At 46.9% G+C, this 121,896-nt stretch overlaps 34 protein-coding genes across 34 annotated transcripts; 16 read left to right on the top strand and 18 right to left on the bottom strand.

Annotated features, from left to right (window-relative positions):
• Positions 1-27,159: 27,159 nt before the first annotated feature.
• C8R40DRAFT_1070122 (uncharacterized protein) lies at positions 27,160-27,987 on the bottom strand (the record flags this gene model as incomplete). The annotated part of the gene is made up of 6 exons (XM_046226197.1): positions 27,160-27,225; positions 27,275-27,419; positions 27,479-27,636; positions 27,662-27,723; positions 27,802-27,851; positions 27,893-27,987. The coding sequence occupies 6 exons, from the start codon at positions 27,985-27,987 to the stop codon at positions 27,160-27,162; spliced, it is 576 nt and encodes a 191-aa protein (XP_046085405.1).
• Positions 27,988-29,152: 1,165 nt separating this feature from the next.
• Positions 29,153-30,918, top strand: C8R40DRAFT_1265678 (uncharacterized protein; the record flags this gene model as incomplete). The annotated part of the gene is made up of 8 exons (XM_046233918.1): positions 29,153-29,181; positions 29,240-29,536; positions 29,597-29,687; positions 29,750-29,854; positions 29,917-29,983; positions 30,035-30,140; positions 30,206-30,500; positions 30,797-30,918. The coding sequence occupies exons 2-8, from the start codon at positions 29,522-29,524 to the stop codon at positions 30,916-30,918; spliced, it is 801 nt and encodes a 266-aa protein (XP_046085406.1). The 5' UTR covers positions 29,153-29,181; positions 29,240-29,521.
• A 1,379-nt stretch (positions 30,919-32,297) lies between these two features.
• C8R40DRAFT_307689 (uncharacterized protein) lies at positions 32,298-32,997 on the top strand. The gene is made up of 2 exons (XM_046234656.1): positions 32,298-32,474; positions 32,540-32,997. The coding sequence occupies exons 1-2, from the start codon at positions 32,400-32,402 to the stop codon at positions 32,882-32,884; spliced, it is 420 nt and encodes a 139-aa protein (XP_046085407.1). The 5' UTR covers positions 32,298-32,399; the 3' UTR covers positions 32,885-32,997.
• Positions 32,998-34,158: 1,161 nt separating this feature from the next.
• C8R40DRAFT_1047371 (uncharacterized protein) lies at positions 34,159-34,600 on the top strand (the record flags this gene model as incomplete). The annotated part of the gene is made up of 3 exons (XM_046224438.1): positions 34,159-34,308; positions 34,374-34,482; positions 34,539-34,600. Coding segments are annotated over 3 exons (321 nt in total), but the record flags the coding sequence as incomplete, so codon positions are not given.
• Positions 34,601-34,893: 293 nt separating this feature from the next.
• On the bottom strand, positions 34,894-35,419 carry C8R40DRAFT_1047310 (uncharacterized protein; the record flags this gene model as incomplete). Its single annotated transcript, XM_046224434.1, has 4 exons — positions 34,894-34,959; positions 35,018-35,097; positions 35,180-35,283; positions 35,337-35,419. Coding segments are annotated over 4 exons (333 nt in total), but the record flags the coding sequence as incomplete, so codon positions are not given.
• A 457-nt stretch (positions 35,420-35,876) lies between these two features.
• C8R40DRAFT_1252416 (uncharacterized protein) lies at positions 35,877-37,156 on the bottom strand (the record flags this gene model as incomplete). The annotated part of the gene is made up of 4 exons (XM_046233717.1): positions 35,877-36,274; positions 36,327-36,703; positions 36,761-36,899; positions 36,948-37,156. The coding sequence occupies 4 exons, from the start codon at positions 37,154-37,156 to the stop codon at positions 36,127-36,129; spliced, it is 873 nt and encodes a 290-aa protein (XP_046085410.1). The 3' UTR covers positions 35,877-36,126.
• Positions 37,094-38,237, bottom strand: C8R40DRAFT_1108125 (uncharacterized protein). Its single transcript, XM_046228246.1, has 6 exons — positions 38,176-38,237; positions 37,875-38,120; positions 37,650-37,699; positions 37,532-37,588; positions 37,369-37,473; positions 37,094-37,314 (listed from the first exon to the last, which is right to left on the bottom strand). Exons 2-5 carry the CDS (start codon positions 38,089-38,091, stop codon positions 37,375-37,377), a joined length of 423 nt encoding a protein of 140 aa, XP_046085411.1. The 5' UTR covers positions 38,092-38,120; positions 38,176-38,237; the 3' UTR covers positions 37,094-37,314; positions 37,369-37,374.
• Positions 38,238-40,556: 2,319 nt separating this feature from the next.
• C8R40DRAFT_1252421 (uncharacterized protein) lies at positions 40,557-42,038 on the top strand (the record flags this gene model as incomplete). Its single annotated transcript, XM_046233718.1, has 4 exons — positions 40,557-40,644; positions 40,700-40,963; positions 41,017-41,627; positions 41,681-42,038. Exons 1-4 carry the CDS (start codon positions 40,582-40,584, stop codon positions 42,033-42,035), a joined length of 1,293 nt encoding a protein of 430 aa, XP_046085412.1. The 5' UTR covers positions 40,557-40,581.
• A 372-nt stretch (positions 42,039-42,410) lies between these two features.
• On the bottom strand, positions 42,411-42,852 carry C8R40DRAFT_1171429 (uncharacterized protein; the record flags this gene model as incomplete). Its single annotated transcript, XM_046231702.1, has 3 exons — positions 42,411-42,431; positions 42,485-42,501; positions 42,561-42,852. The coding sequence occupies 3 exons, from the start codon at positions 42,850-42,852 to the stop codon at positions 42,411-42,413; spliced, it is 330 nt and encodes a 109-aa protein (XP_046085413.1).
• A 986-nt stretch (positions 42,853-43,838) lies between these two features.
• On the bottom strand, positions 43,839-44,258 carry C8R40DRAFT_1024332 (uncharacterized protein; the record flags this gene model as incomplete). Its single annotated transcript, XM_046223055.1, has 1 exon — positions 43,839-44,258. A coding segment is annotated over one exon (420 nt), but the record flags the coding sequence as incomplete, so codon positions are not given.
• Positions 44,259-44,937: 679 nt separating this feature from the next.
• C8R40DRAFT_308251 (uncharacterized protein) lies at positions 44,938-46,538 on the bottom strand. Its single transcript, XM_046234658.1, has 2 exons — positions 46,448-46,538; positions 44,938-46,382 (listed from the first exon to the last, which is right to left on the bottom strand). The coding sequence occupies exon 2, from the start codon at positions 46,302-46,304 to the stop codon at positions 45,060-45,062; it is 1,245 nt and encodes a 414-aa protein (XP_046085415.1). The 5' UTR covers positions 46,305-46,382; positions 46,448-46,538; the 3' UTR covers positions 44,938-45,059.
• Positions 46,539-47,750: 1,212 nt separating this feature from the next.
• Positions 47,751-48,801, top strand: C8R40DRAFT_1108139 (uncharacterized protein). Its single transcript, XM_046228247.1, has 3 exons — positions 47,751-47,899; positions 47,973-48,100; positions 48,169-48,801. The coding sequence occupies exons 2-3, from the start codon at positions 48,023-48,025 to the stop codon at positions 48,568-48,570; spliced, it is 480 nt and encodes a 159-aa protein (XP_046085416.1). The 5' UTR covers positions 47,751-47,899; positions 47,973-48,022; the 3' UTR covers positions 48,571-48,801.
• On the top strand, positions 48,802-49,838 carry C8R40DRAFT_1108147 (uncharacterized protein). The gene is made up of 3 exons (XM_046228248.1): positions 48,802-48,890; positions 49,023-49,182; positions 49,236-49,838. The coding sequence occupies exons 2-3, from the start codon at positions 49,114-49,116 to the stop codon at positions 49,560-49,562; spliced, it is 396 nt and encodes a 131-aa protein (XP_046085417.1). The 5' UTR covers positions 48,802-48,890; positions 49,023-49,113; the 3' UTR covers positions 49,563-49,838.
• An 816-nt stretch (positions 49,839-50,654) lies between these two features.
• C8R40DRAFT_1028961 (ribonuclease H-like domain-containing protein) lies at positions 50,655-51,101 on the bottom strand (the record flags this gene model as incomplete). The annotated part of the gene is made up of 1 exon (XM_046223120.1): positions 50,655-51,101. A coding segment is annotated over one exon (447 nt), but the record flags the coding sequence as incomplete, so codon positions are not given.
• A 1,974-nt stretch (positions 51,102-53,075) lies between these two features.
• On the bottom strand, positions 53,076-53,546 carry C8R40DRAFT_1014358 (uncharacterized protein; the record flags this gene model as incomplete). The annotated part of the gene is made up of 1 exon (XM_046222910.1): positions 53,076-53,546. A coding segment is annotated over one exon (471 nt), but the record flags the coding sequence as incomplete, so codon positions are not given.
• Positions 53,547-53,768: 222 nt separating this feature from the next.
• On the bottom strand, positions 53,769-54,050 carry C8R40DRAFT_1047522 (uncharacterized protein; the record flags this gene model as incomplete). The annotated part of the gene is made up of 1 exon (XM_046224446.1): positions 53,769-54,050. A coding segment is annotated over one exon (282 nt), but the record flags the coding sequence as incomplete, so codon positions are not given.
• A 2,184-nt stretch (positions 54,051-56,234) lies between these two features.
• On the bottom strand, positions 56,235-57,382 carry C8R40DRAFT_308930 (uncharacterized protein). Its single transcript, XM_046234659.1, has 2 exons — positions 56,554-57,382; positions 56,235-56,388 (listed from the first exon to the last, which is right to left on the bottom strand). The coding sequence occupies exon 1, from the start codon at positions 57,159-57,161 to the stop codon at positions 56,583-56,585; it is 579 nt and encodes a 192-aa protein (XP_046085421.1). The 5' UTR covers positions 57,162-57,382; the 3' UTR covers positions 56,235-56,388; positions 56,554-56,582.
• A 769-nt stretch (positions 57,383-58,151) lies between these two features.
• C8R40DRAFT_1012416 (uncharacterized protein) lies at positions 58,152-58,772 on the bottom strand (the record flags this gene model as incomplete). The annotated part of the gene is made up of 1 exon (XM_046222875.1): positions 58,152-58,772. A coding segment is annotated over one exon (621 nt), but the record flags the coding sequence as incomplete, so codon positions are not given.
• Positions 58,773-63,860: 5,088 nt separating this feature from the next.
• Positions 63,861-65,800, top strand: C8R40DRAFT_1047490 (general substrate transporter; the record flags this gene model as incomplete). Its single annotated transcript, XM_046224444.1, has 9 exons — positions 63,861-64,000; positions 64,054-64,129; positions 64,185-64,327; positions 64,381-64,796; positions 64,860-64,928; positions 64,983-65,128; positions 65,195-65,428; positions 65,492-65,568; positions 65,626-65,800. 9 exons carry the CDS (start codon positions 63,861-63,863, stop codon positions 65,798-65,800), a joined length of 1,476 nt encoding a protein of 491 aa, XP_046085423.1.
• Positions 65,801-66,315: 515 nt separating this feature from the next.
• C8R40DRAFT_309058 (NADP-dependent alcohol dehydrogenase) lies at positions 66,316-67,760 on the top strand. Its single transcript, XM_046234661.1, has 4 exons — positions 66,316-66,699; positions 66,755-67,015; positions 67,070-67,496; positions 67,563-67,760. Exons 1-4 carry the CDS (start codon positions 66,528-66,530, stop codon positions 67,714-67,716), a joined length of 1,014 nt encoding a protein of 337 aa, XP_046085424.1. The 5' UTR covers positions 66,316-66,527; the 3' UTR covers positions 67,717-67,760.
• A 131-nt stretch (positions 67,761-67,891) lies between these two features.
• C8R40DRAFT_1265688 (uncharacterized protein) lies at positions 67,892-69,156 on the top strand. The gene is made up of 3 exons (XM_046233919.1): positions 67,892-68,732; positions 68,793-68,864; positions 68,922-69,156. Exons 1-3 carry the CDS (start codon positions 68,355-68,357, stop codon positions 69,006-69,008), a joined length of 537 nt encoding a protein of 178 aa, XP_046085425.1. The 5' UTR covers positions 67,892-68,354; the 3' UTR covers positions 69,009-69,156.
• An 820-nt stretch (positions 69,157-69,976) lies between these two features.
• C8R40DRAFT_1070136 (uncharacterized protein) lies at positions 69,977-70,638 on the top strand (the record flags this gene model as incomplete). Its single annotated transcript, XM_046226198.1, has 3 exons — positions 69,977-70,354; positions 70,416-70,487; positions 70,552-70,638. 3 exons carry the CDS (start codon positions 69,977-69,979, stop codon positions 70,636-70,638), a joined length of 537 nt encoding a protein of 178 aa, XP_046085426.1.
• A 720-nt stretch (positions 70,639-71,358) lies between these two features.
• On the top strand, positions 71,359-73,278 carry C8R40DRAFT_309360 (uncharacterized protein). Its single transcript, XM_046234663.1, has 4 exons — positions 71,359-71,603; positions 71,670-71,789; positions 71,841-71,933; positions 71,987-73,278. The coding sequence occupies exons 2-4, from the start codon at positions 71,737-71,739 to the stop codon at positions 73,194-73,196; spliced, it is 1,356 nt and encodes a 451-aa protein (XP_046085427.1). The 5' UTR covers positions 71,359-71,603; positions 71,670-71,736; the 3' UTR covers positions 73,197-73,278.
• A 232-nt stretch (positions 73,279-73,510) lies between these two features.
• On the bottom strand, positions 73,511-74,865 carry C8R40DRAFT_309134 (uncharacterized protein). Its single transcript, XM_046234662.1, has 7 exons — positions 74,477-74,865; positions 74,307-74,416; positions 74,235-74,244; positions 74,124-74,180; positions 73,917-74,070; positions 73,781-73,860; positions 73,511-73,719 (listed from the first exon to the last, which is right to left on the bottom strand). The coding sequence occupies exons 1-7, from the start codon at positions 74,753-74,755 to the stop codon at positions 73,708-73,710; spliced, it is 702 nt and encodes a 233-aa protein (XP_046085428.1). The 5' UTR covers positions 74,756-74,865; the 3' UTR covers positions 73,511-73,707.
• Positions 74,749-75,998, bottom strand: C8R40DRAFT_1108256 (uncharacterized protein). Its single transcript, XM_046228249.1, has 6 exons — positions 75,719-75,998; positions 75,572-75,660; positions 75,491-75,515; positions 75,372-75,428; positions 75,130-75,319; positions 74,749-75,074 (listed from the first exon to the last, which is right to left on the bottom strand). The coding sequence occupies exons 1-6, from the start codon at positions 75,869-75,871 to the stop codon at positions 74,977-74,979; spliced, it is 612 nt and encodes a 203-aa protein (XP_046085429.1). The 5' UTR covers positions 75,872-75,998; the 3' UTR covers positions 74,749-74,976.
• A 2,319-nt stretch (positions 75,999-78,317) lies between these two features.
• On the top strand, positions 78,318-79,727 carry C8R40DRAFT_1171443 (cytochrome P450; the record flags this gene model as incomplete). Its single annotated transcript, XM_046231703.1, has 6 exons — positions 78,318-78,464; positions 78,520-78,753; positions 78,815-79,158; positions 79,205-79,325; positions 79,381-79,488; positions 79,542-79,727. The coding sequence occupies 6 exons, from the start codon at positions 78,318-78,320 to the stop codon at positions 79,725-79,727; spliced, it is 1,140 nt and encodes a 379-aa protein (XP_046085430.1).
• Positions 79,728-84,860: 5,133 nt separating this feature from the next.
• Positions 84,861-85,291, top strand: C8R40DRAFT_1030848 (cytochrome P450; the record flags this gene model as incomplete). Its single annotated transcript, XM_046223143.1, has 2 exons — positions 84,861-85,081; positions 85,132-85,291. Coding segments are annotated over 2 exons (381 nt in total), but the record flags the coding sequence as incomplete, so codon positions are not given.
• Positions 85,292-98,007: 12,716 nt separating this feature from the next.
• Positions 98,008-100,974, top strand: C8R40DRAFT_1108278 (uncharacterized protein). Its single transcript, XM_046228250.1, has 2 exons — positions 98,008-98,372; positions 98,425-100,974. The coding sequence occupies exons 1-2, from the start codon at positions 98,247-98,249 to the stop codon at positions 100,684-100,686; spliced, it is 2,388 nt and encodes a 795-aa protein (XP_046085432.1). The 5' UTR covers positions 98,008-98,246; the 3' UTR covers positions 100,687-100,974.
• A 2,344-nt stretch (positions 100,975-103,318) lies between these two features.
• Positions 103,319-104,538, bottom strand: C8R40DRAFT_309824 (uncharacterized protein). The gene is made up of 2 exons (XM_046234664.1): positions 104,482-104,538; positions 103,319-104,427 (listed from the first exon to the last, which is right to left on the bottom strand). Exon 2 carries the CDS (start codon positions 104,363-104,365, stop codon positions 103,415-103,417), a length of 951 nt encoding a protein of 316 aa, XP_046085433.1. The 5' UTR covers positions 104,366-104,427; positions 104,482-104,538; the 3' UTR covers positions 103,319-103,414.
• Positions 104,539-104,691: 153 nt separating this feature from the next.
• Positions 104,692-105,334, top strand: C8R40DRAFT_1161172 (Ca2+-binding EF-hand superfamily protein; the record flags this gene model as incomplete). The annotated part of the gene is made up of 3 exons (XM_046230092.1): positions 104,692-104,953; positions 105,042-105,207; positions 105,247-105,334. 3 exons carry the CDS (start codon positions 104,692-104,694, stop codon positions 105,332-105,334), a joined length of 516 nt encoding a protein of 171 aa, XP_046085434.1.
• A 130-nt stretch (positions 105,335-105,464) lies between these two features.
• Positions 105,465-107,730, bottom strand: C8R40DRAFT_1194669 (uncharacterized protein; the record flags this gene model as incomplete). The annotated part of the gene is made up of 6 exons (XM_046233073.1): positions 105,465-106,087; positions 106,141-106,187; positions 106,218-106,271; positions 106,337-106,765; positions 106,800-106,819; positions 106,883-107,730. The coding sequence occupies 6 exons, from the start codon at positions 107,728-107,730 to the stop codon at positions 105,827-105,829; spliced, it is 1,659 nt and encodes a 552-aa protein (XP_046085435.1). The 3' UTR covers positions 105,465-105,826.
• A 442-nt stretch (positions 107,731-108,172) lies between these two features.
• C8R40DRAFT_1047548 (glycoside hydrolase family 35 protein) lies at positions 108,173-112,508 on the top strand (the record flags this gene model as incomplete). Its single annotated transcript, XM_046224448.1, has 21 exons — positions 108,173-108,414; positions 108,482-108,699; positions 108,752-108,756; positions 108,830-109,013; positions 109,071-109,201; positions 109,259-109,278; positions 109,363-109,481; positions 109,544-109,588; positions 109,659-109,794; positions 109,849-109,852; positions 109,908-109,937; positions 110,017-110,240; positions 110,295-111,200; positions 111,261-111,346; positions 111,405-111,459; positions 111,509-111,611; positions 111,667-111,697; positions 111,749-112,091; positions 112,148-112,210; positions 112,255-112,308; positions 112,364-112,508. 21 exons carry the CDS (start codon positions 108,173-108,175, stop codon positions 112,506-112,508), a joined length of 3,144 nt encoding a protein of 1,047 aa, XP_046085436.1.
• A 583-nt stretch (positions 112,509-113,091) lies between these two features.
• Positions 113,092-116,877, bottom strand: C8R40DRAFT_1108302 (uncharacterized protein). Its single transcript, XM_046228251.1, has 4 exons — positions 115,147-116,877; positions 114,986-115,089; positions 114,428-114,890; positions 113,092-114,366 (listed from the first exon to the last, which is right to left on the bottom strand). The coding sequence occupies exons 1-4, from the start codon at positions 116,780-116,782 to the stop codon at positions 113,231-113,233; spliced, it is 3,339 nt and encodes a 1,112-aa protein (XP_046085437.1). The 5' UTR covers positions 116,783-116,877; the 3' UTR covers positions 113,092-113,230.
• Positions 116,878-119,094: 2,217 nt separating this feature from the next.
• Positions 119,095-119,652, bottom strand: C8R40DRAFT_1108305 (uncharacterized protein). The gene is made up of 2 exons (XM_046228252.1): positions 119,189-119,652; positions 119,095-119,126 (listed from the first exon to the last, which is right to left on the bottom strand). The coding sequence occupies exon 1, from the start codon at positions 119,587-119,589 to the stop codon at positions 119,248-119,250; it is 342 nt and encodes a 113-aa protein (XP_046085438.1). The 5' UTR covers positions 119,590-119,652; the 3' UTR covers positions 119,095-119,126; positions 119,189-119,247.
• Positions 119,653-121,896: the final 2,244 nt, after the last annotated feature.

A 121,896-nucleotide genomic window follows, 5' to 3' on the forward strand; every position in this document is an offset into this window, starting at 1 on the left:
TGCCATTCTCAACATCATCCACAGGAGACATTGCATGAGTGCACTTTGTCGGAGGATCAAGTTCATCATCACTGTCCAACTCCGAAATATGCCCAGTTGGCTCAAGGGTGCGAATGACTTCGGCAGTCATGCGGACACCAATGTTACGAGCACAATTGATGGCCATCCTTGTCTTTTTATGAAGACAAAGGGATGTAGCATTAGGAGGAGGATTGTAAGGAGGGTGGATGGAGTGCTTGTACACATCCGGAACACAAGGAGTAAGATCAGTACGTACCGGACCAAATTTTGCTTTCAAGTTTGTATAGACCATTTGATCCTCTCCCAGTCAGGAAATGTGTTCCTCCCAGTGAATAGAACTTAACACAACCATTTCCAAAGAGAACCTGGTAACCCAGTTTATCGAGGCAAGCTATGGAGATGAGGTCGGATGAGATGTTCAGGCAATGGAGTGCACTGTCAAAGATGAGTATTATGACCTTCCCATTTTCCACCACCATTTTCTTTGCCCTCCAGACTCCCTTAATAACCAAACCCGTGGACATCTCTGATGACTGACCCATCCTATCACACTCTGTGTAAGTCACGAAGTCATCTCAATTTCAGAAGAAGTGGTCTGTGGCCCTGTGTCTGCATACAACTCTCCAGTGGGGTGAGGCATATCAGATGCTGCTATAGCATAGTGCAATGTAGGTTCACCGATGGTCATGGATGACATGGGATTTGGATTAACAATTTCATCTTCCTTTCCTCTCCACCACAATGGGTATTGTCCTTCTTTCCCCCCTCCTTTCCTGAAGCATTTGTCCTTCAGATGGCCAACACGTCCACAGTTATAACACCACTTATCTCTGTTTCCAGATCTCGCCATTTTCCCTGCAATCATTGATTCCAGCTGTTTGATTCTTGACAACAACACAGCATGTGGGAGAATAGGGGAAGTAACCATGTGCACCTGGGAGATATGATCACCAGATACGACGGCATCAGGGCGGTTCTCTATATGGAATATTGGAAGGAGATCTGTTGGATTGCTGATGCTGCAGTAGGGTAGAGGGATGTGTTTGCTGTTATATTTTGGATTATGTTGTCAAACGCATTCATAGGAAATGCAGCTATGGCTATTTCCCGGAACTGGGAATCGGAGATAGCATTCCCAGCCTCGACTGCATCCTTTCGAAGTGCACGAAGTTGATTAAAGAACTTGTCAATCGGAATAGTCTTGCAAAATGTTAGGGATCGTAGGTTTCACTCTGTAAGTACCTTGCGCATTCCATCTTTCCTACTAAACTCTTTTTCCAATGTATCTAGGGCTTCTTTCGCTGTGTTCTCATCTACGTCAGGCATCAGAGATGGTAAAACATCAATGTGAGACTCTATGATCCCTCTGGTGCAGTCATTGCGGAATATCCATTCCTCTAGGGAAGGATTGAGGGAGAAGATGGCTGTTGCTCTTGTTGGTTCTGGAGATGGAAGGGGGACTGTCCCAGCACCTGCGTCAAGGGATGAAGAGCAAGTGGGAGGGGAAATGGTGATGATAATTGGAGGAGGTTTGGTGATTGTACCATCGGTGTCACCAAGAAGACCTCGAGTTTTTAGTGAATTCACAATCCTTCGTTTTATGGGGGTCCAGCTGACTTTGACCCCTCCGTCAAACTTTAGATCTGCGGAAACCTCTGGAATAGGAGGCGGAACAGTGCCATTACTAGCCATGATTTGTTTGGTTTCAAGATGTACAGATGCAGTGAATGTTGTGAGCTTTTAGTAGCGCAGCGAGGAGGTATTAGATTAGTCAATTTAGATCAACAGCAGTGGGGCATATAACTCATAAAACAATATAACCTCAGTGTCTCGTAGAAAGCTCTTTGTATGATATTTATATACCTATAAAACAATATAACTAATGAAGAATAAATAAAGTTAGAAGATAGATAAATGAAATGTTTAATGGACTCACCCTCAGCATCTCGTAGAAAGCTGAGGGCGGGGTTACTATATATAAATAAAATTGTTTGCCATATGCAGACCGACAGTGGAACACAGACAAAACATAAGATAAGAAAATGACACAAGATGAAATATATATTTACAAAGTGTACCTGACCGGACTCATATCACCTGCTTTGGCCTAATGTCCATTTCCATTCAACAAATGGTTATCACACAACATTGCTTCAGACTCCTCACTCCTCACCAGCAGTTGATGCATATGCCTCATGGGCGTGTACGTGTACACCGTCTGTCCGCTACGGACTCGAACGGGACTATCCTGATCGGGCATTGATTCCACTGGAGCAAGGAGGTGAGCCATCGTGTATCTCCTGCATCTATGATTTTTTGCAGCGATTGCGTCGACATCCTCGTTGCTTTCTTCATTGATTTTAGCTGCTGCCGCCGCTAGGTTTGCGTTCCAAAGTATTTGGATTGCCTGGTAGTTCGGGATATTAACCCTCAAAGGGGGAGGTTCGAATCATACGGCTCCTGATCTGTAATTAGATGCTCGGTACAATATACACAGCCCCGCTTCGCCACAGAAATCCTTTTCTTTTCCATGGGTATGAAGGAGGAGGGGAAGTATTCCCCTCGAGTTTCGTAACGATCGCCCATAACGTGCCTCCGCCTCTAACAATTCCAACATCCTTTCTGGGTCCAGTAGGACGTTGTACAGCCAGAGAAAATCAGATTGGTTTGCCGGGGTCATCAACCACTGTTGAGCCTTCTCTGGGAGGTCTATTCCCAGTTGAGTTCCCACTGCTAGGAATTGTACTCGTAGGTCTGAAAATTCGAGACCGTCCCCCAATATTTCGATCCCCATCGACTCCAATACCTCCCATAAGACCATAGCTACATCCTCCGGAGTACACTCCTGGATTCTAATGATGTCTTCCAGTCGCAACGTCATTTCTGACAATGGTTGCACGGGGAAGTGGATCCTGCTATGATGTATCGCATGTGTATGCTCCCAGTTGGGCATATTCATAGCTGGACTCTTTAGGAGACTGGAGAGCGAACTTCCTTGTCCCAGGGGAGGAAGGTTAAGGGACTGTACTGGAGGAGTTGGTAACCTCCGGGATGACGTCCGAGACTGTTCGGATACGGCAGGAGATACCCTCATCTCCGGAAGTTTCTCCTGTTGTCGTACTGTAAGAGGATCCATATTCTCCCCTTGTATCCTTTCGATAATGGCTACTTGACCGAGGACTCTTCCACCCACGTTTGAAGCTGACTCCATGTCTAGCTGTGGGATCGGTCCAGGGGGAGGACCTCTCGTTCCCCAGGTAGGGGAGTAGGCAAAACCTCCCATGGGACTACTGGCAGGTTGGGCGTAACCCATGGAGGTATACCTCCGTTGTGGTGGTCTGTCAAGTCCATGCCGCGGGCCTCCATTCCGCCGCTCGGTATTCCGAAGATCTGTTCTTATTGTAGTCTGACTCTTATTGTTCTTTCTCACTACACATACCCTTTTGTTCTAGTCTCTCACTATTGTCTTTTACTCTTTCGTTCTAGTCTCTCCTTATTGTCTTTTACTCTACCCTGCAGGTACTACTCGTATAGCTCCTAGTAGTTAGTCTGGCGCTCCGCACCGACGCGCCGTTCCGTAGATATAAATACTGCCTGTACGCTACCGTAGTTCCTCAGTTTAATTATCAACTTAGATCTCCCTTCTCAACTTAACTCTTCTCTAAGTCTTCAGGCTCAACGCCTTGAAGTACGTTCTCCTCGACCTTAAGACTTTAACGTTCTCTGGTCCGCTCCTTGTCATCGGCGTTACCGCCGCTCCGACCTGGCTGCTACTTAGCTCCTCACCCTCTACTCTCGCTCTCCGGGGACTAACGGCGTAACGGCGGTGTTGTTAATAACTTCACTACTGTCCCACTTGCGCACTTAGACACCCTGTAGCCTTGGCACGGTTACGCGGTGTACATGATCTTAACAGTATAATTAAACTGAATCCATTAACGTCATACTGACATATCATTTTTTATGCCTCCGAAAACTCGAGCTCAATCTAGAGCTAACTCCGAAGAAAATACTTTCTTCACTACAGCTCAATCATTTGCCCCATTCTCCGACTCTATCTCTGCCATCGGTCAACCACGTCGCCGTAATCGCGGTTTCGGTCCAGCCACAGTTCCTACTACGTCGACTCTTCCTGAAGCCATGGAAGAGGAACAACAATTTGAGTACAGCACCTTGTACACTGGTGACGGACAACCTGTTCAAGTCCTGACCCCTCGCCGTGGACAACCCCCCGTGGTCGCTCCGGCTCGGGGCCGGTCTACTACTCGAATTGATTCTCCAATCCTCCAAGCCATAGCCCGCCGTACGGGGAAACAACCCCAACGTCGCGCTGCTTCTGAATCTCCTCGTGACCCACCTCCTCACTTCGATTTGGACACTGGTGATCACGATGATCAAGACCCTCCTGTCGACCCCGACGATCCGGGCGCCAACAACAATCATGACGATCTGGATGACGACTCCGGCGGTTTACCGCGTGGTGAACCTGGTGACCCCAGTGGACCTGGTGGTCCCGGCGGTCCCGGCGGTCCTGGTGGACCTAGTGGACCCCGTTCCCCAATCTCTCCTGACATCCCCAACGAGCAACGTGCTATGTTGGAACTCCTCTCGGGGTTCAAGGGCTCCATTGAGACCCTTGGTACCGTCCTCGCCGCTCTCGGCCGCCCTTCTGACAGCTCTGAATCCAAGAGCAAGGTCAAGGAGCCAGAGGTATTCGACGGTTCGGATCCCCGAAAACTCAAGACGTTCTTCGTCAATCTCGCCCTGGTCTTTAATGACCGTCCCAAGTCCTTCACCGACCAACGGAAGGTGAATTATACTCTTTCTTATCTCAGTGGGTCAGCCAAAGAATGGTTTGTCCCTGATATCCTCGACCCGGACCTCGACTCGCTGCCGGCCTGGACATCCTCCTTCACGGCCCTTGTAAAGGAGCTGCAGGACAACTTCGGCGTTTACGATGCCCAAGGCGAGGCCGAGGACGCCCTTGGTAACCTTAAGATGAAGGAAACCGAGAATATCCGGAAGTACAACATCCGGTTCAACACCCTGGCTGCTAGCACCAACTGGGATTCTGCCGCCCTGAAATGGGCTTATGGACGAGGCCTGGCTGAACGCATCAAGGACGAAATGGCGCGGTTGCCCGAACCGGCGACGCTCGCCGCTTATCGTCTGGAAGTTCTTCGCATTGACAACCGTTATTGGAAGCGCGAAGAAACCAAGAAGCGTGAGGCTGGCAAGCCTTTTATTGCTCGGAACCCGAAGAAGGGTTCCTCGGACTTCAAGACTGGTTCTACTAACCAGCACAACAATTCTCAGCCTTCGGGCTCTTCGGCGCCGTTCACGCCGAAACCTAAACCCTTCTCTGGTGGTAAGCCTAACAACAATGGTAAGCCCCAGAACTCTTCGAATTCCGGCCAATCCGGCGGTCAGCGCCCCGCATTCAACCATCTAGGAGCAGATGGTAAGGTACTTCCCTCCGAACGGGAAAGAAGGATGAAGAACAATCTTTGTCTCTTCTGCGGTGGTAAGCATCAGATTGCTGACTGCAACAAGCGAAAGGCCCGAGAATCGAAGGGCCGCGCTGCCGAGGTTGAAGAAACCCCCGAAGCAACCATTGAGGTTGTTGAAGAGGAATCGGAAAACTAGTCCGCAGCTCTTGTTCCCCGGTACGAAACGGGAGCTGCGTTGATCAGGTTCGTACCTCACCTGGGGAGTTATATCTCAATGCGTCCGCTCTTTCTTCCATTGAACGATCTCTTGTAATATCATTGACTACTGAATTTCCTTTAGCCGATTCGGCCGCGCCGGCCAAACCCATCTCTGCTCTTCTCAAATTTCCTACTCTTGTTGATTCTGGTTCTACTGACTCTTTCATCGATACTCGTTATGTTTCACAAAATTCCATTCCTACGACCAAAATCTCTCCTGTTAATCTTCGTCTCTTTGATGGTTCATTATCTTCTAAACCCATTACCGATATGGCGAATATCGCCGTTCGGTTCCCTTCCGGCGAGCTGCTTCTATTACCCTTTTATGTTACTCATTTAGATTCATCTTGTAAAGCAGTACTAGGTTACAGTTTCTTATCCCGCTACAATCCGTTGATTGACTGGGCATCTCGAAACATTACGTTCCGTAACACTTCACATCCTGATTCTCCACAGACGTCTGTACCTTCTGCCATCAACCCCGTTGTTGCAAAGGTCGCTGTTCCGCTACCGGAACTTTCGCCGTCGGTTTCACCGACAATTCTGGAGACCCCTCCTGGGGACTCACTTCGCTCTCGCTCCCGCTCTTGGACTTTACGGGCCAAGCCCCTTTCGTCCAAATTTCCCTTTGAACCCATCTATTCTTATCCTACGGTCTCTCAATTCGCTGCTCAACTGGAAACTCCCGAGGTCGACATTGCACTCGTCAGTGCTGCAGTCTTTAACAGGGCTTGCAAGGACGCTGGTATGGAACCGATTCTACTTCGTGCTATCCACTCAGAGGTCGTGGCCCGCGCCGCCGACCGCTCCTCCACCACTCCTACTGTCCCTCCACTCCATCCTTCTATCCCAGAAGAGTACGCAGAGTTTGCAGACGTCTTCGACGAGATTGCTGCAGATTCACTTCCTGAACATAGACCTTACGACCTGAAGATTGACTTGGAAGAAGGCGCTTCGCCGCCTCTCGGCCGTATTTATCCTTTGTCTGAAAAGGAGCTAGTCGCCCTTAAAGACTTTATTGACAAACAACTGGCTACTGGTGCCATCACCCCATCATCCTCTCCTCACGGCGCTCCGGTCCTTTTTGTCCCGAAGAAAGACGGCAAACTTCGCCTTTGCGTCGATTTCCGTGGACTCAATCGTATTACCAAAAAGGATCGCTACCCACTCCCACTCATTTCAGATCTTCTCGACGCTCCGAAAAGAGCTAAAATATACACCAAACTGGATCTCGCTCACGCTTATCATCTAGTCAGAATTGCTGAAGGTGATGAATGGAAGACCACCTTTCGGACCCGTTACGGCTCTTACGAATGGAAGGTCATGCCGTTCGGCCTTACAAACGCCCCTGCGGCTTTCCAGCGGTTTGTTAATGACATCTTCTCTGACATGCTCGATGTCTGTGTCATCGTCTATCTTGACGATATTCTGATCTACTCTGATACGCCAGAAGAACACCGAGAACACGTCAAGGAAGTTCTTCGGCGGTTACGGAAACATCGGCTTTACGCCAACCCCGACAAGTGCGAATTCAATATGGATACTGTTGAGTATTTGGGTTATATTCTTTCTCCCGACGGATTGACTATGTCCAAGGAGAAAGTTCAAACAGTTCTAGAGTGGCCGGTCCCGAGGAAGGTTAAGGACATTCAGTCCTTCTTGGGTTTCGCAAATTTCTATCGTCATTTTATTTATAATTATAGTGATATCGTTGTGCCGATGACTCGACTTACCCGAAAAGGCGCGTCCTGGATCTGGGACAGCAGCTGTCAAGAGGCCTTCGAAAATCTCAAAACTGCTTTCACTTCTGCGCCAATACTGGCCCATTGGGAGCCGAATCGCCCACTTATCGTGGAGACCGACGCTTCCGACTACGCCATTGCGGCTATTCTCTCCATCCAATATGCTGACGGTGAAATTCATCCTCTAGCCTTCCTTTCCAGAACGCTTCATGTGGCGGAACTCAACTACGATACCCACGACAAGGAGCTACTGGCCATCTTCGAGGCCTTTAAAGCTTGGCGTCATTATCTGGAAGGTTCGGGTGATCCGGTGGATGTTGTCACCGATCACAAGAATCTTGAGTATTTCTCTACTACCAAGGTTCTCACACGCCGACAGGTCCGATGGTCTGAATTTTTACATCAATTTAATATGGTCATTCGCTTCCGGCCGGGGAAACTCGGCGAGAAACCCGACTCGATAACTAGACGCTGGGACGTCTACCCTAAAGAGGGGGATATCGGCTACGCCCAAGTGAACCCTCATAACTTCCGTCCTATATTTACTAACGAACAACTCACTGCGTCTCTTCGAGCTACCTTCTTGGAAGGCCTGGTTTTACGAGCCTCGATTATCATGGATATCGAAGCCCTACACCAAGCCATCATCCTCGCCCTTCCCGCCGACCCGAGCTCCGTTGTTGGTTTGGAACTTGCAAAAGATCCTTCCAATGAACGTTGGAGCTTAGGTAGTGACAAGCTACTATGCCTTGACGACCGTATTTATGTCCCTAATCACGGCGACCTTCGCCTTCAAGTCCTCCGTTACTTCCATGATCATCCACTTTTCGGCCATTTCGGCCAGAACCACACTCTAGAAGCTGTACGTCGTCAATACACTTGGCCCAAGGTCAGAGACTTTGTACGTGACTACGTTACATCTTGCACTATCTGTGGTCGCAACAAACCTCGCCGTCACCGGCCTTACGGGTTGTTGAAGCCTCTGCCGGTTCCGGTCCGACCATGGGATTCCATCTCCATGGACTTCATTGAGCAATTGCCAATGTCGAATGGTTACACCGCTATCCTCGTCGTTGTGGATCGATCTTCCAAGCAAGCTATATTTATTCCAACTCACGACACCATTACTTCCGAACAACTAGCTGAGCTTTTTGTTATTCACGTCTTCTCTAAACATGGTGTCCCTAATCATGTCACTTCTGATCGTGGTTCCGAATTTGTTTCGGTGTTTTTCCGGGCTCTCGGTAAAGCGCTCTCCATGGAACTTCACTATACCTCTGGATGTCATCCGGAAGCCAATGGGCAGACCGAGCGTGTCAATCAGACTCTCGAACAGTACATCAGGATCTACTGCTCCTACCAACAAGATGACTGGTCGCCTTTACTCCCGATCGCCGAGTTCGCTTATAACAACGCTCCCAATGCTTCCACAGGTATTACTCCATTCTTCGCTAACAAAGGATACCATCCCAACATCACCGTTCGGCCCGAGGTCGACATGAAGTCTGATCTAGCTAGAGACTTCGTCATCAACCTTGATGAACTCCATGCTTTCCTTCGAGAGGAAATTCTTTTAGCTCAGTCTCGTTACAAGGAACAAGCTGACAGGAAAAGAATCTCGCACCCGGAGTTCCCGATCGGCTCCGAAGTATTTGTCCTTGCTAAGCACATTCACTCTACCCGTCCTACTGAAAAATTCTCTGAAAAATATCTTGGTCCTTTCAAGGTCATAAGTCGACCTGGTACTTTGTCTTACGAGCTCAAGCTCCCGGATTATCTTCGCCGAATTCACCCGGTTTTCCACGTCTCACAGCTGGAGCCGGTTACGCCGAATCCTTTCCCGAATCGTACTCAATCTCCTCCACCTCCAATCGAAGTTGATGGTGAAGAGGAGTACAACGTTGCCGAAATTCTGGACTCCAAGCTGGACAGAAGGTATAAACGTTGTCCTCTACGTTACTATATTCGGTGGGCCGGTTATGAAGGTACCGACGATGAATTCTCCTGGGTTGCTGCTGATGAATTACATGCTGATGAACTGGTACCCGCATTCCATGCTCGATACCCTTTGAAACCTGGACCTTGATCACACAAAATCATTTTATTCCTTTCCCCGTTTTCCGCCGCGCTCCGCCGAAGTTTACTTTGTGCGTTTAGAGGGTAAACATGATGATAGTAAATTGAGTGTTTATCCCTCTCTCTTAATTGTTAATCTCATCCTTCTATCTACTATTTCACTTATATTTCTTTCACACTTAAACTACTTATACTTCAAAAACTAATTATTTCTTACGCCGCCTTTCGGCCCATTCGCTTTCCGATTTCAAAATCGAGTTAACATCTTTTTTTATATATACAAAGTCCAAAAAACAAGATTGTACAACGAAGGTAGGGCGACAAGAAGTTTACAAGAAAATGGCCGAAGGCCGATGTCCGATGTCCGATGCTACACTACTCCGCCCTCTCCTTTCCTTTCTCCGACCGGGCCTTCGTCGGCGCCGGTTCTCCCCCTTCCTCTTCCTCTACCTCCTCGTCTCCTTCTCCATCCTCCTCAACCCTTCCCTGTTCCTCTTCCTCGTCGCTATCCGCTAGTCTTCTTCGTTTTCTTGGTAAAACCGACGGCCCGGCCTCCGGCAATTCTGGTGGTGTCCTCCTTCTTCTTGAAGCCTCCGTGACCAGCCAGTCCAACTTCCGGTTCATGTGGCGATGGTAGGTGTTCGCCTTCACCTGGCCATCTCGAAGTTGTCGGTTATCGGCGAGCAATTGAGCCACCTGGCTCTCCAGAACTGCCAGGCGCTCGTTGGACGGATTCCCTCCTCCCTCTCACTTCACCGTCGAGGGCCGCCCGGAATACGAGCACCGCACCTTTGCGTCGTGGCAGGGTTTGCAGATGACAGAACTCCTCTTGCCAGCCTGCATCTGACAAGAGATCTTTTTGCTCCTGCATCGTTCGCAGGGAGCCCTGTCATCTTCATCGTCGTCATCGTCATCCCCGTCGCCGCCGTCATCGGGGTCCTCACCGACAGGCTATAAACGGAAAGGTTAGCAGATAAGCGGTAACCAGAGTTTTTTCAGTACTCACCTGGGCCTTGGTCTTGGCCTTCGCCTTGTCCTTCCTCTGCCTAATCTCCACCACGGGACGCTGATTGGAGGCCGAAGTCTCACCTGGGGAGGAACCCCGCTGACTTCGAGCAGTGGCCGCCGCCGCCATTACCCTCCGACGCTCCTCTAACTCCCGCGCTGCCGCCTCCTCAGCAGCTTTCCTAGCTGCCTCTTCCTCAGCCTTCTTTTTCGCCGCCGCTGCCGCTTTTCTCGCCTTCATCCTGTGGACCTTCTCCTCCGCCCGCCGGATGGCCTCATCATCGTCTTCTTCCAACTCCTCCTCGTCGTTGTCTACAGTGTCGGCGGGTGGCGGATTGGTCGTTCGGGACCTCGAAGGCCCAGCGGTAGTAGCAGAGATGGTGGTTGTGGTAGTGCGACTAGCGGACATTTTGGACTTAGGAGTTTTGGAAAACTTGGGCCTTAGCGGCAAAACCCTGGGCCTTTTATACGGCAAAAACTGCGCACAGACCAGCGAAAATTTTCCTTCGAATTGTGTTTGGTGTACGGTGAACCGAAAATTTTTGCTGATGACTAACGCCAATTCCCGGTACCAACGGCTTTTGAAAATTTTCCTGCTGACTGATAGGCCAAATTCCCGATGCTGACGGCCTTCGAAAATTTTTCTTTGGTGACTAACCAACTCCCGGTATTAATGGCTTTCGAGGGCTCAAGCCTAAGAGGGGGATACTGTCAAGTCCATGCCGCGGGCCTCCATTCCGCCGCTCGGTATTCCGAAGATCTGTTCTTATTGTAGTCTGACTCTTATTGTTCTTTCTCGCTACACATACCCTTTTGTTCTAGTCTCTCACTATTGTCTTTTACTCTTTCGTTCTAGTCTCTCCTTATTGTCTTTTACTCTACCCTGCAGGTACTACTCGTATAGCTCCTAGTAGTTAGTCTGGCGCTCCGCACCGACGCGCCGTTCCGTAGATATAAATACTGCCTGTACGCTACCGTAGTTCCTCAGTTTAATTATCAACTTAGATCTCCCTTCTCAACTTAACTCTTCTCTAAGTCTTCAGGCTCAACGCCTTGAAGTACGTTCTCCTCGACCTTAAGACTTTAACGTTCTCTGGTCCGCTCCTCGTCATCAGTGTTACCGCCGCTCCGACCTGGCTGCTACTTAGCTCCTCACCCTCTACTCTCGCTCTCCGGGGACTAATGGCGTAACGGCGGTGTTGTTAATAACTTCACTACTGTCCCATTCGTCTTCCGCACTTAGACACCCTGTAGCCTTGGCACGGTTACGCGGTGTACATGATCTTAACATGGTCCCATCCCAGGTTCCACTGGAGGGGGCTCCTGAACCGCAGGTTGACGTCCCTCAGGGGTCCTTACGTTGCTAGCGGTTTCATCCCCAAACGACTGTTCTGGGATGGACATCAGGCGTTGGCCAGCTGCCACAGTGATGATAGTGGAACTGTCATAAAGTACGCAGCCCCTATCATTTTCCTTTTCTCACCGTCTCGACGCCTTTACTTGTACGATACATCATCCCATCACTGTCAAACCCCCATCGATTACTGATCCACCTGACCCATCTTCTCTTTCTACTGGCTTCCACCACCTTCCTTGTTCCTAAACTGTACAGTATTACATCGTTGCTTCTCGCAGACCGGATTATGTATATATAGCCAACCCTCCACAGCCTGGTCCCTTATCTTGACCTCTCTGTCATTATCTGGGACCAGGTATGTGCTTACTTACTACTACCTATGACTACGATACTCAATATATCTCTGTCATTATCTGGGACCAGGTATGTGCTTACTTACTACTACCTATGACTACGATACTCAATATATCTCTGTCATTATCTGGAACCAGTTCGCCTCTGCTCCGCTTAGTCACTCCGCCTCACTGACCAGCTTAGTCACCCCGTTTCCTGCTCCGTTAGTCACTCCGCCTCTGCCGCTTCGTGACATTAGGTCAAGATCCATTACTGCACTGACAGCCTACCAATAAGGTTGTCCTTGCAGGATCTATAGACACCACGTCTTCCCCAGTCCCGCCCGATTCTGAAACACCTGCTGCCAGTATAGACTGCTCCGCACTCCCACACGCACTTGACCCCAGAGACCAAGCTCACGCCCATAACAACAACGATACTTGGCGCGATTGCCAGTCTCAACCTTGCCCCAACGCCCTTCCCAACTCAATCCGAGAGCCACTCACTGTGAGCAATATAACCTTCCTGCCAATTCCCCAACCCCGATTGCCTACTCCCATCATGTCGACTCCCGTCCCGCCTGCCCCAAATACCTCTGCTGAGGATCTCATGACTCAACTCATCAGACAAGTAGCTAACCTTGCTACAGCAATGGAGGAACGCTCATCCTCCAAGTCAAGTATGAACAAACCCGAGGTTTTCAAGGGTAAAGATGGCGCTGAAGCTCGTTGCTTCATGGCTCAATTCCAAAATTGGGCGTCAGAACAATCTGATCTCGCCAAAAGCAGTGCAGAAAATCCCCCTTTTGGCGGAAATTGGGATACGTTCTTGAAGGAATTTAGCCAGCGGTTTGAACCAATGGACCCAGGTATGGAAGCCCGTAGCGAGATCAAGAATCTCAGGCAAAGTAAAGGACAGACAGTTGCGGAATTCGCTCAGAAGTTCAAGGATATCGGAGATCGGACTGAAATGTCTGATATTGACTTGCGGGAATGTTTCTTCACAGCATTACTCCCAGAGATCCGACAACATCTCATCACCGTAAACATTGCCCAAGGAATTGCTCCGACTCTGAAGGAGGCAATCAAACGGGCCATATCGGTGGATGTCTACCTGCACGATCCCACCATGACTGGCCGGAACTCTGGATACCCTCCCACACATACCGCTCACACTACCCCTGCTGACCCCCACGCTATGGACATTGATGCAACCCACACTAGTAATGGGAATACTAGGGAGGCATTCCTAGCTCGCATGCGAGGACGATGCTTCGGCTGCGGTGCCCAAGGTCATGTCAAGCAAAACTGCCCACACCGAGAAACCACCTGCCGTTACTGTGGACGCCGAGGACATCTGGAAGCAGTCTGCCAAGACAAGTTCATGGGACTCGGACGAGACCGAGGCCGACACCAGCAACCTCGACGCCAACAGATATCCGCTATGGGACCCGCACCATTCTCCTTGTTCCCAAATGAATCCGTCCAGATCACTTCCTCGATCCCAACATCTGCTCCTGCACCCACAGCTGCTACTCCGAGCCCCCCTAACCAGGACTTTTCCAACCAGATTGGTCAAATAAGGGAATTACTTGATCGTGCTAACGCTATGTCCTCCTCGTCCTCTGGCTTTCAACAGGGTTTTTAAAGAGGGTACCCGCTTCGGCTGCACCGAGAGTACCCCGTAATCAGTTTGTTATGTTCGCTACTTCTTCGTATGACTCGCACCCATCATGTACAATATCGTCGATCCGGGAATTGAACTCCACTTCCCCACATTTCCGAATTCATGCGACACTAAGAGGAAGGAATCACAGTATAACAACTGCAGCCATGGTAGACTGTGGAGCTACCGCCCTGTTTTTAAACCAAGACTTTGCCACCCGGAACCATGTAAGATGTGCACCCCTTCATAAACCAATCGACATTTTCAATATCAATGGAACACCTAACCGAGCTGGACGGATAACCCATTTTGCATGCCTAGCACTTACAGTGGATAATCAAGAACGATGGATGGACTTTCTGATCACCAACCTAGGAGGTGAAGATGTCATCCTTGGACTCCCCTGGCTACGGAAGGTAAATCCGGAGATTGATTGGGAGAAAGGACGACTTTCAGTAAAGCCTCCCCAAGTAACGATAGAGGAAGTCCCAGACGAGGAGATCTTGTACTCTCATCTAGCCGCCACTCACACAGAAAGCCCGATCCTTGAACTCCCGAACCTGGAAACTCCCGCAGAACTCCCCCACATTGAGGTGCCACTAGAAGCGACCCTTGAAGAGAGCGAATCAGCAGCGGTGGAAGAACCACCAATACACCGAATTCGAGCCAATCATAAAACTCGCTGGGCATGGGTAAAAGCAGGAATTCTAGAGGAACAGACGGAGGAAGTCTGGTGCGCCGCAGGATTCACTTACTCCCAGCAGCTAGCAGAGGAAGCCAACCGAGACAAACCCGTTAAAACCTTCGAAGAAATGGTCCCTGAGCAGTATCGTGATTTCAAGAAGGTTTTCTCAGAATCTGCCTCCGAACGATTACCTGCCCACCAACCTTGGAACCATGCAATTGATCTCATACCTGGAGCACCGGCAACCATGCGTACCAAGATTTACCCCATGTCCCTAAACGAGCAGGAGGAGTTGGATCGTTTCCTAGAAGAAAACCTACGGAAAGGCTATATCGTCCCCTCAAAATCACCAATCTCATCACCGGTCTTCTTCGTAAAGAAGAAGGATGGGAAACTCCGTTTTGTACAAGACTACCGGAAACTGAATGAGTACACTGTGAAGAACCGATACCCTCTCCCATTAGTCGCTGACATCATTAGCCGACTTCAGGGAGCAAGATACTTCACAAAGTTTGACGTCCGCTGGGGTTACAATAACATACAGATTAAGAAGGGGCATGAATGGAAAGGCGCGTTCGCAACCACCCGAGGCTTGTTTGAGCCTAAGGTCATGTTCTTTGGTCTCACAAATTCCCCTGCCACGTTCCAAGCACTTATGAATGCTATATTTGCTGATCTCATTGCAGCCGGCAAGGTGGCAGTCTACCTAGATGACATCCTTATCTTCAGTAACGATCTCGAGGAACACCGACGAATGGTACGGGAAGTATTAACTCGGTTAGAAAAGCACGACCTCTATCTACGACCCGAAAAATGCGAATTCGAACAACAACAGATTGAATACCTCGGACTCATCATCTCAGAAGGGGAGGTGAGAATGGATCCAGTAAAAGTAGCGGCTGTTCGTGACTGGCCAGTCCCTACTAATCTTCGGGAACTACGAGGGTTCTTGGGATTTGCAAACTTCTACCGACGCTTTATCCAGAACTTTGCCAAAATAGCATGGCCTCTGAATGACCTGACAAAGAAAGACACCAGCTTTACCTGGACCGACATTCGACAGAAAGCATTTGACACCCTTCAAGAAGCCTTCATCTCCGCACCAATCCTTGCTCTATGGACACCAGACAGGCCTACTCGAATTGAGGTAGATGCATCAGGCTCTGCCACAGGAGGCGCCCTTATGCAGAAGCAAGACGATGGCCAATGGCATCCAGTAGCCTTCAGATCGGCATCCATGCAGCCAGCGGAACGAAACTACGAAATCTATGATCGAGAGATGCTTGCTATAATTGAAGCACTGAAGGATTGGAGGAACTTTCTAGAAGGACTCCCTCAACCGTTCGACATCATTATATTTACTATCGAGAGATCTTCCGTCTCCATGGACTTCCTCTTCACTTTAAATCCGACCACGGACCCCAGTTTGCAGCTAAACTCATGCGATCCCTTCTCGCTAGGCTAGGAATTAAATCAGATCTAACCTCCGGATACCGTCCTCAGTCCAATGGCCAAACCGAACAAGCAAATCAGGAAGTAGAGAAATACATCCGCCTCTATGTGGGACGACGACAAGATGACTGGGCAGAGCACCTTCCCATGGCGGAGTTTGTGATTAACTCACGGACCCATTCTGCTCTAGGCACGTCCCCGTTCGAGCTAACCTACGGCTATCTTCCCCTGTTCAATATCCCAGTTGGCCAACGCAGCGGTATTCCAGCTGTGGATGACTGTATACGGATTCTCCGAGAAGCGCGACAAGATGCCGGGGCTGCCTTACACCTAGGAAAGAAACAACAGAAGGAGGGATACAAACGCGGGAAGCGGAAAGCTCATCAATTTAAAGTTGGAGACCTAGTCTGGCTCAGTGCAGAGGACATTAACCTTCAGCTTTCCAGTGAAAAGTTAGGAGATCGACAGCTTGGCCCTTATCGCATTCTGGAGAAAATTGGCCCTTTAGACTACCGCCTTGACCTCCCCCTATCCCTAGATCGCCTTCATCCCGTCTTCCATGTGGATAAACTATACCCCTGGAAGGGTAACTCCATTAATGGCGAAATACCAACACCACCAGAGCCGGTATACTTAGAGGATGAAGATGAACTGGAATACGAAGTAGAGGAGATCTTAGACAGTCGGGTTTGATGGAAGAAGTTGGAATATTTGGTTAAGTGGAAAGGTTACGATGCAGGGCACAACTCTTGGGAACCCGCAGCCAACCTCAGTCGAGCACCAAAAATTGTTCGGGCCTTTCATAAAAAACACCCAACAGCGGCAAAACCTTGACCATCGAGGGCAATGGTCATAAGGAGGGGGGTAATGTCATAAAGTACGCAGCCCCTATCATTTTCCTTTTCTCACCGTCTCGACGCCTTTACTTGTACGATACATCATCCCATCACTGTCAAACCCCCATCGATTACTGATCCACCTGACCCATCTTCTCTTTCTACTGGCTTCCACCACCTTCCTTGTTCCTAAACTGTACAGTATTACATCGTTGCTTCTCGCAGACCGGATTATGTATATATAGCCAACCCTCCACAGCCTGGTCCCTTATCTTGACCTCTCTGTCATTATCTGGGACCAGGTATGTGCTTACTTACTACTACCTATGACTACGATACTCAATATATCTCTGTCATTATCTGGGACCAGTTCGCCTCTGCTCCGCTTAGTCGCTCCGCCTCACTGACCAGCTTAGTCACCCCACTTCCTGCTCCATTAGTCACTCCGCCTCTGCCGCTTTGTGACAGGAACTAGCAGCCTGGTTCGACTTTCGAGCTTTTGTCGTGTTTCCACGAGATAAGGCGCTCTTTTGTTTCTTTGATTCGAGTTTGGAACTGGAAGGTCGTTCCGTTGACGTCACCGACATTTTGTCGCAACGAGTCCGTTCAGTGACGGGAGAGCTTGGTATAATGTAAGACCTGGGTCAGAATAGGTCTTAGGGTAGGTTTTGGTGTAAGGAGTTTATGTTGTAGCGTGCTAGGAGCAGGCTGGAGCTCGAAGGGAGCTACGGAAACCGCGACCAAGGACAGGAATGACCTAGTAGTGGCTGGGATAGAGAGATGTGACCCTTGAAGGGGTTCCTGTAAGGTCCAGGGAGGTCCCTAAGGCGTAGGTAGGAGAGGTAGAGGTACGGAACCTAGTAGCGTTGCGTAGAAGGAGTTGTACTCACTAGAACGTCAACGTAAGATCGAATAGGTTGTAGAGAGAATGGGTCTTGAGTGTATAAGCTCCTGAGAAGATATACGCCCGGGAGGGGAGGTCCCGGGAACTGGGGCTTAGAGGTGGACATCCTCGAATGTTGGAGGTGGTAACGGAGAAGCGGCACGTAGTTCGATGTAGGGGGTAGCTTCGACGTTACCTAGATCGAGGTCCCAGAGCTTGTAGAGCAATTGGGGAGCTCGAGGAGGTTTTGGGGAGGTTGGCTCACCAAGGCATTAGGTGTTGGGGAGCTTTAGTATTGTTCGAGGGAGCTCGGAGACTCACTCGGATTGCTTAGACGTGAAGTAAAAGCTTATATTGAACCGTATAGATGGTCGTTGAGACAGTAGACAAGAGTAGAGAGAAACAGAGAGTAAAGAGAAATCTGTATGGTTAGCAGGTACAAAGGGACAGGGACTGGACCTATGCAAAAGGGTGTGTGTTCAAAATATACCAAGCTAGGGCTTGGGGATGTTGCGGAGCTACTTAAATAGGTACGGGAAGTGAACAAGGGAACATCGGGGAATCTAGAGGGCATGAGGCATATAGTCGAGAGAGGCAGATGATTGAGATTAGTACTTGATGGGGTTAGTGGTAGGACGCATGTATGATTGTCAGGTTGTTTTGGTAGGTACCCCAGGGAGGTGCAGACTGTCCTGGGGAGGTCTTGGGGAGGTGCAACAATGGATAGGGAGTGTGTGAACGTGTGCCGGGTGTTGGGGCTGGTCTGGTTGCAGTCAGGGCATGACAAGGCCCGAGGCATGGACTTCACACTATCTCTTACTGCCATTGCTGCTGATTATAATGTGATTATATTCTAACAGGTTATGGGCCCCGCCCTAACCTAAATAAACAAGAAATATGGTGCATACATTGATTTATGTCATTAAGGACTAACCCTCCTCGCAAAGCCGATAACCATCCAACCAAGCCAACTGCAGCTTGTGCTCATAGGGAGCATATTTTCGACAAAGACAACGTCAAGGATTGGTACCACAATCCCGACAGCAGCAAATACAGAGTTTGCAAAGATCAACCTTGTCCAAACAGATATGACAAAATAACAACTGGTTATATCCCCAGCTTTGGTAGACTTATCGACAGAAAGCAAGAAGACCTTGTACTTGGACGAGGAGCACCCCCAGAGCCGATTGCATCATCATCATCATCCCAGAAACCACAGGGTACGCCAGAAGCAGCACCAGCTCCAGAACCAGAATATCCTGTATTCCCACCACCTAGCCCAGTACTAGACCGACCCTCATCACCAATATCTTCACTACCAAGATCTTCGCCACCTCCACCAGATCCGGAAGACCCAGATCCAGAAAGTGACAACGACAACAACAATATGTCTAAAGTATTCAAAGCCTTTGACAAGGTATCTACACTTAAAAGTGATGGATCTAACTGGGACACGTGGAAGAATTGAGTGGAGCTAGCCACCTGATCAATTGGATTCTCAGATCACCTCACATCTAATCCAAAAGATGACACTGAAGCATGGGAAGCCAAGAAAGACGACGATGGAAATTTATTAAATGCCATTGTGGGCCGCCTATCAGACCAGATCTATAGGCGATACAAGAATTACAAAAACGTGTTTGATGTATGGAAAAATCTGCTGAGTGATTTTGATTCAAAAAGTGCTCTCACTGAAGCGCACTTACAACAACAGCTCCATTCCATACACTGCCATGAACCATCAAAGGTTAATGAGCATTTGGATAAATTGTTGGAAATCAGGGACAGTTTGGAGGCGCAGAAAATCACCATTCCCGAGGAAATGTTCAATAACACAATTATTGCTTCCATCCCAAACATATTCAAACCAACAATCAATGCATTGGTAGTGGTTGCAGCAAGGATGTCAGTCCCGCTGACCACAAGGGAGCTAGTTTCGACGATACATGCAGAAGCATCAGGTCACACCCGAGGACAATCTGGAAAGAAAGAATCTGCAAACTATGCTGGCGGAAATTTCAACTGCAGCAGGGGTGGATTTAACTGAAATCGGGGAAACTCCAGAGGCCAGTCCAGGGGCAGAGGAAATGGTAATAGAGGAGGAGGTCAAAGTTGACCAAACTCTAACAATTGCGGTGGAAAAGGTCATTTCACTAATAAATGCAGCTCGCCGAAGCAACAACAGGCCAACGAGGCCCAAGAGAGTTCTCAGAAGAAGGAGAAAAACCAACCATCTGGGAGCGGCAGTAATAGTTGGAGATCAAAGAATTAAGAAGTGGGATCCTCAGCCACCATTGAGGAAGTACCTGAGTCATTGTGGGCAGCCGTGGAAGTTACCACAACTACGTCACAGGAAATATTTAATTTTTCCGAAATTGCTAATAATTATGAGACAGCAGTGGAGCAATTCTGTTCGACTCAGGATGCTCATCCCACATGACCCCACTTCAGGACACTTCGCATGTAATTATCCAGGCAGCTAACGCCGAGACTTTCACATCCAACACTGCCGGAAATCTCCAGATCGATCTTCCAATCAACTGTTAAGATCATGTACACCATGAAACCGTGCCAAAGCCACAAGGTGTCTAAGTGCGGAAGACGAATGGGACAGTAGTGAAGTTATTAACAACACCGCCGTTACGCCGTTAGTCCCCGGAGATCAAGAGTATAAGAGGGAGGAGCTAAGTAGCAGCCAAGTCGGAGCGGCGGTATTGCCAGTGACGAGGAGCGGGCCAAAGAACTTATAAGTCCAAAGGCTGTAGAGAGAGTACTTCAAGGCGTTGAGCCTGAAGACTTAGAGAGGATCTAAGTTGATAATTAAACTGAGGAACTACAGTAGCGTACAAGCAGTATTTATACCTACGGAGCGGCGCAACGGTGCGGAGCGCCAGACTAGCTGCTAGGAGTTATACGTGTAGTCCTGCAGGGTAAAGTAAAAGACAATAAGGAGGGACTAGAATGAAAGGGTATGTGTAGCGAGACAGAACAATAAGGAAAGATTACAATAAAGGTGGATCTTTGGAATACCGAGCGGCGGAATGGAGGCCCGAGGCATGGACTTGACAGGATGTATATAAGCTAGAATACTTTGTACGTTGTAGTCAAGCTTGAAATCAAGTGTACCACCTTATCCCACTCTTTAATATCTCTTTTACCTTTGCTTCCGAGCTGCTCCGGACTCCCGGATCACAGGAACACCATCTAGGCTACTCATCTTGACACTATATCCTTGCCATTATATTCCCGGGGACACAACAGTGTGTGAAGGGTGTTGCTAATAGCTTCACCGACGTCCCACTCCCAGTGTGTACTACAGGCCAGTACTCGGCTCCGGACCTCGGAGTTATCCTGGGCCATTTCCGGTCCATATCCGACCTCAGAACCTCTATAGTTATTGACCTGTAGGCACGGTCTTGTCAAGAAGCTGGTCTCCATACATCCATGTGAAATACATCACCAAATTTCTCCGCTTTCGGGGATGTTTGAATTTTGGAGATCGGAAATCTGGCAGCTTTAGCAAGCATGCAAGTTCGGCATTCGGGTTCTTCCATCTGCTTAGGATCTAACTTGATCCCGTGAACCTGGTTTGATTTGAACATATGTTTGACATAAGCATAGTTCTGGTGGCCAGCGATGCAGTGTGCTTCATAAAGTGAAACCATCCTGGTTGCCTTCCCGGCATAGGCATATTCTGCTCTTGGAATCTGGTAGAGACCATCTGTTTTGGGAACAATTCCAATCGTCTCCCCCTGTCTATTGATGATCTTAAGAGTTCCCTCTTTGATTACCATCACATATCCTGCATTGTCGAGTTTACCCAATGATACAAGTGTGTTAGGCGTGTTGGGGCATAGGAGAGTGTTTTGGAGTGTAAGTGATTTCGAAATTCCATCATCGTTGATGTCAAGTCCATGCCTCGGTCCTCCATTCCGCCGCTCGGTATACCAAAGATCCACTCTTATTGTAATCTTACTCTTATTGTTCTTTCTCGCTACACATACCCTTTCGTTCTAGTCTCTCCTTATTGTCTTTTACTATACCCTGCAGGTACTACTCGTATAACTCCTAGCAGCTAGTCTGGCGCTCCGCACCGTTGCGCCGCTCCGTAGGTATAAATACTGCTTGTACGCTACTGTAGTTCCTCAGTTTAATTATCAACTTAGCTCCTCTCTAAGTCTTCAGGCTCAACGCCTTGAAGTACTCTCTCTACAGCCTTTGGACTTATAAGTTCTTTGGCCCGCTCCTCGTCACTGGCAATACCGCCGCTCCGACTTGGCTGCTACTTAGCTCCTCCCTCTTATACTCTTGATCTCCGGGGACTAACGGCGTAACGGCGGTGTTGTTAATAACTTCACTACTGTCCCATTCGTCTTCCGCACTTAGACACCTTGTGGCTTTGGCACGGTTTCATGGTGTACATGATCTTAACACATCCCAAATACAGTAGTCATAAGACCTCAATGAAAGCTCGGAATAATAAATAAGTCACAAGGTAATTACTCCGAAGTCCGGCCGCTCCGGGCCGGGCCGGGAAGTGTATGGGTGAATTGCATGCATATGACACTTCTGTCCAGACGCTAAATCATTATGTTTATGCATTGACAGTCATCGATGAAGCAACCAGTTGGTTGGAGGAACCGTTAATGAAGGGCAAAGATGAGGCTTTCGCTCAATATGTAATACTCCAAACCGGTCTCCAAACTCAATATGGCGTAATGGTCAAGAAACTCCACTCTGATTGAGGGGGAGAATCTCTCAGTGGTGAATTCACAGCATACCTGGAACGATTAGGCACTAAACATAGCCTTACGGTACATGACACTCCGGAACACAATGGCATAGCGGAACGCAGTCACAGGACGCTACTCAATGGAGTACGCAGCCTCATGATATAATCCGGATTGCCCAAATGGCTTTGGGGATTTATGATGGGGTACACAGTGTATGTATGGAACAGGACACCAAAGAAGGCAAATGGTATGATTTCTCCATGGGAGAAACGATTTGGCACAATCCCCGACATCTCCAACTTCCACATCTTTGGAAGCACGGTCTATGTTAAACGTGAAAAGGAGCCTGGGAAGCTTGACCCTCAAGTGCAGGAAGGACGATGGGTAGGCATTGAGCCAGAGTCCAATGGTTACTTCATCTATTGGCCAGATTGCCGCACAGTCTCAACGTAATGTGCAATTCTCTGATAGGCAGATCCCACCCGTTGAGGGGGAGGATCAGGATTTGGGAAATCTGGAAACATTGGTCACTGAGTCGGACCAGCCTATCATACCAGTACCGGAGGAAATAGCTGAACCCATCAACCCAGATATAATCACAGGAAAACACGTCAGGAAGCTGACCAAGAAAATCCAGGACTTCATCAATGGACTTGGAGAGCCAAACCAAGAGCTCAGGCATCTTACAGCATCACTTGGTCAAGTAACAGGTGAAATCATTGCTGACCCCACATCAGTTGCAGAAGCAATGCGACGTCCCAATTGGTCTCAATGGCGGGAAGCCATAAATGAGGAAATCCAAAGATTACAACAGTGCGGGACATATGATATTGTCATTCCACCTGATGATGCCAACATCCTCACATTGAAATGGGTATTCAGGACCAAGCGCGATGAACAAGGAAAAGTCACAGGCCACAGAGCCAGACTAGTGGTACAAGGTTTTAACCAGATACCAGATGAAATGTTCGCATCAGTCACAAAGCTAGCAGCAGCTTGAGCCATTCTCAGCACAGGAGCCGAACAGAACATGTTCATCCACCAGATGGACGTCAAATCGGCATAATCTATATGGCAAACTGGACGACAATGAACAAATGTATAATACATGAAGGCACCACCAGGTGTCGACATTGAAGTTAAAGTAGGACAAGTGCTTAAACTCAAGCTCGCCCTCTATGGGCTTAAACAAGCTGGTCGCTGTTGGTACATGAGATTCAGGGAGATCATGACATCAGTCGGTCTCACCAGGTCAAATTTCAATCATGCTGTATTCTATTGAACTGACCCTTTTTGTATCATATTCATCCATGTCAATGATATGACTATGCTTACCAAGACTATGGCTGTAATGGACACTCTAAAGAAGAAGATCAGGGACCAGATCGAAGTCGTCGATTCTGGAGAGATCCACTGGTTACTAGGGATTGAGATCCGCTGATCTCTACATACACGGTCCATTCACTTATCCCAAAGGGCATATATTGACGCAATCCTATCTCAATATGGATTTGCAGATGTCAAACCCCTTTCCATCCCATTCGATCCACACATACATCTTACCAAGAACCAGATGCCAACTACCGCTGAGGATATCACATACATGTGCGACAAGCCCTACAGAGAAGCTGTTGGCGCCCTACAATACTTATCAGTAGCAACTCGACCCGACATTACTTATGCAGTCGGCATACTGGCAAAGTTTTTGCAAACCCCCGGAATTACTCACTGGAATGCTGTAAAGCGTGTTTATGCATGCATATCTCAAATACACCCGAGACCTATGGCTTACATTCGGAGGAACACAAGCAGAAATCAAAGGATACACGGACGCTGACGGAATGTCCCAGGAGGATAGACATGCTATCTCAGGATACGTTTTTATACTCAACGGAGGAGCAGTGTCATGGTCATCCAAGCGACAAGATACCATCTCATTATCAACCACGGAAGCTGAGTATATTGCTTTGACTCACGCTGCCAAGGAAGCAATTTGGTTTAGGAACCTCTTATCGGAATTCTTTGGCCCTATCACAAAACCAATCATTCTCAAAGCTGACAACCAATCTGCCATCACTCTTGCTAAAGATGATTGCTTCCATGCCCGAACCAAACACATTGACATTTGGTACCATTTCATCTGATATGTCATCGAAGAAGGAAAGATCTGCCTTGTTTACTGCCCTACAGAGGACATGACTGCAGACATCTTTACAAAGGCGCTTCCATCTCTTAAGGCCAAACACTCCGCTGCGTCCATGGGACTAATAAAGGTTTGAGGGGGAGTGTTAACATTTGATGACTCACATACCATCTATGGAACATTGTTCTCATATTACTAACTACTATCTCACTATCATGTTATCAATCTGACCACCGTGTACTATTACTCTAGGACTACCAGTAGGATACATCATATTGTACTTCCTTTCTCTCTCGCTATGTTTAGCTGTAACATGACATTGTCTACCTTGTACTTGTATATAAACTTGGAGTATTCACCTCATTGAACAAGCAGTCCTCTCTACTCCTTCATCGTCTGATCTGTGTGATCAACTACAGTGCTGTGTGCACTCTATCTCTTACTGCCATTGCTGCTGAATATAACGTGATTATATTCTAACAGCAGGCTCACACGCACATGATTTTTTGCATAGCCACAGTATTTTCAAAATTTTCGAGTTCCAGATGGATAATGAACTCAGCTGTAAGGTGAACGAGGTTCAGATGAAGGAGAGTCTGGTCTAGTCTGTTCAGGAAGAACAAGCAAAATAAGAGGTGAAGCCTAGGCTAACAGTCACCAAAAAAGAATCCGGAAAAAGCAACGCCAAGAATTCTGCCTTCATCTTGAAGGTCTTTCAGCATTTGAGTTGCAAGTCACAGTGAAGAAATGCAAGATATACAATATACACTATTGACAGAGATAACAGATCATCAGCATAAACTGGCTGGCAAAGTGCAAGTTGTCTTTGGGTACCGATATTCTTCCACTCACAAACACACATTGATGTTAATCATTGTCAGCACAGCTCATGGGTTACCAAGTTATCAATGTAACATTGATTCTCACTGGGTTCTCACATTTGCTCTTCCCAGTTCTCTCTAGTCCTCTCCTTCCCTACTATCATGCCAGTGGAATTTGAAAATGCCTTTACAATAGTTGTATTATTCTCGGCTTTGGTAGACTTATAGCATGACATATTAGTATGCATTACATCTACTTTTTACTACCAAAACTTGTTTTCATTGAGAGTAATAGAGATCCCATCTCGCGCCTGGGGTGTTTAAAAAAACCAGTCACATCAAATGTCACCAATTTGCCACTGAAATTGATGCAGGAGTTGCAGGAGAATGTCACAAAAAGTCACACATCTCCATCTTCAACCTCTTCAACCTTGAATATTGCCCCGGATAACTTCAGAAAATGTGTTCCACTGAACTATGGAAGGCATATTCATTCACACATGCATACACATTTCTAAGTACTTTAAGCTATTATGCTTATAAAATAAAGTGATTCTCAAGAATTTTGCAAACCTGACAGTCCAAAGGGTTTATGCAATGACATCTCAACTGTTTTTCTCACAGAAAAAGCACAAACTAGGTATTTTGGGTATTCATAATGCAATCCCAAAGCATAGATACAGTAATAAGAAAGGAGAAACATCTACAGGATATGTTTTCAAACTTCCCTGGCTTTTCAAAGCTGGCAGGCACAATAATAATATAATGCTATGATGATACAAATCCCGACCGGACACATTATAGTGCATTGCCAGTTGGGGACATTATAGGACATTATCCATTTCTGCTTTGAATGGTACATAGCCTATCAGCTGCTTATATTTTCTATATGTACTTTTTTGAAACTTGAGCATCATGTGGAGATAGGGAGAGGTCCATATCAATAGAGAAAAAAATCAACAAAAGGTCAAAATCCAGTAACGAGACTACTGACTATAAAAGCCTCCTGCAAATTTTACAATAAACAGGAAGCCTTTCTTCTTTCACCACTTTCTTCCCCCTTCTTTCTTTGCTGGTCAAAGAAAGTGACTTGTAAGCGCACATGCTGACAATTCATTGCAAACAGACCTATCTAATTTCTCCTGTAGTTCATCCAACGCCGGTTGTTTACCCACCCCCAATTTGTGTCTTCAATCGCTGAAACCCTTATTGTTCAACCCTCTAAGGACTCCAGCTATCTAGTATGCACAGTCTTCCTTTAAAGCTGGCTGTACCTCCCCGACCAACCCTTTTTTTGTAGTTGTTTGTTTAACCCTCATTCAGTATCCGCGGTGTACTTCCTCAAGACTACTTGGAAGTATTGTCCTTATGTACAGTACTCCATGCAAAAATAATTTCCTTTTATGGTTGTAGTTTTGCCTTATTTGGCCAAATGTAACAGTGAGTTGAACTGAATTGATTAAATGTGACTTGCATGAGACCTTAATAGACACCACCATGACTATGTGACTGTTCATCCTACGTGCCACTTAGCTTCTTTGCTTCAAATGTGATACCTTCTTTATGCCTTCCATATGACTGTCAACACACACTACTACTCACACGTTCCCTCCCTTTCATCATTGTTTTTGTCGTTTTCAATATTCATTCCCTTCATTCATTTCCTGGCATCTTCTTCATCATCTTCAAACTCGAGACGTCACTTGAGGGTTGGCTGCATTCTGATATTCAGGGACTGCGGTTTAACCTTTTCCTTGAGCCATTTCTGTGCAAAGTCAGTTGTTTTCTTCGATCAATCCTTTATGTTTACTCACTTTTGTGTGAGTTGCATCCAAAAGTGTAATATTGCCAAGTAATAATCTTGCCTTCAACTCACTTCCTCTTCCAAATGTGACCCTACTGAAGGCAACATATACTATATCACCCACGTGCAGTCTCTGAGGTGGTATGCGGACAGTTCTTCAAAATCAGTGAGTTTAGTCTTACAAGTCATTTTGTGTGATGCTAACCTTACTTACTTTTTGTGTCCAGTAGCATCTATCCACTCTTCTCCATAGAGTACTACATTCTCCTCTCCATATACAAACATTCCATTTGTTGCATTCATTCTCTTGATGAAGGCATTCTTGTCCATCTCCGGATTCACCGTGGTTGGATTCATATATGGGGCCTCTACCTTTGGAGTGAATATCCTGTTCAACATCTCGAGCATTGGTCATTCCGTTGTGCCCTTCATGGCCATTATCTTCAGGCCAGGTATGTGCTGCAAGAAGAGGGTGTGCATGTCATACGTGGAGTCTACTACATCCTTCGCGAAGTTTAGGATCCCCAATCCACTCACGGTGATGGATTGTCATAGGTGTTGCAGTCTTTTCTTCATGCTGGCCGACACTGGTAAGTAAATCACCTGTTACTTCAATTATACCACTCACAGTCCACTGCGAATAGGTGGAAGTTTCTTATCCTTGAGTACTCCTTGCATATGCAATATTACCTCAAAAATTCCATTCGCATCACTCTGGTTCATTTGCCAACAACTAGGTTCCTCAAACTTGTGTATCTCTATGCTGTCGTCCCATCCTTCTCTCTATCATCTTGAGTCAGTAACACATGCTCATCTCGGTAAGTATCATTCAAACTACCTCAAGGAAGCAACTAATATGGGGCCGGATCTCGTTTCCCAAACATATCGTTCTCATTTTATTCAACGCCTCTGCTGTGATTTATTCCAGATCTAACAATTAATTATGTTTATTATTATTATTTTTCATTCTATACAACCAAATTACAGCGTGTTCGGAAAATGATGACAATTGCGAAACTTTCATCAGCCCATAAAATAAAATAAAATAAAAAGGTACGCGTCGGCTACCGAAGAAAATTTGCCCAAACAAGAAAGCACTTAATGTTGTCCTGATTGCTATTGAAAACTATCCCATATCTAATGGCTATATACAAGTAGAGGTTGTTCCTAGAGCTCCAGAAATAATCACTAGGATGAGCTGAAGTAGTTCCAGACACCCCACACCCCTCCTGGACCTTTGTGCTATCATTGCAGATGCCCGGCCATCTGCAAAACCTGGATGTTCGCGAGAGCAAGGGTACTAACTGGAGAGCGCTATCCAGCGCTGAAAGCACTCCCAGCTGGACACTGCTGTCAGCTGCTTTCGAGCTCTTAGCCGAAAATACAGGTTTTACAGATGCCTGCTGCATCTTTCCCTGGCTGATCAGGTAAAAATCTCATACAAATGTGCAGTATCCGACGCATAAGCTCGAGTACCTTTTTTTTTTATTTTTTTTTTTGAGGAAAAAAAAAATCGCGTCTGTCATCATTTTCCGAACACGCTGTAAAACAACCAGCCGAGTTTTGCCATGCACAGATGTGCAGTGGCTTACAATCGCATGTACACTCTGCTGAAAGGTACTCCGCAATTCAAATATCTATCAGGTAACGGCGGTGTGGATTGACAAAAAAATACAGAAAAGCACAAAAAGCTAAATGTTTCAGTGTTCACGGCGCTCAAACTCATACTGTGGACTTGCGAATTCACTTCCTTGCCGAAGCAATAATGGAGATTTGTGCAGTTCTCCGAGAATTCTGCTAACCATTAATACTCAGAGGCAGTTGGCCTGAGCTGTGAGATTGAGCGTTGAAAGTTGAAACGTAGAACGGGTTTTTAGACGCCGGTCGTCTTTGGGCTTACCCATTCTTACAGCACTTGTAAGCACGAGCCATCGCTTGCCGTCGCAGGCCATCGCTCTTCACCTGCTCTCCACAGCTCTCCACTCTCCTGTGGAGATACAAATTCCAACGGAACGTCTGATCACAGGGATCCCAATTTTCTTCCAGGTACTACGCGGTACTTTCCTGTCTCGGTAATTTCCCTTAATTTCCTGTGCTCTATATATGAATCGGAATCAAGTGAATTGACTGTGAATGATAGGGATAAAGGGAGGCTTAGGAAGGCGCAGGGAGATGCAGGGAGATGCAGGGAAAGGTAGGACCTGAACTCGGAAGAATATCAAAATCCGTCGGTCGATAGTGGCTGACAGCGGACGCTATGTACCAGGCTGAGGTAAAGTACACTAACCTCCTTTGAATACGGCTAATACTGATCGCGACAATGACTAATAAGCCCATACAAAAGAAGGCCTTTCACCCGCCTCACCTTCCCCACCCCCTCCTTTTCTTTGCTGGTCAAAGAAAGAAATTTTCTAAGCCCTCTGGTGAGTACACATACCGTCTGACAATTTGCCACAGATGAGTCTGATTAAGCTACGACTCGCAGTTCTACATCCAACGCTGGTCGTTGACCGCTATCAATTCGTGTCTTTATTCACCGAATCTCTCGTCATTAAACCCTCCCACGACTCGAGTGATTCTCCCTTTCCTTGTATGTACAACTAAATTTTACTCGCATTAGAGCTCCTTTATGACCCGTCTTTCCTTTCATAGTTCCTCCAACCCTCATCGACAAGCCCAGTATCCGCGGTGTCCGAGTCCTTCCTTGTTACCTATCAAAGTAAATCATGTCAATTCCGTCCCTCCCGTACTGTCTAACGAATGCCCGTAGACGTTATTCGAGCCCTGCCCCTCTGCCCTTTATGCGTCTGAATCTTACCTTCCTCACCACCATCGCGCTGGTGTCCTTTGCATATGCGGTCCCTGTTCCTCGTGAGGTCGGTCACTAAATTCTCCTTCTGACAAACGGCTATAACCTGATTATACCTAACTTGTATTTCAGGCTACCAGCCTACAACTACGTTCCGATCCATTAAAGGTGATACGCGTAAGCGTCACCTACGACCCTGAGGGGCTCATGGTGGACCAAGGGGACAGTGGAGCGGCTCAACTCCTGATGAAAGTAGCTATCAATAATGCAATGGTTCCAAAGTTTACACGAGTCACCGATGAGGCTTTCCAATTTGAAACAACCGGCTTGAAGGACAAGGACAAGGCAAAGTTTACGCTTGAGGTAGAGGAGAAGAAAGGAAAGACGAAAACCTACAAAGGGGGGGAATTGAAGATTGATACGAACCGTATGTTTGTTAGCAAAGAGCCAAAGTAAACACGTGGATGGGTTTTTGTTTGTTGTCCGGCTTGTTGATACTATGTACTTGACTTGTCATGACTTCAATGCACTGGAATACCCACCCGCATATTCTTGAAGGTGTTGCAGTATTGGGAGGATGAATTCAAGAAAACATATTCAACCACGTACTTCTTTTGTGAACTATATATATGTACTCTTGGCGTAACCGATACATAACTAGATTTCGACTGCAGATATCCCTTGTGATGCTTCAATCATTCTTTCTGATTACTAATTTCTAAGCTCTGCTGACGGACCCGAGGTACACGCGCCCGGAGTGCATTCGGAATGGGAGAGAATGGGAGACCATTTTACACGTCCCCAACGTCCTCAACTTCAAAAATTACTGCACCGCACGCACCTAGGATAGAACAGAATACCCAGTAATGTGTAGGTAGTGTTCCCTTCGTGACTCACGCCCAAGCTCGCGAAGAGTGTTTTGACCCGATCAAGAAAGAGTCTGCAAGTATTGAGCCGCGGTAGTAGAAGGCAATATTCACAAGAATGCGCGGATACGTGGTTGTGTGTATAAATCGCCGAGGTCAACGGTATCGATACAAGAAGAATCCGGGATGGAGAATGTTAGAACGAGCATAAACGAGAAGCGCAAACTTGTGGACTTGCCGGGACTTCAGCTCATAAACCCAAGACGATTGACTCGTCACTGATTCATTCCTAGTTGCCCAAAAAGGCGAAACGAGAATCAAGTAGGATTTTTTCCGTCTATCCTAAACCCGAGCTTGTGGTGTCCAACTAGATGAATCGAACGAAACTCGTTGTGTATTCAAGCGTCGGTCTTCTTCCATCTTTCCACTTCAGATAGGAATCACGTCGGACAGCCGTTGCTGTTTGTTTTCGAGAATAGATTATATGCGTCCAACGGGTGCGTATTCTGGTAATTAAAATCGACTGATGACACCTAAATAAAGAATACAGTATCTCACTTACTGGCAGTGGTATGACAATTATTCAGCATTGATATTGAACCACTGCTGTCGCTGGGACGCGCTCTTGCTTGATACAGCTCAAACTCAAGCATTGGGGAGATCAAACCATTGAATGTTCATAATTTTTTATCCGCTTTTCCTGCGGGAGGACTCGCCGCTCAGCTCGCTCCTTCCCTGACATTGGTTGTCCTATGGAGGGATACAACAACCATACAAATTCCGACGGCGCATGCTTGTGTTTCCCTGTACTGTACCCTTCCTGTACCAGATATGAGTTCTGCATCAGGACCTATCAGGATCTGTCAGGGGTGTCAATTAGAATCAAAGGAAGGACGTTCCCTGACGTTCCCTCGACGTGCCAAACGAGAACTGAACAGGGAGGAACAGGGAGGAACGAATCTGAACATCAGAGTTCGGCCAGACTCGCTACACTAAAATGGCTTTATGACTACTATAAATGCTACCTGACAATTCCAAATACAAACTGGAAAGCCTTTCTCCTTCCACTTACTTTCCCTCCCTTTCTTTGCTGGTCGAAGAAAGTGATTTGTGAGTATACATACTAACCGACATTTGCTGCAGACGAACTCAGCTAACCTGATTCGTAGTTCATCCAACGCTAGTCGTTTAAACACCAACCCTCATCCTTTATCGCCCGAGAGTCTTGTTCTTCAACCTCCCGCAATTCAAGCTATCTAGTATTAGTATGTACAGTTTACCTTCATAGCTGGCTGCGCCTGAGCTCCCTGCCCAATTCAATTTCCATAGTTCCCTCCACTCTCGTCATCAAGCCGTCGTTCATTCTCAACTCATCGCCGTCTGAGTTCGTCACTTCCCTTCGTGTGACTTTTCGTGATTGTCCAAGGGATACCCGCAGATATTATTCGAGCTTGCCCCTCATGCGTCTAGATATTGCCTATCTCACCACCATTGCGCTAGTGTCCTTTGCATATGCGGCACCTGTTGTTCGCAGAGTCAGTTACCAAATCCTTTGAACGAATGACAATAATCTGACCTTCCTCAATCCCGCATTCTTCAGAAAGTTCACGGGCCATTCCCGGTGAACAACGTGACCGTTGTCTACGACCCCAGCGATGTGATGCCAATAATCGGCGAATCGGACCGAGAAGCTTGTATGAAAGAAGCCATCCAGAAGTACATGAAGGAGGTGATGGCCTCAACGTTTCAACAAGCCCCGGATGACTCCTTTCATTTTAAAGAAACGGCAAGTGAAGATAAGAAGATGAAGGGCACGGCAGTGTTTTCAGTTGAGGTGGTGGAGGAGGAGGGGAAGAATGGGAAGCCGCCGAAGAACAAGACATATGAAGGAGGTGAACTGGGTTATAATGCGTACCCTGTGATGGTTTTCAAACGCCCTCATTAATCGTTATGATGATATCAATTCATTCGGTTCAGCTCCTTATTACGGCTTGTCGTCATGGATGTATTACTATATTGAAAACCAAAGGAAAAAATCTACCAGAATCTACCTGTGTCGATGGACTACATATACTTACATATACTCTGAGGCTTAATGCCACGAACCCCTAGCACGATGCTTCTATCAGTCTTTTTGGTCTTCATTTCCAAGTTAATCTGCTGAGGATAGCTCAAGGGTATAGAGTCCCACACGAACTCGAAGTGCGACTAAACTCGACAAGATCCACAGCGGCATGGTTTTCCCTGTTCCTAAAGCTCTGGTTTGAACCACAAATTGCTACGGATATCAGCATGCATCATGTAGATTCAAAAAGGGAATCTCGTACAAAGGGAGAAACTGGGAGAAATTAAGTGGCGTACTAGCCGTAGAACCGTATCCCGTGGCAAGTGAATATTTGAGCCTCCATTGTGGACACTCAAGCATACCCCGCATTGAATTCTTCTTGTTTTCAAAATCCTTATGGCGCGAAGATACACCAAACGGCTGATCGGATTGACGAAAACGGAAGAGCATTGTGGCTGTGCTACAAAACGCTTCAAATCCCTGGGATTTATTTACGAACCAAGAAAATACATAAAACCGCAAGAAATTCATTTCCAGAGAGTAAATAGCATATTCTACCAGCAGAAGAAAGATAGGCGAAAAAAATGAAGCAGAAAAGGCTGCAGAAAATTAATACCAATCTTCCAACGAAAAAGAGGCTCCATTTCCATTTCCCGCGGTTCGAGATCTGTGCGTGAGTATTCTGAGACAATGGCACGTGCACATCTTCCGTCGAATTGACGGTCCAAAACGCTAGATTTTTACGCCCTTTGTTCCCCAACTCCCATCATCCGACCAGAAATTTTCCTCAAGCAACTCTTTTGAAATCTCTTTCCAGCACAAATGGCCCGTACCAAAGTTCGTCCACTCTTTGCTATATACCTCTCATTCTTATTCAAGTGTTCCTTCTAGCAAACTGCTCGTAAATCCACTGGAGGTTCGTCGTCGTTGGCGTTGCTGGCTTTTTTTTTGGGCTGGGCTTACTAACTTTTCACAGGAAAGGCTCCCAGAAAGCAACTAGGTCTGTATCCATGTCTCAATCTTCTACTCTGATGTTTATGTGCAATTCTCAGCTACCAAGGCTGCTCGCAAAACCGCCGCCGTACGTCGTCGTTGTTGCCACTGGCGCGCCCGCATTGCATAGCCACTCAATTGACTAATTCTCCCACGTTCAGACTGCCACTGGTGGTGTAAAGAAACCCCATCGTTTCAGGCCTGGAACCGTCGCTCTTCGTGAAATCAGACGTTACCAGAAGTCGACTGAGCTGCTCATCAGGAAGCTGCCTTTCCAACGTCTCGTCCGTGAAATCGCCCAGGACTTCAAGGTTTGTTGTTGTTGTTATTGCTCTCTGTTGTGCAGTGTACTCAAATGTATGTTCGATCTATGTAGACCGATCTTCGTTTCCAGTCGTCCGCCGTCATGGCCCTTCAGGAGGCAGCTGAGGCCTACCTGGTATCTCTGTTCGAAGACACCAATTTGGCTGCCATTCACGCTAAACGTTCGTATTGTTGTGTACCATCAGTTTCATTCGTACTAATTTTGCGGTCACTACAGGTGTCACCATCCAGCCCAAAGATCTTGCCCTTGCTAGGCGTCTTCGCGGAGAGCGCTCTTAATTGAACAACAATATATGTTCGCTGTTCAAAGGCTGGACTTACCTTATTACTTTCTTCCCATCTATTGTTTTGTATATTTGATTGACTCTTCCTGGTACGCCGGTAGATACATGCCTCCTCGTGTACGTTTACATGTTGTATGACTTTCTTAGTAAGATCCTCTTCTTCAGTCTATGAATACATTCGACCATCTGGTCCTTATATTTATTTACGCTGTGTGGTTGAGGAAGTACAGTAAGTAAAGGAGGATAAAGTATTTTACAGGAAGGGAACGTAATTTAACCTAGGGAATATCACAGACCCGCTTTCGTAGGAATGAAAGGACCGTCTTGACAGACAAATCCGACATCGTTGGATATCTAGAAGACGTACAAGAATTTCACATCATACCAACAATAAAGCAGCGAAAGAACGTACCGTTGTAGGATCACACATGGCAGCTACTCGTGCACCCGTCTCCGTTTTTGCGAAAATGTCTTTTGCCAGAATATTGGATGCTAATGACGTTACGGTGATAAGTGAGTAAAAATGCGTGGTTTGATATGGCCCGCTTCGCCAACGAAATTACCGATGACGCACTTGTATTGGGGTAAAGGTCCAAGATGATAACTTCCTTGCCGGTAGCATTGGTGACTGCATACCAACATGGGTCGGTGACGCAAGAACCTTCGACGTATGGGACACTGTATTGAAGAGGAGATAAGGGGATGTGTACATGCCACCGTGTACCACTCACTCCCTGACAGTTCCGACGAAATTCTCGAACAAGAAGTCCTCGATGTGAGTGTTGTTCAGTGTGGTTGAGTTTGGTTTGGCGCCATCCTACGCGCGGATATCACTTGGTATGCATAGCGAGTACAAAAGCCTTGATATATACCTCTTGATCCCAATAGCTGCATCAACATTGTCAGGCGAAATTTGCCGTCAAGAGAAGAGTAAATAATGCTCACTTCTGAGTAACATAGATCTTTTATGAAAATTCAAAGTTGATACGTCAACAGAGAAAGTCATAGTCAGGGAACAATAGCCATACGGGAAATGGGACGTTATAAAATGCGATGTTTTTCCAGGTGCCAAATAAACGGAAATATTATGGGCCGATGTAACGTATTGTAAGGGATAAGGTCGTTGTAATCTTAATATGAAATTGCAACTACCCCGCAGTAGTATATGGCGCATTACATCGCACCACCACTTTTCGCAACCCTCAGAATAATGATATAATATTATTGTGCTATCCCATATATCTTATATAGTATTATAGTATTTTCATATTCTTCCATTCTCAACATAGTGAACAGGCAATCCCATATTAACTCCATGCTTTGAGCATAATATCAACAACAGGTAATATACTCCTGCAATGATATACATAGAAGCAAACTGATATCGGGTCGGAAACCAGTAGATACTGAACGAATCTTGGATTGATTGATGTACGAAAATTCACGAAACATCTTCGAAGAGATAGATAATTCTAGTTCATTGTGATTTTACTAGGGCGTAAACATAGTTCGGATACATAATTATGCAGGTGATGACAGAGGAGCAAGTGGCGAGGAAGGCAAAGGAGATAAAGATTTAGCTGCTTGTTTTTTTACTACAACCTGCCGACGAGAGACCATTTTGGTGCCACGGCTGTTGGCAGCAGAACCAGTGCCTGTGAAAATCCGACTCCAGCAAACATAAGTAAGAGAATGACGAAGTGAAAAAATTGAATACACACTCAGTCCACCATTTGAGCAGCTCCTTTCCCTGCTTCTCTGCCTCTTCATCAACAGGGTCCTCAAAAAAGTCAACGACGAAATTCCACAGGTCTTGATAGTTGTAGCCATCATAAGAATGAGTCCAATGTGATGAATCTGTAAGAGCAATATGAAGCTGAAGGATTGCCGTCAGTAGAGATAGAAATTCGAAACAGCTGCTCACATGGACAGCCGCATAAGCAATAGACCGCGGTGTAACTTCGGTCATATGAATGATATTTGCAACATGCGCGCGATGGCTTTTCAAACTCTTCTTCTTCTTTGAAGGCGGGAGATTTTCGACGTCTTCAGATTGCCCTTTCGCTGATGAGGGTGAAGTAAAAATGGTCCGATACATCTTCATGACCAGTGTTTAGTCATAAACAGTGATAATGAGAATGAAACAGAAACGTACTTGAAGTAACCAATGACTTTGAAGAAAACCTTTGTCTGGATCATCGAGAGTGAATTTTTGGTCCTTATAGAAGCAGAGTGAATGGGCAGAGCTGGCGAAGTCATACTCGGGATCCATACGCTGTACAGCAGCGCGGACACTGTCATTTCTATGAGTGGTGTTCATTAAAAGATGGGAGACGACGTACATATCATCCTTCCAGTCAATTTCACCTGGACAGAGGAGGCCTCCAGTCATATCGTTCTCTAGACCGCGATTGTTGCGAGAACCTTCATCAAACTCTGGAAGGAGCACAAGGGGAGGAACCGACAGTGGAAGTAGTGGAAGAGAAACCGCGGTATCATGTGAGCTGTCGTCTGCATTGTTCTCACGTTGGGCTGCGTGTTCTTTCAACATAGCTTCAGTATCAGCTTGGACTCGGCGGATTTCCTCTTCATGTTCCTTTATTCTAGCCTCGTTGATTTTTCGCACTTGCCGATTCAGCTCTTGACCCACAATCCTGGTGGCAGCTTGGGTATCATGGGTCTTAGCACTGTCAGCACCGCGTTCAAGCTGGAACGAAAAATCCATCAGAACTCATAGCAAGCAGAATAATATGAATCATACCTCAATGATTAAAGCCTGGCCACCTTCCTCCCCCACTCGCTTGATGAAATTTGGCACAACGTGGTCCATCTCTTTGATGGCAGTATATCCGCGTTCCATACTACGATGTGAGTAAGAGATCATTTCTAAATAGTACATACAAATGGGCTTACTTTCGCTTCTCAGCTCTTTCTTCTTCTGAAAGTTCTTCCTCAAGCTCATCAACATCATCGTTATCATCAGGTGGAGGCTTGTGAAACCCATTTCGACGATAAGCATCATACTGACTCTGAATGGTATGAAGATCATCAAAAACAGTGACTCGTCGTGGTATAGCACGTCCGTGTTGTAGCGGTGTAGGTTCTGATCCTTTTGGACTAGGGATCTAAGCTCATCATGTTAAGGAGCAAAATAAGGTAGTCAACTTACAGCCGTTTTCGTTTTTTACCTTCATCTGAAGGTTTCTTAGCATTCGTTAAGGCTAGGACTTGACGACGAAGGTCATTTACTTCCGCTTCGTGATGGTCAGCTATTGCACTTGAATAACGTGCCGAGGATTGGAGATGTGATGGAGAATGAGAGCGTTCTCGCGGAGCGTTTGGTGAGCGTTCTCGCGGAGCGTTTTGTGTGCCACCCCGATCATGGCCATTACTACTATGTCGGCCATGACGGTTACGATAACTGGGATGATGGCCATTTGAACGGCTAGATGGAGGACTATAGTTGTGATTTTCGTCAGGCGGCATTGAGCAGTGAAAGGTAGGAAGAAAAAAGGGTACGTTTGAGGTTTGCCTTATATACCTGTTGCTCCACTAATTTCCAGTTGACAGGGTGCTTTGGTTACTAGTGATCGCATAGTACAAATTTCCAATTTCCACAATAAATCAATAAGTTAATCCTATCCTCGGCCCGCGATAGCTTGAACTCAAACTTACACTTGCCACAAACCTATCGGAATACTGCAAAGACCGTAACATTATGTCGTCTTGGCCCCAGTGGCTGAGTCAAATTTGCTCACTCATCTTTCTCTTCTTCTTATTTCCTGGAGTTCTCGTTGAAACGAACGAGATTACGGTTGCTCTGACTGACTCCGAAGTGACCAATTTCCGTGTACTGACTTGGACCCCGAGTCTATACACCCCCGGATCTGCTATGACTCCCTACTTATGCGCTCCTGCATGTGATTCCGGTCCCTGGCCAAGCAAGCGTTCAGCAACTTTGCATCGAAACTCCTGTATGCTTTGGCAAGGGCATATCGAGACTCAAGTAGCTAAGCGCCGTCACTCTCCTTCTAGCAATGGCTCAGCTAGTGGTAGCGATCACGATGTTGCTACTATCAGGGCTATCGCTAGAAGGAAGAAAAAAGCCCGCCTTGCAAAGAAACCTAATGCGACCTTCCATGTAAGTGGAATAATTTTCAATGATGATTAAAGCTCACCGTTTGAGATATATGTAGGCTTCAGAGGCCTCGATGTCTTCCATGGCAAGTTCTAGTCGGATTGACAGTATGAACACAAATTGTCAATCTGCTAGTGATGTAAGTTACTTTTGGTTTTCTATGAAAATACATATATCGATTGGACGTCTATGTATAGACTCTCGTAACTGGTGGTACAACCTCTCTGCTGTTGGGGCCGACCGGAAACGAAGTGGTACCTGCAGAACGGTTAGCTCCAGCAGCTAATACTGGATTGGAGCCGGTGCAAATAGAGATGGGTGAGCTAACCCAGACTCTGAGACCTCGACGGAATCGACGGCTCCCTGCTCGATATCAGGATGTTCTTCCCGAAGGAACTGCTGCCATCATTAATACAGAACCTCAAATAGAAGAGCGGGTGCCATTGAGACGACGAGTTATCCTTCGTGTGAGGGAACACCTGAAAACCAGACTGAACTCGTTCGGCTTGTGGCGCGAGTATCCTCATAAGCCTTCGCATGATCCTGATGGCGAAGTGAGTATTGAAGATATGTCAAACCTGCCATCCCAGCCAGATCGTGATGAGGATGGTGGCGCTTTAGATAACTCGGATAGTGATACCCCTCTCAACCCGACTCAAACTCTCCTAACTGGATGGCAGAATAATGGTAACTCGACAAAATCCAATGGCGAAATGGAGAAACTTGCTGACATCATCCAACACCCGGAATTTCGAGTCGCTGAATTGAAGGGATACACTGCACAAACAGCTAATGCGAAGATCACCAAGGCTGATGAAGACTGCAATCACAACAAGCTCAAAGATTCGTTCTTAGAAACTTCGGTAGATATCGAGGTTCCATCTGGTGACAAAAACATACCTTCGAAGAAGTTTTCCATTCCTGGTCTGCTATACCGAAAACCGCTCTCTGTCATACATGCCGCCTTCACTAGTCACCTCGCAAATCAATTCCATTACACCCCGTTTCGCCTCTTCCAAACCTCGAAAACCTCAGAAAGCTCGGATGATGAAGATATCCAACGTGTTCGTACCGATGTCTACAACTCGGATGCATTCATTCAGGAACATTATCGTGTCCTTCAAGCTCCCACCGATGACCCAAATTGCAAGCGCGAAAAAGTTATTGCTGCTCTGATGTGCTGGTCAGATGCGACGCAGCTTGCTAATTTCGGAACCGCCAAGTTATGGCCTATATATATGCTTTTTGGTAATCTTTCGAAGTATATCCGGGCTTCACCTAACTCTCGTATTGTCAAACTAAAATATGGTGCACATAAACCAGGTTCCGTCAAATCCCTACATTTGGATTTGATACTATACGGCTTTTTGCAAACAATGCCTCTGATATGAAACGATTGGCGGCACGAGACTTTGAGGACCTGATACAGGTAAGCACTAAATACTCCTGTATACACTCTATATAATATTGAGGTATGTATTTAGTGTGCAATTCCCGTGTTCGAGGGTCTGCTAGAGGAAGCTGATAATAGGGTTCTGATGAAGCTTCTTTATCGAACAGCAGAATGGCATGCGCTTGCAAAGCTAAGGTTGCATACTGATCATACCTTAGATTACATGGAAACGCGCACTCAAGACTGGGGAAAACTCATGCGTGAATTTCGTGACCTATCCGAGAAGTTTGATACACGGGAAACTGATCGGGAAGCAACTGCACGGTACAAGCGCAGTGTGGAAAAAGCCAAAAAGTCCTCTGGAACTCAGACATCTGCATCCTCGACTACCACAGGTACACGTCGCAAGAAGGGACTCAACTTATTTACATATAAATGGCATGCGATGATGGACTATGTTTGGTTCATCCGATGGTTTGGCCCAAGTGACATATATTCAACACAATTGGTATGTGGATTACATGAGTTGTTTCATGAATGAACTCATAATAGTTGCGCTGCAGGGAGAGTTAGCGCATCGAGTGGTCAAGAAATTGTATGGACTAGGTAATAAGAAACGTGATCCTAGACAAATTGGTCGCCGGCTCAGACGTGTTGAATGGGCAAAGCGCGCTTTTGACAGGCGAGGAATACACACAAAGCGGCGTCGTCAGCAGGCAGTAGCGAATAAGGACGACAGCATCACCACTCACTATCATATTGGGAAATCGAATAAGAAAAGATTGGATCTCAAGACTTACACCCATAGCCGAGATCCAGCAGCAAAGGTAACTCATTTCAGGAATATGGTCACTGCGTTGCTTTGATGACTGTTGACCAGGGTTTTTGGACAAAGCTCCAGGATCACATTTTGGGCCGTTTGATGCAGCATGAATTCGACGGCGACACACACGAAACTTTTACTGATGACGATCGCAAGCACATACGGATCAAGGACAGAAAATTAGTCGAGCTACAGACACTCCGTGTCAACTATACTACATATGACATCCGCAGGGATCAGGACACAATTAATCCTCGGAACCATGCGGATGTTATGATGCTTTCACCTGAAGATGAGCCAGGTGCACATCCATATTGGTATGCAAGGGTGCTGCGCATTTTCCGGGTACAGGTCATTTCAACACATCCGCTTGCGAGCACCGTTCTTTCAGGGCCACAAGAGATGGAAATCTTGTGGGTTCGATGGCTCGGCGTTGAACCTGGGTATCACTCTGGCTTTCAACGCGGCCGACTCCCAAAGGTCGGATTTGTTGATGAAGCAGATCCGTTTGCTTTTGGATTCCTTGCCCCAGCTCATATCATTCGAGGGTGTCATCTCATGCCCTCTTTCAGTGATGGACGTACGGCCGGTCTTCTACAGACATCGGAACCAACGGCTGCTCGAAAAACAGATGAGATTGATGACTGGCAGTTCTTCTATGTCGGAATGTGAGTGCTTGTCATTTCTTCCGGCTTCATGTATCACCAATGATCCCCATCAGTTTTGTGGATCGCGACATGTTCATGCGATATTTTCCTGGTGGTGGGGTGGGTCATACTGCGAATCAAGGATTCTTCCAGAGTACACCTGACAATGCAGAGAACGAACCACGAGGTGAAGAGTCGGGAGATGAAGAAGATGAGCTTGAGTCTGATTCTGAGATGCATCAGACCACCATGCCTCCGAGTCAAGCTCAAGCAGAACAGCCTTTTGCAATAGATTCTGATGAAAGTGTAGATGGAGAATCTTCCCATGATTCAGACGAGTCATTCGATAGTGACCCCGAAGGAGATGATGACTTAAATGAAACTGACGTAGATGACTGGCAGTGGGATGATGGATATGGGTCTGCTTAGCGTAGAATCTTTATAATTGCATTTGAACATGTAGATTGTATATCTCCTACTTCCTACTTAAGAGAGCGGATATCCTACATGATGCAAGGTAATATACGAACTTGTATTTCTTGCCATGTATATATATACTGATACAAAAAAGTGATAGTAATATCATGAGCATACGTATGATTATAAACCTTGGTGACCATTGCGATAATTCTATAGCATGTTACAGATCTTTCATGGTGATGTACCTACCCCACAATGGATTGTGAGGCATTGTGAGGACCGGTAATGCATGTATCAAAATCATACTTGATATGATGCTAGATAACATTTCCGCCAATTTAGTGATGTACTTAAGCAAAGTTTGATAAAGTGAGAAATCTTCACCTACCATGCTCCAGGATATTTCTGGTTCAGGAGGCATCAGCTACGTCAGCATGAAGCATGAATGTCATTCTCACAGAAGAGGCCACGATATCTACGAAACAAACAGCAGTTAACGCGTCAAGCCCAAGGAACAACAGGGGGGAAACGCACTCTGAATAGCTGTGATGTTCGTAGAATACGTCAGATTCCCTTCAATCAGTATCTCGACATTGGTCAGAATTGGGAACTTGATAGGCGTGAATATATTATACGTGATTCCCTTTTGAAACAAAATCGTGGAATTAGAGCTGTAATTGGCTATAGCAGCAGTCAGCGCAGGTGTATCATCTTGCCCCGCGGTGTGGGAGACAATGAATGTCGACCATGACACGACAGGGAGCGTGTTCTGAAGGAAGAGCAACACGTAGGATAAGAATAGGCTGGATAGAAAGGCACGGTGCATGGTGAACGCAGTGACGGTGGACCTGACAGCCTTTGCGGATACATGGGTTGGTTATATACGCTTGAGGACAAGCGGGGCGGTCGGGAATCACCTGGCCTCGTACAGGGGACCTCTGAGGTCGGCAAATTGGGTGACGATGCAGATGCTTTCACGTGGATGATCTTTGAGGAAAGTGCGGGGTATATACACGGTCCGGGAGAAAGAAGGGATAGATGATGAATATGCATCATGGGACTGATACCGTAGATGGTGAACGTTAGCTAGCGCTTTAGTGAAAAAAATCTTACCCAAGAGCACCGGAATATCTGCGGATCAGTGATGCGACCCGCTCATTTGCTCATTCGTCGTCGTCGCATAGTGTCCTTACATGTTGTTCCATGTAATGTAGTCTGGAAGAATCGACTGTGATCGTGGTTAAAAATTCCGGAACGGTCGAAGGGTTCCCGGGCCGGATAGTCATCGACCCCTATGCTTTAGGCTTTAGCTGATTTTTCCGTATTCCTTATTGGTTACAGTCAAGACTAACAACAGAATTACAGCGGTTCATCGGATATACTGCTACTCTGAGCCTATGTATTCCCAGCAACAAGTACGAGATGCATGAAATGTTCGTAACAGGGCCATGGTGCTAACTGAAAGACTAGCAGCTGCAAAGTAAAACACTGTTATTGAAATATTGAGTGCATTTAGAATCCACCCAAACACCCGTCCAAACTGCCCTCTTGGAATGCAGAATCGCCCCTCTCGTACCTACTACTACTAGTAGGTGGCTCGCAACTTTTTCTGCGTTTCCAGAACTGCTGCTTGTGCACTAACTTCGGCCTGCGGTGAACATTGTCCTTCACCTGTGAAGGAGGATGCGGAAGAAATGAAAACGCATGGACAAACTCTTCCTGAGAAAAGGTAGAGGGTATCGAACAGTTTGAGGTATGGGTACTATACGAAAAGGGTATATTGGGTGGGGAGAACAATGGAGAGCCATATGCGTCGGAGTCTTCAGATTCGGAAGACGATGACGAGGAAAGATCCGGTATTAACAGTGGGGGTGTACTGGTGTCATAGAAAGCAGTGTCACAAGCCTTCCCCGCCAAAGGATCGAAATAGCTGTTCACTGTCACTCGTGGAGCATGTGTTGCATAACTCGGTGAATAGCACCTCCCACCACGCTCAGGCAGCTCGCAAGAATTCGGAGACACAGTTATAGCTGTCCTATCATAGGTCGATGAGGAATGAGTTGGCTGTGTAGATGCGATGACCGGTGTCGGAGGGAAATGAACATGAGGCGTGTGCAAGCCGGAGTAAAAGGGAAGGGGGTTGTTAGATAACGACGACGACGGAGAGGCTGATACTGGGGAGCGCTGAGTGAAACTAGAAAACCTAGCTTTCAGAATAGGTCGAGGATGCATGACGACGAATGTGACTAGTACGAGCTCGATTTGCGTGTATTGAGCCAGGAGAATTAAGATGAGGGATACACGGACAGGAAGGTCGCAACAAAGTGATCGTCCCGCAAGCTATCTTTATTATGAAAATAGCTTTTATGAGCGTGTAACCGACATTCGAAGTTGATACCAAGAAATGAAGGGGCACTCACAAGCACTGACTCGGTGAGGAGAAGTACTAATTAATATAGTATCCAGGGCCCAGGCGCTACAGATAGCGAAACACCGGCATGGTGGTAAAGCGATGAAACAGGATTCCATCGATAAGCCAAAACATACAAAAACGGAATGCATTCTGGATACGCCCGAAAAACGGAGGAAAACGGAAACTCGGTCTCCACAAGTGTGGAGCTGATGGAGCGGTCCCACTCAATCAAAGTGAAGTTGAACAACGTGAGATATATCGACGTTTTTGGAAACCTCTGGCTATCCCGGCCCACAGAAATTGATAGCTTACAGTACATAGATGAGATGGCACTCTTGACGTCACTCGTATATCGGATTCGCTGTTCACTTACCATCGCTGAACGTACTTTAGCTATCTGTATCAGGAGCCAATAAGTAGTTTGTTTTGCGGAAATCAGATCCGTTGACTGAAAATAGCCGTAATTTCATATCTGCTTATTCAAATTTCAAACGTTGTGTTAAACCCCACAAATGAATGGAATTTGGTAGAAAACGCCAACAAGCTGGTAACAAACTACGGAAAGTCGACTAGTAGAAAGTCGAACGAGCACAGACTCTTTAGGCTACGCCATGAGAAACTTATCGTCTTTCAGAAGCGGACTCCACAGTTACAGCAGCAGGAGGATAAGCGATTATCGACTCCTGTTTCCCATGATCCATGGATAGGACAGCAGAGAAAGAAGGAAAGGCGGAGAACGGATCTTCAGGGGAGGGTGACATGACCATTGCGCGAGAGTCACTCGATTTTATTGGCATATCCATCAGATCCTTCTTGTGGAAGAGCGCATCTCTACGGGGTGGAGTCCACACCACACCTTCCTTTGTTGCGAAAATCATGGGAGAAATCATACTGCCGGGACTAAAGGTAACAAGATCCTCGTTAGTATTATAAGGAGAGGTCATATCTGCAGTCTCATCCAACGACATAGACTGCCAAAACGCCTGAGTGAGTTGAGCATGGTTTTTGCCGGCTGTATTGGCAGCAGTCGCAGTATGCTGAGGAGACTCCTCAACAGGAGCTAAAAAATCTTGCCTCAAAGGAGAGGAAACCATATCGACAGAGCGCCCGATGATAGTAATTGCGGGCGGTACCTTCTTGGCCTTAGGTTTCGCTCCAGCCTCGCGAGAGACGAGCGAGGGATTGCTTCCATACACAGTTTTGGTCCGCGACCAAACTCTACCAGTAAAGGCACCCTCAGTCCCAACAACATGATTCTTCTCCGTGTCCGCAAGGACGGCGGGAGCAGGGGAAGTTGGAGCCGAGGGATAAGGCGAGCGAGGATACGATTTGAGGGCTTCTCCGATGCCACTAATAGGTCGAATCGTAGGCTCAGCAGCAATAGCTTGGAAACGAGCGCTGGCGCGACTAGTGGGCTTGGTTTCTGAGATAGGGGACTTCGGGAAAACCTCGTCGAAGCTGGGAGAGGAGAGCGAGAGGATAGGCGGAGTGAACGATTTAAAAGTGGGAGTGAGTTCCTCCGCCGGACTCGACTCCGTGGACGCCGGCTTCCCAAAGGTTTCAGACCCAGGGGAGTAAATTCGGGAACCCCAAGAGGGTAACTCAAGCGGATTAGGAGAGACTATGATAGCGCCACGGTCGTACGAGTTCGGTGAATGAGTTGTAAAAGTAGCAGTCAAACCAGGAGAAGAAGGAAAATGCACATGAGGGCTTCCAGGGGAGACGACTATCGTGACGCTCGCTCTGAAAGGGCTCTGAGATAAAGCAAGAGGAGGTGGACGTTTGAGGATAGACTTTGGAGTCGAAGGAGACCTAAAACTACGAGGGGAGGAAATTCCTGCTCGCAACAATGATTTCGCTGACATGATGGTCGTAAAGATTCGTAAGTGGGTTTTTTCGTGGGTTGGAAAATTTTAGGGCTGAATGGCTTGACCAGCAAGTGACTGCGATAAACAAAAACGTCGAAACATTAGTTTTTGAGGTAGATATAACAGAAATAACGACTGACTTCTTCGCAGTGATTCGTGAGCAACGCTGAAGCTCGTAACGAGTGGGATCAATCAAAATTACCCCGTCCTGTTTTTATAGGTTTTCGGTTGCGACGGAAAGCCCACGCCACAAGTTACTTGGCGGGCGGTGCCGGTCCGCGCGAGAACGGCTGTGAGCTTCCTTCTACCTGTAACGACATCGTACTACGAGCCCCGAATGATTATTCGTCCAACCAATAGTTGTTACAACTAGCTCTTCGAACTTTTTGTTCAACTTTCCTTAGGCCTTACTACTTAGGTCCCAACACCATCACTTTGATTCATTAGATCCAATGAGTTCTTCATTGAGTTATGTAGCAACGATATTCGGGCCAGAGTTTGTATGGATTCATGCACCACGGGATGCTACGCTTCGCAGGACGAACTCCTATAAACCCTAGGCCTGTTATTGCCCTGTTACTTATTTGCAGCATGTCATGAGGCAGGTCACATATAGCAGGAAATAACAGGGCCAACAGACCATTGGCAGATACGAGCACAGTACTATCTAGTTACTAGTACTATACGAACAGAATGCGAAGATGGGTACCAGATTCCAGAAGGTACAGATGCTTTTCCCGCTGCGTTGTATGCATCAGGTATTTATTTATCTCTGATTGACCTTGATGCACTCACTTCACTGCCTCATGTGTAGATATCGGCTCTGCAGGGCTCTGCAACAGTCTGCAGCAGTCTTGTGCTTCCCCGGCCCTACCGACGGACAGAGAAGTAACTTGAATGACCACAGATATTTACAGTAGGTAGGACAACAAGCAAAAATTGCGTTCACAAAATATGGCTAATTAATCAAGTTTCTAGTTTGAAACGCCGGTGACTGTGATATCCGGACTCCTGAAGCCTGAGCCTGCTGGAGGTAATGCGAAGCGATGTCGAAGGACTTTAGGTACGTTTGGATCCGTTTCATCAGTGGCTCTAGAGTTTGGATCAAGTTAAGTTTCTTCTCGAACTCGAGCGGATGGAGATACGAAGAGAGATAGGACAGATAAATGCAAATACCAGGAGATTATCCGATTACACCATCGTAGCTCGATAGGACAGCTCGGGGATAGCTAGAACATTAGTTGGTCATGGCAGAATTTGTGCGCTTGTTCACTGCAGTATGTTACCTCCTCAGCCTGTTACCTGCTATATCCTGTCGGCAGTAACATATATCTATACAATATTATAGAGCTCTGCAAGAGACGAAGCGTTTGTTCATATCCTTGTGTGCGACGTCCGAAGGCAGTGCGGTAACAGGCGGTAATCAGCCTCAGGCAATATTCTCTCAAGTGAGTTAACTGCTCCTACCTACTGCTAATATTCTTCAACCCTCCTGAATACCTGCTGGCCAGGTCTTTCTCTCGATTTCTTTGCTGGTTGAAGAAACACTTCTTTCACGTTCTTTGCAATCCAAAAAAAAATATCTGTCTCTGGCACGTATACACTCTTCAATCGAACCGGCAGACCGTCCAATTGTCGTTCATCCCTGCCACTTCATTTTTCCAGTTATTCATCTCTTTTCTGCAGAATACTTGCCGCTCTCCAAATCGCTTTCCATGCGTCTGAATCTTGCACTTTTTGTCGTTGGACTAGTTTCCTTTGCGTTTGCTTTACCGCTGAATACTACTCAGCCGGTGAGTTTCTACGTTCTCTAAAAAGAATTTGCCTGTATCAAAATCTCATTTTTTCGCACAATCCGAAGGAGGCCCGGGTTCTGTTTAGCCCAAAACCTGACTTGACCTCTGATCATACGAAGACAAATGTCGCCACTCCGACTCCTTCCAATAGCATCGTGCCTAATAACCATGCCATCATGCTCCGGGTCACCGTCAATCTCAGAATCCCTATCAGTATCCATCCTCTTACCACAAAGATCATAGACGATTGTCTCCAAACCTTCCTTCAGGCTCAACGATTCAAAAATGTTCATTTCTCAATCATGCACGTCAGAAGTTCACCCACAAACGGGAAATCGTATCGTTTCGACTTTTCGTATGCGAACAAGATGTACGAGGGAACCATGACGGTCGTTCGGCAGACCACTAACTGGGTGGTTGATTCTATGCATAGCAATATCCATGAAGTGGATGGTCCTCACCTATAGAGTTTTTACTCTTTATTTATATAGTGCAAGATGCCAAATTCGCCATCCCTCCCTGCATAAAACCCAAAGTTTTAAGTTCTAACGACCAATTGTCCAATACAGTATCTTCCTAATACTCAGAATAGAGGTATAAGAAAGTCCATCGATCCGACGGCTGTTCGTAGTTGTGTACATACATAATGATTATACATATACGCGAGAGTTCTAACTCAATCAAAATTTCCAAGCTTTTCGTTTTTCTCTTCCCTTCTCCTTCAATTTGTTTGCTGGACTAAGAAATCCGCTGGACGGTTTCGATATTCTCAAATTCAGTTCATTCGGTAAGTCGTATGCTCGTCCTGCATTGGAGCCGTTGAGCACTAACCCGTATGATTGTACCTCCGTGTCATACCCACCCTGTACCAACCAACACCCGTCGTTCATCTGTACTCGAAAAACTGTCCGAAACTCAGATTCCACTCGAAGAACCCATCGCACTTCCACCTACCGCTCTTTTACACCCGACGTTACCCTTCCCACGAATATCATTCGCACCTACGTCTCATGCGCTGCCAGCTCGCGCTTTTCGTTGGGCTCCTGTCCCTTGCCTATGCGATTCCAGTGGAGATTCAGGTTGGTCCGCCAATTCCTCCCAAGAAAAGTAATATTGATGGCATTTCATGCAGGTCGGCTCCGACACAAAATCCGAGCTCTCTTCAGTGCTTGCACGTGGGGATTCAACGATACCACTAGCGCAACGAAAAGTGCTCGGCAGACACGATACACTTGATGCACGGGGTATTCTCAGCTCTATGCCTTTCACTGGGAAGACCAAACTCGCAGTGACAGTCACGATCCCTGTCCAAGTACCTGAAGCTGCGAAAAAAAGGATAAACAGCCTGATCAAAGCATTCCTCAAAGTTTACAGACCACTGTCAAACTTTGAGATTGAGCTGAAGGACGAAGCGGACAGTTCCCAGAGGTCAGGCTCCGCAAAGTTCAAGGTAAAATAGGCAGACAAAGTACAGGAGTGGGTTCTGGACTATGCTGATCCCAAAGGGCGCTTCACAAAAGTCCGAGGATGAGTGAAGGATACTTGGGGATATAATAACATTTCAATTTCGTTGCGGACGCGTATCTCGAATTATCTCGGGTTGGAATTGATTTCCACTGTTGAATTTGAGCCTCCTTAAGAATCAAAGCACTTCTTCGACAATGGAGGAGATACCCCCAAGACTAGTTCACAAATCTCGAAATCCACCTTGAGCGGTACGCCGAAAATATGACACAGTTTTTTTTTTTTTTTTTTTTTTTTGTATCTTGTTTATTCACCTGTGTGCCAGTGCATATGTAGTGAACATCGTACTGTAATAAATCTATCATACTGGAAAAATGGGAACTTTATCTTTGTTTGAAAACTGTCATCTACGTCAGGCTCCATAAGGAAGCCTCGACGGGGACCCGTCTAACCGCGAGGGTTTGATTAAGCATGGATATTGTCCATGTGGCTGATAGATATAGGTAGGAGGGAGTAATTTGTGAGTTAGTAAATGAAATGGAAATAGAGTATAAGGAGGCAGGGAGGGGGCGCTATCCTCTACACGTCTTCATTGGTCTTCTTCATCCTCATCCTTGAGCTTCGGGAGGTCACCTATGATGTGGTGGAAACGTTTCGTGTCATCGACGTATCGAAATAGCTGCGGTAGGGTGCTCCGGCCGGTGAGCAGGGAGCTCATGTTCCATTGGGTTCTCGGGATACGTGTGCGGAAACGGTCGCGGGCTCTGCGGTGCGCAGGACATTGGAAAAGGTAGTGGAAGACTGTCTCTGGTTGCTGTTTACAGCATGGGCATATGGGTGTGTCTGCTCGATGGATACGGTGCAGGTGTTTCTGCAGAGGGATGTGGCCAGTTCGTAGTTGGGTCAGGATACATGTGAGCTTCCTAGGCAAATCACGGGCCAGCTTCCAGAACCGGCGGCTTGCTATTGTGGCGCTCGATGGGTCGATCGCACTGAAACGTGCATAGCGGGGGGATTTCTTCCATGTTTTGTCATGGTGTTCCTCGAGTTTACTCCGAAAAGTCCTGATGGCTGCCGTTTGGCTTCGCGGGAGCTGTCTGTGTAGTTGCCGTGGTAGGCAGGAGCAAGGACTTGAGCGTCCCTGTGCTGCTCTCTTTGCTTCTTCGTCTGCTCGTTCGTTTCCTTCCACCCCAAGATGTCCCGGTATCCATGAGATGGTGACTCGTAGATCTGGCTGCGTTGTTTTGAGTTCCATTAGCAGCGAGTGAAAGATGTCTAGGATGTAGTGGGAAGGGCCACTTCGCGTGGAGTCAGATGCTGCAATAGCGGCAGTGCTGTCTGACCAGATAGACACTGCCACAGGGTTGGCTTCGTTTCGTAATAGGTGTAGTGCGAGTATCATGCCCACACATTCCCCTTCATACACTTCGTGATGCTCCTCAGGACCAAGCCGGTATCGGATAGTGCTTGCCTCCTCCCTACCTTTGTATAGTACTGCAGAAGCTCCTATGTATCCTTTGTAGCCAGAACCATCAGTAAATATCTTGTAATATGTAGAATCCTGCTCAAACGCTTTTAGTGCCTCGTTCTTGTCCTCCCAGATCTGTATCTTCAGTTTTGGATCCCATTGTGCTTCGTACCGTACTGGCGCCCGCTTTTCCATCCCCTGTGGTTTTAGTCCGTACCTTGCGATTAGGTCATGGAGTGGTGAAAAGTGTTTCGTGCGATGTCGATTCCGGGCAGCAGTCAGGGTGCGCTCAGCCAAAGGATGTGAATCCGGGAGTGTGAGGAGTCGTGTGGCCGCTCTATGTCTCTGTCGTTCAACCTCCAGGGGGGCTGGCAGTAGCGCTGCATGTATATCTAGAATGTCAGATGCCGTGGTCGACATTGCTCCTGTTACCATGATGGCAGCCTGGCGTTGAATAGATACTAGTTGTCGTAGGATAGCCTGTCCTTTCTCCTCCTTCCAGGTCTTCCCCCGTTTCTTGGTGTGCGGCACCAGGGTGATATCAGCTGCATAGAGCATCCTCGGGAGGGCCTTGGCCTTGTAGAGCTGTCGGATGTGTTGTGCTGCCATTCCGCTTTTGACTCGGGCTAATCGTCGGAATTGGGTGATCCAGTCCTGACCTCGCTTGACAGTTAGGGCCCGCTGCTCTTTCCACCGCAGTTGCTTGTCCATCAGGCTTCCTAGAAATCTCGCATATGCTTCGGATTTGATCGTAATGGTTCCGATTCGTGCACCTGGTCCAGACAACATCATAGTTTTTCCCCGTGCAAGTGGGTCTGGTATTCGACGTCGGTTGAAATCCACCAGCTTGAATTTGTCGACTCCGAATTCGCAGTTGTGTTCCTCCGCCCATTTGAGTATTCCGTCCTCTCTCGTCATCATCCCCCCGATTTCCTTGTGTAGCTCCTCAATATCGTGTCCCCATTTCATTGCTGCAACGTCATCCATAAAGCCAAAGCCCTCTTCTTGTTCCTCCTTCTTGAACAGCTGTAGTAGCCCTGCTGCGTAGAGGATGTAACCGATGGCCAAAAAGGGGTCCCCTTGGTCTTCTCCAGCTAGGACATTGAATGGCTGGGAGATATAGTCATCGAAAACCAAACACGTGGTTCGATCTTTATATCGGCGCTGCATCCACTGGGTTATCTCGGCTGGCACGCCTATGGCCCGTAGTTGGTGGTACAGCTTCTCCAGGTTTACGCTTGGAAAGGCCCCCTTTACATCCATATAGAGCACCGCCACTAGGTATCCCTCCCTCCATAGCTCCTTGATTCGGTCAACCATCAGGTGAATTGAGTCAGTCGTGTTGCGACCGGGACGGGCACCAAATTGCATTGCCGGCAACAGTCCCAACAATTCCGCTTGCTTCACAATTTCATCTGCCATGCAGCTGTTCAGTAGCCTCCCGTGGCCGTTCGACAACACAATAGGTCGCCAGGCCCCTGGTAGCCGGTAATCTGTACGGGCAGGTTTCTTCAGCACTATTGTTTCGGTGTTGGACCAGTCCGGGGGATAGATCTGCAGGGTGAAGGTTGCGCGGTATATCGGTCCGAGGTATGGGACGATAAGGTCAGCTGTTGCCTTGAAAAGGTCGTTCGGGATGGTACCAGGTCGGGTAGCTTTGCCATTTTTCATTCGCCGTATCGCACTGGTTATGAGTCGATTTGTTGGAGGTTCGAATTTCCAAGCTGGGGGTGGGTAAGGGGAGCTGGTCGGTGTATTAGCAGTTGTTGTCGGTGGGGGCGGAAAGAAGGCGTCTCGGAATATGTAGTCTTTCCCGACATTGTCGTTAATTGTCTGCCTCCCGACCGTCAAACCAGGGACTCTTGTTCTCCCACCATCCGTGTGACCTTTCTCAACTAGTTTCCCAACATCCCACATGGATCCTGAATCAGCATATTCAAGGTATTCCGCCCATTTCTCCAACTTTGCTTTCCTCATTTCCGCACTGAATGTTTGTCGGACCCTGCGATATTCTTCGTGTATCTCGTTCTCTGGCTCGAAGCGGTTCTTGTACGATTGGGCTGATAATGCGTTGCGATGGTGTCGGAGGGTATCCAGCTCCGAGTTCCACCATCTACGCTGGTGGGGGCTTGGCCGTGCTCGAGGCACTTTCTCCTTCACTACCTTTTCCACCACTCGATCGAAAGCTGTTAGTGCCTCCCAAAACTGCGCCTCTGTCTCCAGTTCCCTCGGGTCGCCCAATATCTGCACCTCTTCCTTCAACGTCTCCCGGAAATCTTCCCAGTCCACCTGCGCCCAGTTCCATCGCTCTCGCTTCTCCACCACACGGTTCTGTAAGTCAAGTACTGTGACAATTGGGAAATGGTCGGTTTTGATGGGTTGTCTCTCCGGAGTGGTTCTGCAGATAATGACACGATCAGTGAGCTCTTCGGAGCAGAAAACATTGTCCACTCGAGTGTAATTCCCTGTAGAGAAGGAGCGCAATGTAGGGAGGCCACTAGGAAGTGCCATATTGAGTCCGTGTTGTGCTAGTGTCGTTATGAGAGTTTCCGCTGCGGCGAGGTTCTGCGCTGTAAATAGGTGGTGGTTGCGAATCTCATCCCACATCGGGTGATGTCTGTTGAAATCCCCTACCCACGTTGTATGTAGAGGACGCTTGGGTACGATTCTCGCTGCCGGTGTGCGATACCACTGTTCTACTGCTCGGAGAGCTCTGTCGTGGTTGCAATCATTGTATATGTTGAAAATACGCAGCGTACCAAAAGAGCCAGTGATCTGTACTGCTGTTACGTCTCCACTTTCGATGTCCAGTCTTGCCCAGTCCTCTGTTGGGATACTAGAGTTGATGAAAATGAGAGACCGTGTCGGCGTTTCCGTGAAATTATCTAAGTGGCCTGTGGGGTAGATGGTGTGTAAGTGTGAAAGAGCTCTCGTTGCACCCTTCCAGTCAATGTAAGGCTCCTGTACTGCAATAATGTCTGCCTTCCCCTTGTCATTACGTAGGAAGTCATGCATGCAGTCGTCTGACTTGTTCGCATTTATCTGCCAGACTTCCAGCTGTCTCTTGGTTCGCATCGATGGGTGTGCACTCATTGGGATCCCGTTGGTGCACTGCCCTGACTCTGTGGGAGTGGTGGTTCTCCCCATCCTCTGTTTCCTTGGGTGCCTGTCTGACCCGATGTGAGGCCCCGGCACAGAAGGCCTGCTCTGGTCTTACCCAGACTGGGCCTAAGCGAACGCAGTAGCCGCCTAGGCCGTACGAGGAGGTATGGGATAGTGCCGATACTGGTGAGGGGAGCCTAACCAGGGGTAGTTGTGGAGCTTGGGTAGACCTAATAGAGGGTCCTGGAGGTGTAGAACGTAACGCGTAACCACCGCTCCGATGTGGAGGGGAGGTGTAGCCGATACGAGTGGGAAGCTGTGGGGAGCTTAGGGAGCAATGAAGCGGAATTGGGAACCTAATGGGAGGTTCCAAAGGATGAAGGACGAATTGTAGAGCCTCGACGTAGATGGTGAGTCGAAGTAGAGGCGTAGACAATACGAGGATTGACAGAAAGAGGCCAGAGATGGGGAACAGAGAGGAGAAACAGAGTTGAGGTGAGACAGAGATAAAGGAAACAGATAATGAGGAAATATATGACTGTTGAGACGTGTCAGGCCCTGTTAGCAAGTACTAGTAGACTGTACTAAAGGGACCAAGCCAGGTAGGAAGAGTTTCCAGGTAAGATTTGACAATAACACGCTGGGGAGCTCCGAGGGGAGTCCCCAGCCTATATACTGTACATGAGGCTGTCAGGTACATATGTCATGTGGCTACTGGAGTGACAGGTACTATGTACAGTAAAGATCGTAAGGATGGTGCATAGGATATCGGAAACATGTATAAGTGATGAACCGGAGCTCTGGAAAGGAAAGGGAAAGGTCCGGAGAAGCAAGGCATGACAGTACCCCCCCCTCTAAAACCTGAGCCCGCGAAGGTAGAAAATGGTCACAAAGTTTAAATAAATCATGGAGATAAAGTTGAAGGTACCATAGGAAAGGTTTTGGTGTAAGGGGGACAGTGACAGGAGGATAGCTCAGAATGCAGGCATTGACCTAAACACCAGATAGGGCATTGGAAAGAGGTTCAGAAGCACTTCCTGACGCCCCCAGAACATCCCAAATGCAAGCAAAAGTGAAGGAGTGGTGGTACCTGCCCTTCTCATAGTACTGGCTGACAATGAGGAGGACACCACTCCTGAACAAAGGAGCTCCATGGGGCGATCGAGGGGGCATTGAGAAGGTAGAGAGCAGAGCTTCCAGACAGTCCAAGAATATCCCCAATGCGAGCAGAGCTGAAGGAGTTATTATACCTCCTCTCCTCATGGTACTGACTGGCAGTGAGGGGGTGTCACTCTCGAACAAAAGAGTTCTATGGAGCAGCTAGGGAGGCATTAGAAAGCTGCGGAATAGGGCTTCCAAATGGTCCAAACACGTCCTGGACACGAGGAGAACTGAAGGAGTTATGGCACCTCCTACCCTTGTAGTACTGGCTGACAGTGAGGGGAGCATTCCTCTGGAACGGGGGATCTCCATAGAGCGATCAAGGGAGCATTGGGAAGCTAAGGATTAGAGCCTCCAAACGCCCTGAACACATCCCAAATGCGAGGAGAATCGAAGAAGTTATGGTACCTCCTCTCCTCGTAGTACTGGCTGACAGTGAGGGGATCATTCCTCTGGGACAGGGGATCTCCATAGAGCAATCAAGGCAGCGTTGGGAAGCTATGGAGTAGAGCTTCCTAACGCCCTGGGCACGTCCCAAATGTGAGGAGAATCGAAGAAGTTATGGTACCTCCTCTCCTCGTAGTACTGACTGACAGGGAGGAGAACATTCCTCTGGAACGCAGCAGCTCCATAGGGCGGTCAGGGGTGCGTTATGAAGCTATGGCTCAGGGCTCTCAAGCGCTTCAAACACGTCCAGAATGCGAGGAGAATGGAAGAAGTTATGGGACCCCCTCTCCTCGTAGTACTGGCTGACAGTGAGGGGAACATTCCTCTGGAACGGAGGAGCTCCATAAGGCGGTCATAGGGGCATTTGGAAGCTGTGGAATAGGGCTTCAAAATGGTCCAAACGCGTCCGAAATGCGAACAGAACTGAAGGAGTTATAGTACCTCCTCTCTTCAATGTACCTGCAATCACTGGATAGACTACATCTCCGGAACGAGACCACATGTTGGCACAGTTGCTGGGGCGTTTGGAAGGTATGACAAGGAGCTTTTCAGTGGTCCAAACACGTCCGAAAAGCGAATAGAAACGAAGGAGTTATAATACCTCCTCTCTTCGATGTACCTGCAATCACTGAATGGACTACATCTCCGGAACGAGGACACACATTGGCACAGGTGTTGGGGCGTTTGGAAGGTAAGATGGGAAGCTTTCCAGCAGTCCAAGCACGTCCCAAATGCAAACAGAAGCGAAAAAGTTATGATACATATAATGGGAAGAGGCAATCAAAATCATCATTAAGTTAAATCGTACCTTAGGGAAGAAAGGAGCTTCTTCTGCTCCTAATCCTCCAGCTCTGGGGCATCATCAAAGCTGCTCTGGTGAGAAGGTGTTATCCAGGGGGGTTTCTGACGAGGAGGAGGGTCCAAAAGTGCGATCCTGGACACCTGGGAATGTGCAAAGACATAGCCCTGATGGAAAGAAGCTATCCAGGGAGGTTTTCGACGAGGAGGAGGGTCTGAAAGCCTGATTCTGGACACCTGGAGACATATAGGGATGTTCTTATGAACTGTCTGCAGGGCAGGAATGCACCACTGTACAGTCCCAGGTTCCTGTGACGTTGTGGATAGATCCTGGGCCTGGGTGGGTCTTTTAGGCATAGCTCTTGGTCCAGCTGGACGCTTCAGAGGTGCTCCAGGGGATATCAAAACTGGTTGAAAGCTCCTCCCATGAAATGAGAGTCTAGCAAGCTGACCAGTATGCTCTGGGGACACTGAGGGAGGTGTTCCAGATGTCCATAGCAGTGGGCCAATACTTCGAGGCCCTTCCTGACGAATGGCAAATTGGTCCCAGTGAAGCTTCGTGAAGAATGGGGAGGTGGAAGGGATGAAATTGGGTTTGGGGAGGTATGTGGAAATCATGGAGGCGAGGCAAGTGGTGTACAAGGACCTACTCAACAACCGGACTGGAGAGAACTCCCTTTGAGCGTGTTATTATGTGAGGCCTGGCACAAAAGGCCTGCTCTCGTCCTATCTGGACTGGGCCTAAGCAAGCAGGACAGCTGCCTAGGCCGTACAAGGGGAGGTGGGATAAGTGCCGCTACTGGTGTAGGGAGCCTGACCAGTGGTGGTTGCGGAGCTTGGGTGGACCTAGCCAAAGGTCCTGGAGTGGGGGAAGGAGGTGTAGTTGGTGAGGATGGAGGTGGTTGGGGGTGTGGAGCCTCGACGTAGACTGTAAGTCGTAGGAGAGGCTCAGGAAGTTGAGAGAGGTGTTCAGAGAGGTGAGACAGAGAAGAGAAACAGAGTTGAGTGAAACAGAGGTGAAGGAAACAGAGTTGAGGGAAACAGATAAAGAGGAAATGTATGACAGGTGAGACGTGTCAGGCCCTGTTAGCAAGTACAAGTAGACTGTACTAACAGGGACCAAGCCAGGTTGGAAGAGTTTCCAGATAAGATTTGACAATAACACGCTGGGGAGCTCCGAGGGGAGTCCCCAGCCTAAATACTATACATGTGACAGCCATGTGGCATATTACATAATGGTAAAAGCGGACAAGGGGAGCTCTGGGTATACAGTGGGGAGATATAGGGAGGTAGTAAGGAGGAATATGATAGGTAAGGAAGCAAAATCAGGCAAGGCATGACACCCGATCGTTGCGATGTAGGTGGGGGGCGTGATCGGGACGAAGAGAAGTAACCATCTATGCTTCGCTGTCTGGTTTGTCTTACTCGTGGCACTGCGCTCCTCCCACGAGAGCTTTGGTAATTGCCTCCCTGGCCTGGTACGCCCCCTGCCAATCGGCCTTTCCCTCCTCCCCGTTGAACCAACCTCCATCCATCATCGCGTTGTTCCCGCAGCTCACGCCTCCATGTTTCGTCGAAATCCTCCTTGAGAGGTTTGTCAGTTCGAACCCACGTTTCAGGCTCCTCAGTGACAAAGAAACGATAGATTCGTTCTGAATCTCGTTCGCATCGCTCCCGCAGCTTCTTCTGTAGTACTGCGCAGCTGCGACTCGCAGCTCCATGGCCTGGCTCTCTACACAGAGCACAGAAAAATTTGTCCTTCGGAGCAATACAGTCTCGTGTGGGGTGGTGTCCTCCACAGCGCCCGCAGGTGTCTACTACTGCCTCGCATTCCTTTGCAATGTGCCCGTAGTGTTGACATTTCATACACCGAACTGGGTCGGAAAGATTTTTACGCACCTCCAGGTATTTACCGGCAATTAGAATACCTTCTCCAATGATTCTATTTGCTTCAGATCTTGACCGCATAGCGAAAATCGCGTGAGCCACTTGTTGTCCTGACCTGCGTAATTCCGGTTTCTTGATCCAGCGTGCCATAGCAATAGATCCCTGTTGGAGGTTGTTAGTGCTTTCGATCATTCTTCGCATCCATTCGTCCTCAAGATCTAGTGAGACCGGGATAAATTCTACTACCACCTCATGGTAGTTCGACCGTGCCGTTACTTCTGCTCCCCATGCCTTGCAGAAGCTCTCCAGCCTGGTTCTCTCCCCGAGCCACTGTGCTTCTTCCGCAGTTCGCAGGAGGCATACAATACCCTTTCCTTGGGTCTTCGATACTGCGATGACCTTCACCTTGTCTTCTCCCGCGCCCTCGACCTGCTCCACTGCTAGGTTTGCCTTGGCCACCAACTCGGCTTCACCGAGAGCTAGGTCCGAGGTCGACCCCGTTTTGACAACTATCCTACGGTCCATCCGTTTGCTGGCTTGGATAGCAGCGGCGTGTTTGGGCCGTTGAAGGTGGTTCGCTACATTCCGCGCCTGAAGAGCCTGTGCATATGAGAGGTTTACTGTACCAGTTGGAGAGCTTGTGATTTCTCCCTCTTCCCCTTCTCCAGCCGTCTCCCCATTGGACATGTTGAAGTCCAGCCTACCCACGACTTCCTTTATATATTCTGTCGCCTTTTCTACCATTCTCGCGGCTTCCGCAGTCTCGTTCTTCGCTGTGGTTACCCAGGTTTTGAATGTGAGCACCTCGTCGTCGATTTTTTGTGTGATGTGTTCCGCTATATCCTCCTTGAGCTCATTGGTTCGGTCCTTCCATGACATTTCCTGTAGCATCTTCCCCATTAATCCAACCTTCTCCCAAGCCTTCTTGCGTGACGCTGTAGTTCCAGACCCGTCAGTCATTTCAGCGGCTAGCTTGACTAGTTGTGTTGGGAAGGCTGTAAAGCAGTCATCTCCTTTCTTCATCAATCCTTCAGCAATGGCTTTGTTTCGAAGTTGGATCAGTGATTCGGTGTGCGCAATCAGGGTGGTCTGCTGTGTGTTCGAACTCGTGGACATGTTTAAGGTAGGTGCCATTTCGTCGTGAACACACTAAGTATTACAAGCAAGCCAGTAGTTACTCTTAATTCGAAAACTATGTCTTCCGAGGCTTCGAATCCAGCGGAAAAACCGTGGGAGAATTCGAAGGTGGTGACGGTAGTGAATTAAGAGCGGTCCATGACACAGTTTATAAGACAGCGTACGCACTTAATTTTGTACCGTTGGGCCGCTGAGTGACCCTGGTGGGCGATGAAGAACTTGGGGATCTCTGTGGAATATCCGACTTCAAATTGTTCTTGTGTGGAGATTTTCTCAATCTTTTATCGATACTTGATGTGATCCTCATGTGCTCTGGGTGAGCTGGTTGAGAGTGCAGTGTACACAGAATACGTACGTCTCGTCATTTACAAGCATACTTCTTGCTGCCTGTAAAAATGTTTGATGAAGCACTGCTACGATCTTTTTGGACCCTCTAGCATTTTCGGTCATCTCTCGACGCGTACATACAGTCTCTCGGGCTTTCCTTTTCACCTTCCATCCTTTTTCATGCTCCACAGTCATGATACCTGTCTTTCCGCTGTCTGCTCTTTTATGTGAGATCGTAAGTCTCATTCACTATAGAATCGCAAACTACCACCTGGAGTAACTCATCGGAGTACCTTGATCAACCTGAACTACTGAGTGAGTATCTTACCATGCTGTCGCCAGATCACCGTCGCCAGAAAGATCGTCTTCACCGAAGAGATCATCACCGACAAGATCATCCCAAGAAAAATCATTCGTGCTTGTAGTCTCTTCTGGTATAACTTCCAATGTAAAAGATGAATCAGCACCTCTACCTCTTCCTGCTCGTCCTTGATCCTTGGCCGTTTCGGTGCGAGTTCACCACATTCAAGTCCTTGCTTCTCCTCGGTCTTCATTCGCTGTTGTGGGGTGACCTGAATTTCCGATTCCAGGCTTTTCCAATTTCACTGACGTGTTGTGACTTCGCTTGATGCTCTTTGAAAGCGTGCACGATGAGATGATGAGGAAACCGAAACCTTGCTTGTTGTAGATGGAGACTCGAGGCGCGATGGAGGGTTCTTCCTTTTGCCGTTCCTACAGTTTGGACGATTTGGACGAGTTTCGTTCTGGATAATATGAGATTTAGTCTCTGTCGTAGGTTCGACAATTGCTTTTGGCGTTACGGACGGATAGCTGGGGTTATCGGACGTCGAACTAGACAATGTAGGAAACGGGAAGGTGCTGTGAAGATAGGATATTCTCACTGAACGTTGAAGGCATCACCCACAGCTTTCATCTTGCACTCCACCTCGCATAAACCGCTAATATCCTCGAGCAGTGGCTGAAGTAAAGCACCCAGCTGTTCGCGCCGCCTGACCGGCGTCAGAGAACCGGAGCTGAGAAAGACGAAGTCAGCTGAAAGAGTGGAATCATCGTCTTACTGGGCCACGGAAGGCAGAATCATCAGTCTCTGTAGGATAGAACTTGGTTGTTTGAGTGCATGATTGCCCGGAAAAACGCAATTCTACTCCGTGCAGCCAAAAATTCGTAGAAAAGTTGTTCCATAAACTGCAGTTGCTCTCCTACAAAGATTTCTAAACGTCCTCGCTTTCGATTTTCATTTGATAATTTTGATAATGATATGGAATGTGTAAGTCGATACGGGATTTGGGAGTCTGGCATTTTGTGCACAGTGCCACTATAAGCTTTGGATGTTGGGGTTTGTTTACCATACTAGGTTTGCTTTGATCTTCCATGGCTACTATCAACCGCGACACGATCTGCGAGCTTCTCTTGTTCTAACACTATCTTCGTCAGTTGAAAACCTATCTCCACCGCAACGAGAACCATTCCTCCAAGCGGCCTGCACGAAGAGTCGGGGTATTTCGCGCAACCGCACTTGCAGTGGACCCGCATGTTACCCATTTTCAGGATGCGCTCCCGAGCTCTTTTCCGCCTTCTTTCTCTGGTTTGTGTGTGTCCGTATTCGACGCGGATATATCTCATCAGCTGTTCTTGGTCCATGATCATGGTCTAACAACATGCCCAACAACCTTCGCCCCAAAGCACGATCATACCCTTGCAAAAACGCAGAAATGCCAAGGTTAGCTTAGTCGGGTCTCAAGATCTTTTGTGGGTAGAATATCCCAAAGATCCATTGCGTACACTCCTTCAATTTGCTGACATCCATTTACTGACTCTTGTCGAAGTGCTCAGTCAAGACGGAGGGTTCACTGAACTCCGGATTTCTAGCAAACGCTCGCAAGACTTACTCCTCAACAACGGAGAACGTTATACGAGATGGACGCCAAGGAATGCGCAGATTCCGAGTAACATCTTAGTGCTGTGACTTGATCGCTATGTTCTCTTTTTCTTCTGTGAATACATATATTCTGTCTTACCCATTCATGGTTGTGAGTAGACGTGATTCCATCTTCCTTGCTTCGTGTTGCAGTAGATTGCAATCCCACTGAAGGTTGTCAAAATCGGGAACCACTTATCTATCTTGAAGTATTTCAATCATCGATCAATTTGGGATGTCGAGTCTAGCATCAATGTAAGTAGTGATGCTATGATAATGCTGACGTCCTCTACCGTTTTTGTTTCTGAATTGAATCGTCAACAGCAAGTCGCGCTCGCCTCCGACGCGTCGTTCCATCCAAGTCTATCGTTGGTGCCATACTTGTAAAACCCGATATCTTACGATCAGCAGTGTATTTGCGTGGCGGACTGTTCTGATCTTTTTCACGACTCCTCACCTTAGCTATACAGTATGTCTTGCCGTATACCGACGTTGCACTCCTCGTTATCGGATAATATACGTGTTTTTTCTTTTCCCACTTGTATCATGCATAGTATTATCTCTGTATGTGTTACTGCAATGTAATTTGTTCTTCAATTGACATAGTTAATAAACGGACTTCGCAACGCAAGTGAGCAGGTGGGTTGCGCGAAACTGATTGAGTGCCGTCAACCTCCCCTTAACCTGGTCCGTGCACGATTTCAAAAATATAAAAACCTCTTTTGAATATTTGGATTCTTTACCACTCTGGCCTTTTGGCTTAGATCAAGTGTAGTATCTGTTCTTAATAGTTTAACCACTATTACGAGGGCACCGCCCTCCGTATTTGGTTATCTAATTTTTGCCGCCCCTGCTCCTTCGTGCTCTGCTTGCAACACGGGGACGCGATGACCTTGCTATTACAGTACCGGCTTGTGTCGTCGGGGGATTCACATTTATTGTGATTCTTTTCCTCTTCTTTTTCTTTGCTTTTGTCTTTGCGATGCTGTCAGTTGATGGCTAGTGGATAAAAGCAACGATGAGATGGGAAGAGATTCGACAATTAAATCTACAGTATGCACGTGGAACACATTTTCAGCTCGATGGTGTACTGTGCCAGTTTCAAACTCAAATGAAGTATGTAACAGCCAAGTTGCGCAGCGCTTTAAAGTTCTGAACTTAGTTTATTGCCATATAGATACATGGTGCTACCTGAAGGTGTGGTCCCAAGATAGAACATCTGGTCTTAAGGCTCCAGCAGCAGCGAGCTCAATCCACAAGGACAAGGTAGACTCCTGGAGACTAGGATTGATCGACTACGAGGAAGTCTTGGCCAAAGCTGTGGATATGAGCCGAAAATAGACTCGATGAGCACGTGCTAACAATCTACCTTCATCGAACATTCTCCATGATCATCCTGTTATTGTCAGCTTGACCAACCCCGCCGGTGATCAAGCCAGAAGTCTTCCCTCTATCTACTTTTGCTGTTCGCGGGATCATCTGGAGCGGAGATAGAAGTTGAAATCGATTCAAAGAAGCATTAGCAAAGCTCGAGTCTAGTTTGATCCTACTTTCGGTTGTAATTCAGGTTGTGTTGGCTAGTCTAAGATGAACGCACAAGTGTCAGTCTGGTACGTTATCACCTAGTTCCTTACTACTATCGTGCTCACTGTACAATAGGCTATGGGACTTACTTTCTATACCGTTCCTTCCACCCTTTCGCCCCAGTGTAATTGCATCTCTGCTACAACCTCGGTTCTACATAAAGCTAGCATGGCAGATCGGGACTACTCAGACACCACTTCTCAGTGATATGATTTACCGCATCAGAAGCAGAACAGCTACCTTAAGTACTCCAAGTCTACTTCCACAATCTCTGTCTACAACACTCACGATGGTCAATAGCGCACGGATTCCATGGCAAAATAACGTGCATCGTCAATGGTGGAGAGACCATGGTATGCGCAAGAACGTTCTATCAGTCGTGTTATTGTATAGCGCGAAGTAGTTGTTTTTGCATTCAAGACATAGCTTCCCTTCTAACGGAAATGCGAAGCTTCCAACTCGGTTATGATGAAACACTGTTCAATAGCCTCCTTGCTCTCCCAGTTTGGAATCGAACTTTCAATGATCCATCGGGATCCAGACTCGGGCTCATGGCAGCCTATGTGTCTTTCGGTCATATGCTGTAAGTTGTAAGCTTCCCAATTCAGCCCTCGATATTGACCCTTATTCTCTAAGTACTGTGCCAGTAATTCATATGCTGGTAGATAATCTCGGGCGAAAGAGAGCTATCTTTCTTGGATGCATTATTTCGGTGAGTAAACGAAAGATTACGTCCCTGGTGTTTGAATTCTAATCACCCGCTGAAGACTACGGGCGGCTTTGTCTGCACATTTTCAAGAACCGAATTCATGTTCAATTCTGGAAGATTTATCATAGGGATCGGGCAACCAATATCCCAATTCGGGACTATGTGCCTTATCAACGAGCTCGTACACCCTCGACTCCGTGGGTGAGGAGTTATATTCTTCTCTCTACACTTTTTCAAACCACTTTTTGGCGTAGAGCCTCCAGCGCATTGAACATGAGTTCGTTCTGCGTGGGGGGTATGGCAACTGTATGGATAGCATTCTTTTGTCTACGCTGGGGAAATTCGGATTGGCAGTGGCGCTTCGTTACACTCGCTCAAAACCTAGCACCCATAACCCTTCTCATGGGGCTTTTTGTTACTCCTGAATCTCCGAGGTGGCTCATAGGTCAAGGGAAACACGACGAAGCGCTCAGGATTCTCGCCAAGTATCATGCTAACGGTAATACGGAAGACGAACTGGTACAACAAGAATTTCACGAAATTGCTACGCACATCCAGCAGGATATAGATGCGGGGAATGTTCACTGGAGGAATTTACTCCAATCTGCCGGTAACCGTCGAAGGATGCTGGTATTGACCCTGGCGGTCTCTGGAACCCTTGTACTCGGGTGTAAGTTCTAACTCACTCTGAATGACATTCGTTACCCTTGAACCTGATATGACGGTGACTCAGCTGGTATAGCACGAAATTATTCTACAATCGTTCTCAAATCCATTGGTATCAAAGATCCGGCTCGTATCAGTAGGTTCACGCTCTTTGTTAATCGCTTCGAAATTCGACGAAATCTGCTTTTAGCTGCCATAAATGGCGGACTGGGATTTTGGTTCACGATATGGACCTCAGCCGGCGCTTTGTCAGCTGACAAAGTTGGGCGTCGTACTCTCTACCTCGGCTCAACGATTGGTATGCTATTATCGCTGTGTGTCATCACCGGGCTTTCGGTAAGTGTTTCATCTACAGTTCAAGTGCGGTTGCATGTAACCGTACGCCTATGACTTCGCATCTAGGCTTTATTCGAAACCCATACCAATAACACTCCGATTGCGATCGGTGTGCTTGTATCGTTTTTCGTTTTCACTGCCTTTCACCAGGCAGGATGGACAGCCCTCTACAGCTTGTACCTAATAGAGATTTTACCGTTCTCTATTAGAGGCAAGGCGTTGAATTGGACTAATTTTATTCAAGCTTCCTCTGTGCTATCGACGAATTTTCTTGACCCGATAGCACTGAATGCGATCCAGGTCGGTAGAGTCGTGCCAAGTCCCGTCGTCAATACTATCTGATATTCATTTCATGTTTTGCAGTGGAAATATTATCTGGTTTTCATTGGGTTGGAGGTAGTATATCTGGGCTTGGTGTGGTTGTTCTTTGTTGAGACAAAGTAAGCCCCCTTCCACGTTCTCCGCCTCAGAGCATTGCATTAAGAGGCATTGCATAGAGGCGGCACCATCGAACAGGCCAGCATAATCTTCGATCGCGGAAACTCAAAACCAGCTAGTCCAACGGTTTCAGAGGAACACAAGGATCTGGATATTCCAGCGATTCAGAGAAACTCTATAAATACGAGTATTTCAGCAGAAAAAGATTGCGTTGTCGGGAATGATTCAAACTAGATAGGCAGAAAATTGAAAGGTTAGCACAGATTCCCAAAATGCTTTTCCAACGAAGACTAAGCTATTCTCCAACTGCCGTTTAGGCTATACGGTCGCTATATGGTTTTTTTTTCGATATTCATTCCTCGAGGCCGGGCTTACGGTTTGTCGAATACCCGAATACATGTATATTGCCCACATTCCCTCGAGAAATATTCGTATTTTCGCAGGCTGTGCGGTTCTGGTTGACACCAAATTGGGATTTTTGTTGAATGGTGGATTGGCTTGGCGAGAACTTGAATTTGCAGCCTTGGGAGAAATCATCTCTTTAAAGAACGCGCGAGATCATGATGCGAATAAGTCCAAATCCGTGGGCAAGTTTACACCAATGTTTGCTCCTGCCTTTCAGACTAGACTTCGGGCTATGAATCTGGTTGTACCATAATTGACTCGTTCGCTGACTGCGACCTGTACAGTCCGTTAGTAGTGTTCGTGGATGCGTAAGGCCGAGGTGAGTTACACCACCTTTCATGATTCACTTCATACTACAATTCACGAAGTTGCGCATATGACTTGCCCAATACGACTCTTATTTGAAAGCAGCTCTTCCTGGGCGTGAGTCGTTTCTATTTATGTGCGTATTGTACGGCAATCATGCTGCGAAATTCTCGCTGCGTTGCAGTTGCATGTGCTACATAAACATGTAGTGTTCGCCCCGCCTTGCTTGCTGATCACCATTAGCACCACCATGGGATTGGAATCCATTCAATTCTGCGGGTCTCCTTGTGGTGAAATCGTCCAGAAAACGTTTGTGCACCCTGAACTTGCTGCTGATGAAGTCGCGGTGAAGGTCACCCATAGTGGTTTATGTGGCACCGATCTTCATTTTGTGACGACTGATATGGTGTTGGGACATGAAGGTGCTGTTCATCGTTGACACTCAATGCTCAACAACTGATATTTTGCGATTTGCAGCTATTGGTATTGTCCACAGCATTGGTTCCGACGTGTCTGCAGTGAAGGTTGGCGACCGAGTAGGTTGGGGATACCCGAATTGGACTTGTGGGAAATGCGAATGGTGTTTACGGGGAGAAGACAATTATTGTCCCAACTGGAAAATATACGGCTTAGCAGACCTCGAACAAGGGGGTCTCAGCAGCGTGTCTGTACGCAAAGAGCAGTGGCTTTTCAAAATTCCGGAATCTATGAGCTCTGAAGACGCTGCTCCCCTCATGTGTGAGTTTGTTTCTGTGCATTCATCTAAGTCCTAATTGACGAACACTATACCAGGTGGTGGTTCCACGGTGTGGACACCCCTTGTGAACCATGTAAAACCCTACCATCGTGTGGGGATAGTGGGAATCGGTGGTCTTGGACACCTTGCTATCCAGTTTGCAGCAAAAATGGGCGTCGAAGTCGTAGTCTTCTCAGCTACGGAATCCAAACGTGGCGAAGCTTTGCAACTCGGAGCCAAGGAATTCTATCTCACCCAGAATATCGACGATTATTCGGCGCTTGGGATCACTAAACAAATAGATCGCCTCATAATTTGTACATCAGCCAAGTTGAACCTGGGGTTGTTCTATCCAATTTTGAACGCGCAGGCAATGATCTTCCCTCTCACTGCATCAGACGGTGAACTCACGGTGCCATATTTTGCAACTGTTCGGAACGGATTGCATATTTCTGGAAGTGTGATTGCGACGAGATTTATGCAGTGAGTAGACCCTAGCCTGTATACGATTCAAAATCAGGTGTTTGGTTACTGAGATTGTTTGTACAGAAAAAAGGCCTTGGAGTTTGCTGCTCGAAATGGTGTTCACGTCATTGTAGAGAGATTCCCTATGACGCTAGACGGCGTCCAGGCTGCTATGGCGAGACTCAGAGATGGGAAGATGCGTTATCGGGCTGTTCTTTCTTGGAACAACAACGACTAGAAGGGAGGTCGAATGAGTTCTATAGTATTAAAAAAAAGTCACATCTCTCGTAATGCCCGGTGATTATTGTAGGGCGAGTGTCCGTCGTCAGTTGGAATCAATAGCACAATAGCGGTAGTCGTCAGATGGAAAAGTATATGTAAGCTCTAAGTAATATAATCGTATCAACCGAAATGACTCTGAAACTCTCTGAGGCTGCCCCTACCCGTATCCGTCTGTGATGGCGGGCTCCACTGTCAGTACTTCAGTCCTCATCAGGTCCTCATATTCACTCAACAATGCTTTTCGTTGGCCGGCAGGGTTCGATCGGGGCGGCAGGGCACTCTGAGTGCGGTCTTGTGTTCACTATATTCGCTTTCCAAATAGAGACAGGATATCGTCGGTGTGCTATTATCCTTTGTCGAGACGACCCAAGGGCTAATTGAGCCGTTTTCCCTTGCCACCCTTTTCACCACAAGTTCAAATCAGATTCAAATCTAACCGAGAAACCTGCGAGAAACCGAGGCGGCGAAAACAGCCCATGTCACTCTATTTCTTCCTTGAATATGAGGCTATGTGCATTGAAGGTTTAAAACACTCAGTTTTGACAGTGGCGACTTTATCCACTTCCCCCAACTCTTTTCACCAGGCTCGCGACCATGTTCAAACTCTCATCTGCCTTTGTCATCTCCGCACTTGCATTCTCTGCAGCGCGCGCGCAAGACATCATGGGACTATCGTGGAACTCGACTTCCCCATACGGACAATCCACTGGCGTATTCTCTCTCCTCGAGTCTACGTACGGATATTCGATGGTATTCGCTGACGGAACGAGCACTCTTAGTGCGACGTACGACTCTGCGTCGCAGACAGTTACACAGGTGTGCCCTCACGCAGGCCTCATAGCTGCTATGATTCCTGTGGAAGGAAGCAGTCCCTCAACTTTCACAATTGAGTGGGTTGATTCGACTGCGATCCTGCCAGAGGGATCATCTACAACAAGCCTCGTGCCTGGAAATGGGGCTTTCCTCACAACGGTGAATATTCCGTTCAATATTACATCCTGATGACCCGATTTCTTATTTCTTTGGTTACAGATGGGAAGTCCTAATGGGGCCTTCGCTCAAAATGGTATTTTCAAAGAGTTCTCGGTCGATGGGACTTACGTGGTGAGTTTCTTGGAGACATCTTTCAAAGTTTCGGATCAAATCTTATGGTATTCCTAGTTTGCGTGGGCCGACGAGACGTTCCAGGAGAACCAAGACGTTACTGCTTGGATTGACATTTCGGATGGCAGCGCGATTACCTGCTAATCTGTTTGCTTTGCTTGCTGGCATCGTTAAAACCTCGGAGTAAATCATCGTTTTTACTTACCTGGGACTACGTAATATTGAGCAATAGTGAATGTTTCTATCAATATGAACTAAGTCATTGCGTTCTGCAATGTTCGTGATATTATTTAGCTGTATCTGGTAGTGTCATGCTTCGTAAGGGACGCTTTGGCCTGTGTGAGAAACTGGCCCGTCTTGTTTTCGTACCACCACCTACATATTGCTCTTGAGCATATTTGAGGATGAAACTGGAAAAGTGAATCGCCTCCAAACTCTTATCTGGACGCGTCTTCTCAGCTTTCACCTAATTTTGAAGAATGGCCCCGCGTCTTCCTCCTGGCGATTTCTGACTTTAAAAACCCTGTAAAAAACTGGTGCAGATCAGTCCAAGTTCAAACATTCATTGTCTGTTGGTTACTTCCAGGTTACTTCCGGTCAACTTTCCGATAGTTCACCGGTATTCTCGGATTTGGAATCTTCACACTGTCAATAACCCCTGCATTGTTTCCCTGCAGTACCAGTGCACAGCTGCAGACTCGTCCGCTGCTCGAAATTTTGGCAGAAGCCTCGCTGGACCGGAGTACAAGGCTGTTAGGAATTTACATGATTACATGAGAATGAAGATGATAATGAAGGAATTCAGTGGTGACAGTACGACCTAGAAAGGAGCAGGAAAGGGAGAAACGAGGAATCTTTTGGGCGGTACTCCTTCGCTAATGATCCGACGGGTCCGACGCAGAAGTTCGGGAATTGTGAAGGCTTCCATTGGGTTTCCATAGGTTTCCATGAACTCGGAAACTCTCCGTGAAGGGAGCATGAAGGCAACGAAGTAGTCCAAGTCCACAATGGTATAAAACCTCAAACTCTCCCTCCATTCCAACACTATTCCCACCCTTTGGTTCTTTCTTCCTGTGCCTACACACTCTTTCTCCAGTGAATCTTCTCTAGCAATGATCAAGCTCACTCTCCTCGCTGGCCTCGCTGCGTCCTTGTCTGCCGTGCACGCTCAGGACATCCTCGGTCTTTCCTATAACTCGACCTCTCCCTACGGCCAATCCAAGGGTATTTTTACCCTCATCGCAGGCTCTTACGGTTATGCTATGTCTCAAGCCGGTGGTTCCACTCCCACTCTGAGCGCGACGTACGATTCCACGACGCAGACTCTTACTCAGGTTTGCCCCTACCCGGGACTTATCGCTGCTATGATTCCGGTCAGTGGAAGCAGCCCTGCGGCGTATGCGATCGAGTGGGTCAACAGCACAGTCACTCTTCCTGAGGGTTCCACAACGACTAGTTTGTACGCTGCCAACGAGGGATTGGATACCACTGTAAGTTCATCTTAGTCATCCCGTTGACTCTTTGTCGTTGTGACTGATCTCCTTCACGTAGCTGGGTACCAAAGAAACTGTCTGGTACATTAACGGCGTTTTCAAGGCCGTCACTTTGAACGGAATCTTCGAGGTATGTGCCCAGTCGACTTATACTTGGAATGTAGTGAAGTACTCATTACATCTCTCTTATTTAGTTCGGATGGGTCGACGAGGACTATTCACAGAACGGTGATGTTACTTCTTGGATCGACACTACTGATGGCAGCTCTATTACCTGCTAGACGGTCATTGTCTGTAGCGCGTGTGTTGATTCATCCCTTGGCTCAAATGTTCAGCGCTAGCGCTGATGCTTGAATTTTGCTTCAGATTCTGCGGAACACCAAGCTCGAGCGCACGCGCGATTTACAACGCATTTGCCTTGATATTTCTAGCTTTCGTTTGATACGAGATATTCTTTTCTATATCGCTACACCGTATCTAATTGGTTGATTTCTAATGAACCGTTTATTTGGAATTGATCTTGCATCATATGAGGACAGCTACTAAATCTTGCTTTGGTTTGTGAGACTATATTCGTAACGCGACTTTGACACGGACTACGATATCTCATGATCACTGAGCGCATACATCAGTTGGTTGCAACAGCTTGCACTTCAAAAATACAACGCCTTAGTTCGTCTGGAACGGTCTGGTCTGCTCGTCTATCATGCGGCCTCATGCAGTCTTAACAACGGAAACAATCTCGTGCCAAATGCGTTCTGACTGCTCACTACAATCATCCTCGGATTGTGTATAATGGTGTGTTGGCCATGTAGTCTTGTTATTGCTTTCTCTGAATATCTCGCATTAAAACTGAATTCAGATCTAAAATGGTCAGTCTTGTACTCCAAATACTCGAAGACAAAGGGCGGTAAAAAGCCCTTTACCTTTCAAATTTTCACTGCCTTTTCCCCCATTTTTGTCGCTTTCCCGACGCTACGGATACGCTCCTTTATGTCTTGCTCCAACTGGACCTACTTTTTTGGGGGAAATGAACAAAGGTCCTTTATGATATCACACTGAGTGAGCACGACTCTGAAGCACTGGTGGAATTATCAGTCAAGTCAAATTGGCCACGATGTTTCTGCTTTATTCGGTCCTTTGGCCGCCTAGCGATATGCTCTTGAGTGGCTAGGCTTGCGGGGAGGTGTATAAAGGACATGATAGATAGCTGAAGGGTAATTCACAATCTCCATTTTTTCCTTTGGTACGTCTTTGCACTCACTCTCCCGATCATGTATCAATGGGCTGATCGATTGTCTCTTCATTATAGCCAGGTGCAAACTATCTTCCATTATCTATCCTTAAATATTCAAATTCATCATCAACTTCGTACCAATATGTCCGAGAGAAACGCTTCATATCCTTCGATAAATGATATATTCACCGGGGGGTTAGTATTTCCTGACTGCTATTGTGGCCATGTCAATCATCCTTCCGATAGTTCTGTAAAGACTCCGCTTTTCCTTCCAGACATCGACGAGAACAATCTCACTGACTCTTTCCAAAATACTAACCCTGGTGGATCCCAGCCAAGGTGAATAAGGCCCTCTTGACACTTATTATATTGAATAATGCATGATTTCGTAGCGTCCTTCAAGCATCGCCGTCTCAGAACGTCGAGCGCCCCCAGATCAACCAAGACGGCGATAAAGGATCTTCTGATAGGAAAGGGAAGAAGAAAGCCAAGGACGTCAACGAGCCGCGCGCACTGGTTGATTGGGAACTGGATGACAAGGAAAACAAGAGTCAAGATGATGTCCTTCCTCGAGTCTCTTTGGCGCCAGCGCCAGCCTCTGCAAGATCCACTTCTCAAACAGTCTCTCGTCCTCGTGCTTCTGTACCTTCGCTGTACCACGCTGCACCATCTGACTATGTCCCATCCCACCCTGCCACATCGACTACCCCTATAACCCACTCTCTCTTACCCTTGCAATCCACTCTTTCGCTGTCCCATGATTCCATCTCCAAGGCTCGCGCAGCTGAAGGTAGCTCCAATCCACAATACGTGTCGGGTCGCGAACTCAGAACCGTTGGACAGCCGCAAAAGCCGTCAGCGTTGCCAAAGCTCGACTGTAGAAGCCGCCCTGATGGGGAATTCGCCGTGCAAGTCGATGGTAACCGTACGAAGCGCGCTATCGCAAAAGACGCGTATGAGCTGATACGTCCGAACGCCATTGCTGCCGAAAACGCAGAACGCGCGAATGCGTCCGCACGACGGAGTCAGGACGAGGACGATAAGCGGTCAAGGGAAATCAGGTACCCTCTTAGGAAACGCAAGCGTAGCTTGTTTCGACCGACATTCAACAGATTTCCCTCACTAGGCCGACAAGGGAATGGCACGACCACTGGCAGGGAAATACGTAGCAAACTCAATATCGGAAATGCGATTGCGACTTCGAACTTAGATTCTGATTCGGACGTCTCTCACCCAGGGTCAGACCCAGTGAGCGAAAAGGGGGAAAAGGAGGAGGGGAAGGAAGAAAAGAAGGAAACAGTAAGCAAACAGGATCAGGATGGTTTCCCATTGTCGGAATCAGAACTAGACGGAGAAGAATTAACCGACGACGAGTACTACGAATCGTGGTGTAGTCCTACCAGTTCCACTTTTGGTTTTATCAACACAGACAATCCGAGCTTCACTTCCGTCGCTGGTCCTTCCTCGCTACGTCCTCCCTCTTCAGACGCTTCGTATGTTCGTTTCCCGGACGATGCTTCTGATAGTCCAGGCACCCAAGCTAAAGACATGGGAGAGGGATTTTTTGAGGATGCGGTGCTGGGCACTGGTCCTAGCAGGTAGTTAGGAGTCGAGAAACCTAGTTTGGGAAAGAATCAAACAGATTCTTCTGGCGTCTAGTGTTGTGTCACTGAACTATCTCCCCCGAATAAGAAAGAAAAGGAGGAGTACGAACGAATAGAGAGAGAATCATGAATAGGAGGCCGTGCTAGTTGATTTTGCTCTGAATGGACATATTGTACTTTTTCTTGCCAGCAGTCTGCTCTCCTTTTGGATACACTCGTTTGCAAAATTTTGTTGATATACAGCTCACTTACACTCATTTGGACTTTCTATTGCTTTTTTACTCTTACTCCATACCGTCTTATGACCATAGAGAAAAGATTGTCCTTCATGGTAACCTGTCACTGCTGCTCCCAGTTGGTCCAGCTATTTCGTGGAGGATAATGAACTTCGAGAGGTTGAGTACTAGTAAGCAGATTGCCATTCATATAAGGTTCGATTTCGAGTACAAAGCAGTGGCGGTGGATATGTTTAGCTAAGACTGCGATTGAAATTCTTGGAGCAGTATGAATTACCCGTGCATCTGTTGAGCAAGTACAAGATTATAACTGGGCGTGCCGATATCGAAAGGATGGAAGGCTCACCTTAACCTCTTTTATGTATTGGTCCGGTAGATGGAGATTTAGATCAAGCCAGTTCGCAACCGGTCTGTCGCCATTGTCCGCTACGATATATACGTATGAGAGGTGGAGAGGACAAACTGTTACGAAGGCCACTTACAACAATCCACAGTGGGAGGACGGACTTTCAACATGGCCTTTGGAACATCCATTTGAAGTTCTTGTTTCAAGAGGGGATGAACTGGGGTGACCACAACACAATGCTGGTAGTCCTGGAACGTATTTGGCGCCCCCAGTGTGTTACTGGTATAGTGCTGGTTAAGAGGTCAGATGGCATGGAAATAAGCGTTTTCTGGGTAAGACTTGCGACAAGTGATTTCTCTTTGACGCCTTCGAGCAAGTGGTTTGTATCCAAAACTTTACACTGCCGGAGGAAAGCTAGTTCGTACATTTACATTGTAAAAAGAAGTGGACTGACCACATGGTATCTGTTTACCCGAGTAGGATGTCTGAGCAATCGTAAAAAGATTCAGAAACAATGTCCACCCACGTTTTCGAGGCGGGATGAGAATAGATCGGGCGTAGAAAGAAAGGGTTTTTTTGGTCTTCCAGGTACAGGTCGGGGATTTTCCCATCTTGTTTATAACGATCCATTTCATTCTAAGTCAAGTTTATTAATTAGAGAGAGTACACTGGCAAAGCAAGCACTGACAAACTCACTTCATGCAGAAAAAAAAGATATCCTATCAGTCGGCTTTCACCATTGTGGCCAGCGGTCAGATGAGTCGGTTTCAGGGTGGGGGAAGCATTGACCACGACCAAAATCGTAAGACTGATCACAGAAATCACGAGAAGTTTAAGAGATAAAGACAGCATCAAAAGCCCAGAAATGTGAGTGTTAGAGACCAGCTCTGTAGCGAACGAAAGCAAGAAATACTCGGAGGTACTGTCGTATAAATTGATATTTCGAAAGCAAAGGCTGTGATCAGGCTGTGACATCCATCCGAAATATCCTATCCTCAATGCAGTGAAGAATCGATCGCGTATCAGCGCATATCTCAAATTCAAACGAAGTTCCAGGCAAGTTACAATAACTTGAATAAGTACTATGTATACTGGCAGTGGAGCACCAGATTCCCTCAGATTCCTTCAGATTCTGCACTTCAGTACTTCCTAATGTAGTCAACCAATCTACAAGACGGCGTGGAAGATATAAACCTTTAAAAGTTGGAATGTTTCTTGAATTTCTCGGGCAAGCCCTCGATACCCCACTCGAAAAAATTGACTGTGGGTCTGCTCTCACTTGTCCTCGCATCCGCTATAATAGGAATTATTATAGGGCCCGAAAGCGCAGATTATCACGAACTACTCACTAAGTAGACCACATTTCAAAGTCGGAGGATAGCGCTGGATCCACTCGCTGGGTATATGCATTACGAGGTTTGCTTTCGGAGGATCCGTAATTCCAAGCTGAATGTCACGGAACAGTATCGGCGGTATCGGCCCAGCTCCAACAAGGACTTCCTGCTCCTCTTTGGTAATGATTCTGCTAGAATCGTAGTGCTGGCAACAGCATTAGATGGCACAGAAAAGGCTGGTGTAATACAACTCCTACTAGGGCACGTTGTTCTCGGGCAGCATTTATCAATCCATGCGTATCGTGAATTTTACACTGTTATTGATGTTTTCGAGATGTTTGTCAGCAACGAAACCTAACGAAACAAAACGACTGACCCCGCGGACACCGTCCGAGAGAGACCTAGAAAAAATTTCAGTAATCGATATCGGAACAAGAACATATTCAAGAACACTCACGGATTTGTAGGGCCGGGATAGATAGTCTTTGTATACTTTCCAAGACTTGGGGGAAATCCACCAAGTCGCTCGTAAGCTTGAGCATCCTTCTATGTTGTTGATATTAGATAGAAACGGAGTATTCACAGAACGTAGGGGTTCACCAACTTGATTCATGAAAAAAAGATATCCCATGACTGGTGCAGATTTAGGAGCAGGTGACTGCACGCGGGATTGCGGAAGAGCGACGGCTTTGACGAGCAGACTCGTGAAACTGAGTGCCATGGACAGGACGAGAAAGTTGAGAAAAGGAGACCGCATTTGGTTTAGGTAGAAAGCAAGTTTTGCTTGAAAAGAACTTGAGGCAAAGACTAGCAGAGACCAGCTCTGAGCGAAAAGCAGGGAAAAGTAGGAAGGGAAAGTAGGAAAGTGGCAGGGATGGACCAAGTCTGAAATTCTGAATCCACGTGCATCTTTACATCAGTCGCTGATGTGAGCTGATGTGCCGCACTCTGAATCCCAACGGTTCCAACCATCTCCGACGGAAGTGCTCAAACGATGTCATTGTCTCCGTTGTGCTTTTGAGTACAAAATTACGAGGCTGTAGTTTACGGAAGGATCGTCCTTATGTACGGTACTCCATACAAAAATTATTTCCCTTTATGGCAGTAGTTTCGCCTTATTTGGCCAAATGTAACACTGAGTTGAATTGTATTGAATTCTTGTGACCGGCACGGGATATCACGGGACTGTGACTCTGTCACAATTATTTTTTCTCGTCTCACAGCATCTCACTCAGTTACTCCCTGTTGCTCTATAGATACTGTAATTCATGTAAATTTGCTTTTATTTCATTCTTAAAAAAACATTCAATGTCGGCGCCTGTAAGGCGCCCCGTTTATTTGATTCCATAATATTCAATAACCCCCCAAAAAAGGAGCCGAGTTTTTGCCATGCACGGTGGTGCAGTGGCCTGCTATCGCATGTCCTTCTGGAGGACCGGATCCGCCGTGCTGAAATGGGAGGGAAAAGGAGGGAAACCTCTTTTGGACGGAAAATATCGAGGGGCAGTGGCGACGATGCTGGAGGCCTGAAGCCGTTGTTGGAATCATCGAAATAGACCTCAGGAGAAATAAAACAAAAGCGATCATTAGTCATCTGGGCGTCTAATGCTTTTTTTCCATGTCGCAAACCGAAAAGAACAACTTCAAGATGCTTCAAGCTCCAATACTACATCGGCGGTGAGGTGAGCTAAATTTCGACCGTCCGATTCATGCATAACTGATTTAATCAATGGCAAAAGACTTTCCCCAAGTTTCCCGAGAGATAGATCGATCCTGAAATGTGAAAGGCTGTGAAAGGACATATATATATCGGAACTGGGTATATGTATGGTGCACTTATGTTGCTCATAAAATCAGCAAGCATAAATCCTGTTGAACAGTGATGCAGACTCCATTTTGGCTCCATCGCGATCCTGGTCCCAGCTGACAACAAACTTGAAATTGGCAACTTGTTATGTCACCTCGCCTTTTTCTCTTAACATGAAGAGTTGTGCTAGAGATCCTCAGAGGCTCTGGAAAACTTTGATCAGTATTGGGCCATATTTCCGCTCTGGAGTGTTCATTTAATTGCTTTTTTTCGCTTTTTTTCATGACTACAGTCTCCCTAAGGGCATTTCTCGCCGTGCGACGATGCTTTACACCACCACTTCAGATGCATTCATCAACGTGGAACTAGAACTTCTGGTCCACATCTTTCCAGGAGAATATTTTCCACCAAGGGGTTCAGGATCCTACCATCCCCACCCTCAACTCTCCCGTGATCACAATCGTTAACCTACCGGTCTTCTCGAGTATTGATCTTCAACTAAATGCACAACTCAGGCTAGCAGATCCACGAACATTTAGTTACCTGACTCGGCTTAGCAGACCCACAAGTTTTAATTTTCCTCAGGAGTGCCTTTCATCCTTGCCTAGGAAGGCTATCAGCACTGCTATATTTGACTCTGGTTACTAGCTCTTGCATTTTGTGTTCTCCGAAAATTATCATGGGCCACCAATCCAAAGTCGTTCAGGTCTGTATTTGTGTTCGTGCTATTGTTACTTCCGTTCTACCTAATTCATCACTTTCCCGCTGTTCACGCCACCCGTGCTACTGAAATTGTCAGTATTTGAATATCATCTCCCTCTACTTATCAGCATCCATTCTTGTTTACCATTCCCACATCAGTACCGCGCACCACTATGTGCAAGTATGTATGATTTGGCCAGTGAAACGGTGAAACTTGAAGAAGGAGAACTTTCACAATTGAGGAAAGCTTCTCAGACAAGGTTTTTGTAACATCTCTGAGGCTGGAGGAACACTGTGTCCTGCTGCCAGTGTGTTGAGCCAAGGATTATCTACAAAGGCAGATTTCACCTGCCCAATTCCACTGTGGATTTTGAAGATAACTGCATTGGTTAGGAACGAGTTGGACAATAATGGCCATATTTGATGCTGCAGTTAGTGGAAGTACACAGGTAAGTAGGCGATTAGCCGAAATAATTGCACTGGAACTCAATGATCTCTCTAAATCATCTATTCAACAATTGCCTAGTAGTAGGGACTCATTGACACTCCAATTTCAATTTTCTGCCGAAGTTGTGCTCATGAAAAGCACTGATGTTTCCGATTAGCCTGAGTGCTGATTAACAGGGCCATATATGCTTCCCGATACCCTAATACTTATATATAGAGAGGACTGAACGGAAATTGCATTTCTAAAATGTCCTTCATCATGATGCATGGGGATTTACTTGTTCAGGATGTCTACCTCCAGGTCTCATCCATCGCGCGTATGGTAGGCATATTGTTCCTATTGATAGCCACCACAGCTGCTGTCAGAGCATGGCAAAATTACAGGCGCACTTGGGTGAGCTGAAACTGTATATCCCGTAGTTTGTCGTTGACTGAACTCGGTTCTTTAGGTTGATGCACCTACCATGGGCCCAGGGAACATCTTTGGATCCTACTTGTCTGCCCGACGCTATCTCACCAACAGTATGCGCATTGTCCAAGAGGGCTATCATCAACACAAAGGCCACATCTTCAAAGTTGCGGAATCGGACCGTTGGACAGTTTTTGCATCGGGGCCACGGCTTGTCGAAGAGGTTATGAAAGCTCCTGACAGCCTCATGAATGGAGAGGCTGCAGCTAAAGATGTAAGATTCTCTACCAATATGGGGATGTAACAATTTCTGACTTAAGAATATGAACGTCCAGTTGTTCCAGGCAGAGTGGACCTTTGGGGGTGATATTGTCGCAAATCCATACCATATCAACTACATCAGGACGCATCTCACACATAATTTGTCTGAACTTTTTCCAGATATGTTTGATGAAGTAAAGACAGTACTCGCCGAGAAGCTGCCTACTGATACCGATGAGTGGGTCCCTATCAGAGCCGCTGATGTCTTCACATACACAATCAATCGTATGCTCAACCGTGTCTTTGTTGGTCTACCTCTCTGTCACGACGAGGAATATCTAGCTCTTATGAGAGTATTTGCCACCAATGTCATCAAGGACGCTGCTGTTGTTCGAGTGTTTCTGAAGTTCCTGAAACCGTAAGCCTCTTCTCTTTAATGATTTCGCTGCTCATCAGAATTTCAGTTTAGCTTCTGTTTTCCTGACCAACATTCGTTCCACGTTGAGAACTGCCTTAAAATACTTGGGACCGATTATTGATGAACGCCGTCAAGTGGTCAAAGACATGGACAGTGATCCAAAACAGGTAAGTACTTTTGACTCCCATTCTCCTGTTTCATCAACAACATGGCCGTCATAAGATCACCCTCGTCGACTGGTTTTTATCCCAGGGAATAGAAACAGACACCGAGAAGCTGGCCATGCGAATTGCGTTTGTGAACTTTGTTTCGCTCGGGACTACATCGATGGTAGGTGCTCTGAATTAAGTCACTAGAATCAGTCAATAATTTGTCAATGGTAGAGCTTCATGAACGTCCTCTTTGACCTCTGTGCAGCTCCACAATTTTCCGAACCAATACGCCAGGAAGTCCAAACAGTGGTCCAACGAGAGGGCTGGTCAAAGACGGCGCTGCAAAAATGTCTTAAATTGGATAGTCTTTTGAAGGAGTCGGTCCGACTTAGTATCGGTGGAGGCAAGTCCGCATGATATTGTTAGATTCTACCTCCGCACAGCGTACGCACAGTCCCCAGCTTTGACCACGTATTTTGCTTCCGCCCGATTACATATGCACTGTACAGTTTATCAGCCACACCATCGGATGTCGAACGGGGCTCCCTCAGTTACTTTACATCTAACTGAGGTGAGCCCCATATTAGTTAGCCTTATATATCATGCTCACGACGTACGTAGTATTTATTACTTGACAGGTACCGAATATAGTTACTTTACATCTAACTGAGTATTTATTACTTGACAGATTATGAGACTGGTACTCTAAAAAGAGCAACTACATATACACACCAAGCCTCCGAACCACCCAGTTCCACGATGTCATCGTCATCAAACATGCCGAATGTCCAACGATTCCCCACAGGCATAGCCCTCGAAGGGGAGGATAACTGGTGGCCCTACAAAAGGGAAGTTAGTCTCGCAGTAGAATCGAAAGGACTACAAGGGTACCTACACGGAACGATTGCCAAACCCAGCGACGGGAAACCTGCGGTAACCGTCACTTCGCCAGAAGGAACCACAACTACTCCCACAGTAACAACACCACCATACAGCCAGACGCCCTCACCTGAGGAATGGTACGCCCGAGACCGATACGTAGCGAGCACGATAGTATCAAATATTATCGACCCCACAGGACTAGGGGTAGACTATACCGAAATGGCGTCCGCAATCTGGCAGGAACTCGTCAACCAATTCGAACAAAAATCGGAAGAGCTATTACTATTCCACGATAGTAACCTCCGAGCTCACCGATATGCTTACCCCGAAGAGACGATGGAAGAACACAAAAGGACTATGCGAAATCTACTCAGAAGGGCTACGAATGCCGGCGCAGTGATAACAGACGGCCAGTTCCGAGTGATTGTTCTTGCGTCACTCCCGAAAGACTGGGATGCTGACATCAGGCACCTCCCCGGAAAGACAAGCAGCGAAGCATTCATCTACCTCCAAGGTATCTGGTTACAAAAGGAAAAGAGACGAACGGAGGAAGAGCGAGAGGAGAAGAAAGTAAAGGCACTACTCGCGATGCACGTAGCAAGCGCCCAGGCTCCAGACAAAAACAGGCCGACGTGCGCGAACCCGAACTGTAAGAAAATCGGCCACACTATCCAAAAGTGCTGGGCGAAGGGAGGGGGAGCAGAGGGTAAAGGACCTAACGGCTGGAGGTTCAACAAGAACAACGAGCCGAATAGGAACCAGAACCCCGGAAACGCCGTAGCTGCTACAGCCAACACGACGACCTCGCCCGCAACACCACTGGATACATATGTCTTGTCAGCCAAGACAACCAGAGACGGCGCCAGTACGTTGTCTCCCAGTACACCCCACCAACGCACATCCCTAACTAACAGATCCCTCGTTAGCAATGATCATACCTTTCTGAGAGGGTGGGAGCATCAGGGGACTAGGGATGTGAATGGGAGTGAGGACGTACATACACACTACATAGCACCCAGCCCACTGGCATGTACAACACGCCGAAATAATACACTCCTCTATGCGCCTGCGAAAACACCGTCGACTCGAACGTTCATTGATTCCGGGGCAACTGAACATTGCTGGGTGAGCAAATCAGACTTTGTAGAATATAGCCAAGTACAAGGGCAGAGCGGGACCAGCGCACTAGCAGGCGAGGCAGGAAGGTTCCAGATACATGGAACAGGAACCGTTGAGTTCACGACGAGAGTAGGAGAGGTAATGCGACGAATCCGACTCACGAACGTGAAGCATACACCGGAATTCGGACACAACTTAATCTCCCTATCAACTCTTGACCAGCGAAACTTCAAAGGAGAGTGGGGCGACGGAGTATTGAGCGTTAAGACGCCGGAAGGACAGGTAGCGATGCTGGGGAGAGGCAAGACCAAGATGTACGAAGTGGAGACCCTGCACCAGACACAGGCCAACTCAGCAAGATCCCATGAGAAGGCCGTCGACATACACACCTGGCACCGGCGCCTGGCACACGTAGCCGTACCACGAATCCTGCGAATGGAGAGTCGGGGCCTCGTGGATGGGCTACAAATCAAGTCCAAAACGTTAGCCGGAATGTGTATCGACTGCTTGTACGGGAAGGCAACGCGTAGACCATTCGATGAAAAGCTCACTCACGAGACAGAGGTGCTTGAGAGGGTACATATCGATCTATGGGGACCAGCCACCACCCCAAGCATGGGCGGGGCAAGATACATGATGCTCTTCTCCGATGGAGCGTCATCAGTACGGGTCCCCGCATTCCTCAAGGACAAGCGAAAGGAAACGTCACTAAAAGAGTTCCATAAGTACCGGGTGATGGCCGAGAACCAAACAGGGAAGAGGATGAGGATTATACGGGTCGACGGCGGAGGCGAATTCGATAACAACCTCCTGGAAGCATATTGCGCCGACCGGGGGATTATCATTGAAAAGATAACCCCATACTCCTCATCTGCAAACGGGATGGCAGAAAGAGGTAACAGGACAGTCATCGAAGGTGTACGCACCTTCCTCGAAGAATCAGGACTTCCCCGCTCCTTCTGGGCAGAGGCCGCAGCGACATTCACCTATGTGGACAATTTCGTGCCCACAGCACGATTCCCAGACCGCGTGCCCACCGAATACTGGTCGAATAAACGGCAGGACGTATCGCATTTGCGACCGTTTGGATGCCGAGCGTGGGCTACACTTCCTGAGAGCAGAACCGAGGGGAAACTGGCGCGCCAGGCGGTGGAATGCCAGCTGATAGGCTACATGGGACGAAGGGGGTACCGATTGTGGCACCAACCTAGCCGCACCTTCCTGGAGTCGAGGGATGTGAGATTTGAGGAAGGAGAAGCGCATCGCTCCAGGGAAGAAACACCGGCGACTGACGACGGTGACCTGGTAAGCAACCAGCCTGCAGGCAGTCTAGAACCAACCACACCCACGAATGGACCCACAGCTCAACAGCATGCGGATCAAGAAGACGAAGAAACACGGGATACCGGTCCTACCTCCGATCCCTCTCCACCACTACGTAGAAGTGCCCGTGTACGCACCCCCTCCCGTGTCGCTATCGAAAACCAGGCTCTAGCAGAGCGCGAACACGAGGCTCAGGCCAACAAAGAAGACTGGGCAACGGATTCTCCGCCACCCAACCAAACACTCGCACTTATTGCTGCTAACCCATGGGCTTTCGCGTCAGCGACGAACGATACATGGGTCCCGTCTACCTTCAAACAGGCTATGAAGGCCCCAGAACTTTGGCTCCCACCCATGAAAGCCGAGTACGAAACGCTCGTCGCGAAGGAGTGCTGGGAGCTGGTGCATCTACCACCTAACGCGAACCTCACCGGGGGGAGATGGACTTACGCCATAAAGTGGGGACCAGGAGGGGAGGTACTGAAGCGGAAAGCACGGTGGGTAGCACAGGGATATACCCAAATCCAAGGACAGGATTATGACAAAACATACGGGGCAGTCGCGCGCATGGAGTCGGTACGGATCGTACTGGCAATCATAGCTACTCTTTGGCTCTCCCTCTTCCAGATCGACTTCACAGCCGCATTCCTCAATTCACCCATATCCCACGAAGTGTACATGCGACAGCCCGACGGATTCATTCAACCAGGAAACGAAGACAAGGTGTGCAGACTCAGGAAGTCCATCTATGGCACTATGCAAGGGAGCCACGACTGGCAAGAGACCCTCGCAGCTGGATACAGTGAAGATGGATACATCACATCCAGAGCCGACCCTTGTATCCGATACCGACGGGACGGCGACGAATATACACTCACCAGCACGTATGGGGACGACGTCTGCGGAGGATCATCCACGGAGGATGGGAGACTACGGGCAGTAAAGGATCTGGCGAAGCGATGGGAGTCGAACGAGGTATCGTCCCACGTCCTGCTGGGAATGAACATCCAGCAGAACCCCACAACAAAGTCCATTACAATCTCCCAAAAGCCTTACATCCTCCGCATGCTCGAGCACTTCCACCTCCTACACGTGCGACGCCGCCATACACCCCTACCCCCCAACGTCAAACTCTGCGAAGCACCCACCCCGCTCCCAGACGATGAGCTGCAGTTCATGTCGGACAAACCATACCGCGAATTTGTGGGATCGGTCCTGTGGTGCCAGACATGCACCCGCGCTGATATCTCCTTTGCCGCTGGACTACTAGCAAGATACCAACTCCACCCCGGCAGGACTCACTGGGAGTGCGTCGAGTGGCTGGCTGGATACCTCCTGTGGTCCTGTGACTACGCCATCACCTACGAAGCGCCTCCAGCAGGTGAAGAGCACTTGCCGGGCGTAGGACTGAAACCAAAAGGGTACTCCGACTCTGACCATGCCGGATGTGTGGACACCCGCAGGTCTACATCGGGATATGTCTTCTTCATGGCCGGGGCACCCGTCTCCTGGAGTTCTAAACGCCAACCCACACCCGCACTGTCATCCACGGAGGCCGAATACATCGCCCTGTCCCGGGCTTGCCAGCAGGCGGTCTGGCTACAATCCTTCCTCGCGGAGGCCGATCTGAACCAGCAGGGACCCGTTACACTGCTGGGCGACAACTTTGGATCCATCAGCCTGACCGAGAACTCCAAACGACATGCTCTCGTGAAGCACATCGATTTACGGGACCACTATATCAGGGAGAAGGTAGCTAGTGGGGCGGTGAAAGTGTTAGAGATCCGAACAGGTATGAACGTAGCAGACGTGTTTACTAAAGCTCTTAGCGGTCCAATCCACGGGAAGATGGTCGGACTACTAGGACTGTATCGTGCGGAGCAGGGGGGGTGTTAGATTCTACCTCCGCACAGCGTACGCACAGTCCCCAGCTTTGACCACGTATTTTGCTTCCGCCCGATTACATATGCACTGTACAGTTTATCAGCCACACCATCGGATGTCGAACGGGGCTCCCTCAGTTACTTTACATCTAACTGAGGTGAGCCCCATATTAGTTAGCCTTATATATCATGCTCACGACGTACGTAGTATTTATTACTTGACAGGTACCGAATATAGTTACTTTACATCTAACTGAGTATTTATTACTTGACAGATATGACCCTTATCAAGACTAATGGGCGGACCACAGTTCTTGGATTCCGGAAGGTCGCACAAGATCATACGTTCTCAGACGGAACATTTGTACCTAAGGACAATTTCGTCAACTGTCCTGCAAGAGCGATGCACCAAGATCCCAAAATTTATGGCGAAAATGCTAGGGAGTTTGATCCCTTCCGCTGGAGCACACTCCGTGAGCAAGAGGGCCAGAAGACAAAGCATCAACATACTGCGACAAGTTCGATGTACATACCCTTTGGACATGGGACTCATGCATGGCTAGTGTCGCAATAGCTTGAATTCCTCAATCCTCAACTGACTCAAATTTCTCTAGTCCAGGACGCTTCTTTGCGTCTACCGAGCTAAAGATACTCATGGCATATCTTCTGATGAATTACGAATTCCGTTTTCCGGATGGTAAACGTCCACCTGAGGAGCTTCTGGGAGATGTCAATATCCCAAACACTAGGGCGATTGTGCATATCAGAAGAAGGAAACCTGAAGATTCATTTGAGAAGGGATTGAGTTTCGTACTGAACGTATATTGATCGTTTAACGTACTGCATTTTGAATCGTATTCCGTGCGGAAATATATAGTTTAGGCTTACTTGACAAAGAATTCTCAAAACACGCATTACCACCGTCTACTCCGAATTTTGGCATGTATTATGTTCAATGGATCACAAAGAAGCAATCGGCCAGGCTATTATGTTTACACGGGCATGAATGTTTTGTACGCCCGCCGCATCGGCAGCCTAATATTCGTGAGGGAATAACCGACATTGTACTACCAGCGGCGGTCAAATGGCAACAGAATTTGTGAGAGTCGAGTAGACTTTCGAGGAGGAGGTGGAGGTCAGATGCACAGGAAAACGTCCGAGGTGTTTTAGGGACCTCAAGTGAGTGAAATCTCATAAACAAGGCACATGTTTAAGAGCAGGAGCATGGAAACCCGGGACTGACATACGTCCAACGGGGTCGCCGCGGATGACACCTTTGAGGCGCGAGGATATGATCAAGAGGAGCAATCAGCGTCAGTGCGCCTTTCAATCTGATTTGAGGTGTATTTCAAGGTATGGACGTCTCGCTCCTGTCAACCGATATTTGATCTCGAGGCTCTGAGGTTCTTTTAGGAGGGACTCGGAGGAATTGAATGCGATTTCTGAGAAGTTTTGTCGTGTAGAGCTAGTAGATCATCAATTACCCCTAGCTTTGCACCGTCGCTGTTCGGAAACAAGAGATTACCCCTAGATTACCGGATGAAGTAATCGCGAGGCCGGTATGTTAATAGGTTTTAGGCCGGTTTGAACGGTGATTTTGAAGGTGCAGAGCTCTTCAAACAGATGTCGGCAGGTTTTGGTCATACCCCCATTGCCCCAAAACTATCTTCATTTAGGGTTTATCTCTTGGGCTCGAAACTTGCATATCAGATTCGGGTGTATACCCGATTCGGGTGGAATATCGCCTTCATACGGCTAGCCAAGGCTTTGTATGGACTGATAGAGTCTAGGTGCGCAACGCTGCCAGAGGCTTGTGTCGCTGACTCAGATGAGACGCCCCGCTACTCGGCGTTCACTCAGAATGCATCAGGTATTCTTGTGTTGGACTCAGAGGATTCATCGTCCCTGATGCAGTTCGGACACAAAAAGCGGATCTGGTCCAGACTTGCCTCAACCTCGAAGTCGTTTAAAATCATAAATGTACCGCCGATAGCTAGTATCTAGTCCTTAAGTCTCAGCTATAGCACTACGTGTCTGCTGAACTTCCGAACACCGTGCCGAATGTTTTCCGGCATGTGGGAATCTTAAGCCACTGCCATATTAGGCATCCCATGTCCCGAATTCGGCCTCATCTCTAGCCGACCATCCTTTGCTCAGTAATTGTACAATGTATGGAGGTGCGACAATACCGATAATCCCTAAAGCCCACATTTCGAAGGGTGTCTCTGTACTTGGGCGGCCTCCCGAGAGTCAGACAAAGGAGTCTCAGATGTGAATGCAAATGTTTGGTAAGAGCTAGGTAAGAATGAATTTAACACCAAGTAATGGAGCACCGAGAGGAATCCTTGGGCGGATCTCTTTTTATTTTCGATATTCCATATATACGCTACAGGAGCTCGAGGAACTTCCAAATCAACACAACAAAAAAAAAACGGTGCCTTCTCGGCCTGTATCGAAAGATACGATCTCTGTGTACGTCTTAGTCTTGTTTATAAGTTGACTATTCCTTTTCTGATGCTGACACTCAGACTCTAACGGCCTCAAATTTCTACGTCCGCTTCATAATCACCAACCGTGTCGACATAGGCAGGCTGGACATCTCTCACACAGATACTTATTCACTGCCACGCTCTTAACGCCTCGACTTGATCACCTATAATTGCTTTCGACTCTTACCAGCATTGATGCCACGCACTAACGCCCTGACTCCAACTCAATTTTAAGTTAAACCTAGGCTCAGAGGCACTAACTACAAGGATGTTCATTCCCTAGTCATTTTAGGTCGGTGCAAGTCATAAGAGATTTACTGCCTCATGAGGAGAGGGACAGTTGATTCGACCGCTACAGGATACCATTTCGGAGTCAAGACGAGAGTGGGGAAAAATATCCCACTGGCGCGACGACCGTTGATCAAAACAAGCGTCTGTACGTCTTTTGACCCAAAAGGATCGGGCACGCCTACATTCTTAACCTCGCTCTCTCCATCCTTCGATCGAAAGTCCATAATCTATCTCAATATCAGTATCATCAGTCATTTTTTGCTGCTCCAGGTGAGAGCGTATGCGCCGATGGGACTCCCAGGACAGTCGCAGAGCCGGACAGTTCGGAGACGCGAGGACGCGAGGTGGTCAATTAGCACAGATGAACACAGTACCGTCCTGGTATATATCGAAAGAGAGTCCTTCACATCCCGTCAGCGGTTCGTTTCTTGCATCTCTTCCACAACTCCTTCCTAGTCCCATTGCCACTTATCGCCACTTATCGCCACTCGTACCACTCTTTCGCTTTGATATTCGAAGGGCTTAGCCCCGAGTTTACTCCAGTATCTCTGCTCACACAAAAGCAGCTCTTGTTATGGATATCACTTAACGCTCCTACGTCATCCATTCTTATCTCCGTTTTCCTGCGCCAGCAGCCAAGTCCCTAATCCTGGACTCGCGCAGCTCTCTCTGTTCTTCATATCATAGAGAAGGTCCTTGAGCACATTGTCCGTTACGAACTATCCTCTTTGAATCTTCAAAGGTTCGACTGCCATATAGTCCACTACCTCTTTCCCACCCTCAAACTGTGCTTGTTCTCTTCCGCGCATATCGGTGGGGAACCTGACGTTGCGTGTGCATTTGCTATCGGCATTCGTTCAACTTTACATGTCATCCCTAGAAGAAATTGCAAGAAGAAATTGCAAGCATATTTCAACTGTTGTATGTGCTGATCATATTTGTTGCATGAAAATACTTAGACTTAATTAAATGGTATTAGAAACTTGTATAGGGTCAGTGACTTTGAGCTCTGGGTTAAGGCCGTTTTCTCTTGCCAAGTGGTCGTCCTTTCATCGTCTGACTTTTATGATAGAACCAAAGAAGGGAAGAAGAGCGGCAGCAGTCAGCTAACGTTGAGGCAAACCATGTCTTAGAGGTCGAGTATCTATACAAAGATTGAATAAGACCTCAGTGTTGAACCGATGAGGTAGAAAACTGCTAATATTATACCTATATGAAGATTGAATAAGACTATCTAGTTTGTGAGTAATGTAGTGTAGGTATAATGAGACAAAAGAAACTTACCCTCAGCGTTGAACCGATGAGGTAGAAAACAGCTGAGGGGAAGGGGCGTGTGAAGAGTGAACTAAGTAGTCTGAGTCACGTGGGAGCGGAATGAATGGAAGAGAATGCCTTCCAACACACCCCCACCGATGAATGAAGTGGTCATGTAATAGCTGGTAGTGGTACTAGACCAAGGGATAGGGAATGCTTGTAGTGCAGATCTGGTAGTGATTTGGTGAAGATGTCAGCAATCATATCAAGTGAAGAACACCAAATGGTGGAAATTGTATCATCTTCAATATGAGAATGGATAAAGTGATAGCGGATATCGATATGTTTAGAATGGTTGGATACAGAACGTGAATTTGCAATGTCAATGGAAGATCGATTATCAGAAATTAAAGGAAAGGGATTGAGAATAGGAAGTGAAATTAAGGAAGTAAATACCCAAATCCACAATAATTCTTTCAGTACATGTGTTAAGCCCATGTATTCCATTTTGTTTGATGATAGGGCAATGCTTTTCTGTTTCGAGGCTGACCAAGCAACTAAACCACCAAATAGGAAAATCCCAAAGCCCGATATTGATTTGCGATCTATGGCATTGCTACCCCAGTCGGTGTCAGAAAGAGCGATCATATCAGATTTGATTCCGAGAGTGTTGAGGAGATCAGTCCGATGATCACCCCCATATTGTAGGGCCCAAGTACACGTTTTTGCCAGGTATTGGAGAGTTCCTTTAGCTGCAATAAGGTGTTGAGGGGATGGTTTCGAATTGAATTGAGTGAGAAACATGACAGTATATGCAATATTGGGTCGAGTACAGAGTGCGAGGAAAAGGAGACAGCCAACTAGTGCTTGATAGATCTTCGTGAGAGATTCAGTATCAACATCAGCATACAGAGAGGGGTTAGGATCGGGCCCATTGAATTTGTATCGGAGTGGAAGGTCATGAATGATACATTCAGTTAATCCGTATTGGTCTAGAAGATCCTCAACATATGATTCCTGTGAGAGCCATAACAGACGTCAGGTGCGATCACAATATATTCAAATTCCAAGGAAAGTTGAAGTCGGGCCTAAATCGACCACTTTGAAGCGACAATTAATTTGATGAATAAACCAGAGATAGAGTGCAGTAGAATTCGTGGAGACCAAGCCGTCATCGACATGAACAGGTATCACAAGCAGATCACCATTAGTGGGCATCTTGATAGACAAGTCGGGTGGTGTTGTCCAGCGGCCGATGAAGACTGCATTATCACATTCATGTCTCTTTAAGCCAATGTCATCTAGCGCTTTACAGAGCGTGGAGTACCAAGCTGCTGAAGCTTGGTGAAGGCCATAGAGCGCTCGTCGTAAACAGTATACCGCGTCAGGTTGGGTGGTAATTGGTCGGCCTGGAATTTGTTTGACATATATTTCTTCAGCGAGAGGTGCATTCAAAAAGGCCTGTTTAACATCAAAGCAATATAGTTTGAGATCCATGTGAGCAGTCCAGGCCATGAAATTCAATAGGATACCATTCTGGTGACTGGTGCATGGACATTCCCATAGTCCTCAGGCCATTGAGTAAACCCTTGTGTGACAAGTCTAGCTTTCTTTGTGCCATCGAGTTTGATATCGTAGACCATTTTTAGGCCAATGGGAAATTTACCCTTCGGGCATGTGGATACTTCTTTGAAAACTCCTAAATTGAAAAGTCCAGAGATCTTCCTGTTCTCAGTGTCAAGCCATTCATTGATGTCAGGTCGTAATAACATCTCCCGACGTATGGATGGTGCCTTCCTGAGATCAAAAGTCTGTGGTTTAGAAGTCGAAGTCAAACGAGGTTTGATTGGGTTGAATGGACTGGGAATATTGGCGAGTGCTGCGAAGAAGAATTGAGAATCGTCATCAAAGCATTCGAAGTCATCTTCGAGAATACAACAAGCAAGTGAGCATCCTACAATATCACAATTAGGAGAAAGTCCCTCCTTGATGCGTCGTTCCTGAAGAAGTTCATTGTGTTGTTAAATTCCCTCTTGCCATTCCTTTCCATGTTCCGTTAGTTTCGTTGCGCAACGGGGATGAGGACCAGTAGGTGGAATTGAAGTTGGAGATGAAAGATTCAATGGTAAATTGGGTACTGGTGGAATTGGATCGAGTTTGGATATAGAAGTTTTTGACGATCGTGGACTATGTAGTCTACCAAACTGAGATTCATTGAACACGACTTGGTCAGAAAAATGCTCCTTCCCATTGATATCACGAACTCTCCATCCTACGCGATGATCTTCATAACCAACAAATATCCCTTCCAACATTTTGTCTCCAAATTTTAGTCGGATATCTTCAGATACCTGGATCCAACATTGGCACCCCCATACTTGTAGATTGGATAGATTTGGTGGATGGCCATGAACCATTTCATAGGGTGTCTTGTTGTCAGGAATTGTCTTTGTTGGTAAACGGAAACGAACATAGATTGCAGTATGGACTGAATCTTTCCAGAACTGGAGTGGTAGGCCTGAGTGGATGAGCATCGTCATGGCGTCATTTTCAATAATACGGACCCATTGTTCTGCTTTCCCATTTTGTTGATGAGAGTATGCAGCCGTTTTCTGAACTAAGATTCCCTTCTCTTCAAAATATGTCGTAGCTTCCGAACTGTGAAATTCTTTTGCACCATCCAGTCAGATATTTTTGACCTTGTGAGGCGACATGATATTCTCCCAGGTTGAAATTGTCGACTTGATGATATGTACAGCTTGGTTCTTCTTTGCGAAACATCCACCAGATAAGGCACTTGTGTAGTCATTGAGAATGATGTTAAAATGAGAACTTTGGTGGTTTGAAAGAGTCCCTATAGGTCCACAGGTATCGGTGTGAATAAGTTCTAGTGGTGCGGAAGCACGGTTTCTGTGGTACATATAGGAAAAACAGGGATGTTTGCCTTTAAGGCAAGAATCACATATTCCACGCATTTTTGTTCCATTCCATTCCTCGAGGCCCTTTGCAGAGTTCCCAGTAAGGAGTTCGTTGGTAAGATCAATGCCTGGGTGGCCAAAACATTCATGAAATAGAGTGCCATTTGGGATTTGGGGAATGAAAACTAGCATGGTTAGGTGAATTGGATCCGAGAGATTTTCGTCATGTAGTAGGAAACATCCTTGTGAAATGCATAAGCATTGAATTACATTGGCAATTGCAAAGCAATCCGGGTCAGAGTGTATTTCAACTGTTTGAGGAGACATGATAAATGTGAATCCATGTTCAAGCATTGCTCCCACAGATAGTAAGTTCACTGGGGCATCTGGAGCATATAAACAATTGTGCATCTCCAAAACCAGTTTGTCATTCGTTCCTTTGATCCACATCTCAAAGTAGCAGGTGCCTGAAGCCTCAGTGGATAGAATGCCTGAGTTAGCTGTTTGTACAGCAAGGGCTCCATCTTCGTCAAACGTGAAAAAGAATCTACGGTCGTTAACAATATGATTTGTACAGGCGGAATCCAAAAGTGTTTGATTCTTCTGGATAATTGTTGAATATGCGATGGGTTCATTATTGTTCAAATGGTGCATTGGTAATGGAGAACTACTTGGGAAGGAAGATAGTAGTGCCGCAAATGGTTTAAGACGTCGTGCAGGATAAGTTGAATAGACAGTTGTATTAGCATTCAAAGTAACATCAGGTACATGATTTATAGTATCCACAGGTTCAATTTTCGAAGTAAAGTTCGAAGTGGGTGAACTGACAGTCATAACATAAGCTGATGGTTTATTGTTTGGTTTGGGTATGTTCTGTGTTTCTGCTGGTTTATCCGGCGTTCCCCCATTTCCATTTTGTTGAAATCAACGATTGTAGGTACCACCCCCAGAATTGGCAAGATCGAGGAGTTCCCTGTTGCACATATTTCAAGACGGATAGCAAATTTATCGAATAATTCTTGGTTTGGAACAATGCCTGGTTGGTCAAACTTCTGCTCAAGTACTTGTTTGAGGTAAACATAACGAGGGCCTGATGGTAGTTTCAATATGTATTTCAATATGAGGGTATCCCAGGGGATGTCATAGCCATAATTTTGTAAGGTAGTAAGAGTCAAGCTCCATTTGAAATTGAATTTCTCTATGTCCATCCCATGGATTTGAGAAGTAAGGAGTTCATCTTGGATCTGTAGACATGCTTTCCTATTGGGAGCTGCCTGATATGCAGCTTTGAGGCAAAGGTATATCTGTCTTGCCATCCATTGTTCGCCTCGATCATCAATCATGGGTGGAAGATGATTCCGTGCCTCATCTGATAATCGTGTGGTCAATATAGATGAAGTCCAGCCATTGTTCTTATCCCATTTAAGGCGAGTCTCTAGTTCCTTCCTCATTGGATTAGGTGAAATGGTAGGGCAAAGTAGGGGCATATTCCATTCCGTCCACGGAGTTCCAGGTAGAGGTTCGTCGCATATATGGCCTAGAACAAAACCATTGGCTACTGTCTGCCAAACCCCTTCGTTTCATTTGACCCACGATTTACGGTCTTTCAGCAAATCAGCATCCTTCATGGTTGCTAGAAAGGTCGCATGGATAGAAGAGTATTCAATTTTGAATTTGGGCATTACGGAACGGGGTTGTTCAGTCAGTGGTTGAATTGTCTGGTGTCATGCCCTGACCATAACCAGACCAGCCCCAGCATCAGCCCACACGTTCTCACATTCCCGACTCTCCTTGCACCTCCCCAGGACATCCCTGAGGCAGTACGCACCTCCCCAAGACAGTACCACCACCCCCTGAAAACGTCCGGACAACCATTCCGACACGCGTATGAAGCCCTCCGACACCAGCCCCATTAAGTACCAATCTCGATCGCCTGTCTCTCTCGATTATCTGCCTCATGCTCCCTAGGTTCTGATGTTCCCTTGTTCACTTCCCGTACCTATTTAAGTAGCTCCGCAACGTCCCCAAGCGCCAGCTTGGTATATTTTGAACACACACCCTTTTGCATAGGTCCAGTCCCTGTCCCTTTGTACCTGCTAACCATACGGATTTCTCTTTACTCTCTGTTTCATTACCTCTGTTTCTCTCAACTCTTGTCTATCGTCTCTGTGATCGTCTATACGACCCAATACACGCTTTTACTTTACGTCTAAGCAATCCGAGTGAGTTCCCGAGCTCCCTCGAACAATACTAAAGCTCCCCAATGCCTACCGCCTTGGTGAGCTAACCTCCCCAAACCTCCTCGAGCTCCCTAGCTATTCTATAGGCTTCAGGACCTCGATCTAGGTAACGTCGAAGCTACCCCTCACGTCGAACTACGTACTGCTTCTCCGTTACCACCTCCCACACTCGAGGACGTCCATCCTCAAGCCTAGCCCCCAGGGACCTACCCTCCCTGGCACATCCCTTCTCGGGAGCTTACCACCTCGAGACCCATCTATACATACGACCTACTCGATCCTATATTGACGTTCTAGCGAGTACAACTCCTACTACGCAATATAGTACGGTCCCGCACTCTTCCTTAACCTCCCTACGCCTTAGGGACCTCCCTGGACCTCCTAGGAATCCCTCAAGGGTCACCATCCCGTCGTTCCAGCCACTACTAGGTCATTCCCGTCCTCGGTCGCGGTTCCCGTAGCTCCCTTCGAGCTCCAGCCTGCTCCTAGCACGCTACAACATAAACCTCCACATACCAAAACCTACCCTAAGACCTATTTTGACCCAGGTCTTACATCTGGTAGACTGGATAAGGAGCGTAGTACGCAGGATATGGATGACCTTCATGTACTCTGAGTGGAGTTGGAAACCATTGGTGGTTCGATTCAGGGATATGATGATAATGATCCTGCAGAAATTCTGATAGGATCGCCGGAGCACTCTGAGTCTCAGGAATAAGTTGAGCTGATGCAGATATGTGATCCAGATCCATGACACGGTGTGGATGTGGTTGGTGCATGATGCGAGATGGAGTACATTCGACTGCAGGATGATTTGCCATGCGTGATCCGAGTCGAGATGGAAGACAAACGGATGCAGGTGAGACCGAAACAGGTGACCGTACGTAGTTTATAGGTAAAAATTGAGGAGAACCCGATTGGAGTGTATGATTCAGGTAAAAAATTATTTGATGAAGGAGCGGGAGGAAGAGGACGGTAATTAAAAAGATTCTGAGATGTGAAATTATGAGTCAAGTTTTGGAATGTAGGAACAATGTGATGATGCCAAGTTTCAGAAACAGATTGAGGAAGTGTTTGAGCAGAAGGAAAAGATGGAAGTGACGGGACATTACTGTGATTAATAGGTGAATGAATGGAGTGAGGAGAAGAATGAACAGAGTGAGAAGGTGAGAAATGGTTGATCATCTGTCCTGGTCCTGTATCCATTGGTGACGTGGCATGAGAATTTGTATGCATATATGCAGGAGAATGTTGAGTAGGACAAAATGGAATAGAGACCAGCGTTTGATACAGAATCGATTGAGTCTGAGGTGGATCGCAATGGACTGGCATTGTAAGATCCATTTGAGATCCGTGATTGTCAGTATGCATCCACGGTGGCAAGTTGCAAATTAATCCCGCTAAGCAAGAACAAATGCGTCAATCCAGAAAAAGGTTGTTGAGCTGTTGCAGAATACTGCCGCGAGGTTGGTTCAAAATCAAATCTCATATAAAAAGACCTAGGGAAGACCCATAACCTCTTAGAGGTCAAGTATCTATACAAAGATTGAATAAGACCTCAGCATTGAACCGATGAGGTAGAAAACAGCTAATGTTATACCTATACAAAGATTGAATAAGACTATCTAGTTTGTGAGTAATGTAGTGTAGGTATAATGAGACAAAAGAAACTTACCCTCAGCGTTGAACTGCTGAGGGGAAGGGGCGTGTGAAGAGTGAACTAAGTAGTCTGAGTCACGTGGGAGCGGAATGAATCGGCCATGGAAGAGAATGCCTTTCAACACCATGGATGCATAAATGGAGATCACACTAGGTTCCGCTTGGTTATTCTTAAGCTTGGAAGCTATCCAAAGGATCAGCACTTATCAAAGAAGTATAATACTATTATTGTGTTCAAAAACTTGCTGAAATTTGCCAAAGTACTTGGTTCTTTTTTTGCCGGCTCCTAAACAACTCTACAGTATGCATTCTGAGAGAACCCTAGTATGAGCTCTGTACAATCTTGTCACTTTATCTCAAAATCTATGTCTTCTGTTGGGTTTGGAATTCTCAGGAGGATTGGAAGTTCATTCAAATTTGACTGCTCATGTCGGCTGCTTGTTCAAGTGTTGTGTCCATTTGATTCTTGTGAGACTATGAAGAATATAAAGATAGATAGATAAATACTAAAGATGATTGTAATAGAACAAGACAGAATCAGAACTGGAATTGAGACAAAGTAAGAGACAAATATTTGAATGTTGGGAAACAAAACACATGCTTACCGAGAGCCAGGTGTTATTTAAACTGAGCAGTAATTTGAGTTGAGGGGGTATGATGTTGCTGTAGTACCTGAAGTGGTGATTGATACACTCAGGCTAGAGCATAAGTATGAAAGTGAGAAGGTCAAGAGAAAAGAATTGTTCGGACATACCGGAGGGTCAAAACTTGTGAGAAAGGCCTTGTGACGAGACTAAAATGTCAGTGAATGTACCGTATCTTCATGTGGGACTCACCCTCAATATAGTCCTGCAGCGCAGCAATCACCCTTCAAGACTCAATTAGTACTAGTTAAAGCAATTCAAAGCAATGGAAACTCACACATGCCTATCTAGAGGTGGGCCATCAGACCCTCTACCCTACCGAGGTGCCCGGTAGAGAGTCCGAACTGAACAATATTCTACCTGGGAGACCATACAACATCAGCATTTTGGTCCAGAACATTGAACGATCGAGAACGAAAAATTCGAAGCCGGGATAAGACCAGTGAATTGTTGTGAGCGAGTGCTAATCCCGACTATATTCCAGAGACATAGAGACATCGAGTAAGATGACTTACGAATGCTGTTATTTTGTCCTGGGTATTGGTGTTGTGGCTTCGTGTATGCATCAAGTTCGTTGTCAGGGTATAGACTAACGAGAAGAGTAAAAACAGTTAAAGCGAGGTGAGGAAAAGAATTAAAGGAATCATCTGCTTTTAAGGCAGACGGATGATGTGATCATTGCAAGATTATTATCTCATTTTCCAGCTCACCTTCGTTTTGCTCAGTCATTCAATTGTAAGTGGAGAAGGAGGAGCTCGCGCATGGGAATGTGAGGACTAGGGATATGTGAGCGACTATAGTTTAAGGTTTGACAGCTCTACAACGTACGTCCGGAGAACATATACTATATGTCCCCTACCATACTATGCTGAAAAACCCAAAGAAGTTCCGAAATACCAAGGACTGAAGTAGGATCTCAAAGGGGACTGTGGGGACTGTGAGAGGCTCGCTGTTCAAGTGGAATAAGAATATTGAAGAAAAAAATATGTGGAGAAATTTTCACGACGCCGCTCCATACCGAAAGAATCATACGTCTTCATCTTTATCCAGAATCATATTGCGGCTCCGTCACAGAGTTGAAAAACAATACTGTATACGTCTTATTCAATGCGGGTCCATTCTAAATATTCCTGCTGCTAACTAAACTTCATCGAGATGAATCCTGTAGACGAATTTCCGACACAGCACACCCTGGTGCTCAGCGGGAGGCCCCAACACAATTCGAAACTAGACTGCAATAACGCTATCGCAGCTGGAGAGAGGGAGAATACACGGTAAGTTAGAAGCTAGCTTAGCCTTTGGCTCTTGGAATACGTTACGTGCGGGGTAATAAGTAGCCGCAGATCAACGGGATGACAACTACACGCATGATATTTGCAGCCTCTGTCATGTCATATAATAGTCACCGATCGTCGAGCTGCGACTGCGGGCACTTGGGGGACCAAACGCTGATACTTTCTCCGTTTGAAGTCTCGGCGAGCGAGTTGGGTACGAGGACAGAGCTGGGCTGCTATGAGGGAGCTTGGCATTGGGTGTGGAATTGTGTTGGGCCAATATCATAAAAAGTGGTCGAAGCAACTGCAATGGGGTGTGGAGCGTATGACTTACCCATCTCAGTAGTAGATCGAAATTGAATTGTAATTGGGCCAGGGCGCAAATGAATGCTGGCAAACGAAGAGGGCGAGCATAGCTCATCTCTAGGGGTATGGAAGTTATCATGCTTACAAAGGCTCTCCGTCTCAATCCACGTCGAGGAAGTATAATAATAATAATGCCACGGAACGGAAGAAAATATTGCACCGATCGTTTACATCGAATTTTTGCTTGTGAGTTGCACCACACCGTATTAGCTAAGACAAAGATTACCTTTTAGATATAACCGTTTTCAGGTAAATGACGATTATACAGTAACTGAGGTCAAAACTAAGTCGAGAGGCTGAGTTCAAGAAGGGGCTGAGTTGAGCAGAGTAGTAATGCTGCAGATTATGAGCGTGGGAGAATAGAAAAAATGATTTGATTCCGAGGTTGAACGGTTGACGATAATGAATAACCCCTATAGGGCGTTCTCTGTCCCTCTTGCCACCATCCATCCAGTCTTTTACTCGGGCATCCTTCCGATAACAGTCCTCTTAAGGTTATTAATAAACACCACAAGTGTCTAGAAGAAAAGAGACAGCCGACGAATCTTTTTCGCCACTTGAAAGCTGTTGTGTCAGCTTCACCCCTGTCGTCGAATGTATCACGGAGACCCACAACGCAAAGTTGTCGACCAGAACTTCAATACTCGATCGAAGGACAATTTTTCAGAGAGTGCTAATACGATGCCACCAACAGAGACAGAGGAAAGCCGCGTGGACAGAGTGTGTATATTCATTTTATTTATTCGTTCATATGTAATGTTTTTTGGGACAGAATAATGAACTAACCAGCAACTCTTCGCCACGAAGGACCAAGAAATCTGTAGAAAAATCCGCGTACTCAGACGAAGCTGGACCTGCTTCCGAAAAGATAGCACCAATATCATCGGGCACAAGAAGACCCGTTACTCGTTCTTTATCAGGCCGACCCATAAAACGCCGCATTCGAGAAGACAACGCACTTGATCTTGCCAGTTATTCTGGTGATGACTACTCACATCCAAATGAACATCCGTCAGCCACGAAAAAACAGAAACTTGCGGCTTCTTCGAAAAGGACTACACGGAAATTTGCAGCCGTTGCGAGTAAAGATCCTCCATCAGAAAAATCTTCACAGGCGCATGAACTTTCTACTGAGAACCCCGCTCACGCTCCGTTGGTAGGCCTTCAGGATGGTGAAAATGAGGGAGCAGCTGTGCCATCTACAACCACTTCCTCTACAGCCGCATCTACACCACAGCCCATGCCTCTACCATCTTCATCGGGTAGTACTTCTCCGCTTGTCGCTACCCGCATCGGTACCACACGCGCCATGCGTGCCACGCTTCCTACTCCTGTCCCTAATCTGACCAAGAAAAGCCGAGGACGAAGGGTTCCCGTACGCGTGGTAACGACGAATGGGGTGGAAGTTATTCAAGATCCGCCTCCTGTTTCCTCTACGTCCAGCACAACGACCACAGGAACGGGTAATGGAAACGCAGATTCTGCCAACCCCAAGGGTAAGCGGTCTTACGTCTGCTCCGTCGAAGGATGTGGAAAGTGTTTTCATCGTGGAGAGCACCTAAAAAGGCATATCAGGAGTATACATACGCACGATAAACGTAAGCTTTATTCTTATCCTATCATTACTCGGGGCCCTTGCTCAAACTGTCTTCCAGCATTCAAATGTACATACCCCGAATGTGACAAAAACTTCAATCGACACGATAACCTCCTACAACATCTCAAAGTTCACAAACAAGCACAAGCCACTGCCGCGATGACTGCATCCGGTGGGCCTGTCACTTTTATATCAGACGGGAAGGGCAAGGCCAAACTGAAGTCCAAAGGAAGTGCAGAATTTGCTGGCGTTGGATCAAAGTCGCGCTCCAACAAGAACAGCAAAGGAAAGAGGAAGAAGAGACGCAAATCTTCTTCTTCTCCAGATGAAGAGGACGAAGAGAGGAAAAGCGAAACCGAGAGTGCTGAAACTGTATCTTCAGATGACGAAGATGAAGTGGACGAAGCGTCTGCGGTATCGAACCTTCTTTCGTTACGTGCCCATTCGGGGCTGAAAGGCGCATCAACTCTCCAAGTCGTTGCTCCTCTCCACCACACCCTCACTTCGTATACACACACATTGACGTCCTTAGGCTCGATGTCATCTACAGCAACCCTCGTCGGATCCGTATCAGGGTGGGGATATCCCTTGTCCTCGTCGGCATCATCGTATACTACTACGAATGGCAACTCCATCACAGGTTCAAAACCGTATTTCTCGCCTTTTCACACATCGTTCTTGGACGCTACATCCAATAAGACCTACTCTTCAATGCTTCCCAACAACGGACTGGCTAATGCGATGCCACAATTTTCTCTGTCGAAAGCCTACTCATCTGGTGCCACACCGTACGAATCTTCTGCGGTCGCTACTGCTAACGGCCCCGATGCAGACCGCATACACGATATGCATAACGGTTATCATCGTCATCATAATGGGCTTGGGCATGTACAGAACATGGTGAGCGACGTGCGGAGCGCTAATGGAATGAACGACTCGGAGCTGCTTGGGAAGTTCCAATCGAACATGGCCACGTCGAGCTTAAGGAGCACGAGCACGAGTTCTGCCTTGAGAAGCACGGATGGCTTGGAGGAAACGAATGGATCCAATGGGGGCAATGCCACTGTGAGTTCTATGGGTCGGTCGAGCCCGACGACGCCTCTAAGCCGCCTCGGTAGTGAGGGTCATGATGACGTGGATGTTACTGTCAGAAACTTGGATCCGACGTTGCACGCCCTTCCGACTATTCCTAGCGTCCCTGCCAATAGCGTCAGCAAAACTTCCACGACTGTCATTTCCGCCGACGCCGTTCATTCGAGTTCAAACTCGCGTTCTACACCCGCTAATCACTCTACTACTGCGCCTGCTTCGCTTCCAGACTCCAAGCCCATTCCAGATTTTCAAAGTAACCAGTCGATGTCAATGGGGTCCGTGGAGCTTAATGAACCTAAGATGATGTTGCGTCCAGTTGAAAGCGAAAAGGATTGGCGGATGTGATCTGTGTCATCGAAACGAGTGGACGTCGATGCAGTTAGTTAAGACTTGCCTTCCAACCGTTTACCCGGGCGTCCATACTTCCTTCGTTGTCTCTCTTCAATATTCATTGACCATTACTATATATCTGTTTCTGCCATGGCCCTGTACCTAAAATTCTTTGTGAACAATGTTTACTTACCCGGAGTTTCTCTTCAAGCTTCAGAATAAAGTGTTGTGGATCCTAATTTCCTGTAGGTATAATACTCATGATTTGCTTCGATTCCAGTTTATCTCAATGTACATATCCTTATTTGAGTTTGAAACAGTCTGGAATTCATCGTTGACTTTCTCGAATCTCTTGGCTATGTACACGCGAACGTTTGGCGTCTAAAATATGGTAGCAAACGACAGCCCTGACGACACCTCAGCTCTCTACAGCTCGGGGCTACCTTCGTGGCTTTATTATACCTCTAATGCATATCCTTCGATGTACTGCCCGTTGATTCAAACAACGGCATACGGGCGAAAGAGCGAGTGAAGCCGAGTGTGAATTTGGTGCGCTTTTTTTACAACTTCACTGGTTCATGATGATTCGAATTTCGAACGTCTCTTCAAATTGTCCATGGAATTCTTATCCTCGAGTATCTTCATCATCATAAGGGCTTTTAGCGGCATTCGGTTTGAGAGTAAATGCGCCCCAGGTCCGTGTAATGGGCTTGAACGCAATTACAAACATTACCATCGCACTTTATCCTACTTTATCACCATCGTCACTCTTTTCGACTGGTCTTTTACGGGTATTTCTCATTGCAAAACAATAACTGATTCGCATTCCTTTCAAAAAATCCTTCTCCGCCGGTCCTACCGCCACTAGATTTACCTACAAAAAGCAGAGTGTTGTTGTCTTTTTTTCATGACCAAGAACGAGTAGTGTCGCTCATTTCCTTATGGCCCGAACCAAAGTAGGTCTTCCAATATAGCTGATAGAACGCACCACGTCGGTGCACTCAACTTCTCAACCCCCGGTCGTTCCAGCTCGAAATTGTGATACCTTCCAGGGATCCTGCAGGATGTGAGTCGTATCCTGTCGCATCTTGATCTCATTTTGCTTCAGCTCTGCCCTCTACCTTATCTCAATACTTACTCCGGCTTTGAATTTCAGATACGCGAACGGTCTGGGGCGCAATCATCCCTCCTTCGGCCCCTATAGCACAAATGAAAAAGGAAGCACTGTCGAAGATGAAATCCACTGTGCGTATAAATTACCGTTACATGTGGCTCTGATTGTTCACCAATCTTTACAGGATGAATCTCGACCAAAAAAGAGAGTCCGTATTGTTGAACCATACCTCAAGACGAAAAAGCGGACTACGACTTCGAAAAGCGCCTCAAGTGTTCCTCCTGTGCAAATTGCTGCGAAGCGGCAGCCAGCGCGGGAGTGCAGGAAGGCGAAGGAATAAATCTCTCGTAGGGACCTGGGAGAACAGAGAAACGGCATTGCATGATAACTTATAGGTGCGTACCTACCCCAATAGTCGAGCTTCGATATCTGACCTGAATTCTATGAATAGTGTATATACTTATGTCCTGTCCTTGTAAATTGGCAAAATTTTTCCACCACTTTGGATGAGATTTATCATCAGTGCGACTGAAATTAATCCCTGTTCGTAATCTAAAACCTCGACGTAGACGAACATTTCTTTCCTTTTCCATTCCCTATGGCTAACCGAAGAAAAGTCGTGTACGGAAGGGGAGGCTACCAAGTTTCGAAGATGAGTCCTTGTCCTATATATCGCTAATTTTTTGACAGACCGCAACGAACGACACCGTTCATCTGCACGCCATGCTCAGTATACCTCGGCCTGTATGCTGACAGGACAGTATGAAATTTGTGTTTTGTGGTCCAGGCCGTTTCTCGACCATCCGATTGTCGTATTCAATTTTCAGTTGTTCAATGAATCAAGAGCCGGTCTACTTACTACAACTCATGTCTCGATACCTGACGCAATTCTCCTGCTATCTGTCGACGTTGAAGCTATGTAGCAGTTGTCTATCCCGTTTTCTTTTCTAGAAACTTCACAAGAACGAAGCAGCTGGCCGATGATTACCACCTTGTTTACACATCTGCCGGTGTGACCGAATATCGACATCAATGCTTGTCAGCACATACGGTGGGCAACATGCATCTTCACCGTTTACCTTCCGCATCAATCTCGCATGTTTAGTTATAGCTTATACACTTCGAAGCCTTTCTATCTTTTACAATTACTAGTCTCAGCCTACAGTAACAATGTCGAATTGCGAACGAGAGAAGGCTCGAAGCTCAATATCCTTTTACTTGGTTTCTCCCAACAGCATCATGATATCGTCCTGCAAGCCGGCATCCTCATTACAATGGGCTTCTGGCCAGCCGTCCTCTAACGACAAACCTTTCAAACCGCATTTGTTTGGATCATAGAAGGAGACACATCTAATGGCAGGTTTGGATACGATTCGGGCCCGAGTGACACATCGTCCATCTTCACTTTGACTTACCGCTACTTTTCAGTGTATTGTCTTCCTATGAAATTTATGCTGGTCTAAAGTTCGACTCCAAAGCCTACTGACCCTATTTAACATGACCTAAGAAACTCCTAAGCCTGTCAAAGGCGATAATATCAAAAGGTCAACGCGAGCACACGAATGTATTCAACGTTAGAATCTTTTTAAATTCGGAAATGCGAAGTGTTAATTTAGTGGTATCCTGAAGTTATAACAATCTAGTCTCCGATGATACCAGTCCCAATCCAAGCAGAACTAGAAGAAAACAACTCATCAAAGAATGACTGAAGACCGAGCAGTCGCGACCTTTCCTCTTGTTTCTAACCTCTCCGACATCGACCCTGTTCTGCTTTTTTCGCTTCGGAACAGCTTGGTGGTCAGGATCTCGAGGAGAATAATCTCTGGACAACTTCTGCTCGTAGAGTATAACCTCGCTAGACGATTTTTCTAACTTCGAATAGGCAACAACCTTTGATAGAAAAAGCTCGACATCTCTCGGACCCCATCCACGGTAATATCCCCGTTTCATCTCGTTCATGCGAGTCTTCATGTACCGAACATGATATTTTAGCACATACTGCCATTCGAATTGGTTCGACATCTCCGCCAGAGATGACATGTACAGGTTGGTCCCAGTGGATAGTGCGCATGAATCGTCGGTGTCCCCACTTATATCCGCGAACAAAATGAGGATGTTGAAGTAGACGAGTAAAGGCACGTGTAGAGACCGGAAATTAGGGAAAAGTTGAGTATGATCTCGAATGAAATCAACCGGGTAGTCATGTTTAGCGACACAAACACAGAAAGTGTCAGTAAGCGTCCAAAGCTTGAGCGGGGAAAGTGTATGACAGGTGATGCTCTGGATGATATCTTCCTCTATGTGAGGATACATGGAATAAATAGACTCGTACAAGCTCTGCATAGCAGGCTCTGGCGTAGGAGGTTGAGATGCCGATCGATTCGACGGCGTAGGAGCTCCTTTGGAAGGAGCTACTTCCTCTAGTGTGCGCAGAGATTCTGTAGAGAATTCGAGTTCGCTGATCTCTTCGAAATCGGGCATAGATGGATTCGGAGGTTCAGAAAGTTGGAAATACGATGGTAGTAAGAGTGGCGCTGAGACTAGTTGGCTGTGGGGAAAGAAATGTCGATTGGATTTCATTTTGAAATTACCTTGTATATATACCAAGATGCTTCATCATAATCTTGAAAGAGCCTTTGTTTCTGTGAGTCGCGTCAGTATATTCAAGTTGATAAACACGTGTAGGACGCGCTGACTTGCTTTGAAAGTCGTTCATTCCCTGCACCCAGATCCCACATTTGCTCACGGCACCGAATACTGTTGTCGGACTACTCCCTAGAAAACGAGCACACGCACCATCGCCAATACTGACCGTTAATAACTCATTAGTTACACTTACGACACGAGATCTTGAGGACGAACTGACACGTTGATCACGTGTGCAAGCTCTCTTCATTCCCTACACCATGTACGGCGCATCCACCGTTCAAAAGTCTAAACGGCGCACACATTCTCGCCCGGAACTCACCGACGAGCAAAAACAAGAAATTAAGGAAGCTTTTGAGCTTTTCGACACGGACAAGGATAGGCGAATTGACTACCATGAGCTCAAAGTCGCTATGCGAGCTTTGGGCTTCGATATGAAGAAGGCAGAGGTGCTGAAAATCTTGAGGGATAACGATAAGACTGGGCATGGCTTCATGGATTTTGAGGATTTTGCGAAAATCAGTGAGTTGTCGTGCCGCTGGCGCGTTCATGACCATCATAACCTTTCGTCTTTGAAATTATGCTAACTCGCGAGCGATATGTTTTCCAGTGAGCGACCGTATATTGGCGCGAGATCCCATGGAAGAAATCAGGAGGGCTTTCCAACTTTTCGACGGCGATAACAAGGGCAGAATTGAGCTAAAAGACCTTCGAAGGGTGGCGAAGGAAATTGGGGACCGGTTGGAGGATGATGAACTGCATGTACCCTCTTCCCGGTTTCTGCTTGCTTTTCTGACGCGTTTTATATACTTCAGGCAAGCCATGATAGACGAATTCGATCTCGACCAGGACAACGCGATAAACGAACAGGAGTTTTTTGCCATTATGACGGATGATGCTTAGCGCGCAGGTCTCGTCTCTTCTATCTCCTTTCATTTGTCCTGCAATTTCTGCTGTTGTCGTTCACGCCGTTATTGTGAGTCTTCTCCACAAATACCGTTCCTTGTTTCGTTCGCTGACGCGTCGATTTTAGTCACAATCATATCCAGTCTTTATCCTGTATCACCACCACCGACCGACGTATAATATTATCATCGCTATATGTACTTCATGCTTGAGTGCATCCCAAAGGTCGAGTTTCTGTTTCTAATTTTTCTACGGCAGCAATGAGATTAGAGGCGCGGCTTTTCAAATCCATTGCTTTGCTAAGTTGCTCTGTAGCTCGTCCAACAGAAACATCCATATCTTGTATCACCAACACATGTATATGATTTCTTCATCGACAGATATATCAACGCAATATCATCTATCGTCTATCCTATGTACTGACTTCGTGTGGCTATTTTGACGGTCAAAGCTCAACCTCAATCCTCCTACTCTAATTCCTGAGTCTTCCTAATCGACCTCATGCAGATCCATCCTGAGGGTACTCAACCCGGCTCTCGCCTTTGCATCTTTCAGAGCTGCTCCCATCTCCTTCAACATCTCTGGGTTCATCGTCGAAGTCGAGAGGAGAGAAGTGGTGCCATCGGCATGGTGGACCGGAACGCGGATTGAACCTTGGGAGGTACCTCCTCCGCTGACCGTAGCAGTAGCCGGGTCAATGACGGAGCATGGAGCACCTTGTCTGCAGAAGAGTTTGTGATTCTTCCAGTCCTAGGTGACCACCATAATCAGTGACTGCAATGAAGATATATGGGACAACTCACTTCTTTTTCTGGGAGAGAAAATTCATTTTTATGATTGGTCGGAATGTCTGTAATAGATTGAAAGATAGAGCACTCACGACACCGTTTGCTACAGTAATAAGGCTTCTTGTCCGCGTCACATTTTCCAGAACCTGTCCAAGATCAATCGAAATATCGAATCAAGATCAGAAAGTCTTGCTTATGTAGAAACACATACATCGAGATAACATTTTTCCTGTGTCCGCCTCGATGCCACATCCAAACTTCGCGCACCGGTACCGATTCGGCTTTTTCATCATCTTCTTCTCAGCAGCCAACCGCTCAAGGTGCATATACGCTTTCCTCTCATCAGAGGCTTGGATAACCCACTTGGAATGCACAAGAAGCTCGGGGACAGTCATATCTTTGGTGAGAGACTCTATTGTGTTCATGGCAAATAAGAGAGCATTAGCTGATGCACAGTATACAGGAGTTTCATCGGATCCCGTAGCCTTTTCCGAGACTAGTCGGACAGCCTCGTTAGCGTGATAAGCAGCAGCGAAAACGAATCGAGCGCGAACGGTGTCTTCGCGGCCAGCCGTGTACCAGAAAATTAGCATGGAGTGAGCCATAGAGCGAGTTTGAGCGTTCGCGTTCTCGTTGAGAGCTGCCTTGATGAGATAGGACACGATCGGCGGTACATTTGAGGCCATATTTCAGCCTATGTATCATGTACGATTGAGTATTCAAAAACTAGCTTTATGTAAAAAAACCCGAATCTTACCTCAAAGCTGCGTCGATAGCATGCTGAGAGTCTCCTGCATCTGCTCTCCTTTGAACTTGTTCCAGTGATGTAGACGTTGTGACGGTTTTGATCCTTTCCAAAGTTTCCATAAGATTAGAAGAACGATTCAATCCATTGCCACTATTCACAGGCAAAGGTTCATTATTCATGAACTCTTGCGAATAGCCTATTATTTTTTGAAACTCTACTTCCTCTGGGGTTCCATGTAATGATCCAGGATTCATCAACCACGCTTCTGGGTCAGCCGGAGGAAGACCAGAGAATCCAATAGCGCTCGGAGTCACAAGAGCTGCGCGAACGATATCAGGGAGACCGAGCACAGCAACCAAAGACTTATAAAGCCCATCGAATCGCTCATGAGCCTCTTGAGTTATGTCAACAAACCCGACTTTGCATCGATCCTCTTTGACACCGAGGGATTTGAATTGCTTCTGCACAGCCTGTGCAAGCGCACGATCGTCCGTCGTGAATTTCCAAGGTGCGTAAGGGTCCATCATGGGTCCAGGAGTCATCTCTTGGTTGAAAGTGGTATTGAACGAATGCATCAAACCCAAGCAAATTTCAAGCGCAGCTTCTTTGGCTGTTTCTGGGAAATAAGAAAGACCGAATGCATTTTTAATGCTCTTTTTGGTTCCGACAGGAAGACTTTGTTGGTGTACAAATTGGCTTTCTTTTTGGAAAACAAAGAGCATATGGGAAGGAGGAGAAAGCGGGATGTAGCGCAAGTCAAAGTGCCAGACGTTGGGCACTAGTCCTGAGGGGGCAAGACGCTTTCTGGGAAGGGCATTGTATTTTTTGACGCATTCGGCGTGCCAGTCTGTGGTCATGGTATTATCGATAGTAATAGCCGCACGGCGCTTATTTCTTCTTTCTTTGGGAATACCGCCGATGATCTTTGCGCTCCAGGGGAACCTTCATGTCATCTCTGGTGTAACTCTCGACCATCATTCTTGACCATTTCCAACTTAGCAGGTGAGCTTTCCTCCATGTCATCTGTACTGTAATCTTTTAAACCTTCAGAAGGCCATGTGCGACGTGCGTAGCAAAGAATCACACCATTTCGTCACCAATTCGCCCCGGTCCATGTTCAATGTTCTTCAGCGGTCCGCAATACGTGGAGAATCATGTAGGAAAATATTTATTGTCCAGTTTTCAACATAGGTCTCCTCGCGGTCGGCGGGTCATGGGGCCTTTACCTACATGCACAAAGATATATCCTTGAGATGATATAAAAGCTCTTTCTTTTCCAAACTTGGATCTCGACGCGCAATGGAGCCCCCAGGACCCAAAACGCGCTTGCTATCATGGATAACAATTTCGACCGTATTCACCGTCTTGCTGGCATTCCTTGCTCCCTCCGGGCGAGCTTCAAAAGTGATCTCAGACCCATTTGCCGATCCTCTTCTCGCTCGGTCCAACCGCAATCGTGCAGTGCTCTCTCCGCGGTTTACCGATGAAGTATCCTTTGATAAATTCAGTCTTTCTTTACAAGGACAGCGGATTTTCCTCTAGTAAGCAATTGTGTTTCTCACTGTGCTTCTGTTGGAAATGCTAAATGGCCCTGCTTCAATATGTTAGTTCTGGAGAATTCCACACCTATCGCTTACCTGTACCAGACCTGTGGATCGATATTCTCGAAAAAGTCAAAGCTGCGGGACTGAATGGCGTTTCGGTCTACACCCTGATGGCTGCACTCAATCCTTCAAGAGGCGTGGTTGACTTCAATGATTGGAGAGCATTGCAACCGCTTTTCGACGCGGCGAAAGAAGCTGGGATATGGATCACATTACGGCCAGGTACTTGTTAGAGTGATGTAACCTCTCCTTATTCTGTATTGAACATTTACAGGTCCTGTAAGCCTCATGTCTCGTGTCCCCTTTGGTTTTCCCGACATGCAACCGAACTAATTGATGTCTGTGTCCATAGTACATTAACGCCGAGTCAACAGCAGGTGGAATCGCTCACTGGATTACCACCGAGATCGCTGGTCAACTCCGTACCAATGCATCCGACTATACCGATGCCTGGATGGATTATATTCTAGGAATCATTGATCAAACATCATCGAACCAGATAACAGAAGGGGGGCCTGTCATTTTGCTTCAAGTTGGTACGTATGCCAATCATAAACACACCGATATTCTGAAGATTTTGTATTTGCTTGTAGATAACGAATATAACCAAGCAGAAGGTGCAGGGTATTTTGCGGAACTGGAAACTGTGTATCACAACTCTAGCATTGTCATACCATTGACCTATAACGATCCCGGGGAAGGCGATAACTTTATCAACGGAACGGTGAGTATCATTTGGCTATTCACTATACTCTGTCTTATCCCTCATTTCATCATAAAGGGCGCTGTGGACCTATACGGGTAAGCAGTTTAACTGGTTCTACTTGACAATTTACAGCTAGATTGACTCTTATTTCTATTTTTTTCTCGTTTTGCATTATGCAGCTTCGACAGCTACCCACAAGGATTTGACTGTGCCACTCCAGAAACATGGAATCCAGTTACAACGAATTATCACTCCTACCATGAGTCTGCGAATCCTTCACAGCCGCTTTACATACCAGGTGCGTACATCGTAATCTGTTACTGTTTACTGATCCTAACGTTCACTATGCTATCATTACAGAGTTCCAAGGTGGTGCCTTTGATGCATGGGGACCTACTGCTCCCGGTACGTATCATTGTACTGACTATTTATAATTCTTTGCACCTGCCTCTGTTTCGTTCTTCTCCCGCGATAGGTTACCCACAATGTGAGATCCTCACAGGGCCAGATTTCCAATCAGTCTTTAACCGTCAGCTGTGGGCGAGCAACGCGAAGCTCACAAATTTCTACATGATCTATGGCGGAACTTCGTGGGGTGGAATACCGTTCCCGTGAGTTCGCCCTGGGTTTTCTCATTGACTTTGCTGATTGCTGGCTATTGACAGTGGTGTATGACATTCGTATTTTTTGCTTTCACTCTGAAGTTGAGTTACCCTATTTCTAGGTCTATACTTCGTACGATTACGGGTCGACAGTAAGTAAAATGACTTTTTCACAATTTTTGTATTTTCGATATTCACACGTATCGAAACACTGTGTTCACATCTTTTCAGATATCTGAAAACCGAGCGCTGACGGACAAGCACCTCGAGCTCAAACTTCAAGGAATATTCCTCCGAAGCACATCCGATTTTTACAAGACTAACTGGGTTGGGGATTCTTCTACCGGGTTCACTGCTGGGTCCGTCACCAACCCCGCGGCGTTCGTCACGTTATTACAAAATCCAGATTCCGGTGCAGGATTTTGGGTTGTGCGGCAGAGTAGTTCTACTTCAACGTAAGATCTTCGATGAAGTCATTGAGATTGAAAACCCTAATGCGAGATCAACAGTGCAACCACCAACTTCAAGCTGAATGTCACCACCGCTTCGGGTGATGCTTTACAAATTCCCCTTGTTGCCTCCACCATTACTCTCTCCGGACGTGAATCCAAAGTCCTTCTAACAGATTATGGTCTTGGCTCAAATTCAAGCCTCCTTTACTCCACTGCGCAGGTGTTTTTCTCCGGTGCAATTGGTACTAAACATGTCGTTTTCCTGTATGGCCCATCAGCCCAGGAGCATGAATTCGCTTTGAACCTCTCTGGAACACCGACTTTGAACTCTTCTGCAATCACTGTCACGTCAGGATCTAGCGTGGGCCTCACCGGTAGCGAAACCGTGTTCTCTATCGCCTCAGGCTTCTCTGGCCTCGTTGCCGTCTTCGAATCCGATTCCTTGCTTGTGTTATTCGCAGACTCCGCCACCGCGACGACGTTCTTCTCTCCCGTTGTCCCTGCTGTTAGTGGGGATTTCCCCAATTATTGGGGCCTAGGCACGAACGATTCGGTACTCGTTGGCGGGCCCTATCTCGTGCGTTCTGCGAATATCAGTACCGACGGGACAACACTTGCGCTTCGAGGAGATCTCAACATTACAAGTGGTGCTTCCGACACCACTCTAACGATTGTTGCTCCTGCTAGCGTAACCTCCATTACTTGGAACGGAGACGATGTGTCTGTGTCTCCTAGTGCGAACAGCTCGTCCTCTATTCTCGTTGGAACTATTCCTGCTTCGTCAGATGCACAGAATATCAGTATACCGGTGCTATCGGGGTGGAAATTTAATGATAGTTTACCAGAGATCTTGAGCGGATTCGACGATTCAGCGTGGGCGGTCGCAAACCATACGACGACAAACATACCTGTCCCGATGAAGTATGGAGATGGGAAGATCACGTATGGGTGTGATTATGGTTTGTGAGTGATCTTTGATTTCTTCTATTCTACTTTCTCTTATCGCTGGCGATTTCTATGTAGCTGCGAGAATATCGTCTTATGGAGAGGTCATTTCAACGCAACCGGAGCAGAAACGAGTGTCAACCTTTCGATTAATGGTGGTGAAGGTTCGATCATGGCTGATCCTCCCATCCTTCTTCTATCAAAGCTCACAATGATGTCTAGCGTTCGCTGCCAGCATCTGGCTCAATGATGTTTTCCTCAACACATCCTTCGGGAAGTATGTCAACGTCGATCTTCACAATGACCTTTAACTAACCATGTTCCAGCTCGACCAATGACGCGAATTCAATCGACGAAACAGACCAGAAGTTCATCTTTCCTGAAGGTGCAATTCTTGTGGGACAAGATAATGTTATCACGGTTGTACAGGTAGGCTCATCCTCAACTGAGAATCTTTTCTCCTTCAATGAAACTTGATCTCCAGGATAACATGGGCTTGGACGAGACATCAGGAAGTGCGTATGTTTTTCTGAGATTCATTACTACTTTTTTATTTTCTACCATAGGCAACACCGACGCCTCTAAATCTCCACGTGGTATCACCGGATACGCCCTCAATTCTGGCAACTTCACCGAGTGGAAAGTCCAAGGAAAAGTTGGTGGCTATACCGGCTACCTCGATAAAGTCCGTGGAGTCCTTAACGAGGGAGGCCTTTTCGGTGAACGTCAAGGGTGGCATTTACCTGGCTTCGACACGTCCTCTTGGGAAGCTCGCGATCTGTCGGACGGATTACCGGAATCTGCTGCGGGAGTGGGTTTCTTTGTGACGACGTTTGAGTTGGGCATACCTGGAGGGTTTGATGTGTTGACGTCGTTTACATTCGAGGAGGCCTTGGGGCAGCCGTATAGGTCAGTTATGCTGCATCATCGAGTGATTGTCTCTAGGCTTAAAGGTGACCTCTCAGGGTGTATTTGTTCGTTAACGGTTGGATGATGGGAAAGAGAGTCGGTAACCTAGGGCAAGTATTGTTCTGTCATATCATCTACTTTGTCGCTCAGTCTGTCTCTACAGACCCCAGTTCAAGTTCCCTGTTCACCAAGGCATTCTCGATTACAACGGAACAAAGTGAGTTACTTCGAAAATCTTGGTCAATAGAGGGATGACTAATTTCATTCTGTAGTACTGTTGCCGTGGCGCTTTGGGCTATGGAGCCTAATGTGACTGTAACTCCTCAGTTGCAACTAACCTTGGATGGTGTATTTTCTGGAGGTGTAGGGACTGTGTCTACGAACAATCCTCTTTGGTCTCCTCAGGGAAGGGTCTAAGTCAAGCAAAATCTGATGACCAGATGAAGGATGCATGAGCATGCGATGGAAAAAAATTCCTAATGTTGTAGTGAATGAAAAAGTTCAAATATTCGAAACTACATATCTTTGTATAAGAGATACGAGCAAGTATCTTGATGGCAACTCTACATATCAAACTGGAATATCGACATGCAATTGGAAGAGCAAACCGGCCAATGTGACAGTGCTTAGCGCTTGACGGCGTTATGCCGTCCCCTTCCTCATGTTCCTCAAATCCAAGAGAATCCAAGCTAGTGTTGCCGGCAGGTGAGACGTTCAAAGACAACGTCAGATCGGATCCGGCATTGCCCATAGAGTTTTGAGAAGGTTCTGATTTAATTTGCCGACGTTGAACGTTCTGAACATTGGGTTAGCCATTCGGAATGTGCAACAAGTTCGAATGCAAGAACATGACAATGAGAGGGACGTCACACTGTCACAGTGCAACAGTTCGCGTGACATGATCAATCATCGTGCTCATCGTCAAGAATACTCACCAACAAAACGGACTACGTATCAGTGACTGAGTAAATGTATCTGGATCGATACAAGACTTCAAACGAGTGGAAATGCGCGAGCGCAAGAAACGTCACACTGAGTAGGGAATATACGTACATGATGCTATTCCAAAGTAAAGATATTATTATAATGAACCGATTCCGTTGAAATATAAAAAAGCAGAGCACATAAACCCTCGTCAGCTAATCCAAACTGTTCAAATTTTCTTTACCTTTATTCTCCTCCTCGTTCTTCGTTGCTCCCAATTGAGCCTGCAACGTCCCCAAAGCGTCCCTGATTGTATTCACCTTCATCTCAGCCTGGTCCAGTGTTTTGTATAGAGCGAAGACATCACTAAGAGCATCGTCGAATGATTGAAGTGGTGTCGGACTCATCGGGTTTCGCGTCTGTTGCTGCTGCGACTGCTGATTAGGTACTTTTCCAGCCGCAAGCTCACTCCAAAGTGCTGTGACAACGCCATGTATCCATCTTTCCCGATCTTCCCTCTCCTCTTTTAAGATCCTCTCCCTCTCCTCGCCTTCAACCTTCATGAGCATCTCCGAAGGCTTCCCTCCAACACTACGGTGATCAAACGTGCCAGTTTTTGGAACTCTCATCCACGTCCAGATGTTGCTCACCACTAGTGAGAAAATAATGAGGTACAGAATAGAGGTACTTGAGAGAGTGGATGGCGGAGGTATCATGTCGCCAAGAATCTCGAGTGCACCCTTCGTGCTCTGTTTGGCCACACCCCAAGTACCCTCTATCGTCTCCCAAGCCCATTGTAGACCTCTTGAGCTAGGCTTTCCACCCGCAGCAGAAGCACTGTCAGCGTTCGCCTCAATCACGGAAGCGGAACCGTTCGATGATGCTGCAGTCGTAGGCGGAGCAACGACAACATCCAGCTTCACGCCCTCTGGCACGAACTCTGTCTGATGCTCCTGAATATAAGCTCTCATCGCCTTCTCCAAATCAAGATGGTATGTCTTCTGGCCATCAATAGCACCTCTCTCTATTAATCCTTTGATAAAACTCCTCCCAGTCCACTCGACCTGCGTCGTCACCACGACCCTGGAGCTTATTGCACTAGCATAAGTGATGCAAGTTCGCGTTTTGACACTGAACGCTCCGCCGGAAGGAACATCGGGTGTTCGGGTAGTTGTTAAGGTGGAGGAATATGCATTTGCGTTCGAGGGTGAGAAGTCACAGTACTCGACCTCGTCGCGGATTTCACATTTGGTTTGTTTGGGACCAACGGAGCCTGTGAGTGGTTTGATGTAGGACATTGTTCGAGAGAGGAGGTTGTCGTCACCAGGGGTCCAATCGGACATCTGAAGGTCTAGCGAAGTGAGGAGGATCATCAGTAGTGAAGTAACAATGAACAACAAAAAACCGTTCACCAATCAACTTCTGGTTCGTAACCAGAAAATCTTTGAGGAACCCACTCGTGAACATCAGATTATGAATTTTGTCCGGAGTTCCAGGGATAACGGTATCCATCGCCAACTCCGAGAAATGTTTACCCTCCTTCCCACATTTGCAGAACGTAACCTTGTTCTGCGTAATACCACCAGGAACCATTGCGCCAGGGGAATTTCCACTACCATCTACGTTCCCTCCAATGATAGTGCCTTCAATAATGCCTCCCTCGCGGGACCCAGAGCCAATAGATGCGTTGTCCGAAAGGGTGCCGGGACGAACTAGACGCCAGATATTATAAATCACGTCGTAAGTGGTGTCACGGGAAAGGAAAGAAGCAAATGTATATTTAGATTGTCGGGTAGTGATGAGGATGGCATTGGGAATGACAAAAGCAGTCATCTTTTTTTCGAGAGAAATTATTTCATCGATGGGGATTGAGAGCTGATATCAAGGAGGTATGGTGTTAGTCCCGAGGACGAGCGGGTACAAGTATAAACGGGAACATGGGAGAAGCTGAATACGAGAAGTGGACTCACATCCGTAATCCAGCCAAGGATATTCGCGTGAAAACATATATGATTCTCTGAAATATACAACCGGCCTTGGATGAGAATTTCCCGCTGAAGGGCACATCCGTAATCTGATTCGAATAAAGGAAAATCATTTAACAGTCAATAACTGAAAACGAGGAGCTCACCCTCGATCAAATAGTCTCCCTCCGGGATATTCCTGAACATTTCATGAAAATCTGCGTTCCTCCTCGAGCTCGCAACCGCAAATCCAGTGACGGGCATATCATGAACGTCGATCGCACTGACCAAATCATCCTCATCGCTGGAATCCATGCCCGAGTCATTACTGTCGTCAGACTCTAACCCGGAATAATAATCCAGATTTGCAGGATCTTGAATATACTCGGTGTTGTTGTCCGCGTTAGAGTTTGCTCCATTATCACTCTGCATGGAGAGACTGGGACGATGACGACGGCGTTTGCCTGCTGAGCCAGAACCGATGGAAGACCGACGAGATTTGGAGGATCTATGTGAACGTGGAGGAGAAAATTGGGTTGACGATGAAGCACCGGCAGACGTTGAGCCTGTCCGAAGCATGTACGGCGCACCGTCACCTATGGAGGATTTCCTATTCGAAGCTGAGGTCCCAGTCCGACTTATAGGTTGCAGAGCTGGAGGTGAGAATTGTAGCTGCTGTTGGGCACTGAAAGCTGGATTAGCCATGGCAAGACCAGATGCTGCAATGGCACTCGCAAGACCAGTGGGTTTAGACGTAGGTTGGCGACGCCAAGGCTTCGAAGCCTCCTTCTTCTTAGACGAAGATGAGTTCGGCGGTGACGCGTTAGTATTGGTGGATCTGATTGATGCGGCATCTGCATCACGCCTAGGAGAAGACAAGAGTCCGCTGGTCAAGTGGGGCTGAGATTTTGATACAAGCGCAGTAGAAGCCGGGACTTCGTCCGACGGCGAAGGGTATTCTGAAGTGGGTGATTCGACTATAGGCGTCATGTCGTCGACTTCATGGTAAAAAGGTGCAGATGCATTCCCTGCGCGAGAATGAGAAGGAGGACTCGCTCGATTCGTGGAGACATTCAAATTCCCGTTCAACGACCTGTTTGAACTCATTTTTCGAACCTGCAGCTCTGGCGACGGCAACAAACCACCAGTGGTCTGCTCACTGTTTTCCTGTCTTTGAGGCTGACTCTCGGCCGGCAGCGACGGCACAGGTGGTATTGGTGAGTTTAAAACTGAAGCAGCTGGGGAAGCTTCAGGTAAGCTATGCGTGGAAGAGGAAGGTGTGGTGGGACGAGACTTCGTTAATTTTGATTTTGATGATGACGGTCGGTCCGTGGAAGATGCCGGATTCATGCGAACAGAGGAATTCAAACTTGGCGCCGAAACCGATGCCGGTAGTCCTTCTACAACCGATATACGGTCATTATCCTCTCCATTTGGAAGGCCGTCAACCTCCAAGCCTAATGTGTTTGTTGCCGGTGACGGAGGTACGATTGTGAATTTGTGATTAAACAGGCTACTGCTGTCCGAGGCATTATCATGTCCATGCAATAACTCTTTCTTGATGCTCGGTACTTGACTGTGTGGTTGGACAGGCAACTTGTCAAAGTCAGATGGAGAAGGTGAGGTAGATGTCGAAGATGCTGCGGAATTTCCTGTGCTGAATGTAGATGAAAACGCTCGAGAGCGTGAGGTCGGAAGAGCGGGTATAGGACTTGAACTTCTAGTCCTGCTACTTGGATCTGACCGGTCTCGAGAGTGTCCGCTGGGATTCCGAACAAGTTTTGAGAAGAAATTAGGTGCCATTTGTGTGGTTTTATGCGTGCTAACATTATGTTTAGCATCAAGTCGAGCGTATCAAAAGCGATTCCAACGCACCAGAACTTCTCCAATAAATCTTTCCTGAATTGTGGTCGTGAAAGCCGTATAAGTTCGTCGTTATCGTTTAGTATATCTGTGTGTTGACTGTGTTTGTGTGTTTGAAGTTCCACGTTCAACGTTCATCCAACGGTGATTGGCCGATTCTGTTCAAATTTTCTTCTCCGAAGTCGTCTCTACCGCGGTCCCAACGCAAACTAATATTTGAGAGATGAGCATAAATCAGTTCATCTGATAGTCTGAGATGAAGGAGCAAACTCACCAGGGATCCGACCAAGCTCTCAGTGTATTTCGGAAACACCAGAATCAGCTCGCGAGATGGTCGCAGGAAGGGAAGAAGTGAATAGATCCAACTCTTGAATTCACATATTTTCTGATTGAGATTGCGGAGGTTTACGTAACCAATATACGATCGTTCGGAAGAAAAAGTTTGAGGGTCGACTCTGTCCTTACACTTCTACATTTCTGCCACTCATTCATACTCTCAGCTGTTCTCAATCCTCTTGGGTCTTCGTTGCTCCTGTGATAGACATTGGCATGAACCTCGGGGGAAACACGCGCATAGCAAAATCAATACGTCGTAATTTTTCAAGTTCAAGTTGCGTTTGACCACCACACTCACTCACCACTACCACCGCCTTGCATCGATGACCTGCTTGGCATACGCAATCAGCCCCAAACATCAACGACTCCAGGACCCTGGGACCTTGAAATCACTTTTATCAACGATTGGTCTAACTTCGTGCGCCCTGAAGAGAGCAGAAGAGAACGGCTGAACTCATACGAGGTGCTGCAGGCCTGTTTAGAGCTTACCCTTGGCTACCGCCGTGAGTTGGATTTCATTCAGGCTTCGGCTGAGTGCCATATATTGAGCTGCCTTTTCCCGTCCAGTGAATAGATAAGTCTCCAAGTTCAACCTACTTTTCCTCAGACAAGACCTCAAATAGCTGAGCCTGTATTCGGCCCTGGGAAGTGCGAAGGCGCATGCGTGAATATCCTTGTGTTAAAGCTAATGAATTTGTGTTCTTAGGAAACATAACGGATATTTGTACAATATCGTCCCCGTTGTAAATCACGGCGATGTTCTCGAAAGGATACTATTTCTTATCGTTGTGAGAGTCGAGGATAAGAGTTCGTTGCATCCTTGGATCTGGACCAGTTCGCAACAGTGCTCATTGCCTTCTGATACAGAATGCTCCAGAAGAACAAGACCACTTCACACGCAGCTCATAAATTTTGGGGGAAGGATTTTGGCTGGTACGTTTCGAGTTGCTTCGTTTTTAGATTCAATGCTCAATGCTCGCATTTCCTATAGCTATTCCAAACTTCTTTACTTCGTGTTGGTTAAAATTTCTTGTGAACGCCGTTTATCCGGGAAAATATAGACTCCGTGGAAAGAACGACAACAATCTCATCTACTCATGGGTCGGTCTCAGTGGCGGACGAAAAGACAAGAGTGAGCGCATGAATGACATCCACCTCTCAAGATGTGAATCTTTGCACTTTGGATCCGAAGACTTTCCTCCCTCATGTAGTGCTAAAACCTTGCGTATCTATAACGCAAATCTATATCTATTCCATTCGCTGTACATGTTCAACTTTGGAGTAATCCTTCGTGCAAGAGGCTCCGCATTCCGTAATCACCGTTCTCATTTCAACGAACGTTAGATGGCTCCTCAAGTTCACTTGAAGAGATCAAAGATGGTCTCATGTTTTGGGCCGGCATTATTTCGGGAAACCGTCGTCCTCGTTCTTGCTTTCCGCCGTCTCACTCAAATGAATGAAGGTTATTTGCATCCGGGTTTGCAACAGCACTCACTGCCAAAAAAACAACTTCGACCTCACTGGAAGTGGAGTTTTTCAACTCGAGGTACTAGTGCCTTAGAAAAGTGCGCGCACGCCGTTCAGTGATTTGCGACGTTTTCGGTCCGTTGACCATCCCAGGGACACTGCTGTCTTCATCGGTTTCCGGTGTCAAACGAGCCGGTATGCTCGCAGGCGGTGGTCTCCGCCGTGACAAAGATAAATATGACGACCGAATGTCGCACCAGATTTCGGAACCGTCGAAAGGGAACCGTTGAAATGTGAGTCCAAATTAAAATATGTTGCATCCACTGAAAAAGCTCACGAAAAGTAACAGTCGCCTGTGAAACAATCACCTGTTCAAAGCGCGGGGATCACAGTCCTGTAGCAGCCTGAGATAGAAGACTCTGTTATTGAATATTCAAGATAACTATGATTGCAAGATATTCAACGATTGCGTGCGCAGCTTGCAGAAGTAAAATATTCTCTTGAGCTGTGTACTATCAATATCTTTTAATTGAGAGTTACCAGCAGAAGTTCTTCCTTCTCATTATAGCTTCGGTACCATTCTAAAAATGCGCAAGATGATCTCAAGTGCGCGCGAGAATCACAGTGTTTGTTGTGCACTTGGCCCTTGACTCGATCTTCAGTAATGGAGTTCCTATGAGTCCTGAAATGGTGGAGTATGCCTGCAGTTCCGAAGAAACGTCGACAAATTCCCACCCCAGAGGGGACACACTATGTAGCGTTAGCAAGAAAATGGACACGATATGGATTCCAATTGTAGTGAGGACCGGTCTCGTAACCCTTTCGAGCGTTACTGATGGGCTACTTACCAGATTGTCCACCATTAACAGTGAGTATATGAGTACACAGAAAAGCAGGAATCTTTCTGCTGCTGCTGACCGTGGATTTGTAATGGCTAAGGTCATCCGCTGTTTCTTGCGTAGAACAGTGAGAATTGATAGGAAATTTCACTTCACTTCACATGCTTACCGAGAATCCAGGTAATGGTGAATTCACAGGGCGCGCCTGGTGCCGTTCCAGACGTATGTATACGCACACCCAGGATATCGAACGAAAACAATACCCTACATAGTAACCATTTTTTGGGGTACTAGAGGTGTTTATATTCGAGTGCAATATCTATCTGGAAGCTACACTGAGAGCAACGTATCATTCCAAGTACTGAATGAACCAAGAATTTGGAAACGACATCCAAACTGCATTGATAGGTGTGATAAATTTATGGAGCTGAAGTCCCAGGTCGATGAAGAAATAAATCTCAGAACCCCCAGTACTAGTCCGCAACCTGATTTCAACTTGAAACCATCGTCTTCAATACCGAGTGTGCACTTTCAGGCGCACTTGCACGGTGTCGGGAAAGAAATCACCGAGCTTCCTCTCTCTTCATGAGAAACGTTCAATATTTGTCTGCGATGAGAAGAATCAGAGTTCGAGTAATTGACCGAACTCAAATTATGGCGATACTGCGCTCGAACGTTCCTATCTACCCGCTATGCTGTTTAAGCTAGCTCGATATGAAAGACTCCCGGCTTTTTCCTTCAAGGTTAAAGAGAAAGGAATAACCTGACCTGACTACCGTTTTCGTATATGTTGAACCGCATACAGTGCAGTGACTCTCGCTAGTGTGGTGTCGTTGAGATTCAAAGTGTACCTGTTGGCTTCCAGCATGAATCAGAAGACAGAGAAGAAGTTTAACCAATGGCTTCATGATCATATTAATATGAAGAGGGCTCGCATTGCAGTGGAGAGAGGATATGCATCTGTACGTATCCTACATAGTGATAGCGGTGTTCTCGTATCGATCGAGTTCGAAGCCTGGAGATAGTGGTGCCCAACCTGCGTGCGTGGTGGCTACTGGCCCGAAGATAGGACGATTCTAACTCTCCTTTCCACCTACCGCACAGTCTCGACAGTCGAAACTTTGTTCGATGAGTTTCTTGACCCAGATAGACTCAGATAGGCCTCAACAATGGAAACAGTGGAGACGGAACCAACCCGCCTTGGTCTAAGGCGACTAAGAACTCCAAATTCAAGAAGGATTGAGGTGATTGCGCTAAACCTATCGCAGTTGCTGTGTATAGCATGTAAAGAATGATGCTTACATGCATGAAGCTCACCCAAGCTGAACCCGCGAACGTTCTGGGTCCGACGATGAATCTGCGAGTACGAGGCTATGAGCATGATTGCATAACCATGATGATCAACGGTCTGAGCAGGAATTCAATTGGTCCGAGGACAAAGACAGAAAGAATATTGCCTTGACTTGAGCGACAATGAGATCTCGCTTCACCACGAGATTAAGTACAATCGCATGTCAGATAGCAATTCTTAAATGCAGCAGAGAGGGAACAGAAGTTCCTGAGTATAATCGGATCTGCAGGTAAGTCATTAACTTGAGAAAAGGAAGAAGGTCAATCTCGAATTGATGTTTCTTCATGCTGCATGAAAGCGAAAGGGTGCAAAGTGTACATGCATGATACTGCGGCTTGCTTCAATGTTTAAGATATCGACGTTACTCTGACCAAAGGCGCGCACCCATTGCGATATTTTATTCAGTGGAGTTTCAAATTTTACAGTCCAGAATGTATCCGCCAGTACTAAGCGATGTCTTGAACTTGGCGGATGAGAATACACCTGAATACATAAAATCAGCGAAAGTTGGTGTAAAATGCAGACATAAGGATGTAAACCAATTGGCAGCAGAAACAACATGTTCAATGTCATGGATCATGCCAGAATGATGGAGTAGAAATGTCAAAGATTGTCAATCGTCATGATCAGAAATATCACAAAGGTCCCACGATTATCTTATCACCTGAGAACAAAGGCAGATTAGGCCCAGAAAGGGAAATGAGGACCAGTTGGTCTGATGATTGATCTGTCGTCGGGACGGAGTTCGAATCTACACCTTATCTGGCTTTGAGCCAGCTCACATTGACCACGAGATATTTCAGTCCAAAGAATCTGCAAACATGCTTTGGGAAAGCTGGGTCAGTGCTTCAGTGAACCAATCAATAAACCAGTTCCTCGGTGGAAATCTCCGTTGCAAAGGAAGTACTTACAAGAAATCCTTTTTGGATTATTGGAACCAGAATGATGGAGGATTAATCTGTGAGATGCATTTGAACCTCTTCCATTTATTCCCTTCCGAACCTTTCTTGTACCCCGTTATGCAGGTCCACTGAACACCTAGAGTCTGCAAAGTTCCCCAT

Source organism: Lentinula edodes (assembly GCF_021015755.1).
Source record: "Lentinula edodes strain Le(Bin) 0899 ss11 chromosome Unknown C8R40scaffold_21, whole genome shotgun sequence".
NCBI lineage: Eukaryota > Fungi > Basidiomycota > Agaricomycetes > Agaricales > Omphalotaceae > Lentinula > Lentinula edodes.

Excerpts from the sequence above, each read along its gene's own strand:
- C8R40DRAFT_307689 (XM_046234656.1), top strand. The coding sequence starts at position 32,400 with ATGCGTCTAGATATTGCCTATCTCACCACCATTGCGCTAGTGTCCTTT. Across the intron at positions 32,475-32,539 it reads CGGCACCTGTTGTTCGCAGA|AAAGTTCACGGGCCATTCCC; the intron begins GTCAGTTACCAA and ends CGCATTCTTCAG.
- C8R40DRAFT_1108125 (XM_046228246.1), bottom strand. The coding sequence starts at position 38,091 with ATGCCGCCTGACGAAAATCACAACTATAGTCCTCCATCTAGCCGTTCA. Across the intron at positions 37,589-37,649 it reads GAGTCACTGTTTTTGATGAT|CTGATGATAACGATGATGTT; the intron begins CTTCATACCATT and ends ACAAGCCTCCAC. Across the intron at positions 37,474-37,531 it reads ACTTTCAGAAGAAGAAAGAG|ATCGTAGTATGGAACGCGGA; the intron begins CTGAGAAGCGAA and ends TCTCTTACTCAC.
- C8R40DRAFT_308251 (XM_046234658.1), bottom strand. The coding sequence starts at position 46,304 with ATGTCAGCGAAATCATTGTTGCGAGCAGGAATTTCCTCCCCTCGTAGT.
- C8R40DRAFT_1108139 (XM_046228247.1), top strand. The coding sequence starts at position 48,023 with ATGCGTCTGAATCTTGCACTTTTTGTCGTTGGACTAGTTTCCTTTGCG. Across the intron at positions 48,101-48,168 it reads CGCTGAATACTACTCAGCCG|GAGGCCCGGGTTCTGTTTAG; the intron begins GTGAGTTTCTAC and ends CACAATCCGAAG.
- C8R40DRAFT_1108147 (XM_046228248.1), top strand. The coding sequence starts at position 49,114 with ATGCGCTGCCAGCTCGCGCTTTTCGTTGGGCTCCTGTCCCTTGCCTAT. Across the intron at positions 49,183-49,235 it reads CGATTCCAGTGGAGATTCAG|GTCGGCTCCGACACAAAATC; the intron begins GTTGGTCCGCCA and ends CATTTCATGCAG.
- C8R40DRAFT_308930 (XM_046234659.1), bottom strand. The coding sequence starts at position 57,161 with ATGATTTCCACATACCTCCCCAAACCCAATTTCATCCCTTCCACCTCC.
- C8R40DRAFT_309058 (XM_046234661.1), top strand. The coding sequence starts at position 66,528 with ATGGGATTGGAATCCATTCAATTCTGCGGGTCTCCTTGTGGTGAAATC. Across the intron at positions 66,700-66,754 it reads TATGGTGTTGGGACATGAAG|CTATTGGTATTGTCCACAGC; the intron begins GTGCTGTTCATC and ends TGCGATTTGCAG. Across the intron at positions 67,497-67,562 it reads ATTGCGACGAGATTTATGCA|AAAAAAGGCCTTGGAGTTTG; the intron begins GTGAGTAGACCC and ends TTGTTTGTACAG.
- C8R40DRAFT_1265688 (XM_046233919.1), top strand. The coding sequence starts at position 68,355 with ATGTTCAAACTCTCATCTGCCTTTGTCATCTCCGCACTTGCATTCTCT. Across the intron at positions 68,733-68,792 it reads ATGGGGCTTTCCTCACAACG|ATGGGAAGTCCTAATGGGGC; the intron begins GTGAATATTCCG and ends CTTTGGTTACAG. Across the intron at positions 68,865-68,921 it reads CGGTCGATGGGACTTACGTG|TTTGCGTGGGCCGACGAGAC; the intron begins GTGAGTTTCTTG and ends TGGTATTCCTAG.
- C8R40DRAFT_309360 (XM_046234663.1), top strand. The coding sequence starts at position 71,737 with ATGTCCGAGAGAAACGCTTCATATCCTTCGATAAATGATATATTCACC. Across the intron at positions 71,790-71,840 it reads AATGATATATTCACCGGGGG|TTCTGTAAAGACTCCGCTTT; the intron begins GTTAGTATTTCC and ends TCCTTCCGATAG. Across the intron at positions 71,934-71,986 it reads CCTGGTGGATCCCAGCCAAG|CGTCCTTCAAGCATCGCCGT; the intron begins GTGAATAAGGCC and ends ATGATTTCGTAG.
- C8R40DRAFT_309134 (XM_046234662.1), bottom strand. The coding sequence starts at position 74,755 with ATGTCACAGCCTGATCACAGCCTTTGCTTTCGAAATATCAATTTATAC. Across the intron at positions 74,071-74,123 it reads TCAAAGAGAAATCACTTGTC|CACTATACCAGTAACACACT; the intron begins GCAAGTCTTACC and ends CCTCTTAACCAG. Across the intron at positions 73,861-73,916 it reads TCCTCCCACTGTGGATTGTT|CGGACAATGGCGACAGACCG; the intron begins GTAAGTGGCCTT and ends TATATATCGTAG.
- C8R40DRAFT_1108256 (XM_046228249.1), bottom strand. The coding sequence starts at position 75,871 with ATGCGGTCTCCTTTTCTCAACTTTCTCGTCCTGTCCATGGCACTCAGT. Across the intron at positions 75,516-75,571 it reads TATCCCGGCCCTACAAATCC|GTCTCTCTCGGACGGTGTCC; the intron begins GTGAGTGTTCTT and ends AATTTTTTCTAG. Across the intron at positions 75,429-75,490 it reads TCTCGGACGGTGTCCGCGGG|TGTAAAATTCACGATACGCA; the intron begins GTCAGTCGTTTT and ends CATCAATAACAG.
- C8R40DRAFT_1108278 (XM_046228250.1), top strand. The coding sequence starts at position 98,247 with ATGTATCACGGAGACCCACAACGCAAAGTTGTCGACCAGAACTTCAAT. Across the intron at positions 98,373-98,424 it reads AGGAAAGCCGCGTGGACAGA|AATAATGAACTAACCAGCAA; the intron begins GTGTGTATATTC and ends TTTTTGGGACAG.
- C8R40DRAFT_309824 (XM_046234664.1), bottom strand. The coding sequence starts at position 104,365 with ATGAAATCCAATCGACATTTCTTTCCCCACAGCCAACTAGTCTCAGCG.
- C8R40DRAFT_1108302 (XM_046228251.1), bottom strand. The coding sequence starts at position 116,782 with ATGGCACCTAATTTCTTCTCAAAACTTGTTCGGAATCCCAGCGGACAC. Across the intron at positions 115,090-115,146 it reads GGGAGACTATTTGATCGAGG|ATTACGGATGTGCCCTTCAG; the intron begins GTGAGCTCCTCG and ends TATTCGAATCAG. Across the intron at positions 114,367-114,427 it reads TACGAACCAGAAGTTGATTG|ACCTTCAGATGTCCGATTGG; the intron begins GTGAACGGTTTT and ends TCACTTCGCTAG.
- C8R40DRAFT_1108305 (XM_046228252.1), bottom strand. The coding sequence starts at position 119,589 with ATGACCTTAGCCATTACAAATCCACGGTCAGCAGCAGCAGAAAGATTC.